The sequence below is a fragment of the Salvia hispanica genome, chromosome 2 (genome assembly GCF_023119035.1).
Source record: "Salvia hispanica cultivar TCC Black 2014 chromosome 2, UniMelb_Shisp_WGS_1.0, whole genome shotgun sequence".
Classification (NCBI taxonomy): Eukaryota; Viridiplantae; Streptophyta; class Magnoliopsida; order Lamiales; family Lamiaceae; genus Salvia; species Salvia hispanica.
Genome location: NC_062966.1, coordinates 33,973,514 through 34,111,823, shown reverse-complemented (window position 1 = coordinate 34,111,823; position 138,310 = coordinate 33,973,514). Strand labels below are relative to the sequence as shown.

Here is a 138,310-nt window from a genome sequence, read left to right as displayed (position 1 = left end):
AGTGGGAAATTAATTTATTGTTTTTATTCAACAAAAAATAAATGGAGAACAATATTGCCACAATTGAGGTGGTTTAATCGTTTATTAAATGCATATCGTGGAAATATGAAATCTCTTCATATAAATAAAAGAAAACAAATAATTTTTTTTTGTTGAATCTAGAGTCTTCGGAATAACAACATAAATCCCTATGTCGTTATTAATGATAAACAACTCAATCTTTCTTAACTCTTGAGGACTTAATTTTATAAATATTTCGAAACCAACCAATATAACAAACTACTCAAACTAACGCCAAAATAAAACCAGAAAGAAATTCTTTTAATACCATGGTCATCTGCTTTATAAGCTCCCTCACGTTGGCCAATACAAAAATAAAATTAAATTAATAAAAACGTCAATTTCACTAAAATAGTAATTTACCAACCAATTTAACTTAAATGTGATGAATTACTAGACTTCCTAATTCCTATACTTACGCTGAACAGCGTCTATACCCTTCGATGTCTTGTTGTTTTCAGATTTGACACAAGAGCAAGTACCCTTTTGCTGAGTCTTGTTGTTTATGGAGTTGACATAGGAGCAAGCGAAACGTGTCATGAAGTCATGAAGACGATGAAGAAGCATAAGTTGATTGAAAAGACACGTACCCTCCAACCTCCGACTGATAAATAGGAGGTTTAGCGTAGAGTATACATTTATTTCCCATTTTAGTGTAAACAAATATTTTCAAATGTTCTTGAATCCATCACCATCACACTTGATTCATGAAATAAAAATATATCCTATATTTTTTAAAATTAGAATCATCAACGTGTTAGATAGGGCGCCTCTATAAATGTATAATTTCTTGAATAAACAACAGGGGCAAAGAAAAGGGAATTCAACCATTTCCCTACACACATTAGATCAACTAAGACAACTCTGACAATTAGCATGGAATGGTTGCAATTTACAAATGATTTCAAACATATTTGCAGTTCATAATTTTAAGTACCTAATCTCCATTACAGCGTTGTGCCTCCGCCATCTGACATGAGAGACGCAGCCGCTGCAGCAGCTGTGGGAACAACTCCAGTTGATACGCCAGGTTTTGATAGATGGAGCAGTCTGAAAATGGAACATTGTACATATTGTAAGGTCATATTCCAGTAAAACCTTGGACCACAAAGCAGTTGAACTTACCAAAAGCTCTGAATTAAGTAAAACTCAAGAATGCCTTTGCACTTCCAACTAATAGAACCATAACAGAAAACATGGAAATGCCTCAAACTGTCAAAAAAGCTTAACATTCTAGTACTATTTTTGAACCTGGGAAAAAATGGCATGTGGGGATAAAGGAAGAATATTAGTACTTATTTTACTAGAACGTTGGTGGTTTAAATCAGTCCGTGCCTTTGGGTTCAATTAACTATAACCAGTTCCCAATACTTATACAATAGCTGACCCACCTTTTCATAAGGTGTAATGATCAGCTCTAGAATTGCTACATGTACCATAATTAAACTTGTTTGATTTGCGACACACCCAAGAAGCACCGAATAGCTTAGGACTGCAAAGTTCACTCTTGAACATCTTTAGCAGAAGAATAAGAGATAAAGTTTATGAACTTACGGTGCTAGGTATTCACAAAAAGATGATACGGCCGCAACAACCTCAGTATAGTTCTCTGATGATGCAGGGGCTGTTACTTCAACCAGCTGGATACCAGGTGTAACAGGCACAGCATCGTCAGTTGCATGAAGTTTCGGCATCTTATTTACGCAGGACACTGCCACTGTTATCTGAGTACCTCTTTGGAATTGGAAGGAAAATCCTACTCTCAGCAGCTCATGGTCTAATTTGTATCCAAGGGCATAAAATAAGCGGAGAGCATTTTTGCTTACTTTACTTTCTGCCATAGTCCTTACAAGCACTGAAATTTGCTCAGCACCAGCACCCCTCATAGCACCACCAATGTGTCGGACAGTCCTGCACATTAAATGATATATTCATTACAAATTTCTCACAGCTGATAACTTAAACGCATTTGGTGGAAGACCCTTGATTCATACCATGTGGGTTCAGGCTTCGCAAGGTCACACAGAAGTCGGACTTCAGATGATACCAATCCTAATGGAAAGAAAGAACAGATATCACTTGAGAATAACAGAAATACTTATTATTTAAGCTATCCACAAGAGACATTCAACTTGCTAAGAAGTTATGAGACACACTAAGTGCAAGTATAAACTAGTATAGTAGTATAAATCATGGTTAGCTGTAAGTAAAAATAAACAGAAAAATTTATAGGAGTACCTAGGTTCGGCACACTTTTCAAGCACAATTCATGAACCTCTAAACTCTCTCGGTGAACACCACAAAGTCCTTGAAGAAGAATTTCCAGGGCTTCAACATGCTGAGAAATAGTGTGATATTAACTAATGTGTCAAAAAAGTAAAAGATGAAAACTATATTCCAGGAGATGAAGACAAATTAAAATTAAGGCAAAAAAACCCAAAGCTTTTAAAAGGTGAAAATAGCAAAACTGGAAAAGCAGTCCTATAAGAGTCCACAATTCATCCACATTCCCAAAGTTCAAGTTCATCATCATAATCACAAAATGCAGGAAAACAACAGAATTCGGAAAATAATGGCAAATTAGTTCAAGTTCAAGCAGTGAAATAAACATATTATTCAAATATTCTACTACAATCACAGAAAAAGATTGTGCTTTAACTTACCTTAGTCTCTATAATTCCCTGCACCACGCATTCCATCTTGATCCCCAAATTCTCTCTAAATTGATCTGATGTACACATACATAAACTCAGTAGATTCAGTCAAGTGAGTTAATATCCTAAAGTCCAAATTAACTATGAAGCATAGGGAATGTCAGGGTTGAACCTTTAATTTAGGGTTTTAGTCAAACAAAATGAAATAATCCGTGAAAAATTAGTATGTTAATTGTTAATACCCGAGCTCGAGAAAAAGCTCTTTATGCTAAGACGGACTGAGCTCGAGCTCATCTCTTACAAAACATAACTCTGAATTTCCACGATACGATAAAATCCAATAAATCTACATTCTTAGTGTCATGGAATATACCTGCAATGTAGCTGAAGCGCGGCGAGACGAGCAGTGGAGATACTGATCAGCAGACGACAGCCGAGGAGAAGAAATGAGAATGGTGGGCGGCGCCGGTGGAGGATCGGTGGCGGGGATAGAGAAAGGGTTTCTTCAATTTGGGAATTCTGATTATTGAGAGTCTAAATAAAAAGACTTAACAATAACAGTTACGTATTTTCTTGGGTTTTCTATTTGATTTTCTTTTTAAATTGTTATCACAAGATTTTTTAGAAGTTTAGTTTAACATTATTATGGTATGCTGTGAATTTTATAAACAACACATTTCAATTAATCTACATTCTTTATCGATAGCTTGTGACCAATTTTAAAGTTCATGAAAAATATCAAAATTTTATCAGAGTTCATACTTTTAGGGACAATATGAATATTCATTTAATTTATTGTTTTCTTTTGAAGTGCACATAATATGACATAGAAACTACTAAAACATATGGTTTATATTACTTCCACAAATATAAGAAAAAGAAAAGAAAGGAGAAAAAGAATCAACACTCCAACTTACAAAATCACTCTGATGCATAAGAGAAAAACAAAAGCTACCCTATACAGTAATGAGGAAACATCAAAGCATTTTTGCATCTTACATTTTTGCTATGCTATTTTCAAACATAAAGAAAACTTGGCTTTCATATTTAATACTAATAGCCTTTTTTTAAATCTCTCTGTGAACTTCCCCTTTGAGAAGTGTGATGATCAAAACCACAAGCAGTTGTTTCTCATCTTGGACCAGAGAGCTCTATAGCCTGTGCAAGCAACGACGAATCATCGGTCAGGTCCGAATATCTCTCTGACGACGACAGCTCCTGTGTCTTGAACTTGTGTGACTCTACTCTCTGAGATGACTCCCATCTCTCCGCTAGTCCATCGCCTTCAAGCATACGAACAACCTCCGACATCTTAGGCCTCAGCCCGGGAAGATATTGAGTGCACAGCAATGCCACTTTCACTATCTCCTCTAGCTCGATTCTATCGTAGTTGTTCTTTAGATCTTTGTCGACTAGATCTTCGAGCTTCTTGTCTTGGTGAAGATTCTTGACCTGTGATCATTCAAGGTTACAATGTTTAAGACTTTCTTAACAAGATTTGAGATGTAGTATAGTGTGTGTGTTTTTTTCTTTTTTTCAGTATATAACTATGGTTTACCCAATCAAGAACAGCTCCCTTCTGATTAGCTGATTTGCCAAACTGTAGTGCTCTTTGTCCAGTGATGAGTTCAAGTAGAAGGATTCCGAATCCAAATACGTCGGTCTTCTCAGAGGACTGGCCCGTGGAGAGGTACTCGGGGGCTATGTGGCCGACTGTGCCACGGACAGCAGTCGTGACGTGAGAGTCCTGATGGTCTAAAAGCTTTGCCAGCCCGAAATCGCCCACCACTGCCTCACAGTAGTCGTCGAGGAGTATGTTTGCTGCCTTGACATCTCTGTGGATTATCTTCGGGTCACATTGCTCGTGGAGGTACAGCAGCCCCCTTGCAGCTCCTAGGGCAATCCGCTTCCTCGTGCTCCAGTCTAGGACCGGCTTGGCTGCTCAGTTCATCAAGTGCCCATTAGCATACATGATCGATCAATCAATCAAACATGATTTTTTTTTACCTTTGAGGCGAGAAGCAACGCTGCCATTTGACATGTAGGGGTAGACCAGGAGTTTTTCGGTTTCTGTCATGCAAAAGCCATACAATCGGAGGAGATTGCGATGGACAGCTAGGCTGATCATCTCGACTTCTGTTTGGAACTGTCTCTCCCCGCCTGCTGTGCTTCCGTCTTTGAGGCGCTTCACAGCCACAGCCGTGCCATCTTGGAGATAGCCCTTGTAGACGTTGCCAAAGCCGCCTTTTCCTAGGATGTTCTTGCTACTGAAGTTGTTTGTTGCGAGCTGCAGCTGTCTGAAGTGGAACCTCCTCAGGTTACCGAGTGAGACTTCCTCGTGCTCACGATCTGAGATAATTGACACGATATGTATAGATCAATTCAAGGTCTCAACCAGGCTAGCCTGCTGTTGAGGATGAGAACTCGGGTTCATACCATTAACATCGAAGAACCTTTGCTGCTTACGCCTCTGTCTTCTCCAGAAAAACAGCCCGAATCCAGCAGCAAGCAGACAGATGGCTGCCACGCTCGTCCCAATCGCAAGGGAAAGCTTGCGATATTTCGATTTGGCAGAGGTAAGAGCTGCTAAGACAACAATGTAAGGATAAACAGACATATCTGCACATATGCAATATTTGAACAACATAGGAATTTTGCATCATACTTTGTGTAGTGTTTAAGGTCATGGACATCGGCATCAATGCTACACCGCCAGCGCACTGAGGTTCGAAGCCTCTGTTACATATCAAGGGGTTCCCAATGACACTGCCATCACAACAAGACAATGCATACACTCTAAGTTCAACTTCTCACAATGAAAAGCAGACACACAAGATCGAAACAGCATGTATCTTACTTGAACGTCTTTGAAGGGAAACAAGGCACGGGGCCACTCAAGTTGTTGTAAGACAAGTCCCTGAAATCAAGACACAACAACATCAAAAACACATTCTCCACAGAAATGGAGCAGCAAATGGAAGAAGGAAAAGAGATTTATTTACACTAATGAAAGCTGAGTCAAATTGGTTAGTGACATTGGAATCTCTCCAAAGAGACTGTTGTTGTTGAGCCTCCTGATACAGATAGCAACACACACACCATTAGACCTCAAAACATTTTATCACCCTATGTTTTTTCCTAAGAATTCTAAGCTCGATCCTCACATGTACTGAAGAGTTTTCAAGAGGCCTAAAGAAGGAGGAATACTGCCCCTAAACAGATTATTCGAAAGATCAAGCGTTTGAAGCCTCAACAGCCTCCCAAGCTCGGATGGAATCGGTCCCGTTATGTTATTGTTCTGCAACAATCTACAACACATCCAGCAAAAATCAAATTCCTTGCAAGCAACTATAATCAAGAAAATGTGTCAAACATCAATATCAATATCAATCTTAAACATTCATTATGCACTCACATTATCTGAAGATTAGTCAAGTTCCCAATGCTTGGAGACAGAGTGCCAGATAAATTCTGACTAGGACTCCCTCTGCACCAAACAACAACCTATTAACCAAATTAACCCAAAAAAGAAAGAAACAATTTTTTCTAAAACCCTCCAATTTTTTGAGAAATCTACATCAGAAATTCTTACAAGCCAATCACAAGATTCTGAGAGGAACAAGTGACCATAGTCCAGCTACATGGATCAACAGCATCACCATCCCAATTATCAAGAACCCCATGAGGATCCCTCAAAGCAGCTTTAATCCCCATCAAAGCTTGCACTACACAAACCACAGAAATCAAATTAAACACACTAGTTGAAGGCACAACACTCTTAAAGCAAGCATCAAGACACCATTTTTAATCTCTGGGACATCTTCTCACCTTCAAAGTTTACACCTTTTGCGGAAAGCAAACCGTTTGCAGAGCTCCAAAAGCAAAGGAACACGACGGCCCAAACCGCTACCTCACTCTTTCTTGGCGTTTCCATTGGAAAATAGACAAAAAGGGAATGCTATAAAACCTGTTTACTGCAAATGGGGAAGGAGATGAGGTTCAGCAATGGCTGAGGTTGTGATAATATGATTTCTTGGAAGGAGATTCATTTTCTGGCAGTCCAAGAAAGAAAGTTGCTCAGTCTTTTGTGTTGTATAAAGGAAACTAGCATGCTGTCACGGGTCAGGTGCTTCTCAAGGAAAATAATAATTTACTTCAAAAAAAGATGGGATGAATATTACAATAACATCATCTAAACTTTATGTGTTTAACAAAATCTTTGTCAAGATTTCAAATTTTCAGTGGGTTAATCAAGACAAAAAATAATAAATAAATTAATAAATAATGCCCAGACAAAATAAATCCAAGTATCTACATGGGCCATTGATTCACTAGGTAGACATATTATTTCATGGAAAATAGTAGATTTGGGGGTAAGTACAAGATAATCTTGTCATTATCTCTCTAAACTTTATGTAATGGTATTTTATTTTTTTCACTTTGGGAATTACAAATTTTTTGAACAGTTATGGCGAAGGACAGAGGGGGAATCCAACATTCCCTGAGTTTGGCCATTCAATAAAATCCCAAAATTTAATAGAAATTTAATGAGGAATGTGAGAATCTCAATAAAAGTAGCTTAGAGATTGATAGTGGTTTTGGTCACCTTCCCATTACCATTATCCAATACTATTGTTTTTGCAAAGACTAAAAAAAGACCAACACTTTTTCTTTGGCTTCTGTACTTGATGCATTTCTTCATCATTATTTTCGTGGTGAGAAAAACAAATGCAACATAAGTTAGTAAATTAACCATAGATTATTATTGGAAATTACTTTATTAGGTTTCTAACTGAATTTAGTTTTGGGTGCTGAATATATGCCATATATTGGGAATGAAATAACTTATTTTTCCGAGGTAGTAACTAAAATGTTTTCTTCGTAACAAGAAAAACTCAAGCCCAAAAAAGACGTGCAAGAGTTTGTAAAAAGTGTATAATCAGGCAACATAAAACAAGATATCAAACTGAAATAAGGACTGAACGAACACCCCTAAATTAACGCGTAAAGAAAATCACCCAATTCACACAATAAAGTTGAGAAGATAACGCAGCAAGAGAACAACAAAGAAAATGTTCATAAATTGTAAACATAAATCTAAAATTACAAATCTCTTTTCACTCTATTTAAGTTTAAATAAGATCGAGAGTCTCAAAGTATTTTGTAAATAAAACTCAAGATTTGGCTCTATTTCATGATATGCACACCGAGCACGATAAATTTTGGTTCGGTTCGGCTAGATTGCACACCCCTCGATATCAAACTCAAATAAGGATCATTTGTGGGATGACTCGAGTTATAGGTATATCAGTAAAAAGAGAGAGTGGTGGTTCGAAAAATAAAGCAGTGGAGCTCCACGCCTGAGTGTATCTTTTTAGAAAAATGATGAGAATTTTGGATTAGATTCAGCCCATTTGGAGAGCGTGACATTAGTTCTATGATTATAGGAGACAAACATGTTTCTTCTTCTCTTTATTTTATAGTCATCTTTATTTCTGCCTTTTTCTTTTCTCTTAAAAAAAGATTACTCATCACTTCCATTATATCTGCACATGGGTCACCCCAACTGATGATGAAGAGAAACAACAAGACAGAATCTTTATTTTCATTTCTGCATTGTACAAGATTCATCGAGCACCTATGTCCACTCCCACTAAATTCATCTATATTTACCATTTTATTATAATTACTTCACATATTTTTATTTTAAATTGTGAATTTTAATGTTTGTTCGGTAACGATCTAGTGGTAAAATGAATATTGTGTGATTGTCTTGTGTGATTTGCATGCTATTGTGCACGAATGAAGTTTTATTCAGGGCACGCATACAAAATAAACGATTACTGATTCTGATGATATTAATTATTAAAGACTTGGGAATTAACAAGTCTAGCCGTATATAGACCAAAGTAATATTAATTTACTCTCAAAAGAGAAATAAAGAAATCAAGTAAAGTAGTGTCCTCTTTTTCTTTTTCCTTATTACTTTTTCTTTTTTTATTTTTTTCACGAAGAAGAGAGAAAATAGAAAAGCAAACGATCCCATTTAAAGAATGCACGATTCTGTTTTAAGCTTTTGGCGACAAACACGATCCTTGAATTGGGGTATAGCTTACTTTAACATAAATTTTAACCTGTGTGAAGTGTGTTTGTAGTTTAATGTGCTAACTATTGACATAATAATAACCCTAACGAAATTAAATCCTAACTTGGCATTATTTTCTAATTATTACATTTGGCCATAGCTATTTTCATGCATGTGTTTGAGTAGGTTAGTTAGTTAATGTTCATGCTTTTAATTGTCAGCATTTCGTTATTAGGATTTGATTTTTTTTTCTTATTATTATAATAGGATAGGATTTATACTTCTTAATTTTTTATACTTTGTGCTAGTTGTAGTGCAAAAGCACAAATTATCAAATCAAATTATAGGGGTGGAAATCATCCAACTCTCAAAATTGGAACTTATACAAATAAGTCTTCTTTACACACAAAAATGTTGACCACTTGACTATTTCTCTCAAGAGATGAAAAAAAAGTTAAGAGCATAAAAATGTGAAAATGCAATAAAAATGACCCAAAAAATATCTTTCAAGTTGTGGGCCTTTTCTTGATTTGCAAAAGATTGATTATTACTAGAAATAAGACAAACACAATAGTATTATTCGTTTAATAACAAATGAAAGGAGCCCAAACCATATCCTAATCGACATAAGGCACCATAGAAATTGAATTTTATTCTTTCATATATTAGTGGAAGCAAAGATAATGTCCTAAAAGGAAAATATTCTGGTCCATAAAAGGTTTAAGTACAATTATTAAAAGTTATGATTTTTTTTAAAAAAAATAGGAAAATCCTAAGACAAACATATGGGTCATATATGTCCGATCATAATGTAAGAGAAAAAATCAAAAAATTGACCAAACAAGGGAGAAAGAGAGAAAGCTTTAAATGTGTAAATGACAAAAATATCCATTCGGATTAGAGGTGATGTGTGAAACACAGCTGGGTAAAATTGTCTCTTTCTTCTTTGGATACCAAAACACAATATTTATACTATATATTTTGAGAGGGAATGATGCTTTGGGACCGTTTGCCTCCAAACTGATCAATCCAAACAATATGCTCAAAAATTTCTAATCTCTTTCCACTATATTCACACTTCTTTCTCGTTTACAAATTTCAAATAGTTTGGATTTTTTTGTTATTTATAATTTTTACTTTTTACTCTATTTTATTCCTTTTGTAGCCAAATCAAGTGTATATATCAATAAGATGGAAGTGCTCAAAAGCTGGAATATTATTGGTAATTTAAAAAAATTATATCCCACAAAATTTTGAAGCATTGCAATAACGAAAATAACAAGTCAAAGCAACGTGATAGACACAAACAAAAGAAATGGTCCTACGTTATCCCTTATGGATGATACAAATATGAGTAGTAATTACTCACAATCTACCTAGGAAAATCAATAATTAATTTTAAGGGTTAAATGACAAAATTTCAAATATAGTAGTAGTGGTCTATTTACAAGACACATAGTACTAGTGGAGTATATAATTACTAATAATTTTTAATTAGTAGTATTAGTATTCATAAGAAAAGTATTAAGTGGTTGTGTTTGAAGTGATAGTTCACCAAATGTGGATATAGATAATTATGTTGTTTGTTTTGTCTCGGCCTTAAATCTCTCAGTCACAGAGCTTAAAAATAGCACTTATACTACTAATAATTACTCTAATTTACAGCTCAAAGAGATAAAATATTGATGTGAACATTTGACATAATATGATGGAGTCCAATCATCAAGTCTCCCAATGTAACCTTAAACCTAATCAAATTGATTTAGTTTTCGAGAAAACTATTACTAGTATTGAACCGTTGAATTAATTATGGCATGTCGTCTAGAGGAAAGAGCTAAGCACGAATCCAATGATAATTGATGATTAACATACACACTAATTAAACACTCAGCATAATTAGAAATGGAATTAACATTATTAATTTTTAAGATGAGGTGAGGTGATGCTTATATATTCTCAATAGTCCCCCCTTAAATTAGTGAATATAGCATGTTTCGGCTATAGGTAGGAAATATTATAGTTTATGATAGTTATGTATCTAGTTGTTGTTTTTGTTATTAAATTAAAAATATTCCTTGTTTTTAATTTATATACTTGGGGCAAATTATTGTTTTTTATGTGAACTAAAATAACTTCAACAATATAGTGAAAAGGATAGAGGGCAATGTTGTGTTTTCATCCCAATGTCTAAGTACAGTTTCCAATGCTGCTGGTGTAACCCATCAAAATTGTGAATTAAATTGCTAGGATGAAACGGGCCAAAAAATAACACATATCATTTACTAAGACTAACATGCGTACCAAAGCACACAATTAAAACCATATAAAAACTTTGAATTTACTCTCTAACATAGCTACCAAACAATCGAAAATTTTAGATCACATATTACGATAAATTTTCGAGCATATAAGAGCTAGTAGTACTATTAATGTGAAATTGTGGTCCTTGGTGAGTGAGAGATGAAGTAGTACTCCCGGTTTAATAGCTACTAATCATCACAGCTTGATTGCATTTTGTCATGCTACCTCATTTTCATGTACTGATCAGTAACAAACATAACAGAATGTGTCAAACACAAACCTCCAATTCCACATACAGAGCTGCTAGCTTCTTCTCTGCAATAGAAAATATGGGGTTAAATGCATATAATATAAATAAAATGTGGTGTCACCATCATCGCGTTTTGCTCAAGGAAGTGTCACATTTTTACAATTGTTTGTGTATGGTGATGGTGGTTGCATATCCCATCTTGCTCCATGCCGACAATAAGGCCAGTTGTGACACTGCCTTAAAACAACAACAATGAAATGTCATTTTCTTCCATTTTTTCATTTTCAAATATATAGCACAATGTTTGTGAGATGCTTCGAAATTTCAATTCCAAACTTTGGACCTTGTCCCTACTTAAGCCTCAATTTTTACACAAGTTTCTTCTAATTTTTCATATGATTTTGAAACTATAGAGACAACAGAGGACAGCAATGTATATAATGAATTTTAAAAGCTTTTCATAATTGTGAATAATAAATGTTTGATGAATGTCTGAATAATCTGCTTGTGGGCTGTTTTTTTGCAACTGATCAGTCTAGAAACCAAACCATAAAGTATATTGAACTATCTAATTTTTGGATATAAGAGAATTTAACAAGAACTCTGAATTTCATATCTCTATGTTCAATTGTAACTTGGGAGGAGACAAAGAGGCCATCCAAATAAACAATTAATTAGCCGAATATCCCAATTGTTGGTGTGGTATGTGTGTGTGTGTGTGTGTGTGTGTTTTATGTGTGGCTAATAGAGTTTGAAATAGTATAGTGTCAATTTAAGTGAGATTGGACAAAGACAAAGTGCTTCTATCAAGCTGGACTATATATGGAACTGGAAAATATCTTACTACGTCTTGAGAATCTCATACATATGGAGTAATTTATCTATTAATAATTTCTGGCAAGTTTTATAAAGCTTATTGGACTGGCTGCATAAAACCTGGGCTTTTCATTTGGGCCCGGCCCATCTATCTTTACTATATTTTCAGAAGCACTCAAAACTAAATCCGAAATTCCAAAACTCAATACACCCATTTATGAAACAAGGCAGGGTGAAAAACCAAAATTCCAAGGGGGGAAAATCCAGTCTATTACATTATTGATCAGTTCATATCAAGATTCAGCAAATCCTCCAATATTGAATAAATTGGCAAACATTTCAAAAGCATGAAGACCTCCCACTCCCCTTCCCTACTAACAGTGTACCAAAAACAAAACTATCACATCTAAACACTACACCGCAACATCCGCAGCCTTCTTCCCGGCTGCACCCGACATTTTAGAAGAGACCAAATCCAAAACATCAGCGTGATCTTTAACATATCCTGGGCAAGTTGCAAGGAAGTCGTGTGCCTCAGACTGTCTTCCAGCTGAAAGATACGCCTCAAACAACCGAAGGAAAAAAGGAATCGCTGGAGATCTCTTCGATGTCATGCCCTGTGTAAATATAACAGCTTCTTCAGTAGTTCCTTTCTTGGCAAGGTACGGGATGAAGGAATCCACATCGGCAGGGTAGCCTTGGTTCTTCATCATGCACATAACATCTAGAGCTTCTTCGAAATGTTTTCTGGCTAATAGCCTCCTTGTTAGTGTTTTGTACAACGTGTGCCTGGGCCTTAAGAATTTCTCATTGACCATCTTCTTAACAAACTTGTATGCCCCCAATGGCCTGTTTTGCTGACAGTATGCGCCGACCAACAAGTCTATAGGGCGACCGCCACAAGAGGAGGCACCTAGTTTCTTCACCATCTTTTCAACGCTAATTGATGCTCCATCCAGATTGTGCTCCTCGCAGAATCCTTTAACTAAGGATATCCAAGGTGAATAATCAAAGGAAGCCATCATCTTATCCACAAACTCCAGCGCCTTTCCTGTGTCTGCATACTTACTGAGCTTAAACGCAATCTTACGTTGCACATCACCAGACGGGACATAGCCAGCCTTCATCAACTCTGCCAATATGCTATTGCACTCATTCATCCTCCCCACACTAATCAAAGATTTGACAAGTGCCTCGACGATACTATCAGTAATCGCATTTCCATTAGCCTTGAAGACCTCAACAACTTTCAGAAACGAGTCCATATCTAGTTCTTCGCTAGCAACTATTTTCTTCAAAAGCAAAGTGCAGTCCTCAACAGACGGCTTATTCACACCATTCGATGCAAATTCGAACAAATTCACAGCATCCTCTATCATTTTCTTCTTAAGAAACTGCTTACAGACACTAACATAGGTCTCCCTCGCCATCTCATGCCCTTCACTTCTCATTTCATCAACGAACCTCCAAAATTTCTGACTGTGGTCTTCTTCACCCAACACTCTAGCTAGCGCATTATACGAATGCTCATCATGCTTAAACACACCGCTATCCTCAATCCACCTAAAGAAAATCAAAGCCTTATTTGGATCGCCTCCAAGCATCCCCAGCACCCCCTTGACCAGATCACTCGAGAACTCCACATCCAATTCTTTCAACTCTTTCTCAACATCATCTCCCCAAACTTGTTCCCTAATGATCTCGCCAACCCTAACACAGTCACTTACTCCGGCCACATCCTTGCTCTTGCGGCCACCGGAACGCGTAGCATACACAGCCTTCAACTTCTCAACCTCATCAATAGCCCCATCTTTCAAAAACCTCTCAGAAATTCTATCAAATGCGCCCCTCTTCACACCGTACCCCTTCCTTTTCATAACATTAATCAATTCCCAAGTTTCCTTCACAAATCCATTACCCCCTAAGATCCCAATCATCATATTATACGAATTACAGCTCAAAATCTCTCTCTGACTATCCGAAACCCAATTAAAAATCCGCTTAGCAACATCAGGGTCAATATTGGGAGTTTTTAACACTTCTAAAATCAAATCATGCGACACAGTAATATTCTTAGCATCTAAATCGGACTTAATCGCGTCACTAGAAATTTCAGGTTTAGAGAAAATTTCGATTAGAGCAGCTTGATCGAGCCTTGGTTTGGGAAGCTCGACGGCAGGGTCCGTGGATGAGGTGAAATGGCGAGTTAGTGAGAAGGGAATCGGGATCGGCTGAGGTGCAGGAGCGTGGAGGAGTGAGGAAGTGAAGGAGCGGAAATGGTGTACCTGAGAAATGTGAGACGCGGATGGAGTGTGGCAGCGGAGGAGAAGAAGGCGGAGGCATTGGTTCCTCATTGTATCGGATTGATCTCGAGCTGTTGTCTTCTTCAATGGAAGAGAAAGATTGCGTGAGTGTTGGGAGCTTTTGATTATGTTCAGATTAGGGTTTTAGGGGAGAAGAAAGAGTGATGGAATTTCTGATTTTCTAATATTTTTAAAAATATTTTTTCTGAGAAGAAATATATCTTTATTATCTTTATAGGAATGAGTTAAAATGACAACACCTTTTAAAATAAACATATCACCGTTTCTAGCCAATCATTTGTATATGTGGATGAATAATAAGCTGCCATGTGGCAATAAAAAAATATTCAAGTATAAAAATCTCGGCCAACAATATACAATACTGTATACAACAATTTTTTCTCGGCCAGCAATATTCAACACGCTACCCAACAATCTATAAATCTATAGATTATTGTAGCGTTTATAATATTATTGGATATTTGGTATCACTGTGTCAACTTTAATAGTTGTTGTCATTTTAACACAAACCTATATTTATATATTTAAAGTGGTTATTATTAAATACTCCTCTACTCCAATTAAGTTCGTGATTTAACTTGTGGCAAATATTTTCAAAATCGATTAGGTTCAGTTAAGTTCGTGATTTAATTTGAATTTCAATCTCTCAATATTACTATTAACAAGTGTATTGATTTTAAAATTTGAAATTTAGGCAGATTAGATTCATTTTGCACTCCAATTATGTCAACTTGAGTTCATACAATATCTTTCTTTTTTTCAGGAATCATTTTACTTGCCAACCAAACATACTCATTGCTTAATTCTGATGATGTGTTAAATTCTTTATAAGGTAGTAGTACCTTGTAATCAAAAAAAAAAGTTACTACAATTTGATGGGGAGTTATTTGGCGATGATCTCGTATGATCATATATTTTAGATTAACCATTGCAAATTTGATCTAATTATCTACGTTGTATCATTCAATTCTTCATATAATTAATTAATCAAGTATAGTAATTGTTAATTATTTTCTGACATGTAAGTACTTGATTAAATTAGTGCCGCATATGAAAATAAAGGTACATACAACTGTTACCGATTTCGAATACAAATAATATTCATAGAAGAAATGTTATACTCCTTCACAAATAATATTAAGTTGGATAATTTTTTCTCTCATATACACTAAACATTTGATTAAGTTGATAATCACTCAAACCAGATAGTCCTTAATAATAATATTTCGAAAACTGTATTGTATTTGCACAAGAAAAGTATGCAGTGGGTGGAACAATACACAGATTAAAAAAAAAAATATTTTATTATATCAAAAGGAAAAAGGAAATATACATATAAAAATGTAACTAAAACAATGAAGTCATGAACCCAACGTCAAACAAAGGTAAAAAAATATAGATGGAAGGTTTGGTTCTCATTTGTTAGAGTTGACAGCATCCTTGACAGCATCAACAGCACCTTGTGCCTTAGCCTGCATCTGCTGTCCAGCCTATACATATCATGGAAAAAACAAAAGATAATCAACATTTATAATTTGTTATAATTAATTAATGAACAAAGTAAGAGATGTGATTTGATTACATTTTGAGCTGATTCCTTGGCAGACTGTGCTGCATTGCTAGCCTTGTCCATCAGCTGGCTGCCCTTTTCCTGCATTTCAACAATCATTCAACCATAACTCTAGAGTTTATTAGGCAGTGATTTAGTTTCTAACGCAACGCGTGCGTCATTAGTGTACCTGCGCTTGGCCCTTTGCCACTTCAGTGTGGTAGCTTGCGCTGTAGGAGTTATCCATTCTGATTGGTTATTAAACACAATTGAGAGAGAAGACTGTGTGTGTGAAAACTTGTATTGGGAGATATGTTAAGATTGGCAATTTATAGCATCTGAGGGGCTGTTCGATTGACTATTCAGAGGGGAGGAGGAATGATGTATGCTGATCCTCAAAGATAGGATGAGTTTCTATCTTCCATTATGTTGTCTCAACATCCTCTATTTTGAGAATCATGCTCTGTTTATTTTACTTTTTTATAACTTGGATTCAAAAATTGGGCATCTATTCCAACAAAGTTCTATCTTAATACCACCTATAAATGAAGCTAAGGGCAACAGGCCAACAACTCTAGCAGCAAACAAACAACATTTCTGCAAAACCACAAATTTCTTGACACACCATTATGTTCTACATAATTACTATCAATTTGCAAGAAATAAAACTTTTCAAACAAATATAATAGGAAATGCATTTTCAACCAAATAGATTATGTCCATAACTCAACACTATTATCATACATTCAAGTCAAATATCATACCAAACATTTTGTATGATAGAATGTAGACACCAATTTTCTCATGCAATATTTTTTAATTGCCATGCTAATGATTCAATCAGCTAAAATTTCTTCTGAGCATACCTGATTGCGTAGAACCAATGGCGTTGACTAAGGTGCTCGAGACTAGTTGTTGATATAAACAGACATTTCATCCAAATTATAACTTGTCTTGCTGAAACTTTTGGTATATGGACTTCGAAACCAAACCTCTGTCAGTAAGAGTGCTCCAAAACACGTCTAACTTGGTCCCATCATCTGCGTATGAATCACTAATACTTCTGAATATTTTGAGTGTCACCATCAGTCTCCTCTTATACATTTCGTCTAGCAATGCAGAAGCAGAAATGGTATCTCCACCTCTGAAGTGGGCATAAGCCAGACTCGAGTAGATCACAGTATCTCCTAATAACCCCCTCGTTTGCATAGCTCCAAATACTCTTTGTGCACAACCAATTCTTTCTTTCTTACACAATCTTCGTATCATTGCTCGATACACACTGATGTCGACACAAATACCCCCCTGCACTAGCTCATCAAGCAACGCCAGAATAGCCTCATCATCATTTCTGTTGCAGTAGAAATCCACAAGCCATGTGTATGTGCAATAACTTGGGGATAATCCAGCCCTAATCATATCAAATAACATCTCTTTAGCGCTGTTTATCTCCTTCGATTTACAGTACCCATGAATCAATGCCTTGTACGTAAACTGATCAGGCCTCAGCCCCGCCTCCAACATCCTATTTCTAAACTTCAAAGCAGATCTCATATCACCTATCTTGCAATAAGCATTAATCAACGTGTTACAAGTCACAACATCAGGTTCGATTTTTCTCTCACCCATCTCATTCAATATCTTATTTGCATCCCCCATCCGGCCCTCTTCACATAACTTCCGCAGAAGTGCATTATAGGTAACTACGCCAGGATACAACCCCTTGGCCTCCATTTCACCACGCAACTGCAATGCTTTGCCAATATCACCATCTCTGCAATAACCATCAATCAAGGTAGTATACGTGACATGGTTAGGCGCAGCACCTTTAATCTCCTTAAACAGCCTCAAAGCCTCCCTCATTCGGCCTTCTCTGCAATAACTATAAATAAGTGAATTGTAAGTTACAATATCCGGACACACTCCTCCTCTTTCCATCCTATCTTGAAGGCATAACGCCTCATAATGCATACCCTTTTTGCAGTACAACGAAATCAACGTATTATACGTGAAAATATCAGGCACTACACTGTTCGACTCCATTTGAATCAACAACTCCTCCGCCTTCTCTGCATCCCTCGACTTACAACAAGCATGGATCAACACATTATAAACAAGTAAATTCGGATGAACCCCAACTTTAACCATCTTGTTATACACTTTCCACACCAAATTAGTCAGCCCCTCTTTCACCAACGAATTCAAAAGCACAGTACAAGCATGCAGATGTGGCTTATATCTGCATACCCTCATATGCTCAAAAACTTGAACCGCCTCTGAGCTCATCTTCGAATCAGCATAAAATATCACCAACCAGCTCAAAACATGAGCATTTACATCGGGATCGCTGCAACTATTCACAAGAGCATTTAAAACAGTCGGAGACGATAAAAAATCTCTTCTTGCGATCTTTTCGACCAAATTTTGAGCAGCCCTAAAATGGTTTTGTTTCGTGAGAGTACAAATCATGGTCCAAGAAGATTGCAACGAATGCTTGTACCCTGGGATTGTTTCCACCCATTTGAAGAATGACCATGAAACTAAGAAGCCATTTGCAGAAAATTCAGATAATACTTGGTTTATAACAGATGATGTCACGCTTGAACCAATGTTTGGCTTCAAGAGTTTATCCCAATAGCCCTTAACTACGACTGCACATACGGTTTTAACTAGTAGGCTCTCACTCCTTGCAAAATGTAAGCATTCCATCGAAAATCAAGATTTTCTAAGGAGCCAATGGATCTTCTGTATTGGTATACTTCACAAAATTCGCATAATTGGTGGATAATTTGACTTACCAGCGATACAAAATTGGTGCGAGCTGGAACACGAAACGCGTCTTCAATGTGTTTGATGAAATACTTGTGTGAAGAAGATTCAACATCGGTGAAGAAGAAGTTGAGCTGGTGAGCAAATACGATTAGGGCTTCTTGATGTTGTTGAGCTGAGGCAGGAAGAGGGAGGCGAGCACAAATCCACAGAGGCAGTGGCGAGGAGCAATGGTGCTGGCGCGAGTGAACAACGGAGACATCGCCAATATTGTTGATGTTCAGTCTGCTAAGAATAAGGGAGGAAACGGGGGCTTGGGATGGCTGATGATCGGTGAGTTTCGCCACAAACTTTGAGAAGAAGGAATTGCAGCGACAGAAATTGAGAGTGAGAGAATTAAACCGAGTGAGAAGGCCAACGAGAAATTTTCATCATTTGTTGTTTTATTTAAGCTTAAGTCTACTCATGTTTTCAATTAATGAGTGGGCCGGATTTAGTATGATATTGGGCTTTTAGAAAATGTACTTCACTGGCAATGCAATCAAAAACTTCATACTTATAAATCATGCAAGTGTAGACGATTTATAAACTAAATACGTGTCATGTTTTTTATAATCTTATTTGAATCAATAGTGCAATAATACGTGTCATGTTTTTTATAAATATTTTTGCCCCAACACCTCTTACTTTAATTGGGAGTACTTGGTTTAGGCCATCTACAACCATTTACGCCAAAACCAAACCCATTTTTGAGTATATGTCACACCAAAAAGTAATTTTACTCCAACCATTTACACCATCTTTAAGTTTACACCATTTTTGAGTATTTCTCTAACAAAATTTTGGAGTAAACACCATATTTGGTGTTATTTCATTAAAAAACTCAAAAATGAGTTTGAGTTTGGTGTATGGTTGGAGAAATTATCTACACCAAAAATGAGTTTTGGCGTACGATTGGAGATGGTCTTAGGACCACTTTTGTAGAACTAGAATTTGTGCAAAATTATTTGTATCGGTGCGAGTATAAGACTATTAGTAACTAAATTTATTAGGATGTGAATGTATATTTCATCTTCCTACGTCTCATTAAAAATAAAATAACTCACTTTTTGTACTTTTTATCTCTCTTATTTTAGTTTTTCTTCATTAACTCACAAAACAACACTAAAAAAAATCATGTGTTGAAAACCAAATATTTCAATTTAATGGAACATAGGAAATATTATCTAAGAATTTTACTGTTATTATTATATTCAACTGCAAGTGCTCCAACTAATAGTATTATTTCAAATCTGAATTCAATTGTGAACCAACAAATAATAAATATTGCAAGTGTTGAATCTAATGCGAAAAATATAGATTGTGACCAGGACTATGAAAATAGTTATCTTGTGTGTCATAAGAGTTGTGGAGACATTACATTTACAATTAAATATTTTAATATTAATAATAGTACGGAGTAATTGTTTTTAAAAATAGAACCATCACTTCTCAGATAATAATATTATATCAATAAACGAAAACTGCATGCCATAATTTTACATAAAGTTGTTTATAATGGGTTCACATTCTCTCATTCTACTTTTTTCAACAAAACTAACTTAATGCATGCACCGCAAATTGAATGCATCTTACTTTGGATAGACGCTCTTCATACCTAACCTCTAGAAATGTCCAATTCCTCCTCCACGTCCATAAAGTATATTGCTCTCCCTACTCAAATTGTTGTGACCCATCTCCATCTTTCCCTCATTCAACGAACCTCTTTAAATGTTCCAATACTTCCTTCACATGCATAAACAATATGCTCTCTCTGTCTAAACATTCTGACCCATCTATGCCAAGATGAATGTGGTAGACCAAATTTGAACAAGAGTATGATTAAACTCACAACTGAGGTTATAATCTAGCATCAGCAGATGATACATGTTCAAATTTAAGCAGATGAAGAACACTAGGAAGAACAATATATAAGGGAAATAACAGTACCTATATATATCAAAGAGAGGGTACAGTAAAATGCCCCTGTTATTACAGCACTGGAAAAGTAAAAAACAAAAACACAAACGACTAAATCAAATGTTTTCAAAACAAGTTCAACATATCTCACAAACTGAGCAAGAACACTAGTAGAGTAGAATAGTAGTATCATAGAAACGGAGACTCAAAAGAAAAATTATTTCTTTTCGATTTCCTCATCCTCGCTCTCACTCCAGCATAGGTGCAGAGTCGACCTCGGAGATCCACACCCGGTAGCGCTCGTGAAGTTGCAGTAGATAACAGATCCACCATCTCCGAGCACCTCGCATCTCCTCCCTGCACACCCATACTTTGCAATATCCAGTTTAAACGCGGAATCGAGCTCCTTCCCAGCGATAGAAGCTCGCACAGCCACAGAGAATTTGGCCGGGTTGAAGCACGCCAACACCCTCTCCACGAGCTGAGTCAAGTCCACCTTCTCAAAATCATACCCGCCTGTTTCGAAACTTGCATAGCTGAAGCCATCTTCTGGGGTGACATGGATAGTAGACACCGCGCCTCCCTCGATCGAGTTCATGGAGTACCCACACGGGTCAAAATCAAAGTCACAGATCTCTGATTCAGGGAGGATGTTCCTGATGCCAGACGCATCGGTCATGATAGTAGCGGAGCTGGATTGGTTCTTGAAGAACACAGAGGCCTTCTTCTGGTCCAGATTGGTCATGCACATCTCAAGGGTGTAAACAGGTTCCACATCACTCGACGGCTCCAAGTAGGCAGAGTAGACATGCCACTTCTCGTGCTCATCAGCATCTCCCATCACATAGGCTTCGCTCATCAGTCCAAGTTTGGAGAAATGGTCGTCAAGAACAGCAACTTCTTCGTTGAAGCTCCGGTGGGGGAATGGCTGAGCACCCGGGAATATGAAGCTTCCACGGGAGTATCTAACAGAGCTCACAGTCAGTCCAAGTCCATCAGCCAACCTCAGAATCGGTGGGATAGACAGCAGCAATTTTGTAGTGCCACAAGTTTTCAGAATTATCTTGTATGAGTAGACAAAGAGGCTCGACTCAGACAGGACATAGGAGTCGACATCATCATTCTTCAGAGATGCAACAATGGTGCATTGTGCTGGATCTAAGATTTCATCCAACTGTGCTTTGGTAAGCGCGCGGAGGCCATAGCCATCGGGGTCAGCAAATACTCCGGGCTCAACGAAAGAGATCTCAAGCCTCTTCTCATAACCCTCAAACCCAATTGCAGAGACTGGCATGTCCATTTTGGCTTAATCAACTGGCGGGATTCTTTGCAGAGAGAATAACAAGGATGAGGAAAGAGAGAAAGAATTGGAAAGACAAAATCTAAGCTATAGTCCTGCTAGCAACGCAGGTTGGTTATCGTAAAGCTTGGTGAATCTCAGGATGGCTTGCGAGCGCACTGCATAAGAGGCAGAAGAGAAGGATCAAGTTAGAAAACAACATACAGTAATAAGCAAAGTCGAAACGATTAAACAGTTGAAATTGGTGCTCACGTTTGAGTATGCAGCAGATCTGAATTTCTTGATTCCACCGTTTGGTCGAACGTCTTCAATGCTGTAACCGAGGGGAGCTTCGTAGAATAGGGATTTACTACTGCTAGATTTCTTCTTCCCACCCTTTGACTCCATCAGATCATTCAATTTTTCCTGCAAAATGAATCAAATAAAATTTAGAAGCTATAACAAACAGTAAAAGTAACATACAAAACAGCAGAAAAGGAAAAAGCACTACTATGACGAGACAATCATTTTGAAAAGTGTGTTACAAATTATTATAATTATAAATTGCGTTCTAATCATAGCAAACCTCAGCCCTCTGGAAACACATCACATAATTACCTTATCAATATATATGAAAACACTCAATTTCTACGCTCAAATTTACACCCAAAATTTCCGTGATACAAATATGTATACATTAACTATGGCTAATTCAATACTACACCAGCAATTGATATTTGTCTAATCCAGAAACTGAATTGAGGAGCTTATATGGAGAAGAGAAACGCATTGAAGGAAAAATAAAATAAAATGACAAAACACAGAAAAATAACGGAGAATAAAACGGATCAAAATAATCACAGGCGAATTCGTAAACAAGCTTCGCGAATCGCGTATTATCACATAAAACTCAAATCTACAATACATCCAAAATCAAAAACAAATCTAACATTTAAAATTTATCGATATATCATATGCAACAGTGAATCTACAAAAATAAAGTAAAAAAAGAAAGACTAGAACAACGGAGATCTGAAACTTACAAAAAGATGTTGATTATAAATTAAACAAACGACCCAGGAGGCTCCTTATCTCCAAGCTTCGGCAAACAAAACTGAAATTTCAAGGAAATATAAACAAAATCTCATCAGCAAACAGTTTCATGCATTAAAACAACATCGAAACGGCGAGCAAAACTAACTCACGTATTGAAAATAAATATATTCTTGGAGAAGATCGAAAACAAACCCTAGATTGAGAGTTCTCGACCGACTGAATTGAAAATCTTCTGGGAAGAATATAAGAGATCTCTAGAATTCGGTATGTGGAGGAGCGATATTTGTGGTAGAAGGAATAGGTTGGGAAGCTCATTAAATAGGAAGAGAGTAGAATGTGCGTGCGACGCGTGTTCCATGAAATTACGGATATGCCCTCTGCTTACCTGCGCCGCTAATATCTGTTCGGACGATTTTGCCCCTGGGGCGCCGTGTATTGCGCATCAAGAATATTTTGATTCGCGAATATTTCTACGCATAAATCTGATGAAGATAATCCTATATTTTAAAATTTTGAAATTATCATAATCTTTAATAATTATATTTATTCTATATTTAACTTTGTTAAGATATCTATTTTATACTCTTTTCGTCCCACGTTCAGCACGAGATTTAAGAGGACTGAGGAAACACAAAATTGGGTTAATTTTATAATTGTAATTTCACTTTAACTAGTGAATCTCAGAGGATGGCTTATTAGTTTGTTTTAAAATACTACTATCTTCGTCCCTCAAATATTGATACACTTTGACCCGACACGGGTTTTAAGAAATGTACTTATAGAAAGTGAGTTGAAAAAGTTATGGGACGTGGGTCTTACTTATAAAAGTATTAGTTTTATTATAAAATATGAGTAGGAATGAATAAGTGGAATATGAGATTCATTATCAAAAATGATAAAAAATGAAGTGTGTCTAACTTTCAAGGACGGACTGAAATGGTAAACTGTGTCAAACTTTCAGGGATGGAGGTAGTATAAATTATTATAACTATATTAATATTCTATTGTAATTACTCTTTTCATAAATAATGTCTAAAACTTAATTTGTATACAAATTATAAATATGAGATAAAACTTGGTAGATATGAAGGAACGATTATTTCCTCAACAATGGAGATAGACACTCTCATTTAAAGATTAGTAACCATGGATTGAAATGAAATGAAAACAGTACTCCATTTCGTTCCTATTCTATTCCTCCATATCAATCAGTTTTTAATGTATGCAATCACAATTAAAACTAATATTAATGGTTTATTATTGAAACTAAAATTGGACTACATACACCCAACTTTAATTAGTGGAAAAATAAAATCGGACTAGATACATAGACCCAATTTAAGTGAGATTTACAACCAAAAGATTAGTATCATTATATCAAACTCAACGCCCTAAAAAATATAAAAATAAAAATGAAATTAATTTTATAAATAATTCGTATTATATGCATTATAAATAATTGAACAATGTCTTGTGAAAGATAGTCCAACACATCAACAGTTGATAAACAAGACATCAAATTTGAATATAAAATCAATATAAACAGATCATCCGACATAAATTAAAATTACTGTTACAATTTGGGCCACAGAAAACGAATAATTGACACGTGGGTGAGACGAGGACCGTGAAAAATATATGTGGTGGGGTCAGGGTGATTGTAGGCCACACAACTGGATTCACAATTCTCCATTTATGACACAATAAAATAAGACACAAAATATAGCTGGATTATTTTCTTTCTTTGGAATTTTCCACAAATTTCTGGCACTCACCAAGTTTGAATTTTTCCTACTTGCTTTTCTATACAATTCTTTTTTCATGGATAATGGATTGTGACTCAACATGTCCTTTCAAAATAAATAAAGCTTACTTTTTTCCAAAACAAAAATAGCAAATGATTTGTTACATTGTCGACATTGTGTCAATTCAGTGTGTGGGAACATATTCGAGCTCAACTTGCTTCTCATTTTCTACTTCCTAGAGATCTCAAAATTTGTACTATTGCATATGATCTGACGGTTGTGCCACACCACAAGATTGGTCTAATTTTTAATTATTATACTCTTATGAATTTGATTTTCATTTAGTATCAACTTAAAATAACCATACTGCTAGATAGGTCTAATTTTCACTTAACATTGGTATCAAATGCCACAACCTTCTATCGGCAAAGGTAACTAAACGGAGTTACGGAGATATCAAACGACATAGTTTTAATTTTTATTTTTATTTTTATTTTTGTTTTTGTTTTTATTTTTATTTTTAACTGTGTCGTGTAATTACAATTTCACTTGTCACTAAAGTAAAAATTACCACCATTATTATATGCTTTGGATAATTTGTATGCCCTCCAAAATAATTTTTTTTTATTAATCTAAACACATTGTCACACGATATGCATCAAGCCCATTCTTGGGGTCAATTCGTGTTATTATGATTGTTCACGGTATACTAATTAATTGTTGGGGGTCTCCCAAATGGCAGAGGGTCCGCATTATAGAAAAGAATTGGGGAAGAATTAAATCTTTCAAAATAGGTAAGAATTGGGTTTGCATTAAAAACTACAACAAAAATTGGACTTCGCATGACTCTTTGCTCCACCCTTCCACCTCATTATCTTCTATCTCCTTTTTGAGAGTGAAGGGATAAATTTGTCCTTCCATGATTGTACTAGCTCAAAGTCTTTATTTTTGATAAATATTTGGATCAATTATTGGGCCAATTCTAGGATACTAAATAATAGGAAAAATAATTATTTATGTGGCTAATTATGACTCAATTCTTAGAACATTTAATTCTTTCGAATAGGAGTTATAGATATGGAAATGTTCTATAGTCCTTTACTTTAGGTGTTGACTATTCAATCCTACGTATTTTTTTTTTCAACTTTCAAGGTTCTACTTTAAATGATACATTTCATCTAGCTTCATATATGTATAGTCTAATACATAAATGGACATACAATGGGATAAGCATTAAGGTCACCAACTAATTGCAAATATACACAAATAAATATGAACAGTGTGACTAATTTTATACTTTCTCCTTCTCACTTTTCTTTTTGTTAGTCTTAACCAAAATGATTTATTATTATAAATAGAAACATCTTTATCTCTACTTTATTCTCTCTTTTTTATTTTACTTCTTCTATTTACACACAAAATAGTACTTATTGCATAAATTCTCGTGTCACTCAAAGAAGGGGGAAGAGTACTAGTATATGATTTGGATACAATCCTTTATTTAACACGTTAAATATGCATGTCTGCTAGCATTATTGTATGATAACTTTGACCAACGAGATACACTCAAATTTAACGAAAATCATCCTCACAATTGATGTTGTATACGTTTCATCATCTTAGGTTCACACTTCATTGATAATTTGTGGTCCAAGTCAAGAGAATAAAACTAAAAATTGTGACTAATAATTCCTTCAAATCAACTCCAATTGACTTTTACAAATCATTTCATAAAATAAGGGCTACGTTGGGGTTTAAAACGATACAGTTTATGAATTGCACGTATATATTTTTAGTGTTGTATTTGTGACAATTATTTTAAAGCAAATAATACAAGTAGTGAATGTGTGGGTCCTTTTTCTTTCTCTCTTGAATAAGTAGTATTTCGACCTATTGTCCCTCTCTCAATTTGTGTCATCTATTTTACCTGAAAATGATTTTATAAATAATAAATTATATTATTGGTATCGATCGATGTCAATTATATGAGCTGGTATCCATGAAAATGGGGCCAACAAATCTATTTATATGTCTAAGATTGCACGAAAAAGATAAGATTCATAATTATCTTAATTTTATGCGAACAAGTTGATATGCCAAATGATTTAACAGTTTTTGGTCTAATTAACGTGAACAACAACATTATGTGAGAAGCATATTTGTTTGTCTTTTTAGGGGGTCATATCATAATCTCTTTAAAAGGATTTATACCATTTTAAGAAACTTTAGTCGTTGGAGATGTGAGTAGTGGGGCACAATTGTCTGTTATCAAACTAATTAATTTATTTCAATCATAATCGATCAGGAGGAGGCCAATTTTTAATATACATAAATTTTGTTATTGATTATACTATTATTCTCTGTATATATATAAAAAAAAAAGAGAAACGATATGGAAAATTTATGACAAACTTTTTTTTCAGAATTTTAAGCTTGATTAGAAATACTTATACAATCTCCAATTAAAGATTTTTTTATATATATATGCACATATTTAATTTAAAATTTAATATTTTCTTAAATCGTTGCAGAATGATTAATATGTAATTTTATTTAAAATGATTGATAATAGTTCCTCGTTTATTCCATGATGACTCAAACCGTCGATCTATTAAATGAAAAAGAAACGTATATTGCCCTTTATTACACCAAGATCTGCCCCTCCGTTGCCAACTGTGCTGTCCTTGCAGGCCAGGGACGGATCTACTATAGAATGAGAAGGGGCAAATGCCCCACCTCAATTTTTCATAACTACGTAGGCATTTATATTTTATTGCCTTAATATACGTAAATTAACACAATTTGCCCCCTTACATTTAAGTAAATAATAATTTATTTGCCCCGCCCCTAAGAAACACACCACCTTATACCTTTACATTTAATAATATATATTTTATTTTATTTTAATATTTATTTATTTACATGTTAATATTTTTGCCCCTCCTGTTATAATTCCCTGGCTCCGTCCCGGCTGCGGGCTCTAGATTGCCCTTTATTATTTCATAATATTTAAGTATAATTAATCTATCAAATAAAACACATATCTATGCACAAATATTATTTAAATTTCCCCCAAAACTTCCTAATAAAATTTAAGAGCTCGACTTTGATGACGCGATGGAAAGAAAATACGTATAAATTGAGACCTGAATGTAATTCCTCCATAGACTTTCCCTAACTTGATGTCATTTTCAACATTCTTAATAATTAACGGCCCAAACTAGAGTAGACTAATAGCCATTGAATTGCAGCATATATAGTGGAAAGCCCGGCCCGCCAAAATATTGATTACAATATTGGGCTTATTCCCAACATTGGGTGTTTTCGTTCATTGTTTTGAATAATGATCGAGTCTCATCAAGTTTAGAATTATGCTCGATAACTAAAATATTCGATAACAAGAACGAAATAATTGTTGTGAATAATTTGCCTACGTTGTGATACTTGTCAGTTGTCAAGATCTGGACAAAAATTATATTTGAATGGTTATAATTTTATAATATTTGTAATGACAAATATATGGAATGTGGATTCGTATGATTTCAATGCAGCGTAACTTAAGGGATTCAATTATGTGTTTTTGGCTTTCAACAAACTATTTAAGATATATATTTACTTTAAATTAAATTAAATAAAATATAACTATATTATATTATATGAACAAAAAATTAAAGAAAGTAATCCATGAACAATTAAGATTAAAATTAAAGAAATCGGTAGATTTGAAAAGAAATCGAGTTATACCATAACAAATCTAAAGAGCTAAAAACAATACGACTCCTACTGTTGCTGGGATAATGAAAATTAAAACAAATCCAAATACACGCCACAAATTGGAGAAAATAATAAGTACGGAGTACTATACAAAATCTAAAACCCCCTCCAAATTGTAAAAACAAAGTAGGATTGAATTAGTAGGTGCTCTATAAATAAACCCAAAAACATCCCAAAAATAAAAAAACTTAGAATTTTGTTGAGCATGGAGCGTGAGATGTTCTTCAGCGAAGTGAAGCGGAGTCTCCAGCGCAGTGATTCCCCAGATCTCAACATTACATTCGAGTTCTTCTTCTTCCACGAATATTACAACCTCCGAGTTTCCCCACTCCCAACTCCCCTCCTTTACTTTGACAACATGGACTGCACCACGGTCTACACCACCGTCCAAGGAAGCCTGTCGCGCGCCACCGTGGAAGACGCGCTCGGGGCACCCTTGGCCCAGAGCCTCCGCGGCCGCGAATGCGAACGCGCGATCCAACTCGCCTGGCGGATGGTGCCGGGCTTTCTCATGCGGGAGGAAAACCGGAAGCACGTGGAGTTGACTATCAGCATGCGGATACGGTTCAAATACTTGGACGACGCTCCTGCCGCGCCCTCGTCGCTCTGGAGGCTCGACGACTGGGACGTGGACGAGGAGGATGGCGGCTTCTGTCGCATCTGCTTGGAAGAGGCCTATGAGGGGCTCAGAATGCCGTGTTTGGATGTGTTTCACGCCGACTGCATTGTCGAATGGCTAAGGATGAGTCACTATTGTCCGGTTTGCCAGTTCCAGATGCCCACGCCCATGGACTAGAACTAGAATTTGAACTAAACCTAAAACCAGGAGCTTAAGCCTCTACCATATTTACCAAATTTTTGTTTATGTTATTTTTATCGTAGTGTTTAAATTTTAGTGATTTTGAATTGTTTTAATCTAGTTGAAATTTTTGATGTTGTTGAAATTTTATTTGTACTACTAGTTATTTTTTTTAAATATTGAAATGAGGCAAGTTATATTAGTGATGTTGTGGTTGAAATAAGATTGATCAGTGAATTTTGGAGTATTGTTATTATATACTAATATCACAAAACTTTTTAATTTTTTTTTTCTATAAATTTAAATAGTTGTTGAATTTTTCCACATTCCATACAATTCTTTGCTACATGTATGAGATATATAGTCATATTTGTCTTCTAGTGACTTTGTAATCACATTATGTCAATGAAAAAATTCAACTAACTATTTAAATTCCTAATGTTATGTATGTCAAAATTAAAGTTATGTGGAAAAAAAATAAACTTTTAAAAAGTTTTATATTATTAGGCGCCAATATTCCATGATTTTATTCGACAAAAATAGGAAAATAATTTCTACTATGTGATTTGGAAGATTTTTCAAATTTGCTTGAAAATCTGAGTCAAGGGTATCATATTTTAGAAAAGAACCTTATGCGTTACTCTTTGATAATTGCAAACAACCCCGATAGAAAACCATTATTCTGCAGCCACCCCAAGATTTTTCACAAAGAGTCGGAAAAACGAAATCGGATAAAAATCTACTGCAATTCTCTGTCTTTTATCTCCCACTTCAATCGTCCAACTAAACCAAGCCATATCTTCACACTTCAGTCTCAAATTCAACGTCATATAGAAAAAGGTACGTCCTACACATTTCTCTGAGGCCATTTAGCACTTGCTTGGTTGTGAAATTAGATTGTGACAAATCTCACAGCAGGTTCATGGAAACTTTTCTTTGACTATTGATTAAAAAATGGCTTCTTTACCTCTAGCTTGGAGTAATGGGTTCTTGAATGCACAAGAAAAGTTGAATCTTTGTGTTGTTAATTCTAAAGTTTATGGGTTAGATAGAAATCGATCTTGTTCTGTATCGAGGAGTAACTTTGGCCCTGCCGCAAGCCCCTTTTCGTTGAGTAATTGCTGCCGAAAACCGTATCATAGACTGTCATGTAGCAATAAAATTAGGCTAATTGGAAATGAGAAGATAGATATTGATGCCCAGTTGATTAGAGAAGGAAATAGGGGGAAACGGAGGAGGTGGTTTTCTTTGAGGTTGCGCCCTAGGATAAGGTTACTCTCGAGGAGATTGAAAAGGGCTTCGATTAGGTCGATGCTCGATGCCCTCGGGACGTTTCTCCGCAAGAACGTGAAGAGAGTCACGTTTTCGACTTCTGTATCTGTTGTTTTGGGGCTGTGCTTTTTGTTCCTTAAGCTAACTGCTATGCCGAATCCTAAAGGTGTTCCGTATTCGGACTTGATCACGAGCTTGCAGAGTGGGAGTGTGTCCAAGGTGCTGTTTGAGGAGGGTACTCGTCGTATATACTATAACACGAAGGTGTCAGCTGTGGAAGATGAGTCGATGAGTAAGAGTGAGAGCGTGCTTGAGAATGAGGGCGATGAGGAGGCTTCACGAAATAGTGTGGCTGAGAAAAATATGCTTGTGAAAGTCACGAAACCGAAAAATGCATCCCCTGCGTGGGAGTTTTCTACGAGAAAGATTGATCACGATGAGAGCTACCTTCTTAGTTTGATGAGAGAGGGGGGGATTTCGTATGGCTCAGCACCTCAATCAGTACTTATGTCGATGAGGAGTATCTTGATCACAGTTCTTACTTTGTGGATTCCTTTGACTCCTTTGATGTTTCTTCTCTATCGTCAACTTTCTGCTGCCAATAGTCCTGCCAAGAAGAGAAAACCTAGCAACCAATTGGTTTGCTTTGAAGATGTCGAGGGTGTTGATGCTGCCAAGGTGGAGCTTATGGAGGTATGTTGTCTTTCTTGCAAAATGATGTCCCAGAAAGTTCTGTAATTCGGTTTCCCATATGAATAGGTCATGATAGTAGGCGAAGTTTTTGTGCTAGTGTGTCAAGATACTTGCTGAGTTGCCGTTCAACTTCTTTATTCGAGTTATAACCTAAAATATTGCAACCAACTTGAGAAATTTAAAATTGCTAACTGAAATAATATATTTATGATAGAGATGGTAACTGAAAAGTTGAAATGAAAATTCTTTTGTCCCATCTAAAATCGGAAAGTCCAAACATGGGTTGTCGAAGGTGAGTATGTTCCAGTTGTTAGAGACATAATTCTTTCTGATTCTGACGTTTGTATGAAAATATATATTCATGTTCTTTGCATAGCGTTGTTGTAAAGCTGTAGTACTATAATGTTAATTTTTGGACACGAGGGGCTATAGAAAAATGGGAAGTGATGTGCAGTTTGCTCCTGGATTTCCGTGAAACTAAATCTACGGGCAGTCAGTTGCTGATTCATTGCAGAACAGTGTATGCAGGATTAAGGAACTTGCTTGGTGAAAAGCATATTTATTTTACTCCCTAAACTTTCGATATTGGTTCTGGTTTACTTCTTCCCATATTGGTAGATGAAAAAGGCTTTATTCATCATTGAGTGTATCTTCCTGTATTGTCTGATACTAAATCTTCATGATGTTGAAACTTTTTGGGACACACATTAATTGAGGTTACGTTGTTCACTTTCGTATAATATGAGAAAAAATGAATTTTGTATATGACTCCAGTTTTTCCTCTTTAATAGGTAGTGTGTTGCCTCCAAGGATCAATTAACTACATTAAATTGGGTGCCAAGTTGCCCAGAGGTGTGTTGCTCGTAGGCCCTCCAGGAACAGGAAAGACTCTACTTGCCCGTGCTGTTGCTGGAGAGGCAGGAGTACCATTTTTCTCTGTTTCCGCTAGTGAATTTGTTGAATTATTTGTTGGAAGAGGGGCTGCCCGCATAAGGGACCTTTTCAGTGTTGCAAAGAAGAATGCACCTTCGATTATTTTCATTGATGAACTTGATGCAGTAGGTGGAAAGCGTGGAAGAAGCTTCAATGATGAAAGAGACCAGACACTGAACCAGGTATTTTCAATTGCATTTTCGCTTGTGAGAATTATATATTGTAGCATTTCCATTTTTATCATTGCAACTTTTTAGTGAGCATTACACTCCAGATTTTGCATGTTGTCAGGCATATTACTGTGAAGGTAATAAATAGTCCAACATATGGTGCTTATATAGTGTAGTGTTGCAGATGAGATACACATGAGATAATTAATCTCTGGTTGAAGGTTGCTGATTTAAACGTGAAATGTAACATGGTCATTGCCATTTCTAAGTGAGATTATGGAAGATTAGAACAGATTTCAACAAACAGGTAGAGGGAGTGACATAATGATGTCGTCACAAGCCTCTATTTTGCACGAAACCAACTTTAAACTCGTTCCCAGTGGTAGAAAGTGAAATTACAAACTCCTTTATTCAAGTTGTTAAATAGTACTAGGATAGAGTATGGTGAATGTGGAAGTATCAGAACTTTAACTGGAAATTGTCCAATGTGCGATAAGATTTTACTAGCATGTGTTTGGCTTTTTAAGTTTCTTTTAACATTGATATTGATTCCCCAAAAGCGTGATATGGCTAATGGCCCTTATTGTCGCTGTTATATTCTAGTTGCTGACAGAAATGGATGGCTTTGAGTCAAACATAAATGTGGTTGTTATTGCTGCAACAAATAGACCAGAAGCCTTGGATCCAGCTCTGTGTCGACCTGGCCGGTTCTCCAGGAAAGTATACGTTGGAGAGCCGGATGAAGAAGGGAGGAAAAAGATTTTAGCAATACATCTAAGAGGAGTTCCTCTCGAGGAAGACTTGGGCTTTATTTGCAACCTAGTTGCATCCCTTACCCAAGGCTTAGTTGGGGCTGATCTTGCAAACATTGTCAACGAAGCTGCCCTCCTTGCTGCTCGCAGAGGTTTGATCAGTTTTATCGAGCCCTAAAATATCCCAGTTGTCTATTTTATTGAGGCTGCCTTGCTTGCTGCTTGTCAGTTGTCACTCTTCATGTTAAGGTAACGTTGTTTTGGGTTTAATTTGCAGGGGCAGAATGTGTATCGAGGGAAGATATCATGGAAGCTATAGAAAGAGCAAAATTTGGAATAAACGACGAGAGGCAAAGAAATCCAAACACGATAAGCAAAGAACTCGTAAAAATATTTCCTTGGATGCCTTCTCTTATGAAAAGAAATGATAATTGGAGAGATGGGGGTGAAGGGCTAGGCTATCAAACTTTGAGCTAATAAGTCTGTGTTTTTTAGCATCTTCTTACGTGTTTGTGGAATCGAAAAACATGTTTTTGAGTGCACAATCTTCACATCTGTACTATTATATCTTTAGCACCCTCTCAGGATTTGGCTTCAAGAAAGGGTCATCGTCTTTGTTGCTATTCTCAAAAGGTTAGCACCTTCATCAGATTGGTAATATGTCGATTTCAATTCTTTTAATGATTAGTTATGTTTCTGGTTGAACCTGTAATCGGGATTATAACTCCGATGAGTGATGCACATTTTCCTTTGAATTATTTCGCCCTATTGTTCCATGAGATGTGTTCTTGAAAGTCGGTAGATGTAGCAAGTGTAATGCGGCGTATGATAGTTGGTTATCCCTTCTGCTCTGTGAAAATGACTTGGAGGTTGCTCGACCCTTATCAGAATTTTCGGAGTTGTTGATCTGAGTTGAATCAAAGCATCGACGACGATGAACCCTAGCTGCAGATACTGCATGTTCCCATGTTTAAGATGTGCTTATATTTTTCTTTTATAAAATACCTGTAAACTAGAATCCACTTCATTTGAAGAACTCTCAAATCTTCTTATAATGTCTTGGATACTCTTCAATGACTTAATTATGGGTTATTAAGGGATGAACATGATCAAGATGTGGACATGTCACTTTGTTTAACACTAAGATAAAGTGTTTTGCAAAATAAAACATGATGAAATTTAGACATTTTATATTGAATTGGAATTCCAGATTTTTCTTTATGATAATACTAATAAAAGAAGTTGTTATTATTTTGATTTAGACTGGTGGTTTGTAGTCAATTCTTACTTAGACAAATGAGACTGGACTTTGCAAAATAAACTATAGACCAGTTAGGATATCTTTCTCAGTTGTAGTTTCCTAATATTTTGAGTAGATTTGACGTTAATGAATTGTTAACGTTGATGTGGAATTAAATTAGGAAGAAAAGTACACGATTGATCAATATGCATGATTTTTGTCTTTTTTAGCAAACATGGCTCAAAATATATGACATTTCAATTGACAAATAACCAAACCACGTGTAGAATCAGATTTCTATCCTCAATGAAACTACCAATATATTGTCCAATCATTTATTTATGTTTGTGAAATTTGGTATAGGCTAACATATTTGGAGTTAATGTGACTGCAACATGCATTTCTAATTTTCTATCATACCCATATTATATAGTACAGTACTATATAGAAAGCCACAAAAGTAAGAGTTGGGTTATTGAGTCCTATTAATTAGTAGTACTAAACTATTTTTCCCAAATAAGAATGTCGACAAAACAAGAGTTGCAGATAGGCACCACAAGATCTTGTGTCATAATTTCCATTTTAAATGAATCAGATACTATCATTTTTTAATGTAAGAAACATGTGCTGTTGCATTGTTTTATGTAAAATAGAGTAGGTGACCTATGTAAGTTTCACATAAATATGCAATATTGTCAAGTTTTCAATTTGTATACCAAGTGGGTATACCATCCCTAATAACATATATATTGAGATGTTGAATAAGATTGAGCTACCTATTCAAAAAATATACATTTAAATTTCCATTTATCTGATAATTTCCTGTTAGGTAACTAGTACTTTGAACTAATTGGAAAGCTAGTGTAATTAAAAGTTGATTTTAAATACATATAGCATGAACAGAAATGAAACATCATTTCGGTAACATTTAAAACCTAATTAAATACATGGACATGAAATAATGAAACGTCAACGTAGCTCAGTTGATAAGACATTTCTCCTCCAATTATTAGATTGGAGGCTCGATCCATCTTGAAAAAAAATTGGGGAATATTATTATTTTGACCCATTTTTTAAAAGTTGAAAAGATAAGAAAAAATAATTAAATATATACTCGTGTTGATTGCTGAATAAATAATGTGGTTGATTTTCATGATGTCAAAAATCTGACGCTGTAATGGAAAAAATGCTGTTCCTGTAATTTTCAAGTCTCGAATTTTTTTTTGGACTAGAATAGTCAAATTTGATGAACTTTTAATATTGATTTGTAAGCATTTTTTGGATGAAATTGGATTGGTTGTAGTTGTCTCTTTCCACAATTTGAAGTTGAAAATGAGGCAATGAGCTAGATGAATGGGAGACGTGGTATAAATGGGTTCCACGATAAAGACATTTTCGCAAGAGCAATTTCAAGGGCAAAAGGCAAATTAAAATAATATACTCAACATATTTTTTTTAAAGTAAACATATTTTCTTAAAAAAATAAGGAAAACCAAAGAAAGAAGATAAACGAATAAAATAAATATACCTCTCCACAAATTAATACTCCTATATTAGAGTTAATTAAGTGCTTTTTACTCATTACACAAAATATTAATTTAATTACACTAAAAAGGCAATCTCAAATTTACGAAAGTGCTAGTAACATGGGCCGGATGGAGTATTGTTATAGATGATAAAAAAATATAAATTTATGCAGTATTTGTAAATTCTTGGGTTTTTTCAGCCTAGAAAAAGTTATCTTCCCATTTATTTTATCTTTTGCCTTGAGAAGATGTAAAGGTGCATATTTAAAATTTTAATATTGGAGAATGGGATTTTAGTGTTGACTAAGGTGATGCAAATGTACACTGATGGTTAGAGATTGAAGGATTAGGAGAAACAGAATTAAACGCAAGGAAAACAGAAAAGTGGCTGCAAAATATTTGATTGAGAAAATTAGTAATACATAGACATAATTTTAAGTTAAGTTGATGTATTGTAGTAGTACTAGTTTAAAATGTACTATACTTATTAAATATATTAATGGTAGTATATTTTTATATATATATAATAATGTATACTATTATTTGTAATATGTATAATTTGTTTTGTGATATGTGCAGAACTAATTTCTAGTGCCGAACCGTCGATCCAACACAGAGTTCATTATTAGATAGCACGAATTTATTTTAAGATCATTTTAGTTTATTCTTTTCATAATAAAGTAAAATGATCTAAAATGAACTCCGTAAAAAATGAACTGACTAACTAAAAATGAACTACTACATGTTATCTAACAATGTTTTAAAATGAAGTAAAACAAACTAAAAATAAAGGGTTCGATATTTCGGCGCTTGAAATTATTTTGAAATTGATTATAATCTTATATAAACCTATTTAACCGTAAGAAAATAATAGATTTAATAGAGCTGTTATCAATATTGTTTTTATGTTCATCTAAGTCTTAACAACAAATCTATTTATGCAACTGTGCAAGCGAAAAAACAGTAACAAATCCCTAAATGCACGTAATTATGTACTCTTGCTACTAATACAATAACAAGATGTACTCCTCCACCATTATTATTCCATAAAATAAACTAATAACCTTCTTGGACAAGGATCAAGGAATTAAAGACCAAAACCCACATGTATTTTAAAATGAAAAAAACATTATCAGCCATTTTCATTAAATATGGAATATTTAAACACACAATTCGTGTATTACACACGCTACTTATTAAACTAAAAAATGACGGAGATATCATTTTATAATAATGACATGTCAGATCACCAACTCATCCTTATTGAATCAAAACAAAAGAATCTATTTGTGACGCTGACATTTTCTCAAGATTCCAATTTCTAGAATCAAGCATTCAGTCATTGTGCCGTAAAGCAATTTTCCTTTTAAAATATTAATAAAGTTGATTGCAACTGTTAACAACTCCCACATTTGAACAATACTAATATTATCATCATATATAGTCACAAGTAGTAAAATTCTTGCCACAAATTTGATATCTGAATTGAACCAAGAACAAATTTTACAATCTCATTAACAATGACTCAAATACCCTTGAAAAGGAAAAAAAAAATTGAGAAGAACTTGCCAGGACTATATCCTGAAATACTGGACTATTATTGGAACTTAAGAGGGTTCCAAATTTTTCAACATTGAAAACAACACTCTCCTTCCCTCCAATATCTATTTTTACAATTCTTTGCAGTGCAATCTCCTTCGTCATCGTCGTCGTCATCATCATCATCACTATAATTAATCGAATTTGGAATCTGCGCATCTTTCAGTGCTCCTTGGGCGACTTTAGTCTGCGGATAAGTTCATCTCTGCAGTAATTGGAGTATATATTTAAGGTGAGTTTAGTAAAGAAGATAAATAAACAAAACACGATAATAATGATTTTAGGCCATTTTTGGTCATATAACGATTTTTTACCTCATAAGCGACCTATCGAAGGAGGATGCAGAGAGGATTCCCCTGTTTTCCTCTGCCCGTCGTAGCAGATACGGAATGATCTGATCAACGGGCCCGTAGGGCAGGTACTTGCTCACTCTGAACCCGGCGTTTTTCATCCCGAACGAAAGCGCGTCCGCCATTCCATACAGCTGAGCGCAATGGAGGCGCTTGGTCTCCTTTTCGATTCGATAATCCACGGCTTTCTTAGCTGCCAGTTTCCCTGACTCCATGTTGTGCGTGGCCAGGACCAGCGAGCCCGAGCCGCGGCTGATCTGCTCCAGCATGAAATCCGCGCACTCGTTGTAGCACGCGTGCGTGTTTTCGATGGAGTCGTGAATTGGGGATTTGACTCCGAGAGAATTAGCTAGTTTGTTTTCGGATGCCATGTAAGCGCCTCTCACGAGCTTGATCCCCACCGGCACGCGCATTTTGTCCGCGGCGGTTTTCGCCAGGAGGAGCCTTTCCTTTGAGTCCTTCAAGTAGGCTTGGATTGTGTTGAAGATCAGCGGCTTCTCCGCGCTGGTGGTGAACTCCACCGCCGCCGAGTACGTGAAGTAGTCGATCGCCGGCTGGATCTCCGTGTCCTCTGCGTCGATCAGGATCGGGAGGCTCGCCTCGATGCTTTTTTTGCAAATCTTCGCCATCCTCTCGAAGGCGGCGTCGAGATCGCGTTCTTCCTCCGCGGTTAGCGGCGCCGGCTGCGCCGCGGTGTGGTAGAACGGGCTGGAATCGACGAGGAGAGGCAGCGATTTTCGCTTCCACGGCAGATTCAACGATTTATCCATGTGCTGCCATCTCAGTAGATCGCTAACTCTTTTCAGTATGCGGAATTTGCAGATCGCCGTGATCTTCACCACCACGAAGCTTATCTGAATTCACGATCAATTCTCAGATTGTCAATTGCAATCGTTGAGTTTGGGATTAGGTTAAATTAAATCAGATGAAAACTCACCGGAGAATCGACGGATTTAGCGGATTCAATTGTGCGGAGGAATTCCTCCATGCTAACATCGCACGATTCGTTATCCTTAGCGTGTTCCAATCCGTAATCAAGCATCGCCGTGAGACCGGTCTCCCACAGCTCCCGCGCGGTGGCGTTCGCCGCCGCGAGATCCTTCCCGGCGCAAAATTGGCGGTAGAAGGTCCGTTCGGTGACGCCGAGGATCGCCTTCCTACACAGCGGGCCCTCCATCAGCTTCGATTTCATGACCCAAATGCCAAAATCGGCCACCGGCGGCGTCGCGGCGAGGCGGAGCGTGATCACCGACCGGAGCAGCTTCGAGGAGGGGACGGACGAGAAGAGCTTCTTCGTATCGGTGAAGTTGACGCGGCCGTCGAATTCGTCATCGGCGGGGCCGGCGTCGGCGTTCGGCGGTGGTTCGGGCGCGAGTTTCTCCGCAAGGGCGGCGGTGGAATTGGTTCTGGCGCCGGATTCGAGGCGGAGAGGGAGCCGAGAAAGGGCGTTTCTTCCGGTCATGTTTGCGAGTGTAGTTATTTAGTTGATGTGTTGGCGGATTTTATAGGTGAATTTCGGGATTGAGGGGCTGTTTGGATGTGCTTAATTTGGATAATCGGATTTGAAATGGCAAGGATTAAGTACTCGAAATTCTCGATATTTCATAACTAAATTAAGGAGATTCAAATCCGTATTGAATAACTTATCCATACAAAATTGAAAGATTCCTGATTAGAGACGAGATAAAATAGAGGATTGAATGATGTTTGTAAAGAGAATTGCCAATTTTCAAGGATCATGGATTTAATTATAAATCAAAACAAGAAATCCTCATTTAACGGGTCTATATATTATCCCTAATCTGGGATTGTCCTAAACATTTGGGATAAAGATGCATTGTCAGCGCTGAGCAAGAATACATTCATTTTGCCAACTCAGGGCTGAATCATTAATAAATATGTGCCTAAAAAAAACACAATCCAACGACGAATCATTAATAAAAATGTGCCTAAACAAAAGAATCGACGAATTCACCGACTTACTATAATAGTCAATCATTTACTAAAATTAAAAAAAAAACTCGCTTTTGAGTTTGAATGGAAGCATGGAATGAAACTCCAGCATGCGAGGAGCTGTCAACATCAACAAGTTGCAAATTGACTGTAACTTGGTTGCAAACAAGTTGTGTGGATAATAGATTAATAACATTAAGATATGTGAAATCCTAATTACAATAATTTTTTGAATTTGATAAAGAAAAAACCAAATATTACTCAGGAAATTCATTTGGCTACGTGTTGGTATTATATAATTTTTTATGTTTGCAATTTTGAAATGATTTTGATAATGAGAAAACCCAGACGTCAAAAGCAAATCGGCACGTGCTGTGAAGTATACATATATATTGCCACCTCAGGGCTGAATCGTTAATAAAATTAAATAAAATAGGTCGTGGGTTTCAAGTTCAACTTTGATCTATGTCATTTGTTTATTTTGTTAATAAATCGGTATCAAAGGAGCAGTACATTCTGATTCACTCGTCCTTATTATAGTAGTCGATCTCAGATTCAATAAAATAGTGTAAGATGATATCTTGGATTCCCAAATAGTTCCTTATGTGTGAATGTGAGTATTTAATTAGGCAATGAGTCGGCATTGACACTCATCAAAATCAATTTTTATTCTTAAAATATTTAGGGATATTCTCTTATTAGTCTTTTTTATATTTTTAAAACACAATCCAATTAAAAGCGTGAAATTAAAGCAATTTAACTTTTTTGGGACAGAGAAAGTATATTATTTTGTGTGCGCGTAATTAATATAATTTTATGAATCACATATTAATATAATTTATTGAATCATGTGCTAATCATGCTCAACCAGGTTTGCAAATTAAGGCCGAAAAACATACTTATTTTGTGTGCGCGTAATTACTAATGACTATTTTATGAATCGCATACTAATATGACAATTTTTTTAATCACATGCTAATCATGCTCGACCAGGTTTGGAGATTAATGCCGAAAAGTATATTATTATGTGTGTTCATTGTTACTAATGGCTATTTTATGAATCACATATTAATATGACAATTTTATGAATCACATGTTAATCCTGCTCGACCATGTTTGCATATTAAGGCCGAAACTCTCTTTGCGGGTAGCAGAATTTAAACTCATGACCTCAAGACCACCACAACTCCCCTGCCAACTACACTACAATCCGTTGATTTAGTCTTTTTTTTAGGTTATTAATACTACAATTTAGTCTCTCTCTTTTAGGCAAATTTCTCTTTCTAATAAATTGAATTCTACAAATGATACTTTAATCGATTTTTTTCTTTATTAATTTTTTATTAAAATTTATGTAATCTAACTATTAAAATTTAAAACTGTAGGTAGACAACTTAACCAAATAAATGATAAAACGCGATAGGATGAGCGTCATGAATTAGTCTGCAACAAAAATTTCACGTCTAAGAAAAGTGTAATGAACCCTCAGAAAAGAGTGGAATGAACAACGGGACAAGTTTAGTCAATGAATAGTTTATCATGGACTCTTCACGACTAGATAAAATAGTTAAGGTCTATATACAAATATTTTACATCAAATTTTAACTCATTTATAAATATATTATTATACTAAAAACAATATTACTCCAATCATTTATACTAAACTTAAATTTTACACTATTTTTGAGTATTTGTCACATAAAATTTTGGCAATACACACATCACATTTGATGTTGTTTAATAGAAAATCAAAAAAATAAATTTGAATATGCAGTGTACACAATTGGAGAAGTTTTTTGCATCAAAAATTAGATTTGATGCTTGGAGATGATCTTATCTATGAGATAGTATTTCATTGTATACATGTACATTTAATACAAATCGCAATTTTTAATTTTTATACACGATCATTAAGAGTTAATCTCCCATACTTATAAAACTTTAATTAACAGGGATTTGGACGAATGAGATTCTATAGAATATACATGCACCATCAAGCCACATCACATTTTCGTGTGATGTAATGTATGCTGTATTTTTCAACCATTTACTTTTCTCTTACTTTTGTATTATGACCTCATATTTCTGTCCACTAGTGGAGATGTGAGAGAAGTTTAACTGCAATAATTAAGTAAAAGAGATATATGAAAAAAATACTCTACTTAAATTATTACTAGTAGAGATGTGAGAGAAAATTTTATCAAAAGATAAGTTGACTAATTTATAAAGTGTATCAAAAATAGAAAAATAAGACAATTGAGGATGGAGTGAATATTAATCCTGTAATACTAGACATTTTGAGTATAATTTCCTTGTATAATTCAAGAGTATATATGACGTAAATAAACATTTTGAGTATCAATTTAAGTCCCACGATAATCGTATTATACATAACTGCGCATCAGCACAAAAGTTTAAAATTTAAATCAAATTAGGGAATTATTTTTTTCACTATCAATTTAAGTCACACGACACGACAATTTCTATTACCCATAACTGCCTGCGTATCAACACAAAAATTTAAATCAAATTAGGGAATTACATTTTTTGGTCTCGTAATTCGTTGGAGATAACGTTTTCCTATAAATTAGTGAATTTCTTCAAATTATACATTGATAATAATTACACACACTAACATAGTATTAATAGCATCATCAATTAGGAAAATCATTAGGCCAAGTGTCATTCAACTATGATATGTTTGAAATTACTGATGTTTGCAATCCAAATGTTTATTAGAAAAACCCTAGCCGAGCCCATATATATATATATATACCATCTCGATGATTTTATTATTAATACATACTAAAACTATTGTACTATGATTTTAATAAGGTAAAACAAATTCTTAGGTTCTTATATTTTAATTAAAATGTTCATTAGGTTCTTGTACAATTTTTTCGTTTTAGTAGGTCCTTATACTTTGATTATAACTTTTATTAGGTCCTTATACAATTTTTTATTTTAAGATATTCTTTTACTTTTATCTTAGATAATAATTTATATTTAATTAAATTTAATGAACCTTTTAATTTTATTATTTAACTTATCTTATGATTATAAATATTCAGGGAAACGTATCTTTCAATATAAATTTAAATAATCAATAGAAAGTTCGGATAGTTATTCTAAAAGAAAAACTTCGATTTTAATCTTCAATTATCACGGTTAATCTTTGTATTATTCTCCACAACTTATTGAGATTATTGGAAAACAAGATGATATTATCTTTATAGACTATGCTAAGTTAAATAATGGAATATTAAAAAAGTTCATTAAGTCTAATTAAATTTAGTTTATTATCCAAGATAAACGTTAAAAAATCCCTAAAATAAAATATTGTACAAGGACCTAATGAAAGTTATGATAAAAATATAAGGGCCTACTAAAACGAAAAATTATACGAGGACCTGATAAAAATATTGTAAAAAGTATAAGGACCTATTAAAACGAAAAAATTATACAAGGACCTAATGAACATTTTGACTAAAGTATAAGTTATAACGACCTAAGAATGTATTTTCCCTTTTAATAACAGTTATGATTGCATTAATGCATTACATATTTGTAAAAAAAAACCGTATAAAAATAGCAAATTAGTGTTGTATTTATGCAAAAATAACATCACATGCATTTATGAAATAATAACACTATATTTCCGCAAAAATAAGTAGAATTATACTCATGAAAAAAACAACATTCTATAATAGCATAATGTTACACTGAAAAATAACATTAGGCTTCAATAAACATAGTAACTACTTTTTTATGTTTCTTTAGAAAATTATTAGGCCTCATAAGGGGGAGGGTTATCCATACTTATATAGAAGAGATAGGATCATCACCAAGTCGATGTGGGACAAGATATTAGAAATTTAACACGCCCCCTTACGTGTGGGCCGGAATGACACATTGGACTTCCATCACGTGGGTAGGCAAGAAAAGAGATTAAGAGATAAACCATCATCGGCCGGAATGACACATCGGACTTCCATCACGTGGGTAGGCAAGAAAAGAGATTAAGAGATAAACCATCATCGACTTGGGCCCTGCTCTAATACCATATTAGAAATGGGCCACTCACCCCTTAAAAGGCCTCATAAGGGGGAGGGTTATCCATACTTATATAGAAGAGATAGGATCATCACCAAGCCGATGTGGGACAAGATATTAGAAATTTAACAAAAATATATTGAGAAATACGTCTTGTACATATTTCATATACTACAGGAACTATATTAGCATTAAATATTTGGTAGTAAAAAACACAAATTGTTATAACGGCCATTCCGAAATTTATGCATGAGAATACGCATCTGATCTTACTATCCCTGTGAGTATACTTTTTCTCGAATCCTTCATGAGTTGAATTTTTTTGTCATCTAGAAGTATACCAAATCATATTTTCATTCTTCAATTTATTGAGTTGGTAGATTAACCATTTGGGTAGTTGGAAAATAATGTAATTAATGAGTTACGGAGAGGGGGGTGGGGGGAATAAATACTAAAAATATTATACTCCTATGCAAATTGATGAATATATAAAAAAAATATAGTCAAATTCTAACATGTTCCATATTTTCCAAAATTTTAAAAATTAAATATATTTTTCAAAATTTGAAAAATAAATTATAAAAGATGAAAATTTGAAATTATATCATCATTCTCTTTTCCGGTGTATTACACGCTAATGTGGTAGCCAATTTATAACATGTAGAGAAAATGACACTGGGAAAAATAACAACGTCTAATTAAGTCGAAACGTCATTTTCGATGTTTTAATCGGCTGTCACATGAACTCTTAATTTGCTGTAAAATAGAAGAATGAGATAATTGCAACAACTTCATCTTAATTTGATTTATTTTTCAAATCTTGAAAAGTTGTTTGTTGCAATGTTGAAAATTTTAGCTTTGGTTTCAATATGACGACCTTTCATAGTTTGTTTATTTTTCTCGTTTGCTTCTAATGTTTTAAATTTTAATTTCTTTCTTAAGCTCTAAATGTGTTCTCTAACTAGTAATTTTGCAATGGCAATCAGCCAATACTACCGATTTCGAAAATATCAATAAAAAATGCCATCTTACGATTTTCTGAAAAGTTATATAGATTTAACTTTTAAGAAAGTCAACAAAAAAAATCAAAATTTATGGATCTCGAAAATAATTACTCCGTATTTCGTTTAGCCAAATATAGATTCACATCTGTCAGATGACGTGTAGTAATAAAAATTACAATTATTGAATATTGAAGCTCGACTAAAAAAACTTAGAAAAAGATAACATAAATACTAGTAGGGTATATATGATCCATTGCTAATTTCTCATAAATTGCTAACTTGCTAATTCATTAACATAGTGTATTAAAATGTCGAACACAATGATACTGAAATGTCAATATAAACTTAAGTTGATATTTTAATATATTGTATTGACATTAAATATTAATGTCAACACAGTTTATAATGTGTTGACATTTTAATACGGTCATATTGATATTTTTTAATACACTATATTGATAAGTTAACAAGTTAAGTAATTTAAAAAAAGTTATGCTTTGGTAAGTTAACAAGTTAAGCAATTTAAAAAATTAGCATAACGCACCCCACCTAATCATTCTTTTGTCAAATGGATTTATGGAGTATATATCTCTTTCATACAAAAATAAAATAAAATATTGGGCTTGTTCTTGCTAAGATCCGCCAATGCTCTAGAGAAGAAGAGTGGCCCATATATGTACAAGGTTAAGCAACAAAGTTGAATTAGATGCACAAAATTAGATGGTCAAGATTTAAGATGGTTGGGCTTAGGAGTTTTTAAAGATTATTGTATAGCCATTGAAAATATTTGATAAATAAAAAATTTGAAACAATTTATGAATTTGTAAAATAAATAGGCAACTTATTGTTGAAATAATAAAAAAAAAGATAAACTTTTTTGTAATAAGAAAGTAAAGATATATTTGGATATTTTATAGAAGAAATATTTAGATACTTTAAAATAGAATTATCTAGGATTATGAAGTAAAAATGTCTACACCTTTAAAGATAAATATCTAGATAAATAAAATACAAAGAATGTAATAGATTACTAGAACAACTATATGATCTATATATGTGTGTGTTTTGTAAACAATATGAAATATGAAGGTGAAATGAATTAAGTATTTTTGAATTTAGCCGAAATTAACAAAATATTATTTCATATATTTCACATATCTATTAACAACAGTAATTTTTTATTTAAAATATATTATTCACAGTTGAAAAAATGTCTCTGATCATGGTATGTCAAATAAAATTAAAGACGTAAGAGGAAGTATATGAATCATATTTGAAATGCTTTTAATTTAGTATACATTCAAGTGAGTTCCAAAGATAAATGTGTCAAATAATGAAAGATAACTAAACATTTTATCTAGTTATAATTTAATATACATATTTAAATCTTAGTCGCCCGAAGGTTTTTGTCATGCCAGAGTTTGGTTCTCTCCTAGTACCACATGGCTGAATCATATGATTCTAGCCTTAATTCCTCCAGCTCCTCCAGCTCCTCCAGCTTCCTTTCTTCCTCACAGGCATGCGCCTTCATATTCATTTCCTTGTTTGCCCAATATGCCTTGTGTTCTATCTCCACGAGCAGGTGACACATTTTTCCAAATACTAATCTATAGGGTGACATTCCAATTGGTGTCTTGTAAGCGGTCCTATAGGCCCAGAGGACATCATCAAGACGCTTACCCAAATCCTTCCTCGAGATATTCACTGTCTTCTCCAGAATGCTCTTGATTTATCGGTTTGAAATTTCAGCCTGACCATTTGATTGGGGGTGATATGGAGTAGATAACCGGGTGACAGTTTGGTTCTCTCGTGTTTTGAGATATGGACATAGACAGTGCAGCCGAAGACTTTTGGGGAAAGGTTTAGGTGTTGAGAAGTTTTGGTCTTTGTGGATATTATTATATACAGATTTAATCAAATGCAAATTCTATATATGATACAAACTCTAAACTATGCCCTTTTTATCATGAATTGATATTTCTCCCAATTGAGAACGAGATTGGATTCTTCGCATGGCTAGTGTACACAGTACACCAATGGAGATCGTGAGCCGTCTTTTGGGTCGGCCGGTCTAGTGACTTGGAATCTGGCCACATTCCTTATCATTAATGGATCAGATATGGTACTGCGATAAAAACTACTCCACAATGATGATGTTTCCAATTTTTTCTCACAATCTTTTTTTCCAAGTTCCTATTATCCTCCCCTACCCATCCATTCACAATAATCACCTCTGTAATATTCCTTAAACTGATCTAAGTTTTCTAATGATCTCACAAATAACATTGAAAATATGTCACGTTGCACACTATTTTGTTAGTAATTCATATTGTTCGATATGATCATTGTTAGGTTTGGTATACTGAAAAACATGTTTCGAGCAAATTTCGCTCGAATAGAATCTTGCTTGTATACGTAAAACTCTACAATCCACTCTTAACCCGATTCAGTATTATTCGAGCAGTTTCGCACGAATAGAATCAATATTATTACATTGTGTTTGCTTGTGCATTTATAAGATGTTTTATAAACATTTAAATGTATAAGAAGCAAATAAAGTCTAAGTCTTTTACTTAGTAGACTGGTTGTGGGCGTCGTCCACTTTAAGGTAACACAGTCAGTTCTATGCAATGCTTTGCAAAAGAAAAAGAAGAATTTCACAACCCAGATAGGCTTAGACTACCTATCGTGAAATGTTGCAATGTCAGTTCGATTATTTCTAAGCCTTACTGAAATAAGATGACATTGGTGTGGTATAGCCCTGAATGGATCTAACAGCAAGATGTGTCTTTATGCTATCTACTGAAAGAATAGGTCTTGATAAATAACTATTTCTTAATCTACATACGTTAGCATTGAGCATACGGTATTGATTATGCATTACTTTGACTTATCAAATGGTGCGGGTTTTTCGCAACCCAATAATCCTGATATATTGGGTAGTGGTGATTAATATCTAGCGGTGCTAGGATTGCTATTATGTTGAATCGTGTGCGAAGTGAGTCTCGTTTGATAATGTCCTCAAGAGGAGCTCGAACAAGGTTTTATTATTCGGAAAACTGGCTAGTTGGAGTTTAAATACTCTATGAATAATAAATAAGTGTTTCTTGCTAAGTGTACTCTTGGAATTAATAAGATGTTAATTAATTAAGTCCATAGCAAACATTAATTAATTAATGGACATTTATATCTTAAGCGCGAGAAATAAATAATATAAATAATGGAAACCCGGATTAATTGTAATTTCGGATTTGGATGAGAAGTGCAATATTACTTCTATAGTGATTGCTCGTAATATTCCAATATAAGCTTGTATTAAATTGTGGGTTCAATTTAATTAGTAAAATGCTTATTGGGGAGCTCATATCCAAAACCTTCCATAGATCCCTGACTGGACCCAATATGATCTTAATATAAATAGGAGAATAAAGGAGAGACAGAATCACAATTATTATTAGATGAAATTTTCATCCCCCTCTCTAATTAGTAGAGGAGCTCGAAAATTCTTCAGCTCTCCTCCGTGAGGAAATTCTGTCTTCTTTTTATTCGAGTCCTAGTATTTTGATAAGATCAGCCCACTCTGATATCAAGATATAATTCAGGAACCAGTCAGAAGATCTGTGGTCTAGTATTGAAGATCATCACGTGGAGAACGCGCGAGCAATCGTCGATTCTTTGTTGAATCCAACCGGTAACTCTAAACCGTAGAAATCATGTTTAGGATTTGTATTTTCTAAGCATGAATTATTTGCGTTCTAGCATGCAATTATCTGTTTAACATGTGAATTGGTTAATCGCATAATCGGTCAAATAGATCCGTATCTAATTTATTTGTTTTGTACAAGTCTTCCGCCGTGAAGGGGCACCAAACCCTAACATCACAATTTATACTTATTATAGAATATTCTTAAATGAATGACAGAATGAGTAACTCTTTTAAAATAAGAATGTTGAATATTCTTAAATGAATGACAGAATGAGTAACTCTTTCAAAATAAGAATGTACAGCATGTAATTTCATTTGAATTAACTATATTCTTAAATGAATGACAGAATGAGTAACTCTTTCAAAATAAGAATGTACAGCATGTAATTTCATTTGAATTAACTATTTTAGGTTGTCCGAAAATAGCATGCCTTCTCATGTATGGCTGAATCTGCATAACAATTTTTAAAAGGATATAGATTAAGTTAGTGTATGTAAATTGACATAAATTTTAATTAAATGAAGTGAGTATTTGATTAAGATTTTGTACATTTTGTAAATTGACATATATTTTATTTAAATTAAGCGAGTATACCAGATTGAGATTTTGTACATTTCAATATGTTGGGCTAGTGATAGTAATGGGTAATATTCACATGTGGATCATAGTATTTTGAAATTGTACTATATATTACTACGTTCAATTAAAATCTAAACATAAGTGTGTGATCAAATACTAACTAATTTATTGTCACGATCGCACTCTACTAAGAATAGCAAAGTTGGGAAACTGTGACTAGGTGGGGAATAAGAAGAGGGAAATAGAAAGGGGATAATAGTGATCGAATACTCACTCAGAAATAAATGGAAACACCCTCAAATTAACTCTTAATCACTGAAATTTGAATGGAAATCTTACTTATCAAAATATAAAATCTTATTCATCAATAGATATTTATCAGAGTATGGAAGAACAGTTGATGCTATACAGCGGAATGAACACGGTCACATGTATGGAGACATGCACCGCCGAGAGCCACTACTTAAAATAAAAGGAAACTCATAACTCTGCTCAGCATTCTCCACCGTCACTGCTCAACCTGCACATTTAGAAATATATGCAGGGCTGAGTATAAAAATACTCAGTGAACACATTGCCGAAATATACATGCCATCACAGTAACACTTGAGGGTTTACTCTTAAAAGGCCCGAGCTTACTAAATTCTTTGTGAGCTAAAGTTCGACTGATCAGTCTAAGTTCTTTCAAGTACTTCTGCCATATCTGAACACCAAGTGCCGTGGAGATGGTGCTCTCCCACGGTCACCTACATCTTTCTCCAGCCGGGGAGGTGGCCACCTCCCAACGGCCTCCACTATATCATCTTTGTGCCATGGAAGGTGGCCACCTTCCAACGGTCACCTGTGTACACTAATCCGAGTAGGGACACCACCCTCACTCGGACCCGAATTCGATTCTTACGTTCCAACCAAACAGATAGGCTTCATACACATAAAACAAATCATTTATGGCAAGACAATATCATTTGCTTAAATAACAACATAAGTTCACATTTTTATCCACATGTAGGATAGAAAAGTTCACCTCGTTCGTTTAATTTCTCGCTCCAACCCTACTTGCGGAGATAACCTTTTTGAAAAAAATCACAATATGATATGCAAATCAGACTTCAAGAAATTCTTAACTTTAATAGGAATGCAGGCCTCCTAATTAATTCTCTTTTCTTATTTCACTTATCTTTAAGGAATCATTACACTTAAAACAATGCATGCATTCATTTTATTTTATTTTTTTTCTCTATTCTTTAAGAAATTTCTAAAACTCGCATACTATTTAATGCTTCTTCTTTCAATATTCTTAGCTTCGAATAAATTGGAACTCCGTACTTTAATATGAATTTTGCTCCCAAAGCTCTAACAAAACCCAAGATCAATTATTTTAGCTTAGCTACACTATCAGAAGAAACCATATGTAAAAATACTCATTGAAGCTCAATTTAAAACTTAGGCTAAGATATAATATTAAATCGCTCCTAATAATTTCAGATTTCAAAATTGGGCCAAGACTTCCCTTTATTTTATGCCCAAAGAACTATTTTACTTTCAGTCCAAAGATTACGTCTTTCACCCACCTTCTATCCCCACTTTAAAATTAGTGAACCCAAGGAGGCCCAATTTCTTCCTCCATGATTAAAATTAAGGGATCCCAAATTAAATTAATTAGACCATCTCCAACCGTACACCAAAACTCATTTTTGGTGTAGATAATTTCTCCAACCATACACCAAACTCAAACCCACTTTTGGGTTTTTCAATGGAATAACACCAAATATGGTGTCTACTCCAAAATTTTGTTAGACAAATACTCAAAAATGGTGTAAACTTAAAGATGGCGTAAATGGTGGGAGTAAAACTACTTTTTGGTGTGACGTATACTAGAAAATGGGGTTTGAGTTTGGCGTAAATGGTTGGAGATGGCATTAGGGAGAGGCCCATTTTGAACTATAGCCTTCTTCCACAATCGGTATTCCCCTCCCCCTCTTTCTTATTTCCATTTCCCCCAAAATTAGAGACAAATCCCTAAATTCCGTCGCCTGACTCCTCACTCCATCAGAATCGACGCCCTACTCCCCTCCTCTGTCGGCCCTGCTCATGCCACCACTGCGCTGCTGTGCGCGGGGTGGTTCGCCGTCGTGGCCCTCCGTCTATTTCTCTCTCGGGTTCCGCCGCCAACGCCGCCATGCACCCCATCAGCCGCCGCCGCCTTTCCTCCAGCAGTCCGGCCGTCTCCGGACAGCCGGCGAGCCCTCCGCCACTGCACTCTCTCTCTCTCTCCCGACACCACTACCGTCACCCCGCCATTCTCCGATAGGTAAAGCTTAGATTTTTAACTTTCTTCCCCCTTATTCTTATTCTCTAAAGATTTAACCTTTGATTTTTTTTTAAAAGCTTTGTTGTTTCAAACTTGTGGATTTGTAAAGGGGTGAAATCAGTGATGGATTTGGGGTGTTGGGCTGTCATCGTTAGCGACGGGTTGCGGAGCTTGCTGCCGGAATCCGGCAGATTCATGCTCTTGAGATAAGTTTTTCTCATTTTTTTCTAGTTATTAAGGCAGTAGGATTCTACATGTTTCTATTTACTGAATTTGGTGAATTATGAGTATATGCCTTGCTATATAGAAGACTTACTGGTGAAATACAATATGCTGTTAAACTTGTTGTGGCAAATTCTATTTCCAAATTATATATGCATATGATTGTACATATATGGAAGGAAAGCTTGGGGTTTACCATGCATGGAAACTATGTTTGAATTATAAAAGTGGGGATGTAATTTACCTGAGATTGTGTGTTTGCGTTTGACACAGGATTGATACCTCTAAATTCTCACTAAACTCTCTGTATTCTTACTCGATGGGTATGTGTAGTAAATTATGTTTTCTATTTCTTGTAGGATGATGCGTGAAAGAGAGAGGAACACGTGGAAGATTGCTGAAGAAGACGTGGAGAGATTACAGAGGGATAGCTGGAGCTTATCTGTGAGGGTTATTGGGCTACAAGGCCCAAATTTAATCATTAGCAAAAATCTTAAGAAAAGATATGGGCTGACAAAAAATAGTTTATAGGCCCAACAATATTTACACGTAAATTTTCTTACATTTTATTTTATTAGAGATGTATGTTCATGAATTTATAAACTCATGCCTTGGTTTAGTGGTCTGTCAATTTTCTTTAATTCTATTTCTTCTATTTTATTAGAGATGTATGTTCATGAATTTATAAACTCATGCCTTGGTTTAGTGGTCTGTCAATTTTCTTTAATTCTATTTCTTCTATTTCCTAATAGATTAGGATTTGATAAATTTATATCATAGGACTTTATTGGAATTTCGATGGATGTGCTGAACAATGCTAACTTTTATTTTAGATTTAATCTTTTAGTAGTACTTGAAATGTTCATTTGAGAACGAAGCAAATATTATTTATAGTTCCAAGATCGATTATTCTAATCATAAAGGGTAGGTTTCGAATACTACAACGATCACTTATTATTTATCGTTAAGCTAATAATAATAATAACAAGGTTCGAAAGTTCGGGATGTTACATTTATAGTAATAACTAATAATTAATATTAATTTTGTATGTTAAAAATATCAACACAAAGACATAAATTTATCAATATTCTTATGTTGATAAACTTATATTTTTATGTTAATATTTAAATTTACATGTTGTATTGATATAATTATGTCATTGTGCTGATAATTTTAATACACAGAATTTGAAAGTTATTAGTTAAATAGAGATGTCAAGTGGGTCGGCCCGGCCCAGCATGGCCCGGGCCTGCCGAGGCCCGCCTATATTGAGGCCCAGGCCGGCCCAGGCCCATGTCTGAGGCGGGCTGGACTGGGCCGAGCTTTTTTTAATTTTGCTATGCACAGCCCGGCCCAGACCCACTTTCCACGTGGGCCAGGGCTGGGCTTTGTTTAAATTTTTTTGTTTAAGTATTTTAAAGATATACTTAATGTAGTATATGCAAAAATAAAACATATAACTTGTATTTTTATATCACATTAATTAAATCTAAATTTAATAATGTGTTTAAGTTCATTTATTAACTTTATGTCAATAATATTTTTCATCTTCTTTATTCTATTTAAAAGTAATTGTATAACTAAAGAAATAACCAATATTGTTAGTTTTATTTTGTTAGTAAGATGATGACATATGGATTGATGTTGTATTTTTAAAGCTACAACCTACAAGTATATGAACTAACTAACAAATTTAAAGAATTCTATAATTATCATCATATATTAAGGTTTGAATACGTAATAGATAGCTGGTTGTTAGCTGCTTTAGTGTTTGTTTTCTTGCACAATTTTCATTTACGTCTGTAATTCCACTTCGAGAAGGGGTGATGAGCAATTTATTGTTTTTCTAGCTTATATTCTGATTTCGTTTTGCTGTAATTGACTCTTTTCCGTTCTGTTTTAGCTTAATCTAAGTTTCCGGTTTTGTTTCTTAGCTCTGTGCTTGTTTTTCGCTTTAATGTTTTAGATCCGTTTTCGCTTTCGTGTTTTATGTTGAGTCTTAGCTTAGATTTGATGTTTTCTGTTTGAGTCGTCTTTTCCCATTTAGATCAAGGTATTTTCTTTTCCGTTTATGCATAAAAGTGTCGTAGTTCCGTGTTTTTGCGTTGTCGTAGCTTAGATCGTAGAAGTAATTTTAAGTTTTATGCGTTTTCGTTTGTTTCGTCTTCTTCAGCTTTTCAGATCTGTTGCTGCTCTGTTTCTTTATGCTGAATTGTTGAAGAAGATGATTCTGTTAAAGTTGTTTTACTTTTTCGTACTTCTTGTAGGGAACTGACACTCCCGTTTATTCTGTTTGTCTTTTTATAGTAATGTCTTTTGAGTTGATCAAGTAGGTTAGCTTAGTTGTTCTTCAGTCTTTCCTTTCAAAATCAGTAGATAACTTAACCCACCCCAAAGTAAAGCGTGGTAGCAGCCAAGCCCTAAGCCGTGTCACACAAACAATGTCCAACGCCTCACCTCTATGGGATCGATCCTTACTTCTATATACTAATCAAATAGTATTAGTAGGTTAAGGTTTTTGTTCGATCGCCCTCCTGTTAGCTCTTCCCTTCTTCTCACTCAAGTCGGAGCCACTCAGCTTGATCAGCCTGAGTTTTTACCGGAACCACTAACCCGCATTTTGCAGGTAAACATGCAGAAATAAGCTGGTCTGATCAGGTCGATTGCCCAACTTGAGCAGTCCACGACGGCACACAACAGCTTTAAAGAAAAAGAAGAGACGCGCGCCAAAGGAGCGGCCGAACACCGGGCCTGGGCCGAGCTGGGCCGGGCTGGCCTGGCCCAGTTGACGACTCTACCTCTATACATATTAGTATATCCTGACTTCGGACTAAAATACTCCATTAAATTAAAATATTTATAGAAAGTTATAAAAATTTGAAAGTGGAACATGAAATGGAACACCAATAAACTTAACCTTTTAAGATGAATTAATCCGTACTGTTTGATTAGGCCAGAATAGTTCTGAATCCGTATTATGTTATTTTGTGTATTAAATATTCAATGGTTTTTCAAGTTTATGATAGAGTGCATGCTACATTCTACTCTCATTATATTATAATCCCTGCTTTAAAAAAGATAGTGATCTCTCTTTTTCAATAATGCAAAAAAACAAAGCTGAGAGACGAGATTTAAAGTGATAGAGGGCCAAAAGCAGTTGCCTTAGGACTCTCTTTAATTTCCAATTGTGTGAAAACTTTATTGATATTTTTCTATTAGAAGAAGTGTGTGTGGTTAAGGCAGTGAGGAAGATGTATGTAACTAGACCGCGGTCAGTCTATCACCACTTCCCGGGAGCTCTTTCGCTGCAGCCACAGGCAGATGTTGCGTATTCGGGCCACCTCGTTGTGACAGATGAGGAATCGGAGGCGATGGACTCCTTCTGCTGTGGGATTTGGAGGAATCACAAAATCAATAGGCTGCCTTTCCCTTCAGACAGAGTGTTGCAGGTGGTGCACTCTTCGTTGCAGGAAGAGGTCGGCGTGATCAAGGCTTGGTTCGTACCTGTTCTCGATCAGCCTCTCTCGTCCAATCGCTACTATGTCATCAAAGCTAAGGGAAGGCGAAAAGGGTACTCTGCTTTTCCTGTTTTTCATCATTCTTCTATAGATATGGTATGGATTGATTGGATTCAGTTTGTTAATTAGACATATTTTGTTGTTGTTGTTACATTGGTTGTGTAGGCAGGCCTACACATGTTCGAGAGAGGGAGATGTCGGGATGTGCTGCTGTAGGCGTCCTCGTGTGGAGTCGAAAACAAGGCCTTTTGATCATAGGGATAGGTACCAGCAGTTGGAGATTAGGCCATTTCATGGTGGTGGTTTTTGTGCTAGATCAGTGGAATGGGATGGTCACCCTCCAAATTTCCTCAGCAAAGGTGGGTGGGAAGTCTACAAGGCGCCTTCGTGCAGGCTCCATCTGCACGAAGGCGCGGGCCTCCTTCCCACGCCTCCGCTGGGGTTCCCTGACAGGGACCTCCCACTCAGCGCGAGGCGCTCCACTCCTGTGGTGGTGGGGAGGTGGTACTGCCCTTGTGTTATGGTGAAGGACGAGGAGATGAGGGCGGCCGAGCAGATGAAAAAGTGTATGGTGTATGAGGTGAGCCTGAAGCAGTGGTGGGAGCAGATACATTCTGTGGAGAATGAAGGTGGTGGGAAGGAGGCTGTGGTTGTGGATGCGAGGGTGAGGAGGCTGGTGTGCCGGGCTATTGGGATGGAGGCAGAGAAGGAGGACGGGGGAGGGGCGGACGGGTTCGTGTGGTTTAGGGGGAAGGGGGAGTGTAGGAGGAGGGTGGGTGTGGGGTTGAGTTTGAGTTTGTATGAGAAGATGAGATGGGTGCAAGAGACAAGAGGGTGGTTTGATGGGGAGAGAGAGGTGAGGGTGAAGGGGAATAAGGAAGTTGGGAGTGAGAGTAGTTGGACTAGGTTTGGTTGCTATGTGTTGGTGGAGAGCTTTGTGTTTAGGAGAATGGATGGGAGTTTGTTGATCAATTTTAATTTTAGAAATACAGATAAGATTGTGTGCAAATGGGAGTGATGTAGCTTCAAGATTTGATCAATTCCTACCATGTATGTGCATAGCTGATTAAGCCCCAGAAAAATTTCCAAAGAGGCCCACTTCTATATAGTATATTTCAATATTCGAAATTGATTTTTGGACATTTTCTGTCAGATAGTCAATAAAATAATTAATTAGAATTCAATAATTCAGTAATTTACGCACTAATTTCAAAGTCAGTATATAAAACTACAATTTCATTCTTTTTGTTTTTTAATTAATCCAAAACTTGGTTAAGTAAAAAAAGGGAAAAATATCTTACACTTGAAGTAACAATTGACTGATTAGTGTATTGTTTGACTGGGAGTATACTATGTCCGTACCAGATAATTCGTCTCATTTTGACCGGACATAAGTTTTAAGAATTGTAGTGAAATGTGAGTTAGAAAAGGTTAAAAAGTTAATAAAACGTGAGTCCTACTTTTATACTATATTAGTTAGTTTTATAATAAAATATGAGAATATGTTGTTAGTGGAATATAAGATCTATTAAAAAAAATAATAAAATGTGAATTATGATAAATTAAGTGGGACTAACTGAAATGGAAAAATGGAAGCATATTTGATTTTTCTCATGCCATGCAAATATTGGACTTGTCAGCATCTTCGTCGCCACTTCCACACTTCCACAGCTCCATTCCTCTATAAAATAATATGATAAATAATTCAAATTTGATTTGAATATTAGTATTGTGGGTTTTTGTAGCTGTGGTTATCCTCATCTCCTTCCCCACTACTTTTGACTGAAACTGCTGGAGCTTCACACTTAACAGAAATGGCGGAATCTTGCTTCCTTTCCTCCTCTCTAAAGCCACGACTTCTCCTCAAAGGTAAAACTCTCTTCCTCCTCTCTATTACACATCTTCTCCAATTCCATTATCTCTTCATTACTAGATCTATCTTCAAATTTGTTCACCGCTATTCCTTTATTTTTTAGGAAAAAAAACATATCCTTTTATTACATTGAGTTTGCTGCTAATAGAGCGAGTACAAAATTTAGTGAATCTTAGCTTTTTGCTTAAATTTGTTGACTATTATTAATACTTGATCGAACTTATCAGGAGATGAACAATGGCGGAGCTGTTTTTCCCCAAATATAAGGCCATCCTATTTGAGGCTTCCATCCAATTTTAGAGTACAAGCATCCATTGCTAATTCTAGGGCGATTGAAATCCCTAATCAATGGTACAACCTAATTGCTGATCTCCCAGTGAAACCACCGCCCTATTTGAATCCCAAAACGTTTGAACCGGTTAAACCAGAGGATTTATCGCCTTTATTCCCCGATGAATTGATCAAGCAAGAGGTCAGCAACGAGAGGTTCATCGATATCCCGGAAGAGGTCATCGACGTTTATGGCCTTTGGCGGCCGACGCCTCTGATCCGGTTAGCTATGCTTCTTCAATGATCATGATGCCTTAATGTAGTTGTCTAATGCCTCTTGGTTGAAATGCAGAGCCAAGAGGCTGGAGAAGCTGCTTGATACGCCTGCACGAATATACTACAAGTATGAAGGTGTTAGCCCTGCTGGCTCCCATAAGCCTAACACGGCCGTTCCACAGGTCTGGTATAACGCGAAGGAAGGTGTTAAGAGCGTTGTCACTGAAACGGGCGCTGGCCAATGGGGGAGCTCTCTGGCCTTCGCGTGCAGCTTGTTTGGCCTTAACTGTGAAGTAATGTAGCTTTTCTTCTTGCATCAATTGTTAGCTTGATGCTTGTTTATGCTATTGATTGACATTATATATGATGATTGAGTATGCTTATCTTCGAGTTTTAAGTTGACTTTCATATATTTTTGAAGTGTGTGATGGATGAGATGTGGATGGGGGTGTAGGTGTGGCAGGTACGCGCATCCTATGATCAGAAGCCCTATCGTAAGCTGATGATGCAGACATGGGGGGCGAAGGTGCACCCCTCACCATCTAGTGTCACTGAGGCTGGTCGGAGGTTGCTTGAGAAGGACCCCATGAGTCCGGGGAGTTTAGGGATTGCTATCTCTGAAGCAGTTGAGGTTGCAGCAGGGGATCCCGGCACGAAGTATTGCTTAGGTAGTGTGCTCAACCATGTTCTGATGCATCAAACTGTCATCGGTGAGGAATGCATAAAACAGATGGAGGCCATAGGAGAGACTCCTGATGTGATCATTGGATGCACTGGTGGCGGTTCTAACTTTGGGGGGCTTGCTTTCCCGTTCATCCGGGAGAAGATGAGTGGCAATATGAGCCCAATCATCCGAGCAGTGGAGCCAGCTGCGTGCCCCTCGCTGACCAAGGGCGTGTTTGCTTATGACTACGGTGACACAGCAGGGATGACTCCGTTGATGAAGATGCACACCCTCGGGCATGACTTCATACCCGACCCAATCCACGCTGGTCAGCTCCTAATTAGATTGAATTTTACATTTTGTTGTTATCTCGTTAACGTTCATTGACTTGCAGGCGGTTTGAGGTACCACGGAATGGCTCCATTGATCTCACATGTCCATGAATTAGGCTATATGGAAACACTTGCAATTGCTCAAAATGAATGCTTTGAAGGTAAAATCAAGAGCTTCTTTCTTACTAAATGATAAGTTAGATTTGTCTCAAATATTTGAATGTTGTTCGTGTAGGGGCGATAAAGTTTGCAAGGACGGAGGGGTTGATACCGGCACCTGAGCCAGCTCACGCCATCGCTGCCACCATACGAGAAGCTCTTCGTTGCAGGGAGACGGGGGAATCAAAGGTGCTTCTCATGGCAATGTGTGGACATGGCCATTTTGATTTGCCAGCTTATGACAAGTATTTGAATGGAGGGCTTGTAGATTTGTCTTTCTCTCAAGATAAGATTGATTTATCACTTGCTAATATTCCTCAGAGAAACTAGCTAATTCTGTAGTTGGAATAAAATGTTTTACTTACTAGTATTTAATTCCTGGGACATTTGGTCATAGACTCTTTAGGGTAAATTTCCTTGGAACAATATCATGTTGGATTATTTATTCAACAATTTGTCTCAATCTATTAATTGAGCAATAAGTTTGTGGTCCATTAGGTAGGTTGATTCAATAATTAATACTGTAATTTGTCTTGATCTATTAAATGAGCAATACATAAATTTCTGGTCAATATGTAGGCTGTGTATCAATTGTTGTACTCTTTTGCAACATTGGTTGAACAGACATTGTCGTTTCTCTGTATGTCTCTTGCAGTCCAATTGCTTTCTATTGTTGCAAACTTGTGGGAAACTCAATTTTAATAATGTCAATCTTTATTATATAATAATCTTGATGTTTCATCATATTTGAAAAATGTCGAATGTTACAAGTCCAATATTTCAATAACCAAATATCACAGTCACCGTCTAAATGTGATGTAGATTCTATGCTTACTCATGAACAACGTCATTGGATTATGAGAATTTAAATACGACATACATTCCAATTTCCATGTCACATTCATACAATCACGTAGATATTTCGATATTAAAGTTCTCATGATGTTATTAAAAATAAGATTATGGATCTTTAAAATCACAAACTTCGAAAGAAATTCGACATTTTTCAAAAACATCAAATTTAGTCGCGTAAACCATGAAATTAGGTCTTGTAGTGAAATTCCTACGAATTTAGTATTCCCTAAACTGCAACCGAACTTACGGAAAATCCCCTACAAAACAAATTTAGCTCTTTTATGACTAAAATTTTAAGTTTGTGGAAAACACTAAATTTGACCAGAGTGTAGAGACCATTAAAACCTTATTTGAAATTTATTCTTTGTCGCTCTTCACACAAAGATTTCCATTATTCTTTTCTTAATTTTTTGTTTCCATATTATGTCAAACGCATATAGGGCAGCTCATAACATGTGGTCTAGTTCTAACTAGTATCGTACCCGTACGATGCACGAATTGTTTTAGTTTCATCATAGTAAATTCATTTTGAATTAATTACTTAAAATTACATACACAACTATACTAATCTAACGGTTAAAAATAAAACTACTCTCTTCGTCCTAACTAAGTTGATACATAACTTTTGAGCATTGAGATTAAGAAATTGTGTTGAATAAATTAAATGAAAGTAAAATAAATAGGAGAGGAAAATAAGTAGGAGATATGGAGAGAGAATAAAGTAGTTGATGAAATAAAATAAGAGTGATTAGATGTTTTGTTTTTTGTCAAAAAAAAATGACTCAACTTTGTTGGGACATATCAAAAATGAATACAACTCAACTTAGCGGAGGAAGTACAAAACAAAAAATTTAAAGCTTCCGATGACCATTTTCTATTCTCTGCCACAAAACGAAAACCATAATTTTATATCTATATCTATACTAATATAAAAGCCGAGTTTTGGGCATAGTTTTGAATATTTATAAATTCAGGGTATGGATTTTAATATTACTAAATTTTAAGCACGATTCAAATATAATAAGCCGTTACCATCACAACTCTATTTAATAGTAAAATTTATGAATAATTAGTAAATTATATTTTAACATACGTTTCACAACTCAATGCTAACATATATTACATAATGAGTTTACCGTTACATTTCTATGTAGAAAAAATGGGTCACTGCAGTTAAAAACTTAAATTGACGTGAATATTTATTATAATAATTATTATATCTGGCAGGTTATATTATATGCTATGATTCCAAAGACATCAAATTTTGAATTATACATTTAAAGCTTTTGTCATTGTGTCATATATAATATAACGGTGCTCAATTGAATAATATTAATAAATGAGATTACTACTAAATGAGATTGGAATATGCATTTCGAAGTCATTATCGTTACAATTGTATTGAGAAAAATGAGTTACTACCGTTACAAACTTAAATTGATAGGTTAAAATTTTTGATTTACAAACACTTCCACTTCTCACAATAATTTGAAAGGTCGCAAGTGAGACATTTATTACAGTATTAATATTAATTAAATGTATTAATATTAATTGAGTTACCATCAAAATTTTCTATAAATACTAATTCCATTAATCAACAATATCATTTCAGTGAAGAAGGTTAGTGTATCATATTCTCTCTCAGCATTTTAATCCTATTTGTGTTCTTAACTGTCTTATTTTATCTTTTATGTTTGTCTTATTATAGTTTGCTAGCTTTCTTTGTTATTACTGTATTTTATCCTACTCATAATGTTATTGCAAATAATAAAAAATAGATGAATAATTATTTTATAGAATCTTCAGTTATTTTTGCAGGTATATTTTTGTCTTGAGAAAGCTTCAAAAATAGTACTCATAGGCAATACCAAGGTAGGCATCAATAAATTGTTCGTTTGAAAATGTGAGAGGCATGGTGGCATGGTAGTGGTTGGCGGCCGAGGGAGAACTGAGAAGCTAGGTTTCAGAAAGTCAGCTAAATGTCATATAAACTGAGAGTACTCTTAGTCAATTTTGGATTGATTTTAGTTGATGGGCTAACATATTTTAAATTTTATTAATATTCGGCTTGATCATCCAATTTCACAAGTAATACAATCTCCTTTGATACTTTTACGCTTGGTTACTTATTGTTTTAATATTAGGATATTTAGTTATATAAAGTCAAATATGATGTAATTCCATGTGTGCGTGTGTTGCTCAACATATGGATGAATTAGTAATATTTAAGATGATGACGAGTTCTCTAAATTTCTAGCTATATAGTGAATCCAAAAGGAATTAAATAGAAAATTAACAATGTTAAATTATATAGTTTTGTTTAATTCGGTCATTTATATTTTTCGTTCACTTTTTTAGCTTCTTTTCATACTATTGGATTATACTATAATTAATAATAATAAAAAAATACAATCTAATAAATGATACGAAATGGTTGTGTTGTAAGATAAATGAATATATTTTTGGAAGAAGGATGAATTATTGAAGCATTGGATTAATTGGTTTCAAGTGAATATAGATATTTGTACAAATATATTCTGGTATATTCAATATGAGGAAAATGAAATGGATCGTGCATAGCACGTGGGTTAATACTAGTTGTATAAATAGACAACTTAAACACTTAAACCCCACACTTAAACACCATTCACATCAAATAATTAATACCCAAAAATAATTATCCATACTAAATAGCCATTAAAATATCAAGGCTGAGTAGTTATGTATGTAGGATATAAAAAGGTTTATATGATGACAATAAATAACTTATTAATTCATGAGTTTTGAAAAAAGTTTTGTAAGAAATATGTAAAATGGATTCACAAATACCATCAACCTCGTAGATACAAAAGAAAATCACACAATCTCTCGCACGTTTGAATAGGCATTCCATAGATTTTCTTACACAATATATCATCGGCTCACTTCTTTTGCAATCTACTTTTTGCTACATCTTATGTATCATCTCATTTCCTCCCCATTCTCGATCAATCTTGTAAATACAAATTAAAGTTTTCAAAAAAATCAAACAATCTCTCGCGTGTTTGAATAAAAGATTTCATAAAATTTCTCATACAATATATCATCTGTTCACTTCTTTTGCAATCTACTTTTGTTACATCATTACATTTCCTCCTCATTCTCGGTCAACTGATGATTCAACATCAAATTTCGTTATTTCATAAGGCATATTATTTTAATTTTTAGATCAATAACTTAAATGAATGAAATGTTGACAACTCAATATCAATTATCGAAATAAACTATAAAATCTTATACTTACATAAAATTGTTTTAATTTTATGCGTAAACAATTGTCTCCAACACCATAATGCACGCAGTGTATATAATTCTTACATTGTATAAACGATGAGAGTTATCAAATCTACCCATCGCTCTTATAAAAGATGGGCAGAGTAAAGTTTTATCAAAAGATAAAACCAAATAATATATTGTTTCGAAAATTTAGTGATAAATGCAAGGATTCTATAACTACCACATGTGAGATATTTGTAGTTGAAGAAAATGAATTAGGATCTTATCTTAAACCTTTCACTTGTCCCACTAATGATAAGATTAAACAACCATTTAACTTATACTACAAATATAAGTAAAACAATGATGACTAACAACATGGCAAAATAAATTTCAAAAAGCGATTTTGCCTTTGGATGAAAGAAGTCACAAAAGCATACATATACATATATTTCTACATCAAGACGATAAATATTTATTTAAATGAAACATAATCTAAAAATATAGCACTAAATGTTAAGTACATATATTGAATACAAAACAGAAACTTGCATGAAAAAAAAATTAATTAATGATTTTAGATAAAAAAAAAAACTAAACAAACCTAATAAGATGAGAAACTATAAAACAATATCATTAATGGGTTTAGATAAATAATTGAAAACCCTATGAAATAATAAACGACAAAACACATATCATACGGTCATAGAAAACACATTCCAAGCTACCAATATTAGATTTGTCTCTAGGTTCATCATGGAATATGAACTACTCCACATGATTTCAATATCTTCCTCTTGTAAGAATTATGATTACAATATTAATAACATAATAATGGCTCAAAAAAAAGTGTGTAAAATAAATGAATATAAATATACTACGGAGTACTATTAGCAAGGAGTAAAAACCATGCTTTTTTTATAAAAATTAGTGATGTAATATGAGAAGATAATAAGGAAGGAGTTATAAGCTACTAAAAAAAATTCTACATCGGAGGAAGTAATAATAATGTGGGATTGTGAGAATATTGTCTGACTAGTATTTGGAGTGTGAAATTGTGTAGGGCACATATATACGTAAAAATGGCTTAAAAATGGTTAGGTTTATGGTGTGGAATAAATAATTGGCAGTTACATCATATAAATAATTGGCACGTATAATTCAACATTAAAGTATTCCGTCGGTTTCTTTCTCATTTAATTATATTCAACGGTTTCATTTTATTTTTAATATATTATATATTAATAGTACTACATTAACTGTATAACCGTAAAAACCCATTCAAACCCATTAAGTACTTGATATAAAAGTATATTTTATTTAATCATGAATTATATTTATAAATAGAGTTGTAACGGTGACTATGTTTGAATATAACTATAGATTAGAAAATATTCAAATTCACACCCTCAATTTTTGAATATTCAAATTTATACCCAAAATTAATAAATATTCAAAATAAGGCCAAAACTCGCCTTTTATATATGTATAGATAGATAGATAGATAGCCCGCTAAGTTTAGAAAGGTTAAAATTATAAATTTATAGCATGATAAAATTTCGGAGAGTTTTATATCGCTAACACACAACTTAATTGCTAACTATAATTAAATAATAGTCATTAGATATTCAAATTAAGAGCTTATAATCATTAATCCCTAAATGTTAATACAATCCGAGTAGAGAATGAACCAAAACCCGAATGAACTTGATATTGTAGGGAGTACATTTTAATTGGGTTACGGCCCAAATGTGAAACAAGCATGCACATCCAAAAATATTATGTTAATCCGGGTCATCGATCTCAGCCCGTAGCACTTTTCAGAAGCCCACCTAAACAGGCGCAATCTCTGCGTCTTTGAGGCGATCTCCTCTCTCTCTCTCCCTCTCCCTCTCCCTCTCCTGCACTCTCTGTCGCCGTCGGGCTTAGCCTAACCGCATTGCGCTCTCAGTCTCGCTCGCCTAATCCCGCACCCGCGCCTCCTCGCCTCGCCGCTCTCTCTCAAGTTCGTTTCCAATCTTGCTTCCCAACTATTTTGCTTTGCTACTAATCCTATTGTTTTCTCTCATCTCTGGGTTAGTTTTGACTGTTTTTCCTTGATAATGGATGGGTTTCTGTTTTCCGATCGTCGGAAAGAAGATGGTATAGGGTTGGGGGATTCTCAATTTTTAGACCGTGAATTGTGATTGAGATGCTTTTGTTGTTGCTTCAATTTGTTTGGGCTTTTGCTGCCTAAGGGCTTCAGGATTAGTCGCCAATTGTCTCACAACAAAATTGATTAAAGATGATAATCGTAGTACAGTATTTAAGATGCAAATTCTGTTTTCATGTAATTTCGAGTTGATTCATTTGATTAGCTTTTATCCATACCAGACATGAAAGAGTAGGTTATTAATAATTTTTACCATTGGCCAAGACTCTTTTGCTCATGCATATAATTTTCTTTAGTTCTTTCCATAGCACACATTTCAGCTGCAAATTTTCATTTCTCCATATGCTTTAGCTCTATATATCACCATCATCATGTTTTTTTTTGTAGGATAGTAAACTTAATTGTAATGGAACCTCGAGGCTCAGTTTTGTATAGAATAGAGTGAAAATTAAACTTTAAAAAAGGTTAAAATGTCATGCTGACAGATCGAGTCTTTTTTCAAAGCCTGGCCTGCATGTTCCTTCACTTCTGAAATAAGTAGGTGGCTTGTTTGATGTTTGTATAGTGGTGCCTGCCAAGTTTTCACATGAATGAACATAAGAACTCTGTGTACCCCACACAATGACTATCCTAGCATTATTAAAGAGACATAGTAAAGCCAATAGGAGTATAGGACTACAATGTAGAGATAGAGAAAGATGTAAATGTTTAAAATAACTGTTTAATGGGCTGGACAAGACCCGAAACGAGAGCTGGCTGGGCTGGGTCAGAGACTCTGAGTGCCTCGGGTCTGGGACCGGAACCTCAATACTATAGCAAAATCCACGTTTTGGCATCCCTACTGTAAGAACTAGCAGGAGTAATATGCACTATTTTATATGTGCATCACAGGCATCCCAATGTGCTTATATGCAAATGAATGCTTGATAATGGCCATGTTCATGTTGATCAGTAGCTATAGCATGCAAACCCAAACGTGCATAAGAGATGCCTATTGACATTTCCTTGGCTTATGGATCTCTACTTCAAAATAGATATAAAATCCTAGATACATAGGGAAAGAAAGTGTGCGAAGGTGTTCGTATAGAAAGACTCAAATAACATTGCAGATCAATCTGGGACAATGTGGACTGTCTTCAGAATAAAATTGTTCTTCTTGCTGAAAACTAGTGAAGTAATGAAAGAATGATGTCCAATCAGTGGGTTGTTCTAAATTAGTCTTGCTGGTCCTTGATTTTATATGCAGATATTTTCCCCCTCTTTTACTTCCTATGGCTACCCTCGCAGAACTTTCAAAGATCTGCATAATACTACAATTAAATGTAACCAGTTCGTGTAATTAACTAGGCATGGCTATACTCTGGAGTAGAGAGAAGAGGTTTATAAAATTCTTTAGGTACTTCGTAGAGATAGTATGACATCTCATGCACTTATTTATTAATATCTTTAAATGTAATGGAGCTTATCTTGTACGCACTTAAGCAAGTGAAACATTCATGATAATTTATAATAAAATGCATACAGGTCCCTACACTTTCAGTTTTTTTTAATAGAATCATAGGATTTTTTAAAAAAATTGTGTCTTTGTACTTTCTTTATGTTGAAATTATGTCTTGGGTAAGGTGTGAGTATCTGTAATTAGTTTGGTTATTGTGCTACATCAAATGTCTATGCAGTTTTAACTTAAATGGTACAAATGCTTTAGTTTTTGAAATATTATCGATGTTTACAATGAAGACCAATTTATAGAACTTATACAGTAAATAGTAAGTACAGTACCTAAAGGTCCTAAAAATGCTTTATTCCTTCCTTTTCTGTCATCTTTGACTCTTTGTTACTACATGCTGAAGGAGCTTTTGTCGATAACCGTTTTTCATTTTTTCCTCCTTTTAATTGTTTGAGGAAGATTTGCATCTCAACATATTAAGTGATATCTGTTTCTCTGCAGCCCTGCCTCCCATGAATTCTTAAGTTTGTGAATTTCTCCGCACAACAAAGTTTGTAGGAGCTGATTTATTGTGGTGCAGAGAGTGTGCAACTCCTGCATTAAAATTAATAATCTCCTGTGTCAGAGGTCAAAGTTGGGAGCTAACTATGGCAAGTAAAGGTCGAGTCCCTCCTCCCCACCATCACCGTCCTCTCCCTGGTCCTGGTGCCGGGCATCCTGATCCATATGCTTCTGCAGTTCGTCCACCTGTTGGTGGTTTTCCTCACTTTGAAATGTTACCTCCTCATGAACTAATGGCACATAAGCTTTCTGCACAGCATGTTGAGATAGCAAAACTTGCAACAGAAAATCAGAGGCTAGCTGCTACCCATGGTACTCTGAGACAAGATCTTGCTACTGCCAAGCATGAATTGCAATTAATACATGCACACATTAATGATGTAAAGTCTGAAAAAGAGCAACAGACTAGAGGACTTACTGATACAATATCAAAGATGGAGTCTGAACTTAAAGCTGCAGAATCCATCAAAAAGGAGTTGCAGCAAGCACGGACTGAGGCACAATCCTTGGTTTCTGGAAGACAGGAACTTGTTTCAAAGATACAGCAATTGAATCACGAGCTTCATATGGCTCACTCTGAGGCACAACAAATCCCTCCTCTAGTTGCGGAACTTGATGGGATGAGACAGGAGTACCAGCATTGCAGGTAATTGTGCTTTGTAATTTTAACCAGGGTTTGAAGGATATACTGCAAGCATATATTGGAATCACCAGATCATGGATAGGAAACTAGTTTAATAAAGCTTTTTATTTTGGAATTGGCATTACTTCTGAATGACTTGACGATTTTTTGGGATATTATTTGAACAGGGGGACTTATGACTATGAGAAGAAGTTATACAATGACCACCTTGAATCACTTCAGGTAATGGAAAAGAACTACATCGCAATGTCGAGAGAAGTGGAGAAGCTCAGGGCTGAGCTGAGTACTTCTACAAATTATGACCACCGAACTGGTATTGGCATCTGTTATTCATTTCCTTCCTATTATATTTATCTTTTTACCTTAACAGTAATGTTCCACAATTGCGAATGTGTTTCCAGGAGGGCCGTATGGTGGTTCCGCTGGATATATTGGAAATGTTCCTCCAGGGAACTATGCTTCTGCTCATGCCTATGGTGTACAGGTACGTGTATCAGCAATATATTGACCATTTGTAATCTCTGCTGTGTAATATATGAACTGTGCGTGTTCTGCAAATAGGAAATTACATTTTTTATCTGGATATATTCATATGCACAAGTTTAAAATCAGCTTTATATTGAAAACAAAGCTGGACCTGTTTTTTTTGTTATTTTTCTCTCTTTTTCGTATTCCCCCTCTCTGTGAATGTGTTTGTTTGAGTTGGGAAGAGTGAAGTTGGGTATTAAACCAATGAGCATATCAAGACAAGGTTGGGCTAAAGTTGGATCATTGTTCAATAATTCAGAAGATGCTCTTCCAATTTTGTATTTGACTATTTATGGGCTCTCTTAAATTTTAAACCATGCACTTGGACGTGATTTTGGTGTCTATTAAATTTTGAGCTAATCTCTAACTAACAAATTTCTCTCGTAGCAGCAGGGTCATGGTTCTCATATGGGAGGGGGTGCTGGGCTTGGACCCGCTGTGCCAACTGGTACTGAGGGTAATTCTCAGCCTGCTCCCTATGGTTCGGGTAATGCTCAAGATGCGTCCAGAGGCCCTTTTTACCCTGCGTTTAGGGGAACTAGTTATGATCCCCAGAGGGTACAAACTGGAGCTAGTTATGGTGCCCAACTGGGACCTACTGGAACAGGTTATGGTGCCCAACTGGGACCTACTGGAACAGGCTACGATGCACAGAGGGGATTGGCTCCATCTGCACACAATACCCCTAGGGTACCGGGATATGAAGCTCCGAGAGGTCATAGATCTGAAACCCAGGAGGGCCAAGGTGTCCCTGCTTATGATATCCAAAGAGGCTCAGGAGATGAAGCTCAAAGGGGAGCTAATTACGAGGCACAAAAGGGCGCTGGCTATGATGCATCATCCAGAGGTGCTGCAGGCCATCAAGGACAGGTTCCCATGAATAACCAACCTTACCAGCCAACACCGAATTCTAGAGCTGGTACTGGATATGAGGTGCCATCGCATGGTGTAAACCCCGCTCATAGGTGAACTTTAGGCCATCCTCAGGGTCTAGTGCCTACGGAACTTGCTGAAAGAGAGCCTTGTAGTTATTAACACTTGAAGCAGGCAACATGGTGGTGGTGGATGCGCGTGCACACACACACAGACACAGACACACACACACTTGCTTCCATGAAAAGATCGGACTCTTTTTTTTGAAGTGTTACTCTGTTCACAAATCAGGCTATGGATCAATTGGCATTTGATTGGAGCGCGTTCAATTGTAGAGGAACTCGTTTACTTTCCATTCAGTTGAGTGATAATGTGAAATTGGTGAAAATAGTTTAATCCTTAATTTCACTTAAATTGAGTTATATTTTACTCCTATGTGGTATTTGAATGTTTGCCATTCAGGTAAAATCATGCTAGTTAAGTTCCCATTTCTTAATCTTGTCGAATATAAAGATATAGCCAAGTACATTTATCAAGTACTATTATAAAAAAGATAATTCATTGATCCCTATTTCAGTATTTCTAAGTGAGGTATATTTCAATAATTCCACTTTGTCACTTCTATTAACGAATAATGAGAAGAAACAACTGCGTTTTATGAAATATGTCGAACAGATTTATTTTTATCATTCTGTTATAAAAACACGATGGACATTTTGTACTATTAAATTCTGTTTTAATGAGTTATTATACTTAATTCAGTTTGCCGTTAAATTAGCCCTTTTCTTTTGACAACGATGTTACTCCCTCCGTCCTGGATAATTCATCTCACTTTGATGCATAGGTTTTGAGAAATATAATGAAAAGTGAGTTGAAAAAGTTAGTAGAATGTGGGTCATATTTTTATATATTAGTTTTATAATAAAACGTGAGTAGGAATGAGTTAGTGGAATATGTGGTCCACTACTAAAAATGGTAAAAAATGAAATGAAACAAATTATGTGGGACGGACCGAAATAAAAAAAATGGAACAAATTATCCAGGACAAAGGGAGTAATAATTAACATAAATCTGTCAGAAATGACCCATCGAGAGGAATTACTATAAAGTTTATAGATTTATTATTTACATAAAAAGAAAATGAGGATTTATTAAAATAAACAGAGTTAAAGATGTGTTTTGACATTAAAAACGTATAGTTGATAAGATATGACCATTGCAGCAAAAAAGGTGATTCCGTCGCCTTGGCGACCCCCACACTCCGGCCCGACATAATGAGATATGACTATGTCAATTTCAGTCGTAGTACATTACTATAATGGTTATAACTTATAGTCTAAAATCATTTTAATATTTTTTGTAAAATAACATAGTGTTCACAAAACAAATAAACAGAGAGAAATTCAATTTTTTTAAAGTAGATATAATTGTAGCGGTGTAAACGCTAGTACTATCCAAATTAAAACTTTGTTTCCAGCTAAACTATCGCGATTACTAAATTTGAGGCACAATATTTATAATTGAAAAGTGGATTTAAAACCTTTCTGTATATATTCGAACCAAAACAAATTGAAAGTTGGAAATTTTCATTTTGGCGCCATGGAAGACGATTCACTTCAAAACCATTTAGGTAAATCAATTGCATAAAGCATATAATCACGTTTCCATATGATTAATCGCGTTAGGGTTTCGTTCTCCCCTTCATTTTTGTGTGGGTACTGGTATGCTTTTGTATACAATCGATTGAATTTTCTTTTCGGGGCTTTTTTTAAACAGGATCTGCTCCTCCACATGTAGAAGGAATGGATTCGGTAGTGGCGACCGTGAGCGGTTATCAAGGTTCTGAGAGATTCAATCTAATCAAACTGATTGATCGCACCGGAGCTAGTTATGTCGGAAATATGAGCCAGTCTGTTACACATTTGGTATGCCATTGAATTATTTGTTGTATGTTTAAATTGCTCTAGCTATGATATATGATGTTGGTAGATGTTTCTGGTTCGAATTCAAAGATGTTTCCTGTTTCTTAGCAGTTTGATTGGTTGCGTTGGTTAGGTGTGCTGGAAATTTGAAGGCAGGAAATATGAGCTTGCGAAGAAGCTCAGGATACCGATCGTTAATCATTGCTGGTTTGAGGAATGCTTAAAGCAAGGAAGGCGTGTTTTGGCGGAGCCATATTCCTATAGTAGGTAGGTTGAGCTCTGGAAATTGTGTTTCTACTTTGCTGATTTAGTTTCATACTATTTGGTGCAATGAAGGAATAACTACTCTATCATATAATAAGCCGCTGTCATATTTTTTATTCAGAAATAGAACCAGAAGATGGGGGTAATGCATATGCACCTTTGTGACTACCCTCAAAAGTGTTTCTTCCTGTCTTAACTCTTAAGTCAGACTGCTATTGTAATTTTTTTGCCGGCCTGATCTATAGAGGCAAAATCATTTTGGTTGGGACACATTAAGCTCCACTGTTTTTTATTGTAGGTAAACCAAATTTATAATATTCTAAATTATTTCACAGTTTTCAGTATTGCTTCTTCCTCTCATTTTTAAGTCATGCAAATTAAGGCTTCCATTTCTGGGCCAGCTTCAGTAACATGCCTGATTTCCGCCAAACTGAAACCATTGTCTGTTTCACTGTTGTCTGGTTGTATTTATCATTGTGAATTATCTTCAAAGTTTCTATTGTAACAACCGAATACAGATATTTCAATCATTTATATTATTATTCATTACCATTACTGATTTTGTGCAGCGGAGAAGAAATGGGACCTTTGGCTATGGATATCCAGGCAAAGGCTCAATCAAAAGACTTGAAGAATGGTAAAAGATCTTTGGTTGCTGAACGTGAAGACATAAATGATGGCAGTTGCAAGAATTCAATCCTTTTAGATGAGGTAGTGTTCCTTTTCTTCAAGATAGTAATCATTAATATGCATGTAACCAGCATTCATGGATCTTGCTGTGTTCTGTATTTCACTGAAAAGATGCTGGTATTTGCTGCTGAAGATTTTTTTGCAATGATCTCAGTTCTGGCTTTTGTTTTCTGATGTATTACAGGATCTATTTCCTAAGAAGAGGCAGAAAGATCATGGTTCCAGTAGATCAAAAGGAAAAGCAATCAAAAGTTATTCAAGGAAGGATTGTCCTAGTAGCAGCCATGAAAAATTACCAACAACGAAGACAATGAAGGTACAGAATTTTGATAAGCCCTGCCTCTCTATCCATTTCAAAAGTTCCACTGTTCTAGACTTTTAGCTAGGACTCTGTTTTCTGGATTTATATGGCTATTTGATTAATAACTTCTGGTGTTTCTCTGAAGATACTTCAGCTTAAACCAGCTATTCATCACCTTGAATAAGGTGTATTATTTAATTATAGAAATATTGGATTATCACTGACTTGTGAACTTAATTGTGTCCTTGAAGCTTAATGATCACTGGTATCATCATGGTTGTCCTATTTCTAGAAATACTAATCCTGTTTATGAGAATGAGATACTCCCTCGTCCCAAAAGCTAATGCACCCTTTGCCATTTTAGGGTGTCCCACAAAATAGTACATGTTCTTAACTTTCCTTTTTGGGATACCCATCCTTTTACTTTTTCTTCATTTTGCATATCTATTTACAAAAGAACCAAACATGGCTTACTATTATCTACATTAACTAACAATCTAACATAAAATACAACAAAGTGGAGCTCTTTCTCCATGCACAAAATACACCACCTAACTTATATTAGAAGCTCTGTAACACCAAGGTGTGCACTATTTTATAGGATGGAGGAAGTATTTGATATAACATCCGGTGGCTAGTTCAGTCAGCATGTGAACCATCTCCTTTTAAACTATCATCTAGAGCTTGTCCAATAGCTTCAAGTTGGCATAATTTGTAATTTCCATCTAGTTGTATTAAGACAGAAGCATTTGCATTTATATATGGAATGGAACTGGAGGTGATATTTTGGATGATTACATTTAACGTCTAGAACTGGTGTTTCTTAATATAAGATCCTAACACAAATTAAAGTTAATACGAAACAAAGTTTGATGAGTTTTGCTATGGACTCTAAAGCCTGAACCTAATTTTTAAGTTCACTAACCCTACATGGAGTTTCAGATCTTTATTTTGACTCTTATTATTATTAATTTATCTACTCCATTGCCCTGTCTGTGTCCACCTTTGCTAGAAGTTGTTGATTTGTTTACATCAAGTCTCTGTGCTAAAAAATTTCATGTGGTGTTGAAATTGTGTTGTTTCCTGGTGTGCTCCTTAAACAGCTTGAAGAAGCTAGCACATCACGTCCTGCATATTCTTGCAGACTGGGAAAGAGGAACTCCACTTCTCCAGAATCTTGGTCCAAGGGTCGTAGGCTGGTGAAAAAGTGTACAAGTTTGAAGGATTGGTTAATACATTCAGATGTGGAGGAAGAATGTGAGGAGGTTCAAGTTTTACCTGAGATTAAAAGCCGTAGAGTTTTGGTTGATAGTTCAGAGGATGAAGTTTTACCTGAGATTAAAAGCCGTAGAGTTTTGGTTGATAGTTCAGAGGATGAAGTTTTACCTGAGAATGAAAGCCGTAGAATTTTGGTTGATAGTTCAGAGGCCGAAGTTTTGCCTGAGAATGAAAGCCGTAGAGTTTCGGTTGATAGTTCAGAGGAAGAAGTTTTACCTGAGAATGAAAGCCGTAGAGTTTTGGTTGATAGTTCGGAGGATCAAAGGCACCGAGTTACTAATAGGCATACATCTGATATGAGGACTTTGAATGGTTTAAATAGCACTGATGCGTATGATACTGTTCAAGATATTGAGCATTTAGATGGCGATCAAATTGAGAATCTTGAATCTGTAAATCAGGAAAATCCAAATTCACATGCTTGTGTTACACCATCTTCCTTTACAACTCCAGAAAAGCTTCATGAAGCTTCTAACCAGGGTTCAACTGAAGAAAGCTTACCTCCCGCGTCAACTGAGTTGTCATGTGTTATATGCTGGACGGATTTCAGTTCTACTCGTGGAGTGCTGCCATGTGGTCACCGATTTTGTTTTTCGTGCATCCAGAACTGGGCTGATCATATGGTGCACATTCTCTGTTTCTCAATCTTTCCAAATATATTTTATTCCTCTCAGTTCTATTTGCTTTTACTTTGGTACTACAGTTTCTTCAAGTTCTAGGTTGTACCTTTTGTTTGCATATTCACTTTAGAGGTTTAGTTTTGTACTATTTCCGTAACAGCATAAAAATGTTTTTTTGACCAGGGCATAGCTAACTGAATAGTGAGTATCATTATAAAATGTTTATTCTGTAACAATAAGAAGAGAATATCCATTGTTTGTATGTAGATGCCACCTCATGTGTAGCCTGCTCCTTTCCTTATTGTCATCTACCATTGTTTCCTTAGAATCTTAGAATTCTTATTGCTTTAAGTCATGTGTCATGTATGGTTTGATGCTTAGTTTGCAGAAACACTACGTGCATTTACTAATTTATTGGCTCTTGACAGAATTCAAGTAGAAAGACTTCTACATGTCCTTTGTGCAAAGCTAGTTTCATGTGCATCACTAAAGTGGAAGATGCTGCTTCCTCAGATCAGAAAATATATTCCCAGAATATGCCAAAAGATAGTTCGAAAACGAATCTGTATGTTCTTCCTAATGAAACATATAATCTTCCTGCCAATGTAAGTCTTTGAGCTTTCCCTTTTTTTCCCAGTATATTTGTTTTGTTCTTTGTTATTCTCCAGTAACCAAGATCTGTTGGAGCCTATATGATTACAATTGAGAGATCAATCCTAAAATATATTTCTTGCATTTGAATAACTTGCGTAATGTGGTTCTCCTCATGTAAGTAAAAATTGAACAACTGAGGAATTTTTACAAGCCATATGGAAAATGATAAAAACAACAACTTTTTCAAGGTGTTAGGACCTTGATATTCACTCTTGTGCTGTTTGTGCTTGTACTTTTATCATGTTTGGTTCAGTTTCTTAGTTGAGATGCTTATTGGTGTAGGTATCAGCATCAACAGCAGTTTGTTACCTATGCTTGGGTAGAGAACCAGAGGAGCTTCTTGCTAGTTGTCATTTCTGCACGAATCAATGGGTTCATTCATTCTGCCTTGATCCACCACTGTTTCCATGGACTTGCGCGCATTGCCAGGACCTCCAGTTTCTTTACCGTCGCAACCGCTAGCTCACCTACATGCGTTGCACTTTCGATAACGATGGAAATGTATTGTTTCCATCCTAGACTCTTGATATTTCCCTCCAAATTCATCCGCTTTTATATTATAGACATGGATAAGTTCACCAGTTCTTGGCTTTGTCTGCCTTTAATATTTTCACAGAAACAAAGTAGGTATATAATGCTTGAAGGTTCTATTTTGAAACTTGTCATTTTTCTACTCATGAAGTAGGTAATTTGGTAGCTAAATGTGGATTAGGTTGCCAAAACTCCCCAAATACACTCACAAATACCTGTATTAAAACATTCATCTCAAGCATCACATTCTAATTCAAATGCATCCCTCCTTGTCTCTGATATCAAATAATGCTGTCAAGAATCATATATTGCAGTGCAGTTGTTTTAGCTACAACTGCAGTCATACTTCTAGCCTTGTTCTCTCCGCTGCCCCACCGGAGCAGCCGATCCACTCCCCAGGCGACGCTATCGTTCTACATCCAACAGCCTCAGCCAGGAAGCTCAGCAGTGCCCCCACACAGCGTGGGGGCGCTGATCTTCCACCGGTGGCTGACGGAAGGCCCTGATAACTCTTCCCGGGTGGTAGGGAAGGCACAGGGGTTCATAATACCGGTGGAGGGATTCGCACACTCGGCTTTCAATATCATTTATCTTACGTTTCATACGCATGACTATGCTGGCAGTGTTAGCATTGAGGCTAAGAAATTGGCTTTCAAAGAAGAGGAAGAACTGAGTGTTGTTGGTGGCACTGGCTCTTTTGCTTTTGCTACTGGAAATGCTGTGTTTGCTCAGATTGGGAGACAAGCATCGAATATGGAAGCATCTTATCATATAAAATTGAATTTGGATTTCCCAGACAATTTTGAGAGGCGAAAGTTTTGAGAAAATTAGTTTTGCTTTATTTTTCTCCATTTTTAGGCTCTACTTGCTATTATGAAAATAAGAACTGTGTGGCATTTGTATTCCATTTTCCTTTTTATGACATAGAACTATATAATGTACACAAACTGACGGATGCAAAAAATAGATTAACTAATGGCTAATTATAGGCTTATGTTCTGTTTGGCTGACAGGTATAAATGAGTATTTTCTGCGTTCCAAATTACTTGAATTGTATATTCCATTTTTTTACTAAAGGCAGTATAATTTAAACTTATGAATAAACCACAAAACAAATAATCAGACAAAGATTGCATCTTATCGAACTCGTTAAAAAGCTCACACTTTTCTTCTTTGGAAGTAAAATATTAAGATTTCCACGTCAAAAAGCATAGAGATTGCATCAAATTTTACTTTTCATGTTTCTCATACAAAAGAGAAAAAAATATGGTAGGCTTTTGGGGTCGGTGGGCGCCGCTGAACTTTTATGCTTGATTAATTAATTACTACCATAACATTATAAATCTAGTGACACAATTAGTTTTATGGATAGTTTAAAACTAATGTAAAATCAAAATGATAAAGTGAAAGAATGAGATGGGATTTGCAGCTGGGCCTCGAGATTTTCAATTCCTAATTCTGAATCTCAGAAAAGAGATCGTATTTTTCTTTTTCATTTAAATCACATAAATGTCACATTTTTTTTATATATTGTATGTGGTGAGAGTGGTGGTGATGAAGCTCATGTCATGTGCCTAATTTACCGTTGATGCACCTTAAAATATGGTTTGCTGTCTCTCTATTTCGTCGTTTCTTCATCACTTGTCACTTTCCATTTTTATTCTTTTCAGACCCATTTTATTTTGCACAAGCTCATCTTATTTCAACACATTTTTCCTTTTTTACCAATCAACAATATCCAATTTATACACATATATGTTCATACTGTCCAAGCAGATTTGACCTCACCCTACATTCCATATTTTAAAATCCATTTACACTGCTTCATTGGATAATGACTCTAAGTAGGCTGAATTATTTCAATAAAATTCTGATTTATATTCATCATTTACGTAATATACGTAGCAATAAAAATAAATGTAAGCACAAAATTTTTGACATCAATATATAGTTTGGTTAGAGTTGCATATCTAGAGAAGTAAATGGATCAGATATGGCCATATGGGTCGTGTATCTGGTAGATACGTGTGTCCAATGCTGTTTTTTGTTGGAATTTTGTGTTTGACATCTATGTTTGTCTTTCTACTTTTCTGCAAAGAATTGCTCTTTTTTACATGTAAATATGACTCACTTTATATAATTGTACGTTCTATAAAATATTTCTTGTTACTTACCTTTTCTGTAGTATTTTGGTAAATGCCTCATGTGCATATTTGTGACCGTTTCCTGACTTATATCCATTTGTGACACCCACCCTAGATGATTATCACTTCCCCACATCTCTAGTACTAATAATTATACATTTTGGGTAGAGTTGGGAGAGGGAAATGTGGCGTTAAAAGACTCTGCTACGAAAGATGATGCATTGAAGTCTATAAATCGTACACCAATTGTCTTACACAATCTATATGAGATATTAGAGTTTGTAATAGATTCTCTAGGTATTTAAGTTGATTTTTTTCTTATACGGAGTATTTTATATTTTTGATATAGGACAACTTATATGTTGGTATGTTAATCAAGTGCATTAGTTTTAAAAAATGTTAGTACTCTTCCTGTCTACGAAGAGTTTTACAGTTTTACTATAAATTTTATTTGTGGAGGGGAGGACATCTTGAGTTTTAACTTTTAAGTAAAGATATTGGAAGATAGTAGTAGATTTTATTGGTCCAACAAGAGAAATTGACATTTAAAAGAATAAAGTAGTACTACTACTACTATTTAAGTGTGAATGAAGATGAAAATATAAGGAATATATTTATAAATAATTAAGTGGTGAATTTATACAAACAAAGCTTAGTATAAAGTTTAGGTTTTATTTAATCTTAATTAGCACCACTTATTTGCATTAGGTGGTGATGATAAATGCTGATCGTCCTCGCAGCAGTGGTGTCACATGGAAAACAATTTGCAGATAATTAGAGTACTCTATTTTATTTCAAAGGGATCATTTGCAGAGAATACGTCACACATCCAAATCACCACCATAATAAGCGGTGGAAGGACTCTCACAACAAATACACACCACATGCTTATCATCTTCATCTTCTTCCCACATAATCTTCATCTAAATAATTTCATTAATGTATACTATAATTACTTTCACTTGTACTTGTATAAGCCTTAAAAATCAACAAACAATACACACACAACTCACATATATTTATACTTAATAATATGTAGCATTACATTGAAAATTAAGATGGAAATACAAAGAGAGGGGAGAGAGATTAGAGAGTGTAGCTTCTTGTTTTAGGAGAATCAGCAATTCTGAGAGTGTCTTGAATAAGTTTGCGAGCCTTTCTGCTTCTGATTTCGACTCTCATGCTCTCGCTCTTGTCGATCTTGTCGTACGAGTTCTTCACTTTGATGTTCTTCATCAGCTTCGATTTCAAGCTGCTCATCAACCTCTCCAGCCCCATCATCACCATTTTCTTCCTATAAATCATGCAACTAATTATTATGGAAGCTTGCCTTGCAACAGAGTAATTCTACTATATGGCACAACAAAACCAAAACTTACCTTCAACTTTAGAAATCCACAAATTTGTAGAGAGGGAAGATCAGATTTTGGTGCCTACTATATATGTAGGAATATTTGGACAATATATTCTAATATTGAAGGCCGATGTTGACGTAGCATTGGAAAATAGTAAATGTCTTTAATTCAAGTTTAAACTAATCAGGTTAGAATAAAGTTTTGATTATACCAATAATTTGGTATTTGGTTTTTCGCCTACTCGAAAGAGCAAAATTGTTGAGTTGTTATATATATAATCCTTGGATGCATTAATTATTGTTTAGGAATTGCAAAATTGTGACGCATCATTCTTTGATTACTTTTAGTATATATGTACTATTGCTCGTCGTCGGCTTGCTCCATGTACGGTATTACTTCAATTTTTACAATAAGTTGACTTATATTATTGACTTGTGAAACATAGAATATTAAATTTTTTGGAAAATGTAGATAACACAATTATTGCAATAAATACTATTAGTGTTTCCATCTGTATAAAAAACATCTTGACGAATCAAAGTTTGACACATACTAAGGAAATTAAGTAGATAGAGTTGAAATATTTATTCATGACGAAATGAAAAAATGGACATAGAGAATAATTGACATGCCCAAAAAACTATCCAAGATATTGCATACAAACTATGATTGAGATTATTAATTAATGTGGTGAAAAATTAATTTGTACGATTTCAACTCAATTGTATTTTCACCGCATAATTATATCCAAATGAGGCGATTATGGTAGGCTGGCGCTATCTATTTCTATTTTAGAAAAAAAGGGGAAACTATCATTACAAATGACATACTAATAATTTTTTCCCTTTACCTGATAACAATCTTTTTAAACGGGCCAATGCATATTAATCTTTTGAAACATAGTTAATTCGCTCTCTTTTTATTGGCCGCTAATATTTATCTTACTAGTATTTCATTTGATGAAAGTGTGTCTAGATATATAATTTTTGTAACATTGGGCTTAACACCCAACATAATCAACTTTTGCATTATTAAAATCAAACCAAGAATTGACATGCATGTATGTGCACACGTGGCTAGACAATCCCAACATAAAAAATAAAGAAATAGAAGCAGGAAATGAAAATCAATTGCTTCCACTAATTAATGGTCCTCCACTGTCATTAAAGATATTTATGTGACAATTTTGAGCACGGAATTGAAATGTGACCATTAGAATTTTATATGAGGTGCTAAATTTTTCCAAGATGAAAAGAAAATAAAGAGCTAATTGTCCATAATAATTTTGAAATGACAATTAGTAGGGAACTGAAATATGACCATAACTTTTATATGAGCTGTCGCTTTATGCCTCAAACAACTCATTGGGAGAAAGGATACAATAGAGACGTAACAATCTTTCAGCTTTGACAATTGATTATTGTGGCAATAATGTTTGTAGGGGGTAAAAAATCATAAAATATTTAATTGATGGAGTATTTGATTAATGGGAATCCCAATAACACAGACCCAAATGTGATGGGCTTCAAAGCCCAATATTAATAAAACGGAATGTTGGGCCGAAACGTGAATCCTTTCATCAGTCGTAAATCATAATATTTGGGCCTTCATATTATCTGCAGTTAAAAATCGGATATTTTTATTAAAACTTGATTAAATTATAAATATAGAAAATCTACTAGTAGTATATTATTATTAATATTTTTTTTTATTATTTAGAAGGCTATAATGAGTAAAATGGGGCTTGTAAAGAATTAGCCTAAATCTTAATTAAATTAAATAAAGCGGATATATTCATTTCCATGTTATAAAAAGGGAAAGGGGCTATAACTTTTTCATTTATTACAATAAATTCAAGATGAGAAGTTAATTACTATGCTAAAATCATGACTTGACTTAGCTCATATTTTCATTTGACCCAAATTTGACGTCGTGGGAGATCTTAATCTGATTTGGATTAACTTTATCCTCCAATAACAAGACTTCCTCGGTCATTCCATTACTAATTTTCAGATGTACACACCCCTTCACCGTGTGCGTGTGTATTTAGTCAGATTAATATATTTGACTTTCCTCATTAGCCGTGAATCTCTCATGGAATATTTTATAGTTTAGACAGCTCTATGTATTTAAGTGTAACAACCATAGAAAAGTGTTAGATTTGTGAAATTTAAATATAGTGCGAATCTGTGGAGATGAATCCATTTGGAAAATCCCAAATGAGAAAAAAATCAGTAAAGCCCGCTCCAATAATCGCAGCAGGCTTAACAATCCTCCTAACAATCCATGTATACCTCTCCTTCATAGGAGGATCTTCCTCCTCGGGCTCCTCCTTCCCCCAAACATTCGCTTCCCGGGCCGGGGCCGAATGCGACCTGTTTACGGGCGAATGGGTGCGGAATCCGGAGGGCCCGTACTACACCAACGAGACGTGCGATGCAATTCAGGAGCATCAGAATTGCATGAAATTCGGGCGGCCCGACACGGACTACCTCAAATGGAGGTGGAAGCCCGACGCTTGCGAGCTTCCGCTATTCCAGCCCGATCTCTTTCTGCAGATGGTTAAGGGAAAATCGTTAGCCTTTATTGGTGATTCCGTCGCTAGAAATCATATGCAGTCCTTGATTTGCCTCTTGTCTAAGGTAACACTCCCTATCACTATTGTTACAAATTATTTAGGAGTAATTTCTCATATAAACTCGGATTTAGTTTGCATTTCTTTTTTATTCTAGTAATTACTACTCCACTAGTTTAAAGGAACAAGTTAAACTCTAATTTACAAGTATAAGATTTAATACTACTAGTAGTTAGAATAAAATTAAGTACGTATAAAACAAAAATGAATAATGCCAATGGACTAAAAGTGTGTTTTCACACCATATATGTGTGTGTCCATGTTTTATGTGAAAGTGAAAACACACCATTTGCGCACTATACCTAAATCAAGATTTAAATTTGTTGTAGGACTATTTTTCTTTCCGTGCCCACATTATTTATATGTTAATTTATTAAAATATGAAATTTATATATATAGGATGCCGACAGTTTTCACATGCCAAGTTGTTATTAAGTAACTTGTACATGATCCAACTCATGTGTTTTAAACATTTTTATATAGGGCAATTATTGTGATGTATTGGATGGCAATCACGTTATCACCATGTTCTATTATTAGATCCATCTACATTGAATTAACTCAATTTTTCATACTACAATTCATAGTATTCTAATCTAGTAACTAAGAATTTGATGTATCTATACAAGAGGTTGCACGTCCCGTAGAGTCCGCAGACGCATTGCATACAAAAATATTGTACCAATACAAAGAGCACGACTTCAACATCACTATTTTTTGGACGCCGTTTCTGGTCAAGACCGGAATCATAGACCCCTCCAAGGGCCGCCCGTTCGATCTATACCTCGACGAGTTCGACGACACGTGGTCCAACCAAATCTCGCGTTTCGACTACGTTATAATTTCCGCGGGCCCATGGTTCTTCCGCCCGAGCTACATCCACTTCAACCGCAGCCTCCACGGCTGCGTCTACTGTCCCGAGCCTAACTCGAACATCACGCACCTCGCGCCGGGCTTCGCGTACCGCCACGCCTTCCGCACGGCGTTCCGCGCCATCAATGCCGCGCCCGGGTACGAAGGCGTGACGTTCGTGCGGACCTACGCGCCGCCGCATTTCGAGGGCGGCGCGTGGGACAATGGCGGGGACTGCGTGCGGAAGACGCCGTTTGCGAGGAACGAGACTACACTCGCGGAGGGCGCGTCGGAGTTTCATACGATACAGTTGGAGGAGCTAGAAATTGCAAGAAGAGCAGGGACGGTAAATGGAGGGAAGTTTGTTCTGTTTGACACCACCATGCCGATGTGGCTGAGGCCGGATGGGCATCCTAGTAAATATGGCCATTTACCAGGGGCAAATGTGGTATTGCGTAATGACTGCGTGCATTGGTGCTTGCCTGGCCCCATTGATGCTTGGAATGATTTTTTGCAGGAATTGTTGAGGAGAGAAATTCAACACAGTTAAAATTTCAATTTTTTTTTATATAGGAAATTTTCGTGTAATACTCCTATTATCAATTTATCATCACATGGCGGTGGATTTTAATTACAGTCATTCATTGATGATAATGTTGATGAAAATACTGCCCCACTTTTTGTTGTGTAATGTGTATGCTTTTCAATATTTGTTGTTTATGAAGTAGGTGTATTTTAAATGAAATGATGTTGACATCTGTTAGAGAATTCAAATTTCATTTTTGTAGAGACTTTATCATATTCTACTCTTTAATGGTTAAAGTGCTTTTAGATCTTAAATCTTTTACGCAGTAACTCTTAATTTACGTACTTACTACTACTTGAGATATGGTTATTTGTTTTGTAGATCTAACTATACTTCTATACTCTTTTGGATCCTTGTATTATTTTTTGTTCTTATAACTTATTCTTTCTTCAAATTTCTTATATAAAAGAGGCTGCAATGAAGCTTAATATAGATCTAATCCTAACATTAATAATGGGCAAAACAACTTAATTTGATTCTCTAATCGAAAGATTCGAATTGCATATACTAATATTTTAAATTGTGCAAAATAACTTAATTTGATTCTCAAAACGAAATATTCGAATTTTAGATTGAGAAGCATGTGGTAGTGGTAGTGCCTCATCACTACTGATTTTTTTATTTGAAAAAAAGCAAACTTTTTTTTAAAAATTTTAAAAGCAAACTTTATCTTTTTCTTTTTCGTCCTTTTCAGTCAAATTGTAATTGTAAGATTGGATGAGGACACATTAAAACCTTAGTTATGAGATTAGAGCAAAATTATTTCGTCCTTGTACAGTAGTGAAATTATTTCTTTAACAATTTAATGATTTTTTATTTTTTTTAATTTATGAATACTTAGGATGTGAACTGTGTTTGCCCTCTCGAGTTATGAAGTAGCTAGGCGCTGAGTACCTAACCCTCCTCGAACCTTCCATTTATTTAGCATAAAATTAATTACTATTCGGTTCGAAATTATTTTTATTTAAATATTTAATTATACGAACACACATGACCCACCGCATTCATCGCAGTCTGTAATATTAGTATTGGATTAAAAAATGTAATTAATTAGTGTAGTCTTCATCATTTACGCGTCGTGGATCTGGCTTGCTCCATTTATTCACTAGAAATATTGAAATAAAGGAGTAAGATTGGCGAAACCAAGCTAGTGTGACACACTCATCATGACTCCCTTTGGGAAATCCCAAATGCGAAAAAAAGCAGTAAAGGCAGCTCCAATCGCAGCACTGCTAACACTCCTCCTAACAATCTTCTTATACTTGTCCTCCTCCTCCTCCTCCACCGCCAAAGCCTCCTCCACCGCTTCAACCACCAAATTATCCCAAACACTCCCCTCACGCGCCAGCGCCGATAAATTAATCAAATCGGCGGCGGAATGCGACTTATTTACGGGCCAATGGGTGCGGAATCCGGAGGGCCCGTACTACACCAACGAGACCTGCAATCGTATCCAGGAGCACCAGAACTGCATGAAGTTCGGGCGGCCCGACACCGAGTACCTCAGGTGGAAGTGGAAGCCCGACGGCTGCGACCTTCCCCTCTTCCAGCCCAATCTCTTTCTCGAATTGGTCAGGGGAAAGTCGTTGGCGTTTGTTGGTGACTCCGTCGCTAGGAATCATATGCAGTCCTTGCTCTGCCTCTTGTCTAAGGTAATAATTACTCTCAACTCTTTGATTTATGAAAATCGTTTGAATCTCATCTGAAATTGCTACCTAATTATATGGAATTCATTAAATGATTGTGTTATACTAAATCTATCTAGAATTCAAAATCTCAAAGTTGTAGAACAAAATCTAATCCCTTCATTTTCTGATCTAGTGGTTAAAATTCAGCCTCGGTTATGCATTAGGATTTAGTTACTGCTAGATCTATTATTTGATGTATATCTCCGAGGCAAAATGTTTTCACATGCCAAGCGGTGGATAGCAAGTCTGAATTCAAAACCAACAACCACATGTTTAATATTTGTAGAGTGCAATTGTTTTGAGCTGTTGTCGGCAACCACGCTACTGAGATTTTGTTTATACTATCGTTTATAGTGAGAGACACAAACATCACCACTATAATTATAAAAAATGAGACAGCAATTTGTTCAAGATACCACGCAGCTAAGCATGACCTGTATAATCATTATTTTTTTACCTAACCTAGTGGTTTTTGTCTAAATTATTCCAAATGGCTAAAGTGTGTTGACAACTCTGAATTATTTGTGAATTTGATTCTCATGACCGGCCGACAGTCGTCCTTAAATTGAAGAATACTGAAAAGTTGTGGAAAAGTAGACTTTTTTTTGTGGAAGATGATAGTGTGTGGAGAAATGGGGAGATCGATAGAGTAGAATTTATAGTACTATAAAATATCTTCATAGTAATATTCTATAGTCATGATGATAAAGACTTCTGCATAATTAATTTTTTTAGTTTGTAGGATCCTTCGCATGCGGATACTAATTGGTAGTGGGATTGTACAAGATTTAGCGTATTTGAAAAGCATGAATCATGACAAATCAATTCTTATTTGAAATTCTCAATATACTACTACTACTTATCATTTATAACAATAAAAGAAAAGAAAATAGAATAGAATAGAATAAAACGATCGGTGGTGTTAATTCAGTGTTGTTCATGTATCGTGACAAACAGGGTAGTATTATTGAAGTTAAGGGTAGGGGCCGCTGCCCTCACTTATTGTGCAATCAAATTATTTGCATTCTTGGTTCTCTGACTTTAGAATTTACATTTTCGTATTTCAATTCTATTTTAGAACATAAATCACCCTATTTTGTCAATAATTCAACATCCCTAAGAGTCCGATTTATCGATATTTAAGGTCGCACGTCCCGAAGAGACGGCAGAGCCATCGGGAAAACAAATATGGTTCCGATACAAAGAGTACGACTTCAGCATTTGCCTTTTCTGGGCGCCGTATCTAGTCAAGACCGGATCCCTCGACACCACCACGGGCCGCCCTTTCGACCTATACCTCGACGAGGTCGACGAGACCTGGTCGAGCCAAGTCGCGCAGTTCAACTACGTCGTCATCTCGGCAGCCCACTGGTTCTTCCGCCCGAGCTACTTCCACTTCAACGGCACCCGCGCCGGCTGCGTCTACTGCCCGGAGCCGTACGAGGACATCGAGCACCTCCTCCCGTCCTTCATCTACCGCCACGCCTTCCACACGGCGTTCAACGCCATCAATAGCGCCCCGGGATACAATGGGGTGACGTTCGTGCGGACGCTCTCGCCCTCGCATTTCGAGGGCGGGACGTTCGACAACCACGGGAACTGTCTGCGGATGAGCCCCGTGAAGAGGGACGAGGCGGAGCTGGAGGAGAGGGAGGCGGAGTTTCACAAGATTCAGCTGGAGGAGCTGGAAATTGCAAGGAAAGCAGAGAAGGTAAATGGAGGGAGGTATGAGCTGTTTGATGCAACCATGTCTCTGTTGCTGAGGCCGGATGGCCATCCGAGTAAATATGGGAGTCCGCCAGGGGTAAAATTGGTAATGCGGTATGACTGTGTGCATTGGTGTTTGCCTGGACCCATTGATGCTTGGAATGATTTTTTGCAAGAGTTGCTCAGGAGAGAAATTCAAGACAAGTAAAAAGTTACTGCTACTACTATTTGTTTTTTTTTTATGTGACGAAAAATTACTGCAATTATATAGTTAATTTTGGACGATTAATCTTTAATTATGATAAGATTGTATGTCTGTGTGTATTTACTGATACGAAGTGAATCAAGTTAGGAACTTCTATTATTTTAGTTTATCGATAAGAAGCGTGATCTGTTGCTAACTTTTTAAAATTGCTAAATTTACTAACTCATCATTGCAGTGTATTAAAATATCAACACCAACATATAATAAGAGTAACTCTTTATCTCTCTCATATCACTATTTTTACTTTACTTTACAAATCGATTTAGTTTGCATTATTGTTAATCTTTTTTATTAGCATTACTGTTATACTTTTTTATTCTATTAATTAGTTCTCCAGTGATTGGCATTGTTATTTAAAATGTCAACGGTAACACAACTCTATTAGGTTATAAAGAAACAATTAATAAGTACTCTCTCCGTTCCACATTTGGAGTGACAATTAGTTATGGCATGGGTTTTAAGGAATTGGTGGAGTGTGTAATTAATGAAGTGAGAGGTGGAGTGTGTAATAAATGGAGTTAGTTGGTGGAAAGTGAGATGAGTTGACTTTTAGATTTTGATTTATGTTTTGGTTTATTTTTGTGTATATAATGGCATTTGAGTGTAATTTGAGTAAATAATGGGGCAAAATGTTATGTGCAAATATGGTAAATTCTAAATATTACTCTAAATATGGGACAGACTTTTATGGCAAAATGTCACTTCAAATCTGGGACGGAGGGAGTGATAGGGAAAAAAAGTAGTCTACTAACCTTTACTCATTCCATACACAAACTTTTCTATTAACTACATCATCCAAAAATACAACTACTACAGTACTATTCCAGCACACAAACCTCTTTGGGAAAATAATTTAACCCTTTAAGGCTCAAGCACAGTAATTACTAATTACCAAAGTATATATACTGTCGCATTTTGTTGTGTTACACATTGTTTATTATCGGTATATTATTACAACTTGGAAAAATAAATTAATTAAATTACAAAGAAAACGTGATCCATAAAGTATGGAGGCTCAGTTGTTTTTCAGTAGATGCCTTCTTTAGTGATAATATAATTAAATAGTGATAATGGTAAAAGATTGAATTGGAAAATTCATAAGTTATGTCGAAATTAAATGGGCCAGTTTGTTTTTGTGGGCTATTCTTCTAAATTGAATAGGCTTCATAAGCCCAACAAGAACGATATAACTTATTGATAGAGATTAGAAACTAAATGAAGTGTTGTGTTAGTGAGATTTAATTTAATTTGGGAAATAAATGTCAGTGGATAGTTTGTTTAGTTAGAGTTTGGAAATCAATATTTTCATCGACCTTAGAAATAAATAGGAGTGGATTACATAGGTTTTACTCTACTTAGGTTATTGCTTGGATTTGGAATATTGATTCGATAACATGGCTTTTCAAATATAGTTAAGTTAGCTAGTCAAAGGATAATAGTTGATTCAGAAATTGAATTGACACGAAATGAAATTTCATTAATTAAGTTTGTATTAATTAGTATCGATGTGATGTTCTATCTTTCAAGATTAAATTAATTAGTTGATAAGATAGCCTTTTAAATTTTAATTGACATTTGGGTATTGATTGAAGGGATTTTCATTCATAATTTGGTCGCAAATTTTATAATTATAAGCTGAAAATGACATTTATTTTTGTAATTGTACGTTGCCGACTAAGATTTTATGTAATGAGTATTATTAACATTACTAATGCTACGAATTACATAAAAATTGAAGTTTATGTTATTCAATTTTTATAATATTAAATAAAAAAAACTAATCAATCCTTGATTTGTTTTATAATCTGTAAAATGAATAATATAAAAATATACATATTTTAACGTTAGAATAAAACTAAATATCTAAAATAAAAATCACTGACATAGTCTAAATAAGAAAAACACTAAATAATACCCACAGAAATATGTAATACTATAACATTTTTTACAACTTACTATTAAACTACTACTATATTCTTATGGTACCCATTCGAATGATACGATTAGACCATCTCCAATTATACTCCTAAAATGAGTTTTGGTGTAAAAATCTTTTCCAACCATACACTAAACTCAAACTCATCTTTGGTGTTTTTATGAAACAACACCAAATATGGTGTTACTGCAACAATTTTTGTGAGACAAAAATTCAAAATGGGTGTAAATTTTGAATTTAGTGTAAATAGTTAGAGTAAAATTATTTTTTGGCGTGACGCATATTCAAAAATGAATTTGAATTTGATGTAAATGGCCGGGTCTTACGATCTTTCATAATTATGTACCGTATGATTTTTAAATATATGCGTAATTCATATCTTATCGTCTTGGTATACCATTTGTCGTCCCATAATAGTAGTCCTGGTAGTTGAACACTATATTTAATATTTTGGAGAAAGATCTACATCGTTGTTATTGATTTACATGATTGAAAGATGGCTTTTTAATTTAAAAATAATTATATAAATTATGAAGTTGTATTTTAGTCCTCGCGGCATCGTCAGAAAAAAAGGGATGAAAAATAAGTCGTAATGTTTTTCATGAGAATTTTTATTTTATTTTATTGTAAAGGGAATTCTTTATTGCAAATGCATAACAAATTTTAGAGACTAATTATATGAAATTTACAACATTACCAACCGGAAATTCTGTCCCTGGAACTCTCTGATAGGGAATTTTTTGTGTAGTGATTATTTGAAGTACGTGCCCACAATACACAAATTAATGAAATTATACTTTAGTTTTAGTTGTAGCTAATTATTTTTGTCAAAAAATATTATTTTTAATTTGTTAAAATTTGTCTTTAAGTCTAAAATTTATTACTCATTAATATTATAAATCGTTTCGTGTACCATTATTTGATCAATGATTACTGCTAAAAATTAGATATACTTAAATATTGGTTTTATAATTGAGAATTTTATTTATAAAATTTAAAATCCCATTTTAAAATAGATATAGTAAGACCACGGCACACCATTTAAGAAAAAAAAAATATTTAGATACGAATTTGTAGCTAGTGGAGTTAATCGTGTTAACAAGTATATGGAGTCAACTGTTATTTGTTAAAAATAGTTACTTTTTTATAATCGCAATATTAAAATTAAAAATCATACTATCACAGTAGTCTCAGTCATTAATTAATTATTCTATAGACAATCATGTGCACATCCCTTATCAAACGGCATTGAATACTTACAACCCTACAGCCTTTTCTTCTTGTATGTGGACATGTTAAAATTAATTTTATTCTATTTGTTTTTTATGATTTTATCTTTTTATCCGAAAAAATAATAAAACTAATTTCTACTTGTCAACATGTATACTAATTTTAGCTAGAAACTACTCTGGACTCCTATCATTTAACAAATTTGCGTTAGCTTTTACATTGCACGGTGAATTTTTAAAATCCACAGTATAGTAATAGTAGAGTACTACGATATTAATGAACGCGGTTCTTAATTAGTCCCACCATATTTATTTACATAATGTTCTCAAAATCACAAGTTAAAAGTGACAATTAAAACAAATTAAATGAAATACAGCACATATATAAACTAGCGTAACTAAATAGTGAAGACATGTATAATCAAAGTACCTACATTTTTTTTTTATTACGTCCTCCCTCCGTCCCAAGGAAGATGACCCCTTTCTTGAGCGGCACAAGATTTTATGCAATTTTATTTTGTGTGTTGAGAGGAGAGAGTAAAGTAAGAGAGGGAATAAAGTAGAGATAAAAGTGTTATCATTTTAAGTAATGAGTCATTTTAGTTGGGACAAACTAAAAAGGAAAGTAGGTCATCTTCAATAGGACGGAGGGAGTACAATCTTTATCTCTTTATTTATCCATTACTTTAATTACTTTTTTTTCATTAATACAATATTAGTTACAATTGTTTTCTACTTAACACACAACAATATGTCTTGAAATCATATGTCATTGTGCCCGCAGGGGCGTAGCGCAGTTGGCAACGGAGGAGCAGATCTTGTTGCAATGAGTATGGGTTCAAATCCCACTGCTGTCGTATAGTTGCTTCCATCTCTCAGGCACAAGTATGGGGTCTTGAGATGGACTTCTGACGGTCAGTGGATTAAGGCCTTCTTTTTTACGGGCTATTGGGTTTAGGGTTCGTACCCCTTTAAATCACAAATAAAAAGTGGAGTGACCATGATCGACCAAGATCATAGTTAATACAGTTTTACTAGGTGCTCGCAAATAACCGCTTTTTAGTGATGTAACACGTATCAAAATTTATCTGAACTTTAATTAGAAGTAGTGTACTATTTTATAAACAATTAACTCATACAAGGATTATACAGGGCCGACCCACTATTTGGAGAGAATCATAGAAGCTGTAAAATATCTGTCATCACCCCATGCCACTCTCCAATTACACATAAATTCATCAAATTACCATATAGGAGTATATATTTTTGTCGCCTCCTACATAATTTTGTGACGATGCCACTATATAATAAAATCACACACACTCAAACACAACCTCCACACTTTCTCAAAACATTTGATACACACTCTCTCACAGCTTAGATCCAAATCCATGGAGCTACCCGTAAATAAAACCATAATCAACATAGCCATACTTCTATCTTTTGCTCTAATTCTCATCAGCCTCATCCGCATCATCAACTACCCTGTTTTGCAAAACACATACAATGCAGCATCAGTTGATCGTACGAATATGAGTGACAATGAAGAGAGCTCATGCGATATCTTCTCGGGCGAATGGGTCCCGGATCCGGACGCCCCGTACTACACAAACAAGACGTGCTGGGCCATCCACGAGCACCAAAACTGCATGAAATACGGCCGCCCCGATACCGACTTCCTCAAATGGAAGTGGAAACCCGACGGCTGCGATTTGCCCGCTTTCAACCCCGGGCAGTTTCTACGTATGGTGCGGAACAAGACCATGGCCTTCGTTGGAGATTCCGTTGGACGGAATCAAATGCAATCCATCATATGCCTTTTGTCCAAGGTCAGTACGATTTAAAGTTCTACTTTGACTTGATGCAATTCTTAAAATTGCGAGATTGATTTAATTTTATAAAAAAAAGTAGTAGTGTGACTTTTAATTGTGGATATTATGAAATAGTATAATGAGATATTAGTAGTATAGTTCACGCTAAGGTAAGTGCATAACATGATTGTTTATTAAAATAATTTTTCAGACATGAAGGGGGCAGATTCAATGATTTTTTCGAGGTTTACGAAAACTGAGGTAGAATTTTATATGAAATCATATTTTGACCATAAAATTGTGTCTTTGTAATTTTTGGGGGAAAGGAAATTTGAATTATTGGAGTGGATATGTAAGAAAGTGTGCTATTTTTGGTGAGATAAGGAGATAAAATAAAACATGGGGTTTTCTTGACCAGATAAAATTGAGATATAAAGTGAGCCATGCATGGTGAGCTTGTTCTTGTCCTCCATGATTCCATCTAAAGCAAAGTATTATTATCGAAAATGAATTATTATCTTTTTATAAAATGTATGATTATTAATTGTCTTTTCCCCCTTTTATTATGAAAATTGATACTTCCCTTCAAATCTTGGGAACCACCACAAAGGTGAATTATTGATTAATGAAAAATTGTACTCCAGCCTGGATTTGTTTGATTAGTTTTTGACATTTTCTGCTTATTCATTAGAGAATGCAACTGTATAATGTTGTAAACTAGTCAATGAAATAGGCCCTTCTATAATATTTCTATTAATTGAATCTATTAGCAATTAATTCAGTGCCAAACCACTTGATTAATTCCGCTTAGTGTCGGTACTTGCTTCACTTCATTTGAGTGCAATTATTTGAACTGCCTTTCTAGCTATACTTGAGTCTTTCTTAAGTAATTTCTAATGTCACATGTTTATAGTAATCATGCAATGACAATGAAATGAATTACTAAAAAAATCGGCTGTTTCTATCACTATGCTATCACACATTTATTTATAAAAGAACTAGGGAGAAGATGACAATGGAAAGGGAATCTAATGTCGACACGGATTCATTTGTAGTATTTCCCAATAAGCTCTATTTCTAGCCACATTTTATTGAATTGAATTCATTTTATACATTGGTATATGAGAATTGAGATAGTTCATTTCATAATTTTTAAGTTAAAACACAGAATTTTGTTTGTATATATATTAGTGTCAATTGGTATCATAAAATATTCCAGTTTTTCATTGTCATCTAAATTAATGTATCAACGAATTGATATAGTGATTTTTAATTCTTAAAATTTACATTTTAAAAAAGTTTCCCTAAAACTATCTCATGTTATATTTACATCTCCTGCACACATACACATTTGTAATGAATCAAATTCTTTTTACACCATCCCCTCTGTTTGAATTCGATAAGTTTGCTAACTTTAATAATGTTTACGTATGTATTCTATTTTAAATATTCATAAAAAAATATTACTCCATATTTCTATTATAGATTCAAATCTCGTGCATGTGCCTCCGCATGTGACCAAATTGTTCCTACTACTATTATTATAATTTATAACTGAATTATCAATTGTATGAATAATCAAGCCATATTCCCTTTGCATCAGTTGCTCTTAATATGATAATCTTGGAAAATTAAACTATTCAAGATCTATTTTTGTAATAATGACTAATGTGTGCCAAATCTTAATCTGATTCTCCAAAACCACATATATTCCAATTGCATATTAAACTCATAGGATTATTTTTATTAACAATTTAATAAATTTCAAGGTTGAATACCCAATCGACGACTCCCCAGAAACAGACGAGCAGTTTAAACGGTGGAAGTACTCAAATTACAATTTTACCCTCGAATATTTCCGGAGTCCATTTTTAGTAAGATCCGAAGAGCGCGACTCGGACGGCCCGACCCACACGGGTCTCTTCAACCTCTACCTGGACGAGTTCGACGAGTCGTGGACGAGTCACATCGACTCGGTCGACTACCTCATCCTCAGCGCCGACCACTGGTTCACCCGCCCCGCCGTCTACTACGAGGACGGCCGCGTCGCCGGCTGCCGCTTCTGCCGCCTCCCGAACATGACCGATCTCCCCTCCGCCTACGCCTACCGCCGCGCCTTCCGGACGGCGTTCAGGGCCGTGAACGGGCGGCGGAGATTCGGCGGCGCGGCGTTCCTGCGCACGTACGCGCCGTCGCACTTCGAGGGCGGGCTGTGGAACGAGGGCGGCGATTGCGTGCGGCGGCGGCCGTTCCGGAGCGAGGAGGCGGTGCTGGAGGGGGTGAATTTGGATATGTATATGATTGGATTGGAGGAATTTAGGGCGGCGGAGAGGGAAGGGAGGAAGAGGTGGCGGTTGTTGGATACGACGCAGGCGACGCTGATGAGGCCGGATGGGCACCCGAGTAGATATGGGCATTGGCCCAATGAGAATGTCACTTTGTATAATGACTGTGTGCATTGGTGTTTGCCTGGGCCCATTGATAATTGGGCCCAAATGTTGCAACATTTGATTAAACTTGAGGCTACTAAGGATTAAGGATTGATTGAGTGATAATTTTTTTTAAAGATTTTTCTGTTTTTGGAAAAGGAAATGTATTTTAGAAACTTGTGTTTGGATAGTGAAATTGGGGGAAAATGTTTCAAAAAATTATTTACGTGCATCTCATGAATTATCATCTTCTCGTGAGATAAGTACTGCTCCCTCCGTCCCAAGATATTACTCTTATACCACTTTGGGGTGTCCCAACATATTTGACCAATTTTTATTTATGGTAAATATTTCTATCTCTGGTGGCAGACTTCTCACTAGTTCTTCCACAAGGACTTCCCACAAAAACCTCATGCGACGTCACTAGGACTTCCACTAGGACTTCCCATCCCACTGTACAATTTAGGACTTCCACTAGGACTTCCCGCAATAAAATAAATTTACAATTACTCAATTTACGGAATTAAAATGTCGACACGGAATACGGGAAAATTCGAATACTTCATTAAAAAAATTACATAATACTTAAAAATAAACATAATTATGTTAAAAATTACATAATCATAAAAAGTCGAGAAATACAACCCTCGGCCCCCACTCCTCCTCGTCCTCGTCCCCGTCGCCCGTGCTGCTGCCGCCTCCGACGTCCCCGCCCCCAATCTCGACGTCATAATCATCAATGAGTGGCATTCCTAAATCGCGCTGACATGCGTCGATCACATCCTTGCACATCTTTTTGTACACAGGATCGTGCGTGCGTGCTATACCACCTATGCATGTTCTGACTCAGGGTCTTCGTTAGGCTGCGCGCGGGCGAGACGGTCGTACTCATCTGGGGCTTCAGGGGCCTCCGATTCGACCTCGAAGGACCCGCTGCGGCTGCCGCTTCCCCTCGCCATCCGCTGCGCAGCCTTTTGCCCCATCGGGCGACGACGACGGCGAGAGTCTGATCGTGGTAGCGGGGACACTTCCTCGGCTTCGGGGAGCTCGTGCGAACCGGCACTGCTGCTGTACTCACCGGAAGAGTTGATCTTCGTCCGCTTCCAGCCCGAGTCGACACTCGCACAAAACTTTTGCGAACACCTGACCACGAGAAAGGCCTCCCATTGGTCAAACTCTTTGAACTTCAATTCTTTGTTGGGGTACTGGGACAAGGCCCGGTTCTTCACATCCTCCTCGGACATGCCGCTGGTTGCCATGCGCAGGTTGTTTTGGTAGAGGCCGGCAAATCGACCGAGGCTTAGGCCTCAACCGATCCCACTGTTTCCGGCATTGCTCGAGGCTGCGAGGCTTCGCCCCAGCCGGTTTGTGTGTGAGGTAGGTGTCACTAATGCGATGCCACAATCGGTCAATATACTGGTTAGCACCGACATACCGGAGGATAGTCGCGAGTCGGTTCCCCTTGGAGGGGGAAGTATAAGGAGTTCACCTTCTCGGGAGTGATTCTTGTTGCTGAAGGACTCGGAGAAGTTTCGGGCGGGGGTGCGACGCTTAGGTGGCCGAAGAAGCAGCGACTTAACTATAGCGGCGACTACAGCGGCGACGGCAGCGGCGGATCCCACGACCTCCCCCCGGATGCTGAGCGGTTTCCATCCCCTCCTTCATTTACCGGTCGCCCCGCCCGGTTGGACAGAAAGCGGGCGCAGCGGGGCTGCGAGGGCGGATCCCCTATCGCCCCGCGAGGTCCAGGTCCTCCGCCCTCCCGGCCGCCCCACTCGAGTACACTCTCCATTCGCGTAACCAAACGCGGGCTCAGATGTTACGGGTCTTCCGAGAGTGGAAGAACGCCACTGACCCCACGGAGAAGAGGATTCTTTACGAGATGCTCGAGAGCATGCGTGCTGATTTAGAGATCGCGAGGTCACGGCTGGGGGGTTCCGACGTGGGCTCAGATACCACGGGTGGCGGCAGCGGCGACGGAGACGGCGGCGCGCGAGGGAGGAGGGCGACGGCGACGGCGATGAGGAGTAGAGAGTGGCGGGGCTCGGGTGTTGAAGCCCTTTTTTAAAAAAAAAAATCATGTACTTTTTTTTTTAAATCTTTGTACTTTTTTTTTAATGGAATGGATTATTTTTCCCGTATATGTGTCGTAAATTTAATTCCGTATATCGCAATTTTAATTCCGTAAATATAGTATATTTTGAATTGTTTTTATTGCGGCTGGCCTATGGCCTGGCCTAAATCTGACGTGGCAGGTGGTTTTTTTAGTGTTGCCGACGTGGCAGAGGAGAGAATGGCTGGCCTATTAACCATTGCGGATGCTCTAAGGATCCTCGACTACACCGACCCAGGACTTCGCAAGCGCGACGTTTTCCCACACGATCCAGATCGACCTCTTCCCCCGCTCCTCCTCTGCCCCGTTTGTGAGGAAGAGCTCGGAGCTTTCCCGTTGCCCTTGCCCCTACCCCCGCCCCTGGCCTTGCCCTTGCCCCTGCCCCTTGCAGCAGGCTCCGCCTCATCGGGAGTCTCACGGATCGGCAATAGCCCCAACTCCTCAAAAGAGAAAGTCTCGATGCCGGCGGCGTACTGAGTCTCCGGAACAGTACTAGGGGAATCATCGGACAACAAATCTATATACTCCCCTAGGGCGATAGACATATTTCCTAGGTGTCTGAGGGCTCCTGTGCTGCATCGTCCCACCCATCCCCGCCATATTTGGCGTCATACTCCCCATCCCCGAGGCCCCGGGCATCATCCCACCCACCCCCGCCATATTTGGCGTCATACCGCCCATCCCCGCTGCCCCGGGCATCATCCCACCCATCTGACTCATCCAATTGTACATATTGTAGAACATTTGGGGAGTAATCCCCGCCATCTCTGCCATCCCTGCCATTTGGGGATTCATCCCCCCAATTTGGGGATTCATCCCCGCATTAAAGTTTCCCTCCGTTCCGGCGGAAAACGTGGGTGTGTTTGATCCGCTCATGGTGGGAGAGTTCCTATTGTACTCCATTTATAGTAGAAGTGAAACTTGTAGATTAGAGAGAGAAACTTGTCAACAAAAGTGGTGTGAATGAAATGAAGTTCAACGAGCCGTATTTATAGAGTTTTAAATATTTTTTTTTTAACTCGGACGTCCGACCGTGACGTCCGACTGATGCAACAATGGTGGACGTCGTGAGGATATCCGAGGATATCCGACGTCCTAACGGGACGTCCGTGTCCGACCTAAACCTTCACAATGGTGGACGTCCGACCGGGACGTCCGCCGGTGGAGATGCTCTAACTTCATTTACACCACTAAACAACACCTCCTAAATTCCTGTACCCAAAAGAAGTGGGTCTAATATCTTGGGACGGAGGGAGTACTTAGAAATTGAATGCTTTCGACGGTTATCCGTTTTGTGCTTGGCAATCCATGGTTTACTGTGGGGTACAGTACTTGATTTACAAGAGGCGTGTCGTTACTGATCCTTGTATATACTAGGGAAAGGTCCCGTGTTTGGTAGCATTGATAACTCATCTAAGGACGAAATTTCATAAACAAAAGAGAGTAATTTTTGTTCATAAAATTCTAAAGCTGGACGAGTAAAATAGCATTATAAATGTACTCTAATAGCTTTTGCAAATAATCAATTTGGTATTTGTAGGAATCCTGAGATAATAATTTGAAAATCATGCTCACAAATAAATGATAACCCAAAATCCAATGGGCTAATGATTGCCTTGAACTACAGATCATTTAAATTAAAAATAAGTAAGCTCTATATTTTAATAAAATCTACAATTGAGAGAGTGGAACTATCCGAAAATAGTGTAAAGTGTAAACCTATTTGTTACGAAGTAGTATTTAATTTGTTCTGAGACATATTGTGATATTATACCAATGAGGAGGAAATAAACCGAACAAAAACTATACCTAATGAGGAAATAAAAAATAAGAATGAGTAGAAATAAATCCTAGCAAAAAAATGAGTAAGACCATCTTTAACTCTTTTACATGCTTAGGTTGCAAGTAATTTAGATACCAATCTACCCAATGTATACTTAACTTGGAGACAAGCCTAGTATCCTCATACGTTACAAACACCTCATTTTCTATCATACCATTTGTTTGCTTCACAACTCAAATTATTTTTCATCTTCTTCACTAAGTTTGGTTTTGGAGAGTAATGCCATCTTTGTACCACAACTTCAGCAAGGAGGCATTCTACTTGTTTATGTAAGTTTCGTCGTCCTATTTTGTTTCATAGGCCAAATATTTGAATTTCATGAGGAAAAATCGGTGTTCAGATTCTTATATTGACCTCGTCTTCGTAACTAATTCACGAGTATTACCAACGTAAAAGTTATAGATATGTAATTGCCGTATTGAATTTTGAGTACTACTTGTACAAATTACCAATATATTTATTTGACTAATGGAGCGAAAGAGGAGTTAATAATCAACTGTTGTAATTTTTTCTGGATTAAATATGAAACTTATATTACTAGTAATGAATTAGGAATTGATCATCATTCTTAGTCAGTTTATTTTTTGAAAGATCTTAGTTTGCATACTTATTTAATTAGGTCCAGTGCAAAAAAAACTATGGAATAAAAAGTACAGTACTCCATCACCAGAATTGCTTGCAGAGGCAGGATATAGAAAGAATGGAGTCAAAACCAACTTGAATTAAAACGGAAGATAATTAACAATTTGGGAAAGTTTTATCATCAACAATAATTGACGCTGAAATCATTAAAATTCAAGTCACAAACTATAATCAAACAAAATACACGGACATAGAATGTCTATAATAAGTGTTATCTTGCATGTCAGGTGAACTTTGGGTATATTTGTCGACTTCTTCACTTTTTGGCTTGAAATAAAAAGTCCTCATAGTATAGAGAGAAGAGTAAGTCATGATTAACATTTATCATAAAAATAGAATTAAAAAACAAAGCAAAAAATCATAAATTTGAAATAATCCTTTCTTAAAAAAGAAAATTCAATCATTCCCAATTAATAATCTTACAACGACACTGAAAAATATAAAACTATTTAAAGCAGAAAATATTGAAATACTCTATCGTCAGAAGCCTTTAAATACTCTCATTTTGAAATGTCAGTCATTTTACTCTTAGAACTATATAAATAATTCAAAAATTTGAGTAATTCATATTTTTATTAAAATATACTACTGGGTATAAAAATGAAATAAATTTTTTAACAATACTAATGAGACAAGTAATGTTGATAAAGGGAATACTAATATTAATTTTGGTTGTAATTAATTATGACATGAAATGTGGCTTGTTCTCATTCAACGCCGCGTTCGCAGGTAGGACCCATCCGCACTCTGACGTAACTAAACCGCAATTTCCCGAAACTTAGCTCGACTGACAATCCAGCCCCTCAACTTCCCTCGAATCATATAAATAACCCATCAATCAAATGATGAAGAAGATCAAACGAAGAGTCAAAACCGTTATTACGAAGCCTTTCAACAAGAAAAAGCCACCGAAAAAGCCGCCACCGCCTCCTCCTTCCCCATCGCCGCCGCCCATGTCGCCGCCTCCGCCCTCCCCCGCCGCTTCCCGCCCCTTCATCTTCCCCAAAACCCAATCCTCCGTCCTCCCCGACCCCTCCCCATTCTTCGCCCCCCACCTCCTCGCCGCCCCCCTCCCCACCAATTCCTTCTTCCAGAACTTCACCCTCAAAAATGGCGATCAGCCTGAATACATCCATCCCTACCTCATCAAATCGTCGCAATCCTCTCTCACAATCTGCTACCCCTCTCTGTTCAAAAATCCCGCCTTCATCTACCAAGTATTCATCGCCGATTTGACCGTTTCCACGCTCAACAACCCAAACCCTAGCTCGACTCATGTGATCTCCTCTTTCTCCGATCTCAGCGTCACTCTCGATTTCCCCTCCAACAATCTGAGATTCTTCCTCGCTCGAGGTAGTCCGTATTTGACCTGCACTGTGGCGACACCAGTGTCCCTCTCGATTTCCACCATTCACGCCGTTCTCGAGCTCACTCCCAACAGCTCATGCACTAGATACAAAATTAGGTTGAATAACAATCAGACGTGGCTGCTCTACGCCTCGTCGCCGATTAATCTGAGCCACGACATCAACACGATCACTTCTACTGTGTTCTCCGGCGTGATTCGGATTGCGGCATTGCCGGTAGATTCCCCCAAATTTGAGTCGACTCTGGACCAATTCAGCTCATGCTACGCCGTGAGAGGCGATGCCGTGTTCACAAAGCCCTTCTCTTTGGATTACAGATGGGAGAAGAGAGGTTGGGGGGATTTATTGATGCTAGCGCATCCTCTCCATCTCAGGCTTCTCTCGGATACCGATTGCTCTGTTTCTGTGCTAGAAGATTTCAAATACGACAGCATCGATGGGGAGCTGGTTGGTGTAGTTGGAGATTCTTGGAGTTTGAAGACCGATCCTGTATCCGTAACCTGGCATTCGATCAAAGGGGTTGAGGAGAGCTCGTGCTCTGAAATCATCGAAGCTCTTATCAATGATGTGCAGGCATTGGATGCTGGTGCAGTGACGACGCCCTCGTCTTACTTCTACGCGAAATTAGTGGCTAGAGCAGCAAGGCTAGCATTAATAGCTGAAGAAGTGTCCTACGCCGATGTGATACCGGCAATCAAGCAGTTTTTGAAGCAGACGATCGAGCCGTGGCTAGAGGGGACCTTCGGGCCTAATGGATTCCTCTATGATGCGAAATGGGGAGGCATTGTGACAAAACAAGGGTCGTTGGATTCGGGTGCTGATTTCGGTTTTGGAGTCTACAATGATCACCATTACCATCTTGGATACTTTGTGTATGGGATTGCTGTGTTGGCCAAGATTGACTCTGCTTGGGGGAGGAAGTACAGGGCGCAGGCTTACGCGTTGATGGCGGATTACATGAACCTGAGCAGGCGGGAGAACTCAAACTACACACGGCTGAGATGCTTCGATCTGTGGAAGCTGCATTCTTGGGCAGGAGGGCTGACAGAGTTTGCAGACGGGCGCAATCAAGAGAGCACGAGCGAGGCTGTGAATGCATACTACTCTGCAGCTCTGATGGGGCTGGCCTATGGGGACAGCCACCTCGTGTGGATTGGTTCGACTATATCAGCTTTGGAGATTCTTGCTGCAGAGACATGGTGGCATGTGAAGGAGGATGGGAAGAGTTTGTATCCAGCTGAGTTTGCTAGAGATAATAGAGTTGTTGGAGTGTTGTGGGCTAGTAAAAGGGATAGTGGGCTGTGGTTTGCTCCTGCTGAGTGGAAGGAGTGTAGGCTGGGGATTCAGCTGCTGCCTTTGCTTCCCATTAGTGAGGCACTTTTCTCCGATGCTGGTTTCGTGAGGAAGCTCGTGGAGTGGACCATGCCAGCGTTGGCGAGGGAGGGGGTCGGAGAGGGGTGGAAAGGGTTCGTGTATGCGTTGCAAGGGATGTACGACAAGGGAGGTGCGGTGGCGAACGTTAGGAGCTTGAAGGGGTATGATGATGGGAATTCTCTCACCAATCTGCTGTGGTGGATCCATAGCAGGGACCAGCAGCCAGAGGAGTGTGACAGATTGTGTTGGTTTCGACATTATAGTCATTGAGAGTGTATGATCGATGTTGAGGATCAAACATTCATGGTTGAAAAAATGGTGTCTTTGGCTTGATTCATCCCTGCTGCAGTGGATGTTTGTTATTGTAACTATTGTTTTGAAATAGTAATCAAGTATCATTTGGGTTGCTATCAAGCGGCTATGTGCTTTATTTAAGTGAGAATGTTGTAATGATTTTATTTGGAACATGATTTAGGGAATTGGGTGTTAATTTTCAGCATTTAAAAACGTGTTTGTTCATCATGCCCACATTTTTCTTCCTTTTTATGAAAGAAACATGTGATAAATTGTTGAATAAAATTAAAACTTGAGGGCTCGATAATAAAAGGATAAGGGTACATTAGTTTAAGTGCTTAATAAAACAAGATTTAAATAATTCTAGAGCCTGCATGCTTCAAAAGGATTACATGTCTTGTATGCCAGCGTTGGCGAGGGAGGGGTGGAAGAGGTTCGTGTATGCGTTGCAAGGGATGTACAACAAGGGAGGCGCGGTGGCAATTGATAGGAGCTTGAAGAGGTATGATGATGGGAATTCGCTCACCAATCTGGATTGGATGTTTGTAACTTTTGTTGAATGAGAATGGTGTCTTTATTTAACGAATAAGATGTTTATAGTTATAGTCTATTGTTATAATGGGCTTGTGTTTATCATGAAAATGTTCATTTTGAGCATTTAAAAATGCATTTGTAATTCATGCATGCTCACAATTTTCTTCCTTTTTATGAAAGTGCCATGTGGATGTGGTAAATTGTTGAACAAGATTGAATTTGAGTGCTCGATAGTAAAAAGATGAGGGTACATCAGTTTAAGTGCTCAAGACAATTTCATAATTCTAGAGCCAAAATGTGCGTGCTCCAAAAGCATTACATTACATGTCTTTCTTTTGTACCCTTTATAGTTTATTTTGCTAAGTTGCATAGTTCCTTGATCTTGATCTTGTGTCAACTAGTGGTACATGATTTGATTCATATCTTTCTTATTTTAGAACACTCTTCTTAAATGACGAATTACGCACACTTTTGTCGATACCTATTTCAAAGCTATTGGAGATTATTACTAGACATGGCCAAACCAAACCGGCCCACCGGTTAACCGCCGGTTGTGAACCGGCGGTTCGGAATCGGAACCGGAACCGGACGACAGTTCCGGTTCGAAATCCTATTACGGTTCGACATACGGTTCGGTTACGGTTCAACAAAATTCGAAACCGGAACCGGCGGTTAACCGCCGGTTCGCCGGAAATAAATGGTCATCGCCGGTAGGTTCGTAGGGTTGCAGGGGTAGGGTCGGAAAAGGACGGTTAACCGCCGGTTTTCGGTCAGAAACCGGCGGTTCGTGTCGGAAAACCGGCGGTTTCTGACACAAAACCGCCGGTTGGGGGGTAGGGTTGCAGGCGTAGGGCGTAGGGTTGCAGCGTAGGCCTGAAAAGGTGTCGGAAACCGCCGGTTTCTGACCAAAAACCGGCGGTTCCGACCGTTTTCAAAATTTGAATTTCAAAATTTAAATTTAAGTTGAGCTCAAGTCCTTTTCCTTTTTTTTCCTTTTTTTTTCTAATTGTTTCAACTTTACTTTTAATATATTTTTTTTAAATTGTAATTTTGTATCTATATTTTAAATTCAAGTGTATAGTTGTATACTTGTATTGTTGTATTTTGTAACTTGTAAGTTGTAACTTGTAATTGTATTGTAGAAATTTACATTCAAAGTTTCAAATCAACAAAATTGCAATTCTTTATCGTTATCAATTTCTCTTTGAATTGTACTATAGAATTTAGAAGTAATAACTATAAGATTAAAAAAAAAAAAAAAAAAAAAACCAGAACTGAACCGGAACCGGCGAAAAACCGGCGGTTATTAACCGGAACCGGAACCGCCGTGACCGCCGGTTAAACCGGAACCGGAACCGTCATAGCCGGGCCGGTTACGGTTCAAGCATGTCATGAACCGGAACCGGCGGTTTTACGAACCGTGGCCACGTCTAATTATTACTATGCTCAAAATATCTGTCAATTGATCTTCAAAATAATCTAGGGTAATTTCACTATCCTTTCGATTTTTTTGATGAAATGTAGATCTCATTCGACATGTTTGGTTAGATCGTGTTAGACTAGTGATGCATTTTTTATTAACACTAAATAAGTCTGCAAGTATACATAGTATATATAGTATAGTTAAAGGTCAGTACCGGATATCGAACACAGGAAAAACAATCACAGATTGACTACCTCCTACTAAGCCTCTAACACTATTTGGAGAACCGAAGAATTTGAAAATTTGGAAAATAAAAACAATTGAAAGCAAATAAACAACTAATTGCCAACAAAACACATAAATAAAATATAAGAGATAAGGAAATTCCAGGGATGTGCGTTCATAGTTATGGTTATACAAATTCCTATTACAATACCCTAGCACAGTTCTTATTTCAGTAGAACGAGTCGCCTAGTTTATGCTCATGCGATACAAACGTAGATTACTGCCACTAGGGTTGTCAATCCTAGATCCGTAACTCCTAAAAGCTCCTAAGACTCTTGAAAAATCTTCACTCTCAATTAACAGTGCCGTTTTAAGGGAAGATAATTATAGTGTCTACTAAGTGGACCTAACTCGTCAATCTCCTATAATGATTATGTAGCAAGTTATATTAAATCATCACAGAATGAGTTAGTGGAAAGTGAGACCCTTTTTTATATATTAGTTTTATAATCAAATGTGGGGAGAGTGAGTTAGTGAAAAGTGCGATCAACCTATCAATTATAGTAAAAGTGAACCGGGACTCTTAATGGCGGACGAACTAAAATGATCAACCGAGACTACTAATGGCGAACGGAAGGAGTATCTCACAATCTGGACAATAACTTCAAGTGATGGACTTGTGATTGGTGCATGCAATTAGGATTTAATTAGAATCTCATAAAATGAGAGAACAACTATTTGTGCGGATAACAGTCAAAGATTGCACTATCTAAAAATCTAGTGTAACATTCGAAACAAGCACATCAACACTCACTGATGCACTATTCATTAGCACTATAAATACATGCAAGTATACAGAGTAGGAATATTATAGCTAAATGTTAGTACCGGATATCGATCACGGGGAAAACAATCACAGACTAACTATTTCTACTAAGCTTCTTTCACTATTTGGAAAACCGAAAGTTTTTTGGAATTTTTAAAAACTAAAAATAATTTGAAAGCAAATAAAAAACTAATTGCAAATAATTAAAACAGGTAAAATATGAGAGATAAGAGAATTTCAGGGATGTGCGTTCATAGTTATGGTTATACAAATTCCAACTACAACACCCTAGCACAGTTTATACTTCGATAGAACAAGTCACATAAGTTTTGCTCATGCGGAACAAGTGTAGATTACTAACACTAGGGTTGTTGATAAGGCTAATTTCATGCATCGGTTATATAGTGAAAAACACTACATTTTGCTGGGTCTAACACAGTTTCTAAGCCAGGTGTGTGACAGAATCGCTAGATCCAGGAGATGTTGGAGGAAACAGTCTAGCGAAGAAATGAAGGAGAAGTGAGCAGAACTTAAGGAAAAGAAGGCTAGAAGAAGGGAGTCAATAGCTGAGGGCAACGAAGTCTATCTATAACTCGCTGGGCCCCACTTCAACGCCTATAAATAGAGGAGCATGCAACACACAAGATACCACTTCTTTTTCGTTTACTCTTAGCTCACACACAACACACACTTGGGAAATGGGAGTTCTGGGGTAGTTTTAGGTTTCAAGGGGTCAATTCTTCAGAGAAATTCCGTCGTAACACCGTCCGCGTGAGGGCGAAGATACAATCTATTTACTTTCAGTTCTTTTGCACTCTATTTCGTTCGAACTTCACTTTTGGAAGTCGATTTGGCTGTTGATGTTACCGATTATCTATGCATTTCTTAGTTTTCGTTATATTTGTGTTATTTCGTGTTGATCTACGTTGATCCTGCTGTTAAGAGTTTTTATTTCGGCGAGTTGCATGTTGATCTCTGTTTCTGTCATTTTGGTGCTCGATCTGGGAATTTGGCTGTAGATCTGCGGTGTTGTTGTTGATCGGAGGTTGTTGGTTGAATCTGAAGTTATGAAATGTTTTTTTGCTGGAGTTTGTGTCGGATGCTTGGATCCGGAGTGGATTTAGCGTCCGAGGTTGGATTTGAACAGGGGAAGTCAAGTTATGCATGGATTTTGGGTTTTCTGTTTGCTTTCTGTTTTGCTTCGTCTAGCATCCGTAGATCTGTTTGGTTCTTAATTGTTCTTCATTAAATCGTTAAAATCCAGTCTGCTCTGTTTCGATTTCGCTCATGCTGTTTCTTCTGAGTTTTTATGCAAATTGGTTGGAGAAGATGATGTCGCTGTCAGTTAATACCCGAGTTAGTTGTTTTTCTAGCTTTTCGTCCGTACTCTGCCTTTTCAGTTATGGTCCCCACCGTCAGTTTATTTCCCAGATCTAGGTAATTAGAATAGTTTCTCAGATCTAGTGATTGTTTCGGTTCTAGTTTACGTGCATGCTTTTGTTGTTTCGCCTAGATCTAGCTGTTAGCGTAGCAGTTTAAAATCCCAAGTTTAAGTTTAATTTCCTCAACCCAAAAAAATGCGTGGCAGCAGCCAACCCAAAAACAATTTCCAAATCCTTGAGCATGATTATTACGCATCCATCTCTGTGGGATCGATCCCTACTTCCCTGTGCTAGGTTTTAGTAAAGTGGTTGAGGGTTTTTGAAGAAGTGCTCTCGTGTGTCCGACGACCAGCGAGTTCCTAAACCGTGTGATCTAGCAGATTTGCTGGACCTAGGAAACCTGTTATTTCTTTCTGTGCACACAGTGACTACCCACATACCAGTTGTGTCCTCTTCAGTTGTCAATCCTAGATCCGTAACTCCCAAAAGCTTCTAAGACCCTTATAAAATCCTCACTCTCAATTAACAATGTCATTTTAAGGGAAACTAATTGTAGTGTCTACTAAGTGGACCTAACTCACCAACCTCATCTCATGATTATGTAGCAAGTTATGTTAAATCATCACCGAATGTGTCACTCAAACGTGAAGTATTATCCAACAACTTAGGGAAGAAACGAAGTAAAAACAAAACGGATATTAAATAGAAAACGAAATTGTATAACCAAAGTCGTTACTAACACATCCCTAGAATCCTATGAATTTAGTTGCACATAATTGAATAAGCTAAAAACATAGATTGTAGGGAAAACAACGTGAACATAAGAACTAAAGCAATAAAACCCAAAGGTTGAATCCTTGTAGCTTTGATCTTCTCTTGATTTCTTCTTCAAACTCTTGCACAATGAAGAACTATCAAATTTATTCTCTAGAATTAAGTGGCAAAATGAAGATCCTTAAGGAAGAGGTTTGAGGGAGTATATATAGAGGTATTTTCAAGCAGCAGTAAATAAGATAAAAGATTACTAAGTTTGGTAAATCTTGAGGAGAAAGTAGGTCAATTCTGTGCGCCGCATTTTTGCAGCGGGTCACTTCACCTTGGCCAGTGGTCGCTGCACGTTGATCTGTGGCCTCTGCCTCTTGGATAGCGGTCGCTACACTGTGTTGCAGCGGTCGCTGTGCAGAATCCCTTAGCTTCGGAAACTCTCGGAGCGGTCGCTGTGAATAATCCCTTAGCTTCGGAAACTCTCGGAGCGGTCGCTGTGAATAATCCCTTAGCTTCGGAAACTCTCGGAGCGGTCGCTGGGTGTCTTCTTTGTTTCAGCACAACTTTCTCCGGAGCGGACCGCTATTGGCTAAGCGGTCGTTGGGCCTCAGCGACTGCTGTATGGGTTGCAGCAGACTGATGGGCGTCTCGAATGCTCCAGATTTCCAACTTCGACTTTTTGCTATCTTTTAGACTCAAATATGCACATTTCATAAAACACGTCAAAATACCAAAATAGATAAAATGTGCAAAATATGGACATGAATTGTGATTTGACATTAAAAACAGACCAAATAAAGGCCTTAAAACAGGTGCAAAATCCGAGTGTATCACTCGCTTCCGCCACATCATAGAATGCGTTGCAAATCAGGAGGTTCAAATGAAGTACGTGAAATCAATCGCAAGATTAAGTTGCCAAAATATTTTTATAAAGCTACTCAGGTACAGGGGTGTATCTACCCTTTGTTTAGATGGGGCAATTGCCCCTCCTTACCCCCACAAATCCTTCTATATTTTGGTACAAATTTTCAAATATATATCAACTTCTTCACTAAATGCCCCCTTATTACAATTCATAAAATTACTCTGGATGTAATTTTGCCCCCTTTGGCATGATTTTCTGGCTACGCCCCTGCTCAGGTACGAAGATTTTATCAAGATTGTGGAATAAATGAAATAAACTTGATTTTTGTAGTTGAATTATCTTGATATTATATGGTACAAATATCTAATATTCTCTCTTCGTCCCAGTTTAGGAGTCCTGGTTTTCCATTTTAGTCTCTCAGTCTCAGTTATAATATTCCCTAAATGCTAATAGGCCCCCCACATTACTAACATCATTCCATCAAATTTTGTTATAAAACTAATATATAAATATGATACTCACATTCCACTATTTTTTTCACCATTTTTCTTTTACATTTTTTAAAACTCGTTTCGAACTCAATTGGGACTCCCAAAGTGGGACGGAGGGAGTATTCAAATTTAGATGTATTAGAATTCTCTAGAATTAGGCATTATAATATCTATATACTACTTTTTAGAAGAACTATCTAAATATAGAATTCTATATAATAAAATATCTAGAATTCTAAAATAAGTAAGGAATATCTATAAATATGACCGAGTTGTATCATTGTGTATAAATTGAGAAGTTGAAAACAAATGCCTTTCTTAGTTAGGTTACATCACCAACCTCTCCTAAATTATGTGTAGTTTTAGGTAATTTATATCATTAATAGAGGCTTTTATGTATAAAATTTGGATAAATTTAAAATTTTAAAAGATAAAAATATTTAAAAGTTAAATTTAATATGTGCTTTAACCCCTTTATAGGTCGTTGATCAATTTGTCATATAATCCACTAATTGTCTTCTCAAATATTTCTTTCAAATTAAATCATTCATTCCACGTGTATCTCATATTCCAACATCCACCGTCGCATCTCTTAGCCTTAGCGCCGCCACCACCAAGCCCCCATGTTCTCGTTGCGTCTCTCAGCCGTTGCGTCTGGCGGCGCTACCACCAGGGCACCCAGGTTCTCGCCTACACAGTGGACACCATGCCCAAGTTAATTGACACGACTTTATGGTGGAGTCACCACCCATTCCACGCACAATTTCGAGCTCTCTAGGCGCTGCCGATTCTCCAGATTCCACATCCGGCGCTACTGATGCCCCAAATACCATAGCCGTCGCCGCCAATGCAAGGACGGCGAAGCGCCCAAGAATTGGGTAATGATTTTTTCTGCATGTTTTAGACTTTGAAGGCTTGAAATACGTAAAATTGAGATGACATTTCTTGAATAGTTAATGTCACGTGTACATTCATGTTGATTTCAATGTTTCAATTTTAATACGTATAAGAGGCGGTCAAAAAAGCCATCCGTGGTCATTTCAAAGGAGACAAACGCATATGGGCAAAATTTGGCACTCGTCACCCAAATGATGAGTTCATGTGCAACCTTGTGACCCTTCTCACGCGGACAAACGTGGTTGAAATAGTTTGAATAAACTAAACCCTACCTGAGTACGTCGAATTAAATGTCGATTTAAAGATACATATGAATTACATTTGGGTTTATATTGTTGGAAGAAGCGGCCTTAATTGCATGGGCAATATCGATGTTGATGCCACGAAGATGGCGATCAGAATGCCTAAAAGAATGGCATTATAAATGTATCGTGATTCAAAAGATTTAGATGCAATTATTCTTTATATGAATTCATCATCCACTAAATTCAATACCAACTGCTTTCACGGCCCACCAAAATATACCAAGTAATTGACCTATTTTGAAATAACCCATAAATCAATCGGCCCAATAAATTTTCCTTTCTAGAAGATAATTAATCCTTATTTCCTCTCTACTCACTTTCAATAACAATAAAATGGTCTTCAGAGATGTAATTAAATTGCTAATGTATCAAGTTTAAATTTCGGCAATAATAGTGTGAAATTTTCATCTATTATAATGGCTCCTTGTGTGCAAAGGTATAAGACCATTTCTTTAAGAAACATAGTAGTATAATTTATCGTGATTTTTCCATCGCTACTTTATCGAGTTAGGGTGAGACCGCTTCTTTAAGGAACATAATGAGATTTATCATGTTTTACCTCTCACTACATCATCGGGCTAGGGAGTGGGACCATGTGGCGCGGGATTCATCTTTTTGTACTACTCCCTCCATCCCGGCTAAGATGACACATTGCTTAGCCGGCACGGGATTTTAGGAGTTATTGGTTAAAGTGTTTAATTGGAGAGAGAGAAGGTGAGTGTAAATATTAAAGTAGAGAGATAAAGAGATAGATGAATATTTTAATAGGAGTGAGAAAAAGTGGTTGAGTGTATTAATTGGGGAGATAATGTTACTAAAAAAGGAAATGTATCATCTTAGTTGGGACAAACTAAAAAGGAAAACGTGTCATCTTAAGCGGGACGGAGGGAGTATTAGTTTTTTAATAAAATATGAGTGAAGTGAGTTTGTGGATGTGTGTCAACTTACTAAAAATGATAAAAGTAAGATGAGATACTTTCTCCGTCTCAGTTTAAGAGTCACATTTTGCCATAAAAGTCTGTCCCAAATTTAAGAGTTACATTTAGAATTTTTCATATTATAAAATTTCATCTCATTATTCAACAAAATTACACTCAAATGTCATTATCTACATAAAAAAATGAAACCTCTTTTAAATCTAAAAAGTCAAACCATTTCACTTTCCACCAACTCACTTCATTTATTACACACTCTATCTATTATTAAAATCTGCGTCATAACTAATTCTAACTCCTAATATGTAACGGAGGGAGTACTTATTTATTAGTGGACGAACAAATAAGGAAAAATGGAATATCTATCAATATATAAAGTGTCAGTTTTTTGGCATGCCACGTGGCACTCTTTTTGGCGGGAAACATCGTAAAATTTTGGCAGAATCTTAGCATAAATTTGTGATCTTAGGGTGTGTCTGGTAGGCTTGAAACACCTTGAAACACCACTGTTCACACCCATTTTCCATCGTTTGGTAGCTCATATACAAATCGCACGACCCGGTAAAACCAGTCGGGTTTCCGATGTGTACATACTACTATCAACGGTTTCATGTTAACTCAATCTCGGTAGTGAGCAGGTATTAGAGATCGGTTTTTCAGGATTTGGCTGAAACGGTGGTGTATACCCATTTTTACCCTCCAAATTCTCCAATCGAAGCAACCGTCACCCCCTTCCGTGCACAATTGAGCTGGTAAAGTGCACTTCTCCGACAGACGCAATTTCAGAGCGGCTGCGTTGTGGAATCCAAATCCGACTCAGGTGTGTTTTGAATGTTCGATCTGTGGAGTTTTACCTTGATAAGGGTCCGATCTGTTTGGGATTACTCCGTCGGGGTGGACGACGTCTTCGGATTTGATGAGTTTGGCGGTGCTCACGGTTTTGTCGCCGTTGAGCGGAATCTTCTTGCGGCAGAGGATGGTGTGGTTGGAGGGCTTGGCGGGGGGATTTTCTGGTAATGCGGAGGCTAGGGTGAGAAGGAAGAGGATGCCATAGATTTGACAATCCATGGCGTCCGGTGAATTTTGGGCTCTGTTGAGAAGAAAGAAGGAGGGTAGTATAGGCATGGCATAATTATTTTCAAGGGTTCTCAAGTTGAACCAAACGACTGAATTGGGCTTAACAATATGGGTGGACTGAACCAAACAGATGATAATTGTGCCCATCAACTCTGGAAAAGTCCATTTCCAACAAATCCCTGAAAATAATTGTGGGAGCTACCATCCGAGCCCTTATTGTAAACTCCAGTTGATTAAGAACTTGCATCAGTTTTCTTTGTATGTTTCCAGAATTGCGTAGGGGTAGGGTGCAGCCTATTTGTGAATTGTGTGGGGTAGGCCCTATGTGTTTTATACTTGCATAGACTTTTGTAAGAAAATACTAGTATTATATTATACAATATATATATATATATATATATATATTTTATTCTTCTAGAATATCTTCTCAGCTCTTCCCAATACAATTAATCCCTGAAAAAATATTAATACTAGTATGTTAGTACTCATACTTGAAACTTATATTGTATACATTTGAAATTATGAATGAAATTGTACCTATGATATCATAGACGTAGGGAATAGAGTCACAATTTTAGAAATTGAAAAATGAGAATAAAATCATAATTTTAGAACATGAAACATGACATACAGAGAGAGGCCGAGAGATATTAAATGTACAAAAAATTTTCCTGCAAAGCAATAGCAATTATATATTTCCAATGCAATTTATCCTTGAACTAAGTTTAATAATATGTTAGTATTTATATTTAAAACCTATATTTAGAATGATAAAAAAAATAGCATCTGAGAAATCCAGAGAGAGAATATAGTCACAATTTTAGAACATGAAAAAAAAGAGAAAGAAAGAGAGAATGAAATTAAAATTTAGAAACATGAAAAATGTGAGAAAGAAAGAGACAAAGAGTGGGACAGAATATAAATTTATAAATTTGTTGTATACAGATACCATACTAAATGAAAAACCTATCAAGTAGTATATATATTTTAAAAGAGTAAAGGCTAAAATTGGTCCTGAACATATGGTCATTTTACGTTTTTTGTCCTAAACATTATCTTTTGGATTTTGTGGTCCTGAACATATGGAAATTTGATCATTTTGGTCCTCCATCAACATTTCCGTTAAAAACTAACGGTCAACGGGTTTAATCCCGATTTTGACCAAATTAAACTTTAAATTCTGATTTTTTACTCCCTAATTAATTCCCTAATTATTTTAATAAATAATATGAAAAAATAAAAAGAAAATAATTGACCTGCGCCCTCTCCCTCCTCCACTCCCCCGCCAACCTGACCTCCGCCGCCCTCTCCACCACCGCATTCCTCATCGACGCCGACTCCGGCGACCGCCTCACCTACTCCGACTTCCTCCAGCGCCACCTCCCTCTCCTCCTCCCTCACTTCACTCATCTCCAAAAACGACATCGCTTTCGTCCTCTCCCGTCCTCTACTTCTCCCTCATCTCCCTCGGCGTCGCAATCTCTCCTTCCAACCCGCTCGCCTCCGCGCACGAGCTCGCGCAGCAAATCCAGCTCAGCCAACCCTCGATCGCCTTACCAACTACACGAAATCAATCTCCCCTTAAAACGCTGCAAATTCCCAAAAAAACAACAAAAAAAAACCCAAATTCCTCCTCCATTTGCAACGATGATGCACATGACCTTCTACTGGGGCCAAAGCGTCACCATCCTCTTCGATTCATGGCAGACCAATTCCTGGTCGGGCTACTTCCTCTCTCTCTCTTCGCCCTCTTCCTCTTCGGCGCCTTCTACCAGTACTTGGAGGAGCGCTGCCTCCGATTGAAGCTCCTCTCCGTCGCCAAACCCCCCTCCTCTCCTCAACAAGCTCGGCGGCCGCCGCTGGGGGCCGTACCAGATCGCCGGAGCGATTCTCTTTGGAGTCAATTCGGCGATCGGGTACTGCCTGATGCTAGCATTGATGTCGTTCAATGCGTTGATGAGGCAGTCGCCGGAGTCGGCGTCAATGAGGAATGCGGTGGTGGAGAGGGCGGCGGAGGTCAGGTTGGCGGGGGAGTGGAGGAGGGAGAGGGCACAGGTCAATTATTTTCTTTTTATTTTTTCATATTATTTATTAAAATAATTAGGGAATTAATTAGGGAGTAAAAAATCAGAATTAAAAGTTTAATTTGGTCAAAATCGGGATTAAACCCGTTGACCGTTAGTTTTTAACGGAAATGTTGATGGAGGACCAAAATGATCAGATTTCCATATATTCAGGACCACAAAATCCAAAAGATAATGTTTAAGACCAAAAACGTAAAATAGTCATATGTTCAGGACCAATTTTGGCCTTTACTCTATTTTAAAAACTAAGCATTGAATTCGTTTGTGTAAAGGAAATTGGAGACATAATACATCCTATTCAATAAATACTAGATGATATGATTTGCAAAGCATTCTAGAATTAATATTTGCAAAGAGTAGTAATTGTATTTGAAATCTGACTCTAATAATCTCTAAGACCATCTCCAAGGTTACACTAAAACCTAAAATGGGATAGGTATTTTGCTCCAATAGTACTCAAAAACCAATCCTATTTTTGGTTTTTGAGAAAAAAATACCTATTTTTAGGTTTACACTAAACCAATACCTAAAAGTTTTTCAAATTTTGTGAGTGAAAAAGGCATAATATAGAGAATATTCTTTTAAATTTGAGTTTAGTGTAAATGGTTGGAGTAAAATCAATATTTAGTGTGAGATTTACACTAAAATGAGTTTGAGTTTAGTGGAATGGTTGGAGATGCTCTAATACCTCATCAACATTATGTTCATGTAAGTTAGATATGACTATGTTGTCAAGTATAGGTATAGGACATAGCTTGAAAAGAAAGAATTACATACCTTTTTTTAATATGGTGATGTCTTAATGTAGTAGAGTAGATATTGTAGCCCCTCACGCTTGCAATGTTATCTTGTCTCTGTAATGGTTGTAGAGTGAAGAGGAAACTGGCACATAATTGTAAAAGATTTTTGTACTTATTATTATTTGATATTCTTTTCTAATATTTATATTTTACTATTATCTGAGAGGTCTCTAATGATGATGTTTTTATGGGAAAACTGCATGATTTCAAACCTAGATGCTCAAGAAGAGAGTCCTGTAAATACCTCCTCTGTAAACACTCCCATTGTAACTTACTTCCCCTCTCAAACGAAATCAGTCAAGAGAATCAAAAGAAAAATAGTTCAGTTTCTTAATTCTCCCCTAATTCATTATCTGTATACTCTCTCTCTCTTAGTATCTGTTCTATCTATTTTGTTATGATTCTTCACTCTATTCTTAATATATTTGTTTATGTTTTTTTTACAAATTTTAATACTAGGTATACAGTTAATGTAGTGTTCTAACCTTGAACGTTTCATTGGTTCCATTTGTTTTATCCTTGCAACGTTGAATGGCCTCTCTGTTTGAGATTCTGTGTAGTCTGTCCCTGCATATGAAAGTTTAGTAAAAATTTGTTAGTGCCTGTGTTTCTTGCTTCTCTATTCTTCATGAATTTATTTTTCAGTTTATTTAATTATTCACTGACCTGTTTCTTCATTTTCTATGCATTCTTTCTTCTTTTTCTTTTTTTCAGTTCTACTTTCAATCATTTAAGATGATTCCCTGAAAAAAATTGAAGCAACATTAACAAACTTAGCATTTAGATAGTAAATATGCTTTCAATAAATTATTGACTTTTGAGTATTTGTTTATTGTGGCAGAAAGCACCAACTGAACAATGACACCTTTCTTTTCCTTGATAGATAATCTTCCTCCCAAAGTTACCAACTGTATCATCAAAGATCCGTTGTGTGCAGGTTTATAAAACAAATTATGGAGACAACAAATCTACGTGACCGTACAACCAAAATCTAGTTTATTTGATTAAAAATAGGTTTATTTATGTATTTAATTAAAATATTTAGATGCATATATAATACATGGAAAGTGCATAATATTGTGGTCATATATTTATAATTTTTGTATAATTTTTTTATTTTTTTAGAATCATAAATATAATTAGTGCATACTTTAATTCAAATATTAAAAAACAATAAAAAGAAAATTCAAATATAAATATAAAAAATGAGGTTAAAGGTTAATAAGTCTTTTTAACTTATCCACTTACTATATTTATAATTTTAATATATAACTAATCCATCAAATTATTAATATAACTTTATTTTGGTTGTACAAATTTTGGTTGTTTATCATTACTCTTCTTCTGGAGACAAGAATGATAAGATTATTAGTACATAATGTTGTATATTGATTTTGTTAATTATCTGAGTGTATTGGGAACTGAAAGGTCATATTGGTTTCTAAAACGTCCTATTCTTTTTTTGTTGAAGTTACAAGTTATTACAGATGAAAAGGTTGAAGATATCTGCAACATTGAAGAGTTGTTCATCTAGAGTATCTGGACCTTCAAGTAGGGGTCAGTAACATACCTGTTTAAATTTTTTTAATGCTTCTTCAGTTTGTTTTCCTGCCAGACAGAATTTTTGTTAGTTCTTGAGTTCTACAAATTTTGACAAATATTGGCTTTTAAATCGTTATATGCAATATGGTTAATGACTGTAGTATACAATAAGCTTATGAACATGCTAAATATAATAAGCTTATGAACATGAAAAATAGGAGAGTTTATTACCTAATACGAATATTATGTTAAAAAGATGGAATATCCAGATAAATCTAAATCAAATTACCGACTTTAATATAAATTTGACACCACTTATAATATTCAAGATCTATTTTAGATGAGTCAAAGTAAACAGTATAACTCATACAACGAAACATAGAGTCATTTCAACCGTCCTTATTTATTCTCAATTCAATTCAGTTTAATTATATTGATAACTATCTGCTATTTACCTCTGCTGATTTTTTTTCCCCTTTGCTGCCATTACAATCTTCATTGTTGTAGCTCAGTGCCTGCACAAAATAACACGTTTATGCAAATAAATTATAAATCGGTCTGAATTTGCTAATTTTTTTTTGTACAAACGCCCACATTGATACCAGACTGACCACACTATTACAGTATCAGCAGACTTGGCACGCAACTTCATTAACAATCCATGTACTAAGTAATTACTAAGTTACCTTGACTGTATAGCACCAATATAAGTCTTTTTGTATTCTGATTCCACCATTCATTTCCCCTGCAAAATAGTTTAGTAAAATTTGTAAGCTAACTAAAGAAGTTGTTTAGCATACAAATTACAGAGACGGTGAAGAAAAGAAAAACAATTGTTGCATATGTAGTTAGTACTTATGTAATCATGGAAAACATAATACTCCCTCCGTCCCGATTTAGGAGTTCCGGTTGAGTCGAGCACATGTTTTAAGAAAAATGTGTTTGAGTGTGTAATAAATAAATATTGTAGTGGATATTGGGACTCACTTTTAATTGAGTGTCCAATAAATAGTTACTAGGAGTATTTTTAAAAGATAGTGGATGTTGGGACCTACTTTTAACACTTTTTTTATTAATTGTAGTGGATGTTGAGACTCACTTTTAACACTTAGTATGCATTTTTTATTAATTTGTCTCAATCGAAACTCCTAAAGTGGGACGCCCAAAATTGATCAACCGGGACTCCTAAAGCTGGACAGAGAGAGTACTTTATAACTTTGTGATGCAACTCAACAGTAAGTTTTCTCTCAAGTCCTTCACTTCAAGTGACTAAAAGATGAGCAATTGAGCATAGTAGGTAACTTCAATAAAGTTCAAATGATGATTATACAATTTATTCGAAGTTTAAATAAAACTTCACGACAGATGTTTCTTAATGGTAATTATGTAAAACAATGTATAGCCTACTTTAAGACCTTTATGCAGCACAAACTTTAAGTATCCAAGTTCAATTTGCTTCTGCATATGTAAAATCTACTTTGAGAATAAGTTTTATAAGTGGATTAGGATATAAACCACAAACTACTACTATCATAAGACCGTGATCAAATGAATAAGCTGCTAGAGAGAATGGATTTGAAATTCACAGACTAAAGAATTGTCATAGTGGTAACCTAACCATGATGACTGGAGATCCCAAGAACTTGATTCAATGGGAAACCTAAGCTATGAGCGTTCGTGAGAAACACTCATCTACATCTATTCCCTAGAGAGCAATAGAGTGTTTGAAAACTTGCCTGAGGTGAGGATAAGTGTATGACTTTTAATGATTCCTAATAATCTCAAGGAGATTGAGTTCTCAAAGAGATCGAGTAGGGCAAGATACTCGAGCAGGAATCACCTATGTAAGTGTGAAGTGTGGCCGCTTCAAATTACACACTTATGAATCCAAGTGGTGTCCAAGGCCGCAAAGGACACACAACGTAAGAACGGATGAGGTTGAAGTGTTTAAGTGTTAACACCATTTTCTCGGTGCACGCCGTGGGGGACTAGTTCAAAGCATCACGCTACTAGGCCGTTTGTGTATCCGATGGCGTTGACTATGGAAGGTTCAAAGCTAAAAATTACCTATCCTTATGCTTTTATACCTCTCGATGGTTGAGCTTGTGTTTGCATGCATATGCATTTGGCAATTTCCACTCATGTGAGGGATTGTTGGAATCATGGATTAAATGTGCCCAGTCAATGGACTTTGACAAAATAATAAATGTGACGAGACATTTTATTTTCTGAAATTAAATGCTACAACGTCGATCTGCGTTTCGCATAGATGATCGTGGCATATTCACTTTCTCAAATCCGATTCTCGGTGAGAGAGAAATAGTGGATTAAAGTTGGGCACAATTGAGCTTTATCTAAGCTTGGATGTAGGGAGCAAACAACTAGTGTTAGTTGTTCCACATTGGAAGTGAGAGCCTCTTTGAAGGTGTATGAATTAAGTGCTCTACCACACTTGATAAAATCTAGTTGATCAAGCTGGTGGACTCCAGTGACCTGATCAAGCTGGCAGAGGACCTGATCAAGTTGGAGAACTACTGATAAGGCTCGTTTCATGCATCGGTTTAGGGTTAAAATTCTGTGCATTTGGGGCGCTAATGTGCGTTTATGAGTTCAGGTGCGTAGTAAATCTGCCGGACCCAGGAGTTGCTGTTACCCGACTCTGGCAGATGCAAAAGAGATGGAATTGAAGTAAAAATCAGACGTCGTCGTTCGGACCTGGGAGAATCAAAAGTTGGCGACAGGAGCAGAATGGAGCGAGAGCAGATTATTTTAAAGAGTCTTACTCAAGGGCAAGAGCGTCAAATCACCAGAGGGATACCCTAGGGATCAGAGCTTCACATATATAAAGAGCTCAACCTTGAAGAACAAGACAGCCGTGAACAACCACTTCTACACTTTCCTAGCTCTAGCCTTCGTTCCATGCTTTAGTTCCACACTTCAAATTTCTCATTTCGTCTGCTGCGCACTTGGATATGGAAGATTCTGGCCACCGTGGTTCTCATCATCATCGTTATTTTGTTGTGTAACACCGCCTTGTGAAGGCGAAGAAACAATCTTATTTGCTTTCGTTTAGTACTTTGTGGTTTTTAAGTTCGCAACTCTAGTTTCCGACTTTGATCGACTGGATTCAGACTTATTTCGAGTTATTATGGAAGTTTATGTTTGCTTTTGGTTGGATATCGCTGAGCTTATGTTTATCTCTTGCTTTTAGCTTTCATTATTGTTTGTTATTGGATGTTTGGAGCTGAAATACGTTGGTTTGTTGATAGAGGTTGGGGATTTGCGTATGGAGATGTTTGAATTTGTTGAATCTTGGTGTTTTTTGAGTTGGAGTTTTGCGTATTTGGTGTTTGTTGTTTACGTTGTGCGTGATTGTGGCTATTTACTTTCTGTTTCTGCATCCTTTAGGTCCAGTAGCGTAGATCTGATTAATTTAGGCTTTAATTTCTCGTTTTAAGTTTAGATCTAAAGTTTGCTCTGTTTACATGGTGTTCAATACTCTGTTTTATTTGCTATTCTCGTTTGATTCCCGAAGAAGATGAAGTTGTTGGTAGTTAGAACCAGATCTGCTTTATGTCAGTACTTTTCAGCATGTACTTTGCTTTTTCTGCATTGTCCCCTAGACCTGTCAGTACGATCTGCTTTGTCTTTTTACTTTTCTATATGCTTTTCCAAACCCTGGTAGTTTAAGGAAATTTGTCTTTACTTTTCGCTTTATGCTTGTCTGTCCAAATTAGGAAAGTCTGTCTAGTTAAGTTTACTCCAGTTGTCTTAGAACTTTAAAATATCTCAGTTTCTCTAAGTCATGTATGTTCCGTACGTTCTTAGTTCTTAGACCCAGTAGGTAGAGTAAAGTTTTTCTATCTCTCAGACCCAGTAGTTTTAGGTTCTCGACCCACAAAATCGCGTGGCAGCAGCCAATACCTTTTTCCCAAAACATCCTCAAATGCAGTTTCGTAACACCTTCGTCCTCGTGGGATCGATCCTTTACTTCCCTGTGCTAAGTTGTAGTATAGTGGGTTGAGGTTTTTGAAGGAATAGAGTGCACCCAACGACCCCTTTCTGATAGTTTCATGATCTTCTAGCCTCTGAAGTCTAGTCGAGTCCTCTGGACCTGTTAGATCGAGTGACACATACCACACCACACGCACTGCACTTCTAGGACCTGTCAACTGCCTTGATCAAGCTGGTGGATTCCAGTGACCTGAACAAGTTGGCAGAGGACCTGTTCAAGTTGGGGAACTGTCTTGATCAAACTGGTGGACTCTAGTGAACTGATCAAGCTGGCGGAGAATCCAGGTGACCTGATCAAGCTAGTAAAGTCTAGCGATAAGATCAGGTTGGAGCTGGCCTAGACCAGTGGACTGATCAAGTCAATTGCTGACCCGATCAAGTCAAACTCACTTCAAGATGTATATATCTAGATACATCCCAGATTCAAAATCCGTAACGGTTTTGTAACCCCCGTCGGTTACAGAATATCCATAATGACAACCATTAAGATTGTTGACCCCTGCATGTGGATTGAGCCTATAAATAGGCTAGTCATTTGTGCATTCTGCATCAATCATTCTACATCAGAAAACTAGAAATCATACACAAGCATCATAAGCTCTCTCTTTGCATTGTCTTCGTCGAAGCTCTGCCCTCGCCTTATTCCAGTTCGTCGGAGCTCGTTTCGATTGCAGTGCTGCATCAAACGAGAGGAAGCCGTTTTATTTTTGGGGACGAAACGTCAATCCGAATAGCACTACCGGGGCGTATTTCGTCTTGCGGAAAGAGGTCTCCTCGACTCGGCTAAGCATCTTTCCTTACTTTCACGGTTATAGTTTTAAATCTCTTCCGTTGTAATTTTGTTTCAGTTAATTCATTTGTATTCCTTCTTTTGAATTGTATTACGCACGGTTTATATCTTGTAAATTCTAGAGAAACCAACATAATTCACTTTGTTGGTATGCTCACCTGTATGCATGAAGTGTTATGAAAATTTTGTGTGATACTATAAGTACTTAATTTAACCAAATCAGTTCAGTACATAATTTTATCAAGCAAAAATTAATCTTAACTTCTTGCATAATTCGAGGTGCAAAAAAAAAAAAGTAGCCCCTTTAATTTTCACGCGTCATATGTAGTCACACAATCATCAACAAATTTACTGCACAGTGCACATTACTTTCATTTGAACAACAGAATAATTAAAAACAAATCTATGTGAATAAATATTATACAACCAAAAATTAATTTATTTTAAAAAAAGATTTATTTAAACATTTAATTAAAATATATGGATGGACATATATTATATGGAAAGTGCATAATATTGTGGTCATATATCTATGATTTGTGGATAACTTTTTTATTTTTTGGAACCATAAATGTAATTAGTACACCTCAATTCAAATTTTAATTTTAATAGAAATGAAATTTAAATATAAAAATAAAAAAATGTGATTAAAGATTAATAAATCTTTTTAACTCATCCACTTACTACATTTATTATTTAATATATAATTAATACATCAAATTATTAATATAATATTATTTTGGTTGTACAAAATTAATTTGGCTGTCAGCAATCTAGATAAATCACTGAGATGGATAGGAAGCATGTAAATTACTAAGTTGATATTTAAAAAACAAAAAATGAAGGGAAGAAAATGCAAACAAATGATTGAAGAAGGCAGAGAGGGAGCTGTGAACATGGCGTTCATGATCTTCTGTTTGACTTGGCTGCTTCAATACTAAATTCATATTCTCTCCTTCACGTTCACATTAAGTCCCATTATTCTCTACCTCATTCTTTTCTAATCCCACAATTAATACCTCTATACAGCTCAGTTCATAGTGCTCATGAGCATTCACAATTTTTTATTATTTTCTCTCTCCTTCTCTTCTCTTTTCTGAGGAATTGTCTTCAACATTGATTGATTGCTGCGTAGTCGCAGCCACGTTTTGTTGCACATTTCTCTCCTCTACCATATCTCACGGAAACACATTTTTTCTGGATCTTTTTTTTTTCTCTTGCCAATGTCAAGATTCCGACTTGTTTTTGACAAGTGAGAGTTACCTTCAGCTCTAATTAATCTATCTTGCTCATTCATTTGGCTGCATTTCGGTTGTGATTTTGCGGGATTTACATTTAGTCGTTGATTATTGACTCCTCTGATACCAGTGTTGAATTTTTGAAGAATTGTGTTTGGGAAGTTAACTTTTTTTATTGCGGCATTTCTTCAAATATTTGAATTGCGTAGTTTGCATTTGATTTTTCTGGGAATTGTTTGGGATTTCTGTCATCTGGAGCTGATTTCTGATCGGTATCTCTGAAGAATTTTTGGCAATCGATTAGGAAGGATCATTTCCGTTGAATGGTGATATGTTGATATGATGATATGTGCTGGTGATGTTTCGATCTTGAAATTTTGAGATCGAACTTGTTTATAAAGAGGAACTCTTTTTTGTTAATTATGTCTTCAATTATACCAATTCCTTTGCCATCCCTTCCTCCTTCAGGATCTGATGCTAATCAGACAACTAGCACACCACCCCCTGCTTCAGCTCCTCCCCCTTCATCTACTTCCTCTCCACCACCTCCTGAGTCTGCTCCACCACCAGCTCCTTCTTCTCCTCCTCCATCACCACCACAGTCTCCTCCTCCAGAAACACCACCACCTGCATTGCCTTCTGCACCACCCCCTTCTCCCCCACCATCGCCACCTTCCCCTGTGACTCCACCCCCGTCTCCTCCTGCTGCCCCGCCTCCAGCTGACAATTCGACTCCCCCACCAGCAGTGCCACCATCACCGCCACCACCATCGCCACCACCACCATCGGAGAGTTCTCCTCCTAAAGAATCCCCAGCCCCTCCTGTTGCACCACCACCTCCCCCACCTGCTGTTTCACCCTCTTCTCCCCCTCCACCTGCAGAGGCTGCACCTCCTACTGCTAGTCCTCCACCCTCACCGGTGGCGCATTCCCCAAAGCATTCTCCTCCACCTCCTCCAACCGGTTCCCCACCTATCTCCCCAACCAGCAGTCCTCCTCCAGATGCCACTGCATCTCCTCCTCCCACCCCTTCATCAACCTTTTCACCAACTATATCTCCTGTTGCTCCCCCACACAATACATCTAACAATGGAACCCACCCAGCCTCGCCACTTCCATCAATCCCTACAGAGAAACCAACGGCAGGATCAACTCAAAATAGTCCAAACATAACTGCAGATGTAACACCAAGGAATGCCGGTGGTGGTGGTCTTAGAGCTGGAGGTGCAGCAGGACTAGGCATTCTCGTGGGATTTATGGCGCTCTCTCTTGTGGTTCTGGCCGTATGGTATACCAATAAAAGAAAGAGAAGAAAGGATGAGTTTAGACTTAACTATGCCATGCCATCGCCTTTCGCATCCTCCCAAAATTCAGGTAATAAACTATGTTTCCTTCTGGTTACATGCTAGTAGTATAATATAGATCATGAGTTTGGGCATCTGTATTTTGCTAAATTGTTGAAGTTGCACTCAGACATCATTATCCTTCTTGGTTCTTTTGTTTTGTGAGATATAACTATGTTTTACTCTATATATTTTGTTGCAAATTATGTATCCACTCACTTTCCAGGATAATATTTGACATGGCAAGATGCTAGGACTTCTTTAGACATGAATCTGTTTTTTTTTTCCTTTTTCATCTTTTAATATCAAGGCAGCTTAGTTCATTAATTATCAGCTTATCATTGTTATAGTAATTTACCCGTTGATGAATAGTTAAATATTTATGTTGCAAATCAAGGTTAGCGTGGGCTGACCATATTTTCCTTTTCGACCATATTTTCCTTTTCATCTTTCTTCTTCTCTAGGCAACTAAACTGATAAATTTGGCATCTTCAGAAGCTGCCAATTATTTTCAATACGAATTGTGATTAATTTTCTAATTGTGACTGTTGATGTACTCTCTCTTTCTTCCTTTGATCAGATTCGTCGTTTCTCAAATCTCAATATTCGTCTCAATTGGCTGGAAGTATTTCAGCAAACAATTATTACTCTCCCGATGGTGGTTTAAACACTTCAAGGTCATGGTTCACATATCAAGACTTATCTGAAGCTACAAATGGATTTTCTCAAGATAATATTCTGGGGGAAGGTGGTTTTGGGTGTGTTTATAAAGGAACTTTGGTGGATGGAAGGGTAGTTGCCGTTAAACAGTTAAAGGATGGTGGTGGACAAGGAGAGCGTGAATTTAGAGCGGAAGTTGAAATCATTAGCCGAATACACCATAGACATTTAGTATCACTTGTTGGTTACTGCATCTCTGAACAGCAAAGGTTGCTTGTGTATGATTATGTGCCGAACAACACCCTGCACCACCATCTGCATTGTAAGGCTACATTTAAGTTGCTGCCTTGTTAATGTAATTTTAATTTGTGAACTGGAGTTCAGTCATTTGACCTATAACATGGGCAGGTCATGGCACTGTAATGGATTGGGCTAGTCGAGTTAAAGCTGCAACTGGTGCAGCACGTGGACTGGCATATCTTCATGAAGACTGTAAGCTCTAATTTTGTCACTTTTTCATCTTACTATTTTTGCTTAGATCTGTATTGACAGCTTAAAAAATATTCTAGATAAGTAGATAGTAAATCATAAATCCAATTTCATTGATATCACTTTTGTTTTCCTCGAGTAATATCAAATCCCAAAATGTGACTATGCATTACTATAGATATAAGGACAACAAGGGTGGTTCTCTGATGCAGTACTGAGAATGATTCAGCAGAGAATAACAATTTAGTAGTGTATATTTGACTGTTTCTGACCAGAGCAGTTGATTGTTGTCTATTCCATGTATTCAGTTCTTGTCATGTAATTTTCCCCTTGAAACTATTGTGAAAAATTATCTGAAAGTTTTCGGCTTTTTTTTTTCAGGCCAACCCCGTATAATTCACAGAGATATTAAGTCAACAAACATTCTCTTGGATAACAACTTTGTAGCCCTGGTATGCTCGTTCTTCCTATCCTATCCAACATTTCTTGGTTGCCATTTTTAATGAGCTGTAAATCTTGGTTGCAATCTTCTGAGATATTGTAGTTTATCTAGCAAAAGCAATCTACTGCATTAATATTATGTTCGTTACCCACTCATGGGCAGGTTGCGGACTTTGGGCTTGCAAAGCTAGCAATGGAATTGGAATTACATACACATGTGTCAACCCGTGTGATGGGAACCTTCGGGTAGGTCACAACTATTCTCAAAGCTGCAATTAGAGATTATGTTTTTTCTACACTTCAAGATAAACATATACTGATCCAGTCTCCTATTGGTCAACGAACTAGTTTGTACACAGAAACGAATTAGAATTATCATGCATTGTACATCCATCATTTACCAGATTATTTGGATGACTTGCAGATACTTGGCTCCTGAGTATGCATCAACAGGCAAACTCACTGAGAAGTCTGATGTGTTTTCATTTGGTGTTGTGCTTTTGGAGCTCATTACGGGTCGTAAACCGGTGGACGCATCTCAACCACTGGGTGATGAAAGCCTGGTTGAATGGGTAAGATCCAAACCTTGTTCATTGTTTTTCATTGAGTTTTCTTTCAGCCCCAACATGTGTTTTTTGCCTTCAGCTTTTATTATAAGGCAGTATAAATCTAGTGTATTAAAATTAAATCAAGAAGAGACTTTGATATTGCTACTGTACTTTCTGAATGTATAAATAAGACAATGCAGAGAATTAGCTGTTTCTTTTTGCTTTGATTAGATACTATGGTCCTTCCTATTTTTCGAATTTTATCCTGCTTTCCCTGCATTATAACAAAGGTGGTTGGTGCTCTCTAAAGTTGGGTGATCTAGCCAAAACTTAGCGATATGTTCTCTCAGTCTTTGTGATGAATCAAAAAACCTTTTGTATCTATCAAGGCAGTTCAAATCATGAAACACTGCTCTTCATACAGGCTCGGCCATTGATGACTGAAGCACTTGACAAAGAAGAATTTGGAGATCTGGTTGATGCCAAGTTAGGGGACAACTTTGTTCCAAGTGAAATGTTCCGAATGATCGAAGCAGCTGCAGCCTGTGTACGCCATTTAGCTTCCAAAAGGCCGAAGATGAGTCAGGTGAGTTTTTCTCAAGAGCTATCAGACTATATGTACTTCACCTTTTCACACACTGAACGTGGCTTTTGCTTTGTGCTTCTTCTTCTTCTTCTTCATAACTCTGCAGGTAGTGAGAGCTCTTGATTCAATGGAGGAGCTGGCAGATTTGAACAACGGCATGAAACCGGGCCAAAGTGGGATTTTCAGTTCAAGAGAACAATCAGCCCAGATCAAGATGTTTCAGAGGATGGCCTTTGGAAGTCAAGACTACAGTTCAGAATACTTTAATAACTCTCAAAGCAGCTGGAAGAGTTGATCGATTTCGCTATCTCCTGGCTCGTTGCCGTGGTGCAAAAGATAAGAGCTTCAGCCCCTGCGAAAGCATACGTTTTGTGCTGTTTTTGATAGTAATTAATCGAAGCAGGCAGTTTATCTGATGTTACCATTGAATTTATTAGATTTTGCCTTTATACTTACAGTTTGTTGATGTTGCATTATTCACTTATTTTTCCTTTGTAAAAATTTTTGTGGGCTCATAATTCTTTCTCCTAATGCTATACGAGTATTTCTTATCAACTGTTATTTCTTGATTTTTACCGAAAAATCTGGACTTTCTATAATATAGTAAAGTAAAATTATAATGTTAGTAAATCTACATTTATAAAAGTGAACTATTTCATTCAAAATGAACCGTTGCCTCGTCAATCTACACCTATAAAATTTCGTAATCGGATTCCCGCAACCCAATGCAATTGACAAATATTCTGCTATCATTTAGCTAATCCCCATAAACCTGAATCCTAAACAATTGCAATTCTCGAATTCTCCAATCCGTATTTCTGCTTTCCCTATTGTTCCTCCGCCGGCGATGGAATCGCTCTTGTCTCCGGCGGATCGCCTATCCGGAGATTCCGGGGATGAGATTACCGAAGAAAATGAAACTCTGGTTAGCGCGTCGAGTTTCAAAGGTGCTTCTTTGAATCAGCAGCAGAGGCGGAGGCGCGGCAACAAGTTTGCGGCTCCGCCTTGCCGTCAGCAGTCGTTCAGCCGTGAGATTGGCCACGCTGCTGCCGAGACTTACCTTCTCACTCGCCTCAGCTTCAAGCTGCTCAGCTATCTCGGGTACCATTCTTTTTTTTTTTACTTTTAGATTGTGCTTGTGACGAACAATCGTTTAGAAGGCAAGCAAAAGGTTGGATTTTGGATCTTAATTTAGGTACTTGTAAAAACACTTAAAAGTTACTGTATTAAGAAATAGGGAGTAGTACTTTTCGACAGCAATACATGATACCAAAAGGTTACTTTGACATTTGATTATTATTGAGTGTTACGACAATCGGTGGATACTCATTTATTGATTGAGAATTATGTTTTTCATATCAGTGCGGTAATATTTATAGTCATGATAAGTAGATTGTTGCTTTTCTGGAAGCAGGGCTTGCCAATTTACTGCTCTTTCCTTATAAATATTTATTCTTCTTCCACTGATCCATCTGAAGAAGGATTGAGTTTGCCTTTTTTTTTTTGCATGATGGAGAATTTGCAGCCCACCTTATTTTTCATACTGTAACTGGTGTTAGTCAGATCTGTTCATAATGATTTTTTTATTCAGGGTAGGATATCGGTGGATAACAAGACTACTGGCTCTTACTCTTTATGCGATGCTTCTTATGCCGGGTTTTATCCAAGGTAAGCTCTAGATAATTGTATGATTCATTCAATACGTGAAATATGAGAAGATATTGCTCTCTAGAGGACTCACAGTTTGTCCATCCCATTTTCCTCCACATGAATGACGCACAGTTTGGAGTTGCCTATTCATTCACTTTTTTCATCTAGTAAAATGTACTCCTTTTAGTCATTTGGAAAGTGGACGTCATTTGTTGATCCAATCTTATGTTAAGCTGGAGTGAAGAATATGTTCTGGTGATCCAATTTCTAGAGAGAATGAGTGAGGATGCTTATCTGGAAGTTTATATTGATTGTAGATAATGATGCTGTTAGCAATTGTGGGAATAACTGAATAAGGAATCCATAGTGATAATTTGTTGTACTTTACAAAATTCATTTTTCTGCAAACCTGGGATTCATTTTTTTCCACTTAATATCCTTTTTTCAGTTAGTGTATATAATTTGTCTGTAGCTTTAATGTATATAACCTTATCACTTGGGAGTGATGATATTTATATTTCTCTACTTTTGATACATCAATGCGCTCGGCTTCTTCTGATTACTTAATTATTCAGCTTTGCCTTAAATAGGGTATTGGTATCTATGTCATATTCCTACAAAGGGATTCTCCATGTTCCAATGTTAGTTTTGCTACATTTGGGAAATATTCGAAATAGTAGCTTCTGTCGTATGCATATATTTTGCTTATTCTCAATGTTCAGTTAGTTAGCTTCAATCGAGGTACTAGATGTATCCAATTTTCTTTTGTGCAGTTGCTTTTCATTATTACTTTTCAAGCAGAGTGCGTCGAAGTATTGTATATGGTGATCAGCCAAGAAATAGGTATATTTCTGTCAATACTCTTTATCTCATTTCTCCATGCTGCATTAACTTTCATCTGTGTCATTAATACAAATTGTTTTATTTTTCAGGCTAGATTTGTATTTACCTAGAAATAGTGATGGCTTGAAGCCTGTGGTGATATTTGTGACTGGAGGGGCATGGATTATTGGGTAAGTCGAAGTTCACTTTTAATAGCTTCTCTTACTTCTTCTTGGGGTGAAGGTGGGGGAAATGGGAGGTATAATACACTGCACTTTCTTTCTTCTGAAAAGAAGTCATCATATTGATTAAAAAGGAATGAAGAGAACTACAGATGTATCTTTATATATCCTTAATTGTTACTTTTATAAAAGGGGAAAATATCCAGAAGTGAGAATATTGTAGTACCATCTTCTTTGCAAACCTAGTATAAATGTTGCTATTTTTCAATATTTGCACAATCTGGAGTTATTACTGCAACTCTTATGTCATGAAAACATAAATTCACGTGTCTGTTGAGATGAGATTTTTTCCAGAAGATGAAATAAGAATGGCTGTATGTTGTGTCTGCACTGGCAATTTTTCTTGTTCGAGTAATATCCTTCATCTTTTATCAAGAGTGTGGATGCATTTATCTTTTTTTACTCTTAAGGTGTTGATGCTGTTTTGGATTTTTGTATCACAGCATAATATCCTCCTAACCCTTTATTCCCATTTTGTTGAGATAAAGTTTTCTGTGCATTATTATTTTGAATTTTCATGTAACTCAAATCAGGTATAAGGCCTGGGGTGCGCTGCTGGGAATGCAATTGGCAGAAAGAGACATCATAGTGGCATGCCTTGACTACAGGTACTTGACTTAGTTTTAGTTATTAGATGTTAGTGTTGACGTTTATACTTAAGTGGATTTCCAGACATGTGGAATTTAGTTCCAAATACCAGATTACTCCACTGTTGGGGCAACACTTCATTAGCTTAGTTATAACTACTAATGACATGCCACTGAAAATTACGTGCGTTCGTAGAAACATGTATAGTATGTCAAAGAATGGTGGAGCCGTCGTCTTAGACAAAGCTTGCATGTTGGCATGGTAACAATGAAGTTGTTTTCCTTGCTTGATAAAAATGGCACTCTTTAATTTTGTTTCAATTCATTTGTGGGAAAACAGACTTGTATAGACTTGTGGAGTTAAAGCTTAGTATTTAGGAACCTTGTCACATTTCTCTGACAGTTATTGCTTTCTTTAATGACTGCATAGGTGTATCATTATTGGTCTATTGCCTGATACAGTTATTGCATAAATTGGGTGCAGAAATTTTCCTCAGGGAACTATCAGTGACATGGTTTCTGATGTCAGTCATGGAATTGCAGTCATTTGCAACAATATTGCTGAGCTTGGTGGAGATCCAAATAAGTGAGTTATTATTTAATAGTGGTATACAATTTTTTTAAAATTTTGCATTTTGCCTAACCCAATCAGTTTACTATTTGGTATACCTGAACCCAGCTTGTAAAAAAGGTTTGCAATATGCAACCCACAAATGTATTTGATGAATCGTCATGATCTATTAAAGCCAAGATGTGGTATTTGTATTTTACAGGATTTATGTAATGGGGCAATCAGCAGGTGCACATATATCTTCATGTGCTCTTCTGCAGCAGGCAGTAAAAGAATCCAAAGGTGAGAGCATTTCTTGGAGTGCATCCCAGATAAATGCTTATTTTGGTTTGTCAGGGGGGTAAGTTACCACAGATTCGAAGGCTTTTTTATCGATTGCATGATCATGCATTAGTGCTTGCCTAAATTACCTAACAATTATTTACAGGTACAATTTACTCAAACTAGTTGATCATTTCCATAACCGAGGCTTGTATCGGTCTATATTCTTGAGGTGCTGTCTCGTGTTTCAATGTTGTATATTGAACTTCAATATTCAACTAAAATTTGATCCATCTGACTGGTACTCGTATTTATGATTGCAGTATCATGGAAGGAGAAAAGTCATTGGAAAAATTTTCTCCTGAAAAAATCATAGGAAACCCAAGCGCAAGTGGTGCAGTTCGTCTGCTACCACGAATCATTCTTTTCCATGGTACCTCAGATAATTCCATACCATCCGATGAAAGGTTAGTTCCCTCTTGCAGCAATGAATTCAGCTCTATCTTGTTTCTTGGCCTAATCAGTTCCTTCTAAGTTGATCTTGAAATGACTTTTTTGATTCGGAGTTCCAAAATTGGAAACCTTTACTCTGATTTTCCTGAAGCACAACACTTGTATATGCAGCAAAATGTTTGCGGATACACTCCAAAAAGTAGGAGCTCAAGCCGAACTGATCTTGTACGAGGGGAAAACGCATACAGATTTATTCCTCCAAGTAAGTGATATGATCAGTTTCAGTTTTCTTCATCATTGAAGCTGCAAAGATTGTATGAAGTTCCCACAATTATGAGGAAAAAAAAATTCAATTGATAAACAAGAGATTAAACATACTACTCTCATAATAGCCGAAGCAACTAAGCTCTCCAAAATGTAGGATCCTCTGCGTGGTGGTAAAGATGAGCTATTCGACTACTTGGTGGGGTTCATACATGCCGATGACAAGGAAGCTCTTGCTAGGGATGCTGCGGCTCCTCCTATAAGATGTCGTGTACCTGAATTACTTCTTAGATTGGCCGGCCAAATCAGCCCTTTTTAGCCCACACCATACTTGCACTTGCAGCTGAAGATGGAAACCTCACTTCCTCAGTGTTGATCTGTTTTGATATTTGTAATACCTTGTAATTATTGGAGATACAGATCGCTACTTTTACCATGCTCATCGTAATTTGTCTTTGTTAAATGAGGAATGGATGAGGTGATTCATTTTCAATGATTTGAATTTTCTACTACTTATTGTTATACTCCTGATTTTTACTTTAAGAGCGACATATCCAGTAAGGTATATATCGTTATTTTTATATTTCAATTATTTAAGTTGGTATAATTTGTAGTAATTTAATTAGAGGTTGATATTCCTTTTGGAAACGTAATTTAAGAAATTATATATTCCTTCCGTTTCTAAAAAAGTCTCATTTTTGTTATTTTGGTTTGTCCTCCAAATTTAGTTCACTTCTATTTTATGATAATTTTTTCACCACACATTACACTACTCGTAATGTGGGATTCACTTTTCTCTAACACTACTAATGATATTTCCCACTATCATGCTAAGAATAGCTAGGATTTCCAGAAGAAAGCTCATATTCTTCGGACATTGATAAACAATTTGTTGGACAATACTCAAGTAAATTCGAAGAAATTGTGCGAATTGTGTAATCTTCAATTATTGATATCGGTAACCGACCTAAAGCAATTTGATTATAATTCAATTCATGACGATTATAAGTAGAAAGCTCATATTCTTCGGACATTGATAAACAATTTGTTGGACAATACTCAACACAATTACAACAAAATATACAAATTCCAAAATCAATACTGTAAAACTATATTTTTCCAATTTCTCTTTTACTTCATTAGTTTTGCATTAAAATTTAGGGACTTCATTATTTTGCATTAAAATTTATGTTGTCCCTAAATTTCTATTTATAGGAATAGAGAAAGATAACAAATTATGAGAGAGGAGAATGAGTTCATATAAAAATTAGGGGGAAATGTGTAAAACCCAATTTAGAGGTCATGTCAATGGGCCTCTAATTTGGCATCACTTGCGGATTTATAATTCCAGATTAAAGTGAATTAATTTGCTGATTTGATAATCATAATTATTGCCCAATTTGCTTATTGATAGCTGAAAATTAGGGGGAAATGTGTAAACCCAATTTCTCTCTCCATTACACTTCCTTCTACTCTATTTTTGTACCCTCTCTCGTTGGCAATGACATTGAGTTGCTACCTCATCTCACAATAGGATTCACACTTGGATGTAGGCACGAGTTTTAGAAAATATAAAGAAAAGTAGGTTGAATAAGGTAGTGGATTATGAGTATCACTTGTATATATTAGTTTTATAAAAAAAATGTGAGTAGAATAAGTTGTGAAATATAGGGCATACTTATCATTTATGGTAAAAGAGAAAATCTGAGTCTTATTGCAAGACGAGAAAATCTGAGTCTTATTGCAAGACGGACTGAAATAAAAAATTGTGACTCTAATTGTAGAAAAGAGGTAGTGATATTTTTTAAAAAGACTAATACTAACTTTTAATTTTTAACTATGTTAGAAATGGGAAAAAAGTAAGTCATTTGGTCATAATATGACAATATAACAATCTCTTTTGCAAATTAGACTGTTTTTACAATTAGGTCCATACATAATATCACAAAGTTTTGTTAGATAATAACATGGTATACTTTCAAATGTCATTAAATTTTGTACTATACTTTTATTTTATAGTAACACATAGTAACTAATTTAATTTAGAGACACTTTTTTGGGTGATAATTCTTCAAAAAATTAGTTACAATATCAATAAGAAGATTAATGTCAGATAAAAAAATATGAAAAAGAGAAATATAAATGAAATTAACATTATTTCGTGCGCAACAATCTCAAATAAGTGCATTGCTCAATTACAAAAAAGTCTTTATTCACTTCTTCCTCTTAATCAGCCAATCATATTTCTTGGGAGCCAGGTCCACAAATAGCTTGTCATCAATAAAATGAATACCATCTTGTTCTACTACCCACCACGACTCCTTCGTTATATATTGCACTAGCTTTTCACGGTAAACTTCAAAAGATTGATACAAGTTGTGACTTGGATCTTGATCCCACCAAAAATGACAGAAAAACATGGTGGTTGGGAAAAAATTTGCACAAAAATGCCACTCGTAATCTTGGTTTGGACTAAGATTGTGAAATCCGAGATCATCGTCTTTAGATGCACAGTGAACTCTTAACGGCGGAGAATTATGAGGCAGCCTGCTAAGGATGTGGATATGATGCTTTTGTGTGCCGAAGCATCCATCCACATACACAAACTCCCTCACAACGAAGATTTCTAGAAAAATTATTAGCAGCAAATTTTTCTTCATTCTTGATTTTTTTTTTTTTTGTTTATTGATTGTTGAAGACATTGCATTTATAGTGTGGTTTAGTATTGTTTAATTTGGCATCAATTGCACAATTGGAATTCCGAATTAATGTGACTTAATTTTCGGATTGAATGTTGTAAATTCAATGGAATTTATCTCAATTTAATACTGTATCACTCTAAATTAAAGAGAGTTGAAAAACCGCTGAAATTGAATCTAATTAATCATTTTAAATTTTAATTTAGTTTAATTTAATTTTCCCGCCTTCAACAAATTAACCGCTTCCTTCCTGTTCATGCTCGTTTTTGCAGCCATAATTAAGTTGGTTTTTTCTCAAGAAATCCTATTTCTTAACTATGTCGCTGAAATCATCAATCATAAAATCTCTTTCTGTTCAAATTCCTTCAATCCTTGTTTTCTTGTCATTGATTGCACCATTAACTTCTGCTGGATCTTCTCACTTCAACCATCTCAACAAGTTTTCACAATATCCTCATTCCTTTTCAGGTTATCTCTCTCTGTCTCAATTTAAAAATTTGTGTAAAGATCTGATTTTTTATTTTTTATTTTTGTCGTTTATTCGATGTGATATGCAGATTCAAAGAGGGCTGTTGATAGGCTTTACAAGAGTTTAATCATGGATGATGGGAGGATTTGTGCTTGCTCAAGGAAATACTTGTTTGCATTCGAGAGAAACGGAACCATCGCGTGGGCGCTGCACTTGAACTATACTTGCAGTTCGAGTATAACTCCGGTTCATGGAGGATCAAGCAAGGCAATGAATCAATCAATCCATTGCATTTGTATTTCTTAAAAAAGAAGAAAAAAGAATTCATTTGCTGATGAGTATAATTTACTATTTGCAGATATATTTAGTTGCAGAGAACAAAGTACTGAAAATCTATCCTCTAAGGATTGGAACTAATGAAGCTCCTGTGGAAGTATTCTTCGAATGTGCAGAAGAGATCATTGGGATCGCTGCAAGCTTATCGAGCTCTTGTGTGCTCATCAATGTCAAAAATAGAGGGCTGTTTGCTTATCGCTTGTACGGGCAGCTTTTCTGGAGCGCTGGCCCCGTGCTTTATCAGCATGGATATCGCCAAGGTTGTAGGAGAAACGTTACCGACTGCTATTTCACTTCCGCGCCTGTGATTGATCAATGTGAAGCTAGTATTTTTGTAAGGTTTCACTTTTTAAAAAAAAAAATTATGTTTGTTGCATGCCTTCTCAAAAATAGAGGGCTGTTTGCTTATCGCTTGTACGGGCAGCTTTTCTGGAGCGCTGGCCCCGTGCTTTATCAGCATGGATATCGCCAAGGTTGTAGGAGAAACGTTACCGACTGCTATTTCACTTCCGCGCCTGTGATTGATCAATGTGAAGCTAGTATTTTTGTAAGGTTTCACTTTTTAAAAAAAAAAATTATGTTTGTTGCATGCCTTCTTGAAGATAAACTGTTTATGGCTTTGATGTAGATGATTAACACGGTTGGGGAAGTGTATTCGTTATCAATCCGTGGTCATCATTTTAAATGGATCCAAGATCTTAGCTTGTATGGAAATGCATTTAGGCTTACTGCTGGAAACAATGGCCTTCTGTATGTTACTGTGGGTGATAAAGCTCTTGTTCTGGCTTTGGATGTTTCTCGAGGAAACGTTTTGTGGCAAGGAAGCATTGGGCCGTTGAGCTCAGCAGATCACGAGCCGGTTGTTGATGCAAATGGTAAGAAGATCATCATTTTTGCATTAGTCTTAAGATGAAGTTTAATATTTTTTGGTTGATTGATGAACAGGCTGGATATCGTATAGCTCGCTGGACGGATTTCTGTATTCGTTTTCAGCAACGGGATATCTCAAGAAGTTCCCTAGATCAGCTAGTTGGAGTTCTGTTATGCAGGTTGATCCGGTGCTTGATTGCTCCGGTTATGCCATTTACATCTCTCAGACAGAGATGGAGGGGAAATATTCCCAGAAATTTGCAGATTACACTCATGTGTCTGCATTGAAACCTAAAAATGTTGTGTTCACTTCTCTTGTTCCGGCTTCTGGTTCCGTCCTATGGTTCGAAAGCGATCCTAGTAATCATCTATCTCTCTCTCTCTCATCAATCTATTGTCACAACAATGCTAAATTAATTTTATGAACAAGCAGGTCAATTCCTGTTCCACCTCTCCCGGAGTGATCTGCAGCATTTTTTGGTGGATGAAAGAACTCTCCTCACCTTTTTTGCTGTCTCAAGTAATTTTTCCAACTTCTCTTGCTTAATATGAACTTTAGATTATCCATGATCGTGTGATGATGCAGCATTGCAACGGGGTAAAACTCACTCCCGCTGCAAGACTTGCATCATCACTTAGTTCAAGCCTAATAGGAAAAATTGCTGTGATGCAGGAAATGGCAACCCGTTGCCTTGTCGTTCCACTCGTAAGATCATGCATATCCACACAATTTAAGTAGCTTACACAAAACTGCAGTTTCTGTAACATCATTTATTCGGTTATAGGTCAGAAACTCGCCTCTAGCTGCGCACAAGTGAAGCCCAAGAGCACAAATATCTACATAGGTAAATTCTTGCAACTGCACATATCCAAAACAAGCTGACTAACATTTTCTTTTATGCAGGAAACAAGAGGACAATCACATTGTTTCTCATGATGGAATCCGTAGTTCTTCTTCTACTAGCCGTGCTGGTGCGATTCTGCTGCATTTTCTGGAAGAAGAAAAAGCTTCAAGGCCTAGACCTTGGCAAATTCCTTGAGAAGAGAGTATGTATAAATCCTTTCATTCGCATATTTTGTATCAAACAATGAGTCAGTCCTATGAAGCCATTCTTGCATCTGTGCAGCGTTATCTGCGATCCAAGAAGAAGGCGTTCGACAAAATGATAACTGAACTGAAGCAAAAGGCCTCAGAGGAAGAAGAGGTACAGCAGAAGCTAGGCCACCTGGTTAAGGCAAGGGAGGGCATCAAGAGGAGGCTCTCAACGACGTATAGCTTAGGAAGGGACGGGGAGGGATCATCATCGCGTCCCAAGTCCCTTCTTCCGCTGCATGATGGGAGGAGCAGAAGCTACTCCTTTCAAGGATCCAAGAAAGAGAATGTCACCATATTCCACACTCTTAGCGATACTAGCGATTCGGATGAAGAGGTGAGCAGCCTCGTGGAAGAGGCCGATGACGATCTCTCTCAAGATGAGGTTGCAAAGGGGAAGGGGAAAGGTCAAGTTGGAGGAGAAAGCTCTAGTGATTATGGTGGTAGTGAGGAAGAGTATGTGATGAGTCCATTGTTTTTGAAGCATTCGTTTAGTGAAATAGAGGAAGTGAAGGGGGATGACTATGATGGTGATGATTCACATAGTGAAAGAAGAAGCTTGAGGAGAAGAACTATGTCTTTCACTGGTTAAATACCAAAACAAACTAACTTGGTTTTTGCTTGGCTATATGGAATAAATTATGCTAACTTCTCAAATATTTTAAGATAAACATTATATTTGATTATGGGCAAAGGGGGTCACAAAGCTGAATTCTCACAACACTAGTAACAAAATTATTTATAAATTATAACAATCTGGTTCTTCATGAAATCACCAAGATATAACTTATAAGTTGATTATTTAAAATTTGATTAGTTATAAATATATCGAATACGCTTACTTAATTATATTGAACTTAATATTGAGTGATTAGGAAACCCAAAGAATGTAAAAGAAAATAAAACGCCAACTAACAAAATTTAAAATAAATCCAAAAAATAGTTACTACTACTTTTTTTTAAAAAAAAAAAAAAAAAAAAAAAAAAAAAAAAAAACTTTTTCACATGTAATGATCACCCATCATATAATAACAATGACTTTGATTCCTCGACTAGTTTCGCAAGCACCGTCTGAATTTCAAATCTTTCCGACACAATCAACATTTTTTGACATAATCATTTAAATCTACATCATAACTCTATGATAGATTAATATCCATCATCTAAATACAAAAAAGACATTTTTCAAGTTCTCATTGAAAAGGGAAGACATTTAGTTTCAAGATCACAATGAGAAATTAAAATAATAAAATCTATTAAGTGACTCTATTAGGTAAAATATCCAAAAATAGATTGTTGAAAATCATAAAAATTCAATGAATAGTTAGTGGTAAAACTGTAAGAGAGTAGAAGGGACTTTTCATTATTGACACCAACAAATATTATCAAGGCTGCGCAGACCTATCGATTTCCAAATTATCTCCGTTTCTTCTCTCTCTCTCTCTCCCCCTCACGCGCACGCAGATTTAATCCCCCAAATTTTCAAATACTTGGCGCTACAGGTCCGGATTCCAAAGCCTCTCAATTCCGGCGGCGCTCAGGCATCCCAGGTAAACTCAGAACCCTAATTCTTTGGCTATGTACTCGTGGATTTCCTAGTTGTGCGAAACCTTCATCTGAACTGAATATGCTTAGTTACACCCTTCTTGTGCTTGATTGGAGCTAGATTTGATGTGTTTCTGAAGTTATTTCTGAATTTGATGCAAAAGCTACAGGTTTAGGTTTTTCTACGGTATCTTCTATATTTTTTGCACCTGTACAGATTCGTTAGATCCACAGATTGTGTAGTATTTGATCCTGTTTTGGATATCACTTAGTGTAACAGCTAGTTTTGGAAAGATGGAATTTTGGTGGTGAATGTGGATTTACTGAGTTCCACCCGATGAAATTATTGTTTCATGTAAGCTCACCTTTGAAACCTCATATGTTATATGGAAAAAAGTTTTACAAATCAGTGCATTTCTGGATAAATTATAAATTCGTTTAGATCCTGGCCTGGGCATATTGATAGA

The 138,310-nt window shown here is 36.3% G+C and overlaps 22 protein-coding genes, 3 long non-coding RNA genes and 1 pseudogene across 34 annotated transcripts in view; 17 read left to right on the top strand and 9 right to left on the bottom strand.

Moving 5' to 3' along the window:
* Positions 1-815: 815 nt before the first annotated feature.
* LOC125204036 (mediator of RNA polymerase II transcription subunit 18) lies at positions 816-3,256 on the bottom strand. The gene is made up of 6 exons (XM_048102577.1): positions 3,088-3,256; positions 2,724-2,788; positions 2,299-2,398; positions 2,055-2,112; positions 1,615-1,971; positions 816-1,110 (listed from the first exon to the last, which is right to left on the bottom strand). The coding sequence occupies exons 2-6, from the start codon at positions 2,757-2,759 to the stop codon at positions 1,008-1,010; spliced, it is 654 nt and encodes a 217-aa protein (XP_047958534.1). The 5' UTR covers positions 2,760-2,788; positions 3,088-3,256; the 3' UTR covers positions 816-1,007.
* Positions 3,257-3,548: 292 nt separating this feature from the next.
* LOC125207301 (protein NSP-INTERACTING KINASE 1-like) lies at positions 3,549-6,857 on the bottom strand. 2 transcript variants are annotated; one of them, XM_048106579.1, is made up of 11 exons: positions 6,543-6,857; positions 6,307-6,439; positions 6,130-6,201; positions 5,879-6,022; positions 5,717-5,788; positions 5,572-5,631; positions 5,380-5,480; positions 5,151-5,300; positions 4,722-5,063; positions 4,273-4,652; positions 3,549-4,166 (listed from the first exon to the last, which is right to left on the bottom strand). In XM_048106579.1, exons 1-11 carry the CDS (start codon positions 6,646-6,648, stop codon positions 3,846-3,848), a joined length of 1,881 nt encoding a protein of 626 aa, XP_047962536.1. In that variant the 5' UTR covers positions 6,649-6,857; the 3' UTR covers positions 3,549-3,845. The 2 variants fall into 2 exon arrangements, with proteins under 2 accessions (XP_047962536.1, XP_047962537.1); XM_048106580.1 differs by having other exon boundaries at positions 5,151-5,297; positions 6,543-6,855.
* Positions 6,858-12,348: 5,491 nt separating this feature from the next.
* On the bottom strand, positions 12,349-14,625 carry LOC125207598 (pentatricopeptide repeat-containing protein At5g15980, mitochondrial-like). The gene has a single exon (XM_048107004.1). It carries the CDS (start codon positions 14,518-14,520, stop codon positions 12,580-12,582), a length of 1,941 nt encoding a protein of 646 aa, XP_047962961.1. The 5' UTR covers positions 14,521-14,625; the 3' UTR covers positions 12,349-12,579.
* A 1,153-nt stretch (positions 14,626-15,778) lies between these two features.
* LOC125207897 (pentatricopeptide repeat-containing protein At5g38730-like) lies at positions 15,779-19,213 on the bottom strand. 3 transcript variants are annotated; one of them, XM_048107407.1, is made up of 4 exons: positions 16,906-17,116; positions 16,230-16,287; positions 16,073-16,141; positions 15,779-15,980 (listed from the first exon to the last, which is right to left on the bottom strand). In XM_048107407.1, the coding sequence occupies exons 1-4, from the start codon at positions 16,974-16,976 to the stop codon at positions 15,906-15,908; spliced, it is 273 nt and encodes a 90-aa protein (XP_047963364.1). In that variant the 5' UTR covers positions 16,977-17,116; the 3' UTR covers positions 15,779-15,905. The 3 variants fall into 3 exon arrangements, with proteins under 3 accessions (XP_047963364.1, XP_047963363.1, XP_047963362.1); XM_048107406.1 differs by lacking the exon at positions 15,779-15,980 and having other exon boundaries at positions 16,078-16,141; positions 16,230-16,269; positions 16,906-19,213; XM_048107405.1 differs by lacking the exons at positions 15,779-15,980; positions 16,073-16,141 and having other exon boundaries at positions 16,229-16,287; positions 16,906-19,213.
* Positions 19,214-20,779: 1,566 nt separating this feature from the next.
* LOC125204259 (S-adenosylmethionine decarboxylase proenzyme-like) lies at positions 20,780-22,207 on the bottom strand. Its single transcript, XM_048102860.1, has one exon. It carries the CDS (start codon positions 22,065-22,067, stop codon positions 20,985-20,987), a length of 1,083 nt encoding a protein of 360 aa, XP_047958817.1. The 5' UTR covers positions 22,068-22,207; the 3' UTR covers positions 20,780-20,984.
* An 881-nt stretch (positions 22,208-23,088) lies between these two features.
* On the bottom strand, positions 23,089-23,466 carry LOC125204261. The gene is made up of 2 exons (XR_007173528.1): positions 23,295-23,466; positions 23,089-23,160 (listed from the first exon to the last, which is right to left on the bottom strand). It is a non-coding gene; the product is annotated as an uncharacterized LOC125204261 (long non-coding RNA).
* Positions 23,467-28,826: 5,360 nt separating this feature from the next.
* On the top strand, positions 28,827-29,417 carry LOC125206850. The gene has a single exon (XM_048106070.1). The coding sequence runs from the start codon at positions 28,827-28,829 to the stop codon at positions 29,415-29,417; it is 591 nt and encodes a 196-aa protein (XP_047962027.1).
* A 747-nt stretch (positions 29,418-30,164) lies between these two features.
* LOC125206539 (probable inactive ATP-dependent zinc metalloprotease FTSHI 3, chloroplastic) lies at positions 30,165-34,016 on the top strand. Of its 2 annotated transcripts, XM_048105786.1 has the most exons (5): positions 30,165-30,260; positions 30,339-31,385; positions 32,177-32,500; positions 33,092-33,392; positions 33,518-34,016. In XM_048105786.1, exons 2-5 carry the CDS (start codon positions 30,375-30,377, stop codon positions 33,715-33,717), a joined length of 1,836 nt encoding a protein of 611 aa, XP_047961743.1. In that variant the 5' UTR covers positions 30,165-30,260; positions 30,339-30,374; the 3' UTR covers positions 33,718-34,016. The 2 variants fall into 2 exon arrangements, with proteins under 2 accessions (XP_047961743.1, XP_047961742.1); XM_048105785.1 differs by having other exon boundaries at positions 30,169-31,385.
* Positions 34,017-37,457: 3,441 nt separating this feature from the next.
* On the bottom strand, positions 37,458-39,625 carry LOC125203581 (proline dehydrogenase 1, mitochondrial-like). The gene is made up of 3 exons (XM_048101960.1): positions 38,893-39,625; positions 37,920-38,809; positions 37,458-37,810 (listed from the first exon to the last, which is right to left on the bottom strand). The coding sequence occupies exons 1-3, from the start codon at positions 39,415-39,417 to the stop codon at positions 37,768-37,770; spliced, it is 1,458 nt and encodes a 485-aa protein (XP_047957917.1). The 5' UTR covers positions 39,418-39,625; the 3' UTR covers positions 37,458-37,767.
* A 9,965-nt stretch (positions 39,626-49,590) lies between these two features.
* On the bottom strand, positions 49,591-49,938 carry LOC125203398. Its single transcript, XR_007173359.1, has 2 exons — positions 49,891-49,938; positions 49,591-49,771 (listed from the first exon to the last, which is right to left on the bottom strand). It is a non-coding gene; the product is annotated as an uncharacterized LOC125203398 (long non-coding RNA).
* Position 49,939: 1 nt separating this feature from the next.
* On the bottom strand, positions 49,940-52,145 carry LOC125203396. Its single transcript, XR_007173358.1, has 3 exons — positions 52,029-52,145; positions 50,276-50,320; positions 49,940-50,172 (listed from the first exon to the last, which is right to left on the bottom strand). It is a non-coding gene; the product is annotated as an uncharacterized LOC125203396 (long non-coding RNA).
* Positions 51,152-52,425, top strand: LOC125203395. The gene is made up of 3 exons (XM_048101730.1): positions 51,152-51,562; positions 51,672-51,768; positions 52,144-52,425. The coding sequence occupies exons 1-3, from the start codon at positions 51,343-51,345 to the stop codon at positions 52,313-52,315; spliced, it is 489 nt and encodes a 162-aa protein (XP_047957687.1). The 5' UTR covers positions 51,152-51,342; the 3' UTR covers positions 52,316-52,425.
* Positions 52,426-54,904: 2,479 nt separating this feature from the next.
* LOC125208001 lies at positions 54,905-56,443 on the top strand. The gene is made up of 2 exons (XM_048107541.1): positions 54,905-55,356; positions 55,469-56,443. The coding sequence occupies exons 1-2, from the start codon at positions 55,037-55,039 to the stop codon at positions 56,319-56,321; spliced, it is 1,173 nt and encodes a 390-aa protein (XP_047963498.1). The 5' UTR covers positions 54,905-55,036; the 3' UTR covers positions 56,322-56,443.
* Positions 56,444-56,998: 555 nt separating this feature from the next.
* Positions 56,999-59,449, top strand: LOC125203574 (tryptophan synthase beta chain 2). The gene is made up of 6 exons (XM_048101955.1): positions 56,999-57,172; positions 57,404-57,728; positions 57,799-58,015; positions 58,177-58,714; positions 58,781-58,879; positions 58,954-59,449. Exons 1-6 carry the CDS (start codon positions 57,118-57,120, stop codon positions 59,205-59,207), a joined length of 1,488 nt encoding a protein of 495 aa, XP_047957912.1. The 5' UTR covers positions 56,999-57,117; the 3' UTR covers positions 59,208-59,449.
* Positions 59,450-64,816: 5,367 nt separating this feature from the next.
* Positions 64,817-69,624, top strand: LOC125208539 (protein FLX-like 2). 2 transcript variants are annotated; one of them, XM_048108175.1, is made up of 5 exons: positions 64,817-64,992; positions 67,088-67,793; positions 67,958-68,103; positions 68,192-68,274; positions 68,709-69,624. In XM_048108175.1, the coding sequence occupies exons 2-5, from the start codon at positions 67,234-67,236 to the stop codon at positions 69,285-69,287; spliced, it is 1,368 nt and encodes a 455-aa protein (XP_047964132.1). In that variant the 5' UTR covers positions 64,817-64,992; positions 67,088-67,233; the 3' UTR covers positions 69,288-69,624. The 2 variants fall into 2 exon arrangements, with proteins under 2 accessions (XP_047964132.1, XP_047964131.1); XM_048108174.1 differs by having other exon boundaries at positions 68,706-69,624.
* A 1,081-nt stretch (positions 69,625-70,705) lies between these two features.
* Positions 70,706-75,578, top strand: LOC125203519. Of its 4 annotated transcripts, none has more exons than XM_048101883.1 (8): positions 70,706-70,821; positions 70,968-71,116; positions 71,247-71,380; positions 71,947-72,088; positions 72,252-72,383; positions 73,472-74,269; positions 74,695-74,871; positions 75,203-75,578. In XM_048101883.1, exons 1-8 carry the CDS (start codon positions 70,791-70,793, stop codon positions 75,380-75,382), a joined length of 1,743 nt encoding a protein of 580 aa, XP_047957840.1. In that variant the 5' UTR covers positions 70,706-70,790; the 3' UTR covers positions 75,383-75,578. The 4 variants fall into 4 exon arrangements, with proteins under 4 accessions (XP_047957840.1, XP_047957841.1, XP_047957843.1 ...); XM_048101884.1 differs by lacking the exon at positions 70,706-70,821 and adding an exon at positions 70,862-70,877; XM_048101886.1 differs by lacking the exon at positions 70,706-70,821 and adding an exon at positions 70,885-70,902 and having other exon boundaries at positions 70,989-71,116.
* Positions 75,579-75,701: 123 nt separating this feature from the next.
* On the top strand, positions 75,702-76,496 carry LOC125203520 (pterocarpan synthase 1). The gene has a single exon (XM_048101887.1). It carries the CDS (start codon positions 75,740-75,742, stop codon positions 76,271-76,273), a length of 534 nt encoding a protein of 177 aa, XP_047957844.1. The 5' UTR covers positions 75,702-75,739; the 3' UTR covers positions 76,274-76,496.
* A 4,577-nt stretch (positions 76,497-81,073) lies between these two features.
* On the top strand, positions 81,074-83,195 carry LOC125204002 (protein trichome birefringence-like 19). The gene is made up of 2 exons (XM_048102542.1): positions 81,074-81,592; positions 82,217-83,195. Exons 1-2 carry the CDS (start codon positions 81,146-81,148, stop codon positions 82,985-82,987), a joined length of 1,218 nt encoding a protein of 405 aa, XP_047958499.1. The 5' UTR covers positions 81,074-81,145; the 3' UTR covers positions 82,988-83,195.
* A 928-nt stretch (positions 83,196-84,123) lies between these two features.
* Positions 84,124-86,782, top strand: LOC125205659 (protein trichome birefringence-like 19). The gene is made up of 2 exons (XM_048104720.1): positions 84,124-84,675; positions 85,856-86,782. The coding sequence occupies exons 1-2, from the start codon at positions 84,190-84,192 to the stop codon at positions 86,624-86,626; spliced, it is 1,257 nt and encodes a 418-aa protein (XP_047960677.1). The 5' UTR covers positions 84,124-84,189; the 3' UTR covers positions 86,627-86,782.
* Positions 86,783-91,034: 4,252 nt separating this feature from the next.
* On the top strand, positions 91,035-94,225 carry LOC125204712 (protein trichome birefringence-like 19). Its single transcript, XM_048103428.1, has 2 exons — positions 91,035-91,677; positions 93,429-94,225. Exons 1-2 carry the CDS (start codon positions 91,240-91,242, stop codon positions 94,194-94,196), a joined length of 1,206 nt encoding a protein of 401 aa, XP_047959385.1. The 5' UTR covers positions 91,035-91,239; the 3' UTR covers positions 94,197-94,225.
* A 3,979-nt stretch (positions 94,226-98,204) lies between these two features.
* Positions 98,205-101,934, top strand: LOC125204711 (probable endo-1,3(4)-beta-glucanase ARB_01444). The gene is made up of 2 exons (XM_048103427.1): positions 98,205-98,313; positions 99,416-101,934. The coding sequence occupies exon 2, from the start codon at positions 99,529-99,531 to the stop codon at positions 101,695-101,697; it is 2,169 nt and encodes a 722-aa protein (XP_047959384.1). The 5' UTR covers positions 98,205-98,313; positions 99,416-99,528; the 3' UTR covers positions 101,698-101,934.
* Positions 101,935-113,093: 11,159 nt separating this feature from the next.
* LOC125206849 lies at positions 113,094-115,864 on the top strand (annotated as a pseudogene).
* A 5,716-nt stretch (positions 115,865-121,580) lies between these two features.
* LOC125207759 (proline-rich receptor-like protein kinase PERK8) lies at positions 121,581-126,536 on the top strand. The gene is made up of 8 exons (XM_048107236.1): positions 121,581-123,288; positions 123,838-124,239; positions 124,326-124,409; positions 124,788-124,858; positions 125,011-125,093; positions 125,272-125,419; positions 125,820-125,981; positions 126,088-126,536. The coding sequence occupies exons 1-8, from the start codon at positions 122,337-122,339 to the stop codon at positions 126,274-126,276; spliced, it is 2,091 nt and encodes a 696-aa protein (XP_047963193.1). The 5' UTR covers positions 121,581-122,336; the 3' UTR covers positions 126,277-126,536.
* A 123-nt stretch (positions 126,537-126,659) lies between these two features.
* On the top strand, positions 126,660-131,343 carry LOC125204870 (isoprenylcysteine alpha-carbonyl methylesterase ICME-like). Its single transcript, XM_048103627.1, has 11 exons — positions 126,660-127,082; positions 127,573-127,649; positions 128,405-128,474; positions 128,564-128,644; positions 129,229-129,303; positions 129,767-129,868; positions 130,056-130,193; positions 130,281-130,346; positions 130,438-130,581; positions 130,739-130,829; positions 130,989-131,343. Exons 1-11 carry the CDS (start codon positions 126,829-126,831, stop codon positions 131,148-131,150), a joined length of 1,260 nt encoding a protein of 419 aa, XP_047959584.1. The 5' UTR covers positions 126,660-126,828; the 3' UTR covers positions 131,151-131,343.
* Positions 131,344-133,847: 2,504 nt separating this feature from the next.
* Positions 133,848-136,890, top strand: LOC125206848 (protein GAMETE EXPRESSED 3). The gene is made up of 9 exons (XM_048106068.1): positions 133,848-133,998; positions 134,088-134,266; positions 134,358-134,669; positions 134,964-135,210; positions 135,281-135,565; positions 135,639-135,725; positions 135,991-136,050; positions 136,110-136,252; positions 136,333-136,890. The coding sequence occupies exons 1-9, from the start codon at positions 133,848-133,850 to the stop codon at positions 136,888-136,890; spliced, it is 2,022 nt and encodes a 673-aa protein (XP_047962025.1).
* Positions 136,891-137,710: 820 nt separating this feature from the next.
* LOC125204869 (zinc finger CCHC domain-containing protein 8) overlaps positions 137,711-138,310 on the top strand; it is a 4,075-nt gene continuing 3,475 nt past the window's right edge. Inside the window, exon 1 of one of the 2 annotated variants that reach the window (XM_048103625.1) lies at positions 137,711-137,848. The gene's annotated coding sequence lies outside the window, so the exon portion shown is untranslated. The remainder of the gene's footprint in view (positions 137,849-138,310) is intronic. The other variant, XM_048103626.1, reaches the window with a different exon arrangement.

Excerpts from the sequence above, each read along its gene's own strand:
- LOC125203574 (XM_048101955.1), top strand. The coding sequence starts at position 57,118 with ATGGCGGAATCTTGCTTCCTTTCCTCCTCTCTAAAGCCACGACTTCTC. Across the intron at positions 57,729-57,798 it reads CGGCCGACGCCTCTGATCCG|AGCCAAGAGGCTGGAGAAGC; the intron begins GTTAGCTATGCT and ends GTTGAAATGCAG. Across the intron at positions 58,016-58,176 it reads TGTTTGGCCTTAACTGTGAA|GTGTGGCAGGTACGCGCATC; the intron begins GTAATGTAGCTT and ends ATGGGGGTGTAG.
- LOC125203520 (XM_048101887.1), top strand. The coding sequence starts at position 75,740 with ATGCTGTCAAGAATCATATATTGCAGTGCAGTTGTTTTAGCTACAACT.
- LOC125207598 (XM_048107004.1), bottom strand. The coding sequence starts at position 14,520 with ATGAGGAACCAATGCCTCCGCCTTCTTCTCCTCCGCTGCCACACTCCA.
- LOC125204870 (XM_048103627.1), top strand. The coding sequence starts at position 126,829 with ATGGAATCGCTCTTGTCTCCGGCGGATCGCCTATCCGGAGATTCCGGG. Across the intron at positions 129,869-130,055 it reads CTTGGTGGAGATCCAAATAA|GATTTATGTAATGGGGCAAT; the intron begins GTGAGTTATTAT and ends TGTATTTTACAG. Across the intron at positions 130,582-130,738 it reads TCCATACCATCCGATGAAAG|CAAAATGTTTGCGGATACAC; the intron begins GTTAGTTCCCTC and ends TTGTATATGCAG.
- LOC125203519 (XM_048101883.1), top strand. The coding sequence starts at position 70,791 with ATGGAAGACGATTCACTTCAAAACCATTTAG. Across the intron at positions 71,117-71,246 it reads GCCAGTCTGTTACACATTTG|GTGTGCTGGAAATTTGAAGG; the intron begins GTATGCCATTGA and ends TGCGTTGGTTAG. Across the intron at positions 71,381-71,946 it reads GAGCCATATTCCTATAGTAG|CGGAGAAGAAATGGGACCTT; the intron begins GTAGGTTGAGCT and ends GATTTTGTGCAG.
- LOC125206848 (XM_048106068.1), top strand. The coding sequence starts at position 133,848 with ATGTCGCTGAAATCATCAATCATAAAATCTCTTTCTGTTCAAATTCCT. Across the intron at positions 135,211-135,280 it reads GCCGGTTGTTGATGCAAATG|GCTGGATATCGTATAGCTCG; the intron begins GTAAGAAGATCA and ends ATTGATGAACAG. Across the intron at positions 135,566-135,638 it reads ATGGTTCGAAAGCGATCCTA|GTCAATTCCTGTTCCACCTC; the intron begins GTAATCATCTAT and ends ATGAACAAGCAG.
- LOC125203581 (XM_048101960.1), bottom strand. The coding sequence starts at position 39,417 with ATGACCGGAAGAAACGCCCTTTCTCGGCTCCCTCTCCGCCTCGAATCC. Across the intron at positions 38,810-38,892 it reads CTAAATCCGTCGATTCTCCG|ATAAGCTTCGTGGTGGTGAA; the intron begins GTGAGTTTTCAT and ends TCGTGAATTCAG. Across the intron at positions 37,811-37,919 it reads TTCGATAGGTCGCTTATGAG|AGATGAACTTATCCGCAGAC; the intron begins GTAAAAAATCGT and ends CAATTACTGCAG.
- LOC125207301 (XM_048106579.1), bottom strand. The coding sequence starts at position 6,648 with ATGGAAACGCCAAGAAAGAGTGAGGTAGCGGTTTGGGCCGTCGTGTTC. Across the intron at positions 6,202-6,306 it reads CAGAATCTTGTGATTGGCTT|AGGGAGTCCTAGTCAGAATT; the intron begins GTAAGAATTTCT and ends TGTTTGGTGCAG. Across the intron at positions 5,301-5,379 it reads GACCTTAAACACTACACAAA|CAGCTCTTACCTCTGCCAAA; the intron begins GTATGATGCAAA and ends TTGTTGTCTTAG.
- LOC125204259 (XM_048102860.1), bottom strand. The coding sequence starts at position 22,067 with ATGGACATGCCAGTCTCTGCAATTGGGTTTGAGGGTTATGAGAAGAGG.
- LOC125208001 (XM_048107541.1), top strand. The coding sequence starts at position 55,037 with ATGTATGTAACTAGACCGCGGTCAGTCTATCACCACTTCCCGGGAGCT. Across the intron at positions 55,357-55,468 it reads GCTAAGGGAAGGCGAAAAGG|GCAGGCCTACACATGTTCGA; the intron begins GTACTCTGCTTT and ends TTGGTTGTGTAG.
- LOC125205659 (XM_048104720.1), top strand. The coding sequence starts at position 84,190 with ATGACTCCCTTTGGGAAATCCCAAATGCGAAAAAAAGCAGTAAAGGCA. Across the intron at positions 84,676-85,855 it reads TGCTCTGCCTCTTGTCTAAG|GTCGCACGTCCCGAAGAGAC; the intron begins GTAATAATTACT and ends TCGATATTTAAG.
- LOC125206850 (XM_048106070.1), top strand. The coding sequence starts at position 28,827 with ATGGAGCGTGAGATGTTCTTCAGCGAAGTGAAGCGGAGTCTCCAGCGC.
- LOC125207897 (XM_048107406.1), bottom strand. The coding sequence starts at position 18,748 with ATGGAATGCTTACATTTTGCAAGGAGTGAGAGCCTACTAGTTAAAACC.
- LOC125208539 (XM_048108174.1), top strand. The coding sequence starts at position 67,234 with ATGGCAAGTAAAGGTCGAGTCCCTCCTCCCCACCATCACCGTCCTCTC. Across the intron at positions 67,794-67,957 it reads CAGGAGTACCAGCATTGCAG|GGGGACTTATGACTATGAGA; the intron begins GTAATTGTGCTT and ends TTATTTGAACAG. Across the intron at positions 68,104-68,191 it reads AAATTATGACCACCGAACTG|GAGGGCCGTATGGTGGTTCC; the intron begins GTATTGGCATCT and ends ATGTGTTTCCAG.
- LOC125204002 (XM_048102542.1), top strand. The coding sequence starts at position 81,146 with ATGAATCCATTTGGAAAATCCCAAATGAGAAAAAAATCAGTAAAGCCC. Across the intron at positions 81,593-82,216 it reads TGATTTGCCTCTTGTCTAAG|GTTGCACGTCCCGTAGAGTC; the intron begins GTAACACTCCCT and ends TCTATACAAGAG.
- LOC125204036 (XM_048102577.1), bottom strand. The coding sequence starts at position 2,759 with ATGGAATGCGTGGTGCAGGGAATTATAGAGACTAAG. Across the intron at positions 2,113-2,298 it reads GAAAAGTGTGCCGAACCTAG|GATTGGTATCATCTGAAGTC; the intron begins GTACTCCTATAA and ends TCTTTCCATTAG. Across the intron at positions 1,972-2,054 it reads GCGAAGCCTGAACCCACATG|GACTGTCCGACACATTGGTG; the intron begins GTATGAATCAAG and ends TTTAATGTGCAG.
- LOC125206539 (XM_048105786.1), top strand. The coding sequence starts at position 30,375 with ATGGCTTCTTTACCTCTAGCTTGGAGTAATGGGTTCTTGAATGCACAA. Across the intron at positions 32,501-33,091 it reads GAGACCAGACACTGAACCAG|TTGCTGACAGAAATGGATGG; the intron begins GTATTTTCAATT and ends GTTATATTCTAG. Across the intron at positions 33,393-33,517 it reads CCTCCTTGCTGCTCGCAGAG|GGGCAGAATGTGTATCGAGG; the intron begins GTTTGATCAGTT and ends TTTAATTTGCAG.
- LOC125204711 (XM_048103427.1), top strand. The coding sequence starts at position 99,529 with ATGATGAAGAAGATCAAACGAAGAGTCAAAACCGTTATTACGAAGCCT.
- LOC125203395 (XM_048101730.1), top strand. The coding sequence starts at position 51,343 with ATGCCACCACTGCGCTGCTGTGCGCGGGGTGGTTCGCCGTCGTGGCCC. Across the intron at positions 51,563-51,671 it reads ACCCCGCCATTCTCCGATAG|GGGTGAAATCAGTGATGGAT; the intron begins GTAAAGCTTAGA and ends GGATTTGTAAAG. Across the intron at positions 51,769-52,143 it reads GGCAGATTCATGCTCTTGAG|GATGATGCGTGAAAGAGAGA; the intron begins ATAAGTTTTTCT and ends TATTTCTTGTAG.
- LOC125204712 (XM_048103428.1), top strand. The coding sequence starts at position 91,240 with ATGGAGCTACCCGTAAATAAAACCATAATCAACATAGCCATACTTCTA. Across the intron at positions 91,678-93,428 it reads TCATATGCCTTTTGTCCAAG|GTTGAATACCCAATCGACGA; the intron begins GTCAGTACGATT and ends ATAAATTTCAAG.
- LOC125207759 (XM_048107236.1), top strand. The coding sequence starts at position 122,337 with ATGTCTTCAATTATACCAATTCCTTTGCCATCCCTTCCTCCTTCAGGA. Across the intron at positions 125,094-125,271 it reads CGTGTGATGGGAACCTTCGG|ATACTTGGCTCCTGAGTATG; the intron begins GTAGGTCACAAC and ends GATGACTTGCAG. Across the intron at positions 125,982-126,087 it reads AAAGGCCGAAGATGAGTCAG|GTAGTGAGAGCTCTTGATTC; the intron begins GTGAGTTTTTCT and ends ATAACTCTGCAG.